General features: G+C 37.9%; 1 protein-coding gene and 1 pseudogene across 3 annotated transcripts; both read left to right on the top strand.

The window, feature by feature from the left end:
- Nucleotides 1-37,741: 37,741 nt before the first annotated feature.
- Nucleotides 37,742-85,705, top strand: LOC123815848 (UDP-glucuronosyltransferase 2B31-like). Of its 3 annotated transcripts, none has more exons than XM_045834536.1 (6): nt 37,742-38,493; nt 65,277-65,425; nt 73,732-73,863; nt 75,821-75,908; nt 76,739-76,958; nt 85,192-85,705. In XM_045834536.1, the coding sequence occupies exons 1-6, from the start codon at nt 37,761-37,763 to the stop codon at nt 85,466-85,468; spliced, it is 1,599 nt and encodes a 532-aa protein (XP_045690492.1). In that variant the 5' UTR covers nt 37,742-37,760; the 3' UTR covers nt 85,469-85,705. The 3 variants fall into 3 exon arrangements, with proteins under 3 accessions (XP_045690492.1, XP_045690493.1, XP_045690494.1); XM_045834537.1 differs by lacking the exon at nt 37,742-38,493 and adding an exon at nt 55,922-56,415; XM_045834538.1 differs by lacking the exon at nt 37,742-38,493 and adding an exon at nt 56,527-56,668.
- A 2,494-nt stretch (nt 85,706-88,199) lies between these two features.
- LOC123815637 lies at nt 88,200-93,024 on the top strand (annotated as a pseudogene).
- The last annotated feature ends 41,487 nt before the right edge of the window (nt 93,025-134,511 follow it).

Here is a 134,511-nt window from a genome sequence, read left to right as displayed (position 1 = left end):
AAATGTTTTAAAACATAAATAAAGATATGATGACCCTAACTCTTATAATATTAACCTCATATTTATTTTATACAGAAAGAATATTTAATGTATATGAAATACTTAAAATGTCTTTGGTACACAGTGACACAGAAGTAATATAAACTACTGTTATTATTGTTTTTTTCATTACTGTAAAGAATGTTATTAATAACCTAATATATATGCCTATGATTCCTTATTTAATAGCAACTAGTTTCCAATCAATCAAGATTATATATTCTATCAAAAGTCATAGAGAACATATCCTGTGAAGTACTTCAAAGTACATGTGTAAATAATTTGGTATTCAGATGAGTAAGTTGAAATACTAATGAATTTTTATAACTGTTCAGGATCTTCACCAGTCGTCTAGTTTAAAGGGAAGACCATTCCTCAGCAATATGAATGTGCACCCCAACAACACTGGCAGCCAAACCCAAAGTTTACTTGCTTTCAATATGGCATTTAAACAACTATTCACTTGAGATCCCAAGAATTTGAGATCCTAGAGCATAAAAGAGATTTTCTTATTACAGCAGGAGTTTTCTGCCATAAAAAAATCTCCTATGAAATCTCAGTAGAGATCCAATGGTGAGATTCACAGAAATAGAGGTCGCATGAAGAGTTATCAGTGGAAAGGGGGAGATGGAAGAACAGGGATGTTGGGAACCGCCCTGCCTGGTGTCAGAAGTCATAACCCCTGCCTAGGCTAAGGTTGCGGGAACACCCTTGGAACCCTAAGTCAGCAAGGAGACAAAAGCTTATCTCCCTGGCAGGAGCGCTGCTTCTGCTGCTTCATCTATAACTGAACCCCAAAGCTTGGTGGGTTAGCCAATGACAGGTAAGATTCCCCAAGGAGGGAATGATCTAAGACAAGCATGATCACGTGGGAGGCCCCCAAGAAAGGACTTTGGGGGCTATAGCAAGAGGGGGTGATGGACCCTCACTCCTCAGTTTTGACAGAGCCTGAGTCCTCATCATCTGGGAGAAAATCTCCTTATCTCTTGGTTGCCTTACATCCCTTGCTCCACCTAAGCCTGAAACAATGACAGGGTGTTTCCACCCTGTGCTGGAAAGGGCGAATTCCCCTGGTGATCAGGCCTAAGAAAGAACATGAAAATTACTGTGAAACCTCCTTTGTTTAGAATGCTCTCAGTTGAACGAGAAGGGTCCAAAGAGGAAGTTAGTTTGTTCCTCAAAGTCTTACAGCTCTTTGACCCTGACTCAAAACAGACCTGCAAAGTTCCTTGTTATCTATTGTTCCTTACTTCCTTATAGTGAGTACTGTACTTTACCTGAATTATTATGCAAAACAAACCAAATAAAAGCCGGTTTGGACAGCAAATGGGCACGCTCCCCACTAGAGGGGGTGGCCATTCCGTCCCTACTTCTCCACAGAAACTAGTCTGTCTCTGTGCATGTTTTTTCTCACGTTTCGACGAGCCATCCACAACGTCCCATGATCACTGCTGGCTGGTGACCTACACATCACAGGGAGAGATACAAGGAATAATGAGCACAAATGGCAGGTATGAAATAGACAGTGGGAGGTTAAGCATAGTATGGGAAATAGAGAAGGCAAAAAACTTATATGTATGACCCATGGACATGAACTAAGGTAGGGAACGATGGTAGGAGGGAGTTATAGGTCAGAGGGAAATAAAGGGGAGAAAAAAATGGGACAAATGTATAGTATAGTCAATACAATATATTAAATTTTTTTTAAATCCCCTGGTGAATATGGTTCTTCCCATGGTAGCTGCCTGCCAAAATGATCAAAGAGAAAATGTACACTGCATATAAAATAACAACCATAAATTTTATATATATAATAAAGTCCAAACAGTTTCTACCACATCTATCTGAACACTCTTCATAGTTTTAAAATGCAAGGAATTCTGTTAGTATACACTATACGGTGTATTCTTAGGAGAGAAAGAATCTATATGCTTTAAACCAATAAATGATCAAATATTTACTTTCTAACCTTCACCACCTCCTCTTGGCACCAGGAGTCTGCCTATGCGGCCTCTCTCCTGTAGGGAGCTCCTAGCCTCAAGGTCTCAGCAAGGGAGAAGGGAAGAGTAGAGAGACTTTTTAATAATAGAGTATTGTTTTCATACATTATCAGTGGGGAAAACAGAAGGATTTACCCACTATCTATTTACCCACTATCTAGATGATAGATAGATGATGATAGATGATAGATAGATGATAGATAGATAGATAGATAGATAGATAGATAGATAATGGATATCAATATAAAATGAGCTTTCTGTGTATCAAACTGGTTAGGGTAGTGAGTGGTTCCCAAAATTTTCTGCATGTTAGAACCACCTTGGGTGCTTTGAACAAAATAATGTGATGCCCAGTTCCATACAAACAAAAGCAGAATTTCTAGCATCTGGGCCAAAATTTAACATTTGTGAGTACTTCCTAGGTGATTCCAATAAGCAGTGGAGTGTGGGAAACACTGATTAAGGTCCAGATGAGCAGAGAACATGGTTATCACTTTACTCAAGAGGCATAATTTATAGAAAAATCTGGGAAATGGTTTAGTCCATCAAGCATCAGGTATTCTGTTGGTGTCTAAACTAAATATCAACTCCCTGTGACTTTAAAACCTACTAATAAGTTTAACTAAATTTGTGCAAATAAGTAACATTTTATAGAGACTACTTCCAAAGTATTATTATTATGCAAAAGAGTGGCACCACCTTGCTTCCATGTCATTAACTGGTACAAATGAATTCAGTTACACTCTTGTTTCCTCGTTCACTGGGCCTGATTTTGTTCATCTTATCTAGTCCAACCACAGCACCTATTGACCAGTGCAGGAATGGGTTTACTTAATATTTCTTTCTAAGAAACAACTTTCTATGATAAGTAGAGGTAAGAATATTCCAATGTAGTCTTTTCTACATTTCAAACAATCTTATTCGTGAGTGACCAGTGTCTCTTTAAAATCTATCTGGGTTTTCCCCATTTTCTGCTTTCTGGAAAAACAAAGCACTACTAAGTTTCAACATTATTATTTCTTCTTTTAACTTCATTATCTACAAATGTGCTACTAATACTATATTAGTGATTTAATAATAGCTATCATTTCATATACACTGCAATTTACCAGGAAAAATGTTACATGCATTTCATACACTAAATTATAATTGTAAGTAATTCCATATGATTGATATTATCACTGCTCATTATAAATAACATTAATAAGCTCAAATGTCCTTGGAACATGCTAACCTGGGCTTTCAATCAGCATATCGGCACATTAATCATGAAAAAAACTACATAGGAAAAAGTTAGGTCTTATACTTGGGCATCAAAAGTAGCTTTTCTACACGGCCTGCAATTGAATTCTGCATCAATTTCAAATATAATATTTTTAAAAATAATTTGAAGATATATTATTTAGTAATTTTGTTTAATCACTTATTTAAATCTGCAGCTACAATGTTTTCCACAATCATTCAATAATTACATATTGAAATTTCACAATCTTATCACTTAAGCAAATATTTATATAACAAGTTGTTGCTATGAAAAAAGAGAGTCTAAATTCCAGACTGCTAATATATAAACAAACTTTTCAACCATGTCCATTTAGCTGCTAGCTGAAAAACAGAAACTGACAAGTGTTGACAGGTATGTGGTCTGGATCCTATTTACTGGATCCTATTTACTGTGATCTGGAATGGAAAGTGATACACTATGGAAAACTAAGTGGAGGTTCTCCAAAATATTTAAAATGAAATTGCCATTTGATCTGGCACTTCCACCTATGTGAGTTTATATTCAAAAGATTTGAAAGCAGAATGCTGAAGAAATATTTGCACACTCACGTCCCTTGAAGCAATATTTATAATAGCTGAGAGGAGAAAATAACCCAAATCTCTATGAACAGATGAATAGATGAAGACAATAGGGGCAGGTACATATATAAGAATGTTTTTCTGCCTTAAGAAAGAAGAAAATTATGTCATTTTCTATAACCATCATATATATAAAAAGAAACATCAGGAGCTAATACTAAGTGAAATAGACAAGTCACAAAAAAGTCAGTAGTAAATTAGAGTATGATTCCCCAAAGGATATACCTACCATCACCCCAATATTAAGAAAATACAATGAGAGAAAATATTCTGCTCAAATAAACATTCAAATAATCTAAAAAATGAAGAATCCTAACCATCATATTTAAACATGAAAGGCATGATGGTGGGCTTTTTTTATGTCCAGTTAGAAATTACTTTGATTTGTGTTTAACTTGAAACTTGAAGCACTTAAATTCCTATCTTCTAAGTGTAGCTTTTAGAAAATGTTTGGTAATTTGGGCTATGTTGCTCAATATTATTGGCCTTTAATATCAAAGCAGCTACACTCAATCTCAAACACTGCTACTGGCAGGCTGTCCAAAGTTCAGCCTCATTAACCATCAAGTGGATGAGAGGTTGAAGTATGAAATACACTTGTCATAACTCTGGGTTCTGAGCTTCCTGTGCTTGGGCAGAGCTGAGGTTTACTTACATCAAGATCTTTTCATAATCAAGGACAAACACTTTTGAGGTTTTGTTTGGTTTGGTTTGGTTTGGTTTGGTTTTGTGTTTTGCAAGTTTTGGGAACCAATATGAAGCCTGTGAAACTTGGATGGAGCCCAAGACTGAGGAGGGCCATTTTTAAAAAGGCAGGCCTGCACCAAGACTGACCAACCATGATCCTAACTACAGATCTCATATACCAGTGGATGTGACTAGAGCCCTGACTGGCCCTGGTCCTGCCTCCAGAATCAGTTACAAAGGGACCTCAGAGGAACCACACCTGCCCATGCCTTGGGAAACAGACCTGCTGACCTTGGTCTCTGAAGAGGATCCAGAAGCAGCCCTATAACTTAGCTCCAACCCTCTCTGCTGTGGTCCAAGAGCACTCCTGACAGCATAGGAGTCCAGAGGGAAACATGCCCATTTGTACCCCTGGAGGCAGGTTCAATGACCTCAGTATGACTGCAGGCCCTAAAGCAACCCTTTGATTTTGATCCACCCCTTCCTAGCCACAGTCCAGGAGCTGGCCTGCCTTCCAAGAGATCTGGCTGAAAGACATCTATCATGTCCCAGAGGCAGGCCTGCAGACCTGGGACCTGTATCTAGACCTTCAGCAGTGCTAGGACTTGATTCTAGCCACTCAGCTGTGCTCCAGGACTAGTCCCACCTGCCCAAGGACCCACCAGTGACCCAGTGAGAGTCCTCCCAGGGACCTGGGGAAAGACATGCTCATGCAACACCTGAAAACCAGTCTGAGGACCCAACTGTGATGTGTTATAGAACCATAACATTTAGGACAATATGATATCACAGCAACTACAGGCAGATTAAGCAACAGAACCAAATGCAGGACCCAGAAAAATACTTATTCATGTATAGATATTTTCTCTCTGATAGAGCTTGTTGGAGGCATCAAAGGGGGAAGTCTACACATTTCATTGGAACCATTGCTTACCTATGTAGAGAGGAAAAACAGCCTGGCATCTTGCCATTTGGTCACAGCATACACAAGAATCAACCCCCAACATACTAAAGATTAAAATTAGGAAAGAAAACTACTGACTATTTTTAAAATACATTATAGATCAACATTTTCATAATCTCGACATAAGAAAAAACTTTAAAAAGACAGCCACAGTGCTAATAATAAAAATGATAAATTTAAGCATGTTAAAATGCAGAACTTCTACTCATTAAAGACACCATGAAAAAAGTAAGTAGATGAGACATAGGGGAGGACAGAAATTTGCAATGGGTTTTTCACTCAGAAGTAGCTTCCTAGTTGAAAGGTAGAATGGCTTACTGATGACTAAGTTACAGCAACACCTGGGAGGCAAGATCGTCCCCATAGCCAGAATACATAGGTGTAGTATCAAGGTGTAGAAATATAATTACACAATACACATACAGAATGTTTACTTCCCATTTGGAAATTTATCTTAATCTTCAGTGGAAATGTTTCCGTTGGGGACACTATAATGGTTCCATGGAACTGGAGGATGAAACTACCTCCTTCCCATTTTGAGCTTCATATGTCACTGAACTAACAAGAAAAAAAAAAAAAAGTTAATCTAGGTATCCAGGTGAATCTACTGTGTCGAGTGATCATTCTGACCACTGAAAAGTTTAGTTGTTACTACACAATGAAGCTGATAAAACTATGTCTAGAACCCAGGGGATTCTCTGGAATGCCTCTTTTACTTTCATGCCACATTGTAAATGTTAATGGAATACTAACAGCAACCAGAAAAAGGCAGGATGACTAAAGACAGACCTCTCAGGATTGGAGATTTGGGTCATTCCGCCAGGTGAAGAACCCATAGAAGTAACTGGTTGAAAGCAAGGGAAGTATGATGGGTCTAACAAAGGAAGCCATAGGTGTCAACTATGACGTGGCCAATTTACAGAATGACGACTACAGTGGCTTTGATGTTTTCTCTTTGCCCATCATATGCACATGTTATTTTACACACTGATCATTTTTTCCTTCTTTCTCCTTCCATTTCATTTCATGCAGAAGTACCTAGAGCTTAAATCACAATCTAATGTTTGGATAACAGAATATTTATTGAGATTATGACTAATTTTGAGTGGGTTTGTGACTGCAATTGAAGGGTGCTTTTTAAATGTTTATTTTGGGGAATTCATGCCTGCAGAAAGACAACTATTTATATACATTTGAATGTAAAATTTAAGTGAACAGAAGCTACTGTGCAGAACAAATAGAACAAGAACAGTATGTGCTGAATAAGTCTAATTTTAAAAAACTATTACCTCTAATGACTAATTATCTTGGTCACACATATCCATTTTGGAATCAGATGATCCAACTTGTGACAAGTTCTCTGATTTTAGGCAGGATACTTACTAGTAATTATAAAATATGGATATAGTACTTAGGATTATTTGAGCATAAAATGAGACAATGTACACAAAGAACTCAATTCAGTGAAATATATAAATGTTATATTTTTGCAAACCATTCATTAATTCATGTATTCATTCAACTAATTTGTCATGCACTGACACTGGGGTAGGCAGTGTGGTAGGTAACAGTGCTTTTTTTCATGGAAACTATGAATTCTCGGGAGGGGATGACAGATGTTAAATTCCCATTTCAATAATTTTTATCTAAACTTCTCCCACGTCTCCAACTGTGTTTGTTGAAGGCAGTTGTAATCATTTTTTCTTTGGGTTTTGCTTGTTTACTCTTTTCATCTCCTCCTTGAGACAGTAAACTCAAAGAGAGAATGCCTTCGTGACTTGTGTTCTATCACCACAGTGAAGAGTGTATTATATAATATCACCAGTAATTAAAATAATATCAAGATTTGGAAATAAATAATTATAAGTTTTGAGAAATACTCTAAAAGCTAACAACAAGATACTCTAAAAAAATAATCACCAACAGAAGCAACAAATGAGAAAGAGCAGGAACAAAAGAAGACATCAATTTTTCAGCCCAAAGGGGAAGTTGGAAGAACCAGTTTTAGAGTTCAGATCTCCCAGAGGAGCTATGACTCAATCAATGGCAAGGCTAAATACAATTGTCTTGAAGGTTCATGGAAGGGCCATGTGCAGCTTCACTCTGGGAATCTCTTGCTGTTCTATGAACACATCTAATGGTTGTTCCTACCAGTGCCCAAATGTGGCCTCTGTTACATGTCCTGTCTCTCTGGTTGGGCACCTCTTCCCTGTATAAAAATTGAAGGAAATACCACAGCCAGTGTCCAAGAAGAACATGCCTGGGAAAGATAACCAACAGGAAAACAAACCCAGGCACAAGGACAGAGCATCTGATGCTATGGTGTCAGACAGAAAGTGCAAAACCTGTAGAAAAAGTTTTGTAGATGAATCTTCCTAAATACTCACATGTGGACACATGGCATGGCTGTGTTTAAATCCAAAAGAATGAGTTCTGCTCACAAATAGCTACTGATGTCCATAAGGAAACCTCTGTTTATGTTGGAATGAAACAAAAAAACATTTTTTCTACAAAATGTTGGCAACATAATAGAGTTAACAGTACTATGTAGGATGTTGCAATATATTCTTTCAGCATACTTTCTTCATCTGATGTATGTCTTGGAGTATTAAAAGAATACTTGGGGTTAAAAGAGCTTATATATTGTATATCTTTAAATGAATAATTTTCTATACTCTTTTTACATATTTTGTCAGGACTTAGTAGAAAGTGTATTGAAATGTTTAGGGTTAATTTTTTTAACTGTGTGTTTACAACAGAATCCTTAATAACAAGGGCAGTTCCTAAATTCAAATAAACCAATTTTCATGTTACAGATATTAATGAGTGAACTACTTGTAGACTGAGAAAATGCCTTTGTTAGTGTTTTTAAGTTTTAGAATGTACTACATAAATTATAGGTGACTGTGCATCTCAAAAACTGCACAACTTTTAATTACCTCAGCCCTACCCTCACTGTGCTTGCTCAAAGCAAGAGAGTGAACATTTCAGACACAACCACAGTGTTAGGTTCCTCACACTTGCTTTCAGACCAGAGCAGTGTTTAAGCAACTTTTCAAGTAGTTTCTTTCCCAGTGATCAATAAAAAGTTAGGCCTAGAATCCAGTAATGAATGTGGATTTCTTTAACTATGCTCTCTTATATCAGACTATCTTCCTCATTTCTACCATAGCGCTGTTTTTTTTTAAGGTGACATGAGAAGACACCACTACTTCTCTTTGGTGTGCTATTTTATCAAACTGGGGGTCTTTTGTAGTACATGTATTTCTTATCTGTATACATACAAAATTTCTATATACAGAATCTCTCTTTTTGAAATACATAACACCTTTCCTCATACACCCAGGCCCAACATGGGAGACTCAAACTGTGGATCACAGGCAACTCTAAACTGCCTACTGGTATTAAAATGTACTGGACTATCAGCTGATTTCTTTCTGTATCTTGATGTGACACACCAAGTGATAGTTGCCCACTGCCATTCAAAGCAGCATCTGACATAGGTTTGCATCACTGTCCCTCCAAAGAGGCCAGAACAAAGAGACCCAGGGGTCAGCTTCAGACACCAACAGAGCAAACTCCAAAAAGCTTCACAGGCAGCATGTCCACAGGGGGATCTCAGCAGGCACCAAATCCTGCTGAGGCTCACTCTGCTCATGTGGTCAGCACCTGCACAGCAGCTTGCACACTGTGTTGGGAGTTGAGCGCCATAGCCAGGCTGGGGCTTAATCTCATGCACAGAAGGGCCAATAGCAATCAAGATTCAATTAAAATAACACAGCCCACATAACATGCACAAGGGACATTCCTAGAACACCCAGCTCAGATGACCAGGGAGATTGCAGCACTGGGTCCCACATGATGCCTACTACATAAGACTTTCCTACCAGACTGGGATTCATAGAAGGTCTACCTAATACATAGAAACAAACACAAAGAAGTGGCCAATATGGAGAGACAAAGAAATATGCCCCAAATTAGTAAAACAAGAGAATCTTCCAGAAAAAGTGCTAAATGAAATGGAGGCAATATTTCATCAGATATCAATTTCAAAGAAATGATTACAAGGATGTGCAACAGCATGATAAGAGGACACAGAGAGCAAAAAAAGACAAGTCAGAAATGAAGAATGCGATACCTGAAATAAAGAATACATTGGAAGGTTAAATATAGCAGAAAGAAAAATCAGGAATTTGGAAGACAAAGTTGAAAAAACCCAACCAATCAAAGCAGAAAATTGAAAAAAGAATTTTAAAAAATGAGTATAGCTTAAGGGCCCATTGGGACAACACGAAGCATGACAACATCGTCCTAGGGGTATCAAAAGGAAAAGACAGAAAGTGTGCAATCAGGAAACTCTTGAAGAAATATGGACCAAAAACTTCCCTAACCTGGTGAAGAAAAATGACACACAAGTCAAAGAAATACAGAGAGTCCAAACAAAGAGGTAACACGAAGGCTTATCACAGTTAAATGCTCCAATCAAAAGACTTATGGTAACTGAATGGATAAGAAAACAAGACCCATGTATATATTGTCTTTAAGAAGCTCATCTTAGAATAAAAGGTACAAACAGACTAAAAGTAAAGAGATGAAAAAAGATATTTCATGGAAAAAGAAAGAAAAAGAATCTGGGGTAGCAATACTTATATCTGACAAAAGGTACTAAAACTAACACTATAGTAAGAGACAAAGACACTACATAATGATTAAGGGAACCGTATAACAAGACAATATAACTTATAAATATTTATGCACCCAACATTAGAACACCTACTATGTAAATCAAATCTTGATGAACATAAAAAGAGAAATTGACAGTAATACAGTCATCGTAGGGAATTTTAACACCCCATTGATGTAAATGGATAGCTCTTCCAGACAGAAAATCAACAAGGGGACATGGCCTTAAATAACATGCTAGATCTAATGGATTTAACTGATTTCTTCAGAGCATTTCACCCCAAAGCAGCTTAATATTCATCCTCTTGATGTACACATAGCACTTTTTCTAGGACAGACCATATGTTAGGTCACAACAAAAGTCTCCATAAGTTTAAGAAGATTGAAATCATATTAAGCATCTTCTCTGACTATAATGCTATAATATCAGAAATAAATCACAAGAAATAAGGCTGAAGAACATAGAAAGACATGGATGCTAAATAACATGTTACTAAACAATGAATGGATTAACAATGAGGTCAAGGAAGAAATCAAAAGACACCTTGCAACAAATGAAAATGAGACCACAACAACCCAAAGTCAGTGGTACAGAGCAAAAGTAGTCCCAAAAGGGAAATCCATGGCATTACTAGCCTATGTGAAGAAACAATAACAATGACAGCAACAAAAAGCTCAAATAAATAGCCTAAGTATAAAGACACATGGTCAAAAACTAGGGAGAGTGGAAATGGGAGGGAGGTGGGGAGGGATGGGTGGGTGGGCTGGGATGGGAGTAAAGGACAGAAAACTGTACTTGAACAATGATTAAAATTAAAAAAGATAAAAACAGTCTAACTTTATTCTGAAAGTAACTTGAAAAAATACAAGCAACAACCCAAACCCAATGTGTATAGAAGGAACAATGTATAATGGATCAGAGCAGAAATAAACTAAACAATCTAAACAAAAAAATACAAATGATAAATGAAACCCAGCTGATTCTTTGAAAAGATGAACAAGATTGGCAAACCTTTAATCAGAGTCATCAAGACAAAAAAGAGAGGACACAATTCAATAAAATCAGAAATGAAAGAGCAGAATTAACACCTGACACCAAAGATATACAAAGAATTGTAAGATGAACTCCTTTAATTTGACCTTATCTGGGAAGCACTTTATCTGCCCTTTCATTCTAAATGAAAGCTTTGCTGGATAGAGCAATCTTGGATGTAGGTCCTTGCCTTTCATGACTTGCAATACTGCTTTCCAGCCCCTTCTTGTTGCAACATTTCTTTTGACAAATCAGCTGTTAGTTAAGCACAATTTAATATCCCTGCTGGTCACTTTATGTATTCTTTGAAAAAATCTATTCAATTTCTCTGCCCATTTTGAATTCGATTTTTTTTGTTGCTACTGCGTTGTATTGGCTCTTTATATGTTTTGGACATTAACACCTTATCACATATAAAATTTGCAAATAGTTTCTCTCATTCTGTAGATTGCCTTTTCAGTTTGTTGGTTCTTTCCTTTGCTGACAGAATTTATTAGTTCGATATGGTTTTTGTTTATTTTTAGTTCTGTTACCTGTACTTCTGGTGTCATTTCCAAAAATATTACCAGCAAGACCAATACCAAGAAGCTTTTACTATGTTTTCTCTAGAAATGTTATGGATTTGGTGTTATGTGTAGGCCTTTTCAATTTTCTGTTCATTGTTATGAGTGCTGCAGTATAAGGGTCAGGTTTGATTCTCCATGTGGTTATCCAGTGTTCCAACGCCATTCATTGAAGAATACTATCCCTTCTCCATTGAGTATTCTTACCTTCTCTGCCAATTTGACTATATATTTGAGGGTTTTTTCCTGAAATCTCTATTCTGATTCATTGGTCTATGTGACTATTTCTATATCAATATCATAATTTTGATCATGATAGTTTTGTGATATAGAATGAAATCAGGAAGTGTGATGCCTTCAGCTTTGCTCTTTTTTAAAAGATTGTTTTGGCTATTCAAGGTTATTATGCCTCCATACAAATTTTTGGGTTCTTTTTCCTATTTCTGTAAAAGGCCCTTAAATATGTATTTGCTTTATATTTAACATAGTTGGCTTTGGGTAGTATGGACATTCTAACAATATTTTCCCCAAATGTCATCAGTTTGTTGTTACCATGTTTTCATTTACATTTTTATTAAATATTATTTTGTGTAAGTTTCAGGTGTACAGCATAGTGGCTAGACAATCAGGTAATTTACCGTGTTGCCTTTAATGTTTCCAGTACTCAACTAGCACCTCATGTAGTTATTACAATATTATTAACTACATTCCCTATGCCTTCTTTTATATCCCAATGACTATTTTGTAACTACCAATCTTATGTTTTTCACCTCCTTATATTTTTTACCCCCTCATCTAGCCAGCTTCCTTTCGAGTAACCACCAGTCTATCTGCAAGTCTGTATCTGCAAGTCTGTTTTGATTTGTTTATTCATTTATTTTATTCTTTAGATTCCACATATAAATGAAATCACATGGTGTTTGTCTTTCTCTGATGACTTAATTTACTTAGCATACTATCCTCTAGGACCATCCATGCTGTTGCAAATTGTAAGATTCCATTATCTTTGATGGCCAAATAATATTCGATTGTTCATATGTACCAATACTTTATATCCACTCTTCTGTTGGTGGCTACAAAAGTTGTTTCCAGATCTTCACTATTGTAAATAATGCTGCAGAGCACATAGATGAGCATATATTTTCCAAATTAGTGTTTTGTGTTTCTTTGTATATATAGTCAAAAGTGGAATCACTGAGCCATAAGGCAATTCATTCATTTTAAATTTTTTGAATAATTCCATACAGATTTCAAAGTGGCTGCACCAATCTGCATTCCCACCAACATCGCACCAGGGTTCCCTTTTCTCCACATCCTTGCCAGCATTTGTCATTTATTGTTTCATTAATGAGAACCATTCTGACAGGTGTGAGGTGATATCTCATTGTGGTTTTAGTTTGCATTTCTTTGATGATTTGTGACATTAAGCATTTTTTCATCTGTCTATTAGCCATCTGTATGTCCTCTTTAGAGAACTGTCTACTCACGTCCTTTTCCAATTTATCATTATGTGGATTGTTTAATATTTGGTGTTGAATTCTATGAGTTCTTCATGTATTATGGATATTAACCTCTTATCAGATACATACTTGGTGAATATATTCTCCATTAAGTGGGTTTTCTTTTTATTTTGTTGATAGTTTATTTTCCTTTGCAGAAATATTTTAGTTTCATATGGACACATTTGTATTTTATTTCCATTGTTTCCCTTACCCAAGGAGATATATCAGACACAATATTACTAACTAAAATATTTGAGATTTTACTACCTATATTTCCATTTAACAGATTAATGGTTTTGCATCTTACAATTAAGACTTAATACATTTTTACTTTATTTTTGTATATAACTATGATCTAGTTTCACTTTTTGCATGTATCTGTCCAATTTCCCAATATACTTTATTAAATAGAGTTTCTTTACTCCATTGTATGTTCCTGCCTCCTCTGTTAAATATTAATTGACCTTAAAGTTGTAGGTTTATTTCTGGCGTCTCTATTCGGCTTCATTGATCTATATGCCATTGTTTGTGCCACTACCATGCTGTTTTAATTACTGTCACTTTGTAGTACAATTTCATATCAGGTAGAGTGATTCCTTCAACTTTGTTCTTTTTTCTCAATATTACTGGGGTATTGGAAGGGTTTTGTGACTATATATAAATTTTGCATATTCATTCGAGTTCTCTTAAATATGCCATTGGTATTTTGATAAGAATTGTGTTGAATCTATTGGTTGCTTTGGAAAGTATGGATATTTTAAGCATGTTAATTCTTCTTATCCATGAGCCCACTACATGCTTCCATGTGTTTGTGTTTTCTTCAGTGCCTTTCTTCACTGTCATAATTTTCTAAGTGCAGGTCTTTTATGTCCTTGGTAATATGTATTCTAAGAATTTTTTTAATGCATTTATAAATGGAATTGCTTTCTTAGTTTCTCTTTCTGATAGTTCATTATTGGTGTATTAAAATGCAACCAACTTATGAATATTTATTTTATATCCTGCTATTTTACTGAGTTCATTTATCAGTTCTAGTAGTTTAATGTTGGAAGCTTTAGGGTTCCTTTATAAATGATCACATCGTTTTCAAATAAATGAAACTTTTCAAATGGAAATTTTCCTAGTCCTTTCAAGTGGAAATTAACCATTCTTAGAAGAAATGTCAGGATTTCTCTCAATGGCTAAGAAAGTTTATAAGGTTAATTTAAGATTATAGAGAAAAGAAATAATTGAGTTACAGACATTAATCTTTAAGTAAATTTGATATATACACATACATTATATATAAAGATTTATATATATAATATGTGTACATATTTTATACACATAGACAAGGGCATATAGGACAGATTATTTTAAAAACTAGAACCAAGACCTAAGTCTCAAAAATAAATCGGTTAAAAATTAATATAATAAAAAATAACCTCTTAATTGAGGCATTCAAGATACAACGTGAAGGTAAATGGGGCATCAAATGGCAAATAGGAAAAGTACAAAGCTGGTTGGTGAGTGAAGTGGGAGGGTGAGTAGGTCTTTCCAGAATAAGATTAGGTACATAATCCAAAGACCAATGTTTCTGAGATAATAATGTTAATAATTAATCAGAAGTCATAGCTCATAGAAAATAAGCTCTTAGATGAGATGGCATCACAAAGGGTATGAAAGGTAACATGAAGAAAACAAGGCATCAAAGTGGCAAACGATCAGAGCAAAGAGCTGGAGAGTAGGTAGGGGTGGATGGTGCATAAGTCTGTGGCAAATAAAAGCCTAAACCAGTAATCTAAGAACAAGTTTTTACTGAACCTGCTAAAATTGATCAAGAATGATAGGTCATAAAATATCAGGCCTTAGATGAGATAACACAGTAAGCACGTGCACTGTGATGTGCAAAGAAGGCATGAAATGGCAAACAAAGTAGAAAGTCAGACAGACAATGGGGTAGGTGGGTGGGTTGGTGGGTCAGTGGAAATACAACACTAAACAAATTATCCAAAGTCACAAAGAAGCTTAGGATCCATTTTACGTAAAGAATGCAACAGAGGTGCAAGAGATGGATGCAAATAGACTTTTATAACAAAGTCCGTTTTCCATCCTGACTTTCTCCAAGTTACTCATCACAGCATTGCTGCTTTATTCTAGAGATAAACTGACAGAGAAGCTCCCTTGGCCAATTTATAGAGAATTTTCAGCTTTTGCTAGTAAATCTCCCTTACCACCATTTCCCACATGTTTTGGAATAGCTTAGTGCTTCTAATATTTATAACATTTTGGAGACCAGATACACAAATTTAAGCATGGAGAAACACTTGAGGGACTGAATTATGGTATAGTTCCTCATGTCCCCATTCTTCTCAATCAGTTAATCAACCTGCCTTCCTTTTATATTCTATTGTCATAGTCAATGATTCAGAATGTTTCAAATTTACTAGGACAAAAAAAGTGACATGGAGATGGTGGTAAAGAGATATTATGCCCTGGCTGGTGTGACTCAGTGGATTTAGTGCTGGCCTGCAAACCAAAGGGTCACTGGATCGATTCTCAGTCAGGTCTCAGGTCTGGGTTGGGGGCCATGTCCCCAGTTGGGGGCAGTGCAAGAGGCAACCACACATTGATGTTCCTATACCTCTCTTTCTCCCTCCCTTCCCCTCTCTGTGGAAATAAATAAATAAAAATCTTTAAAAAATGCTAACATGTCCTTCTCTGGCCCCAGAGAAGCTGTAGCAATGAGTGTCACATCACAGAGCACACTATCTGCAGCCCTGAGAACTGGGGAGGCAGAAGCAGTCCTTCCTCAGCCACAGGCACTCACACTGCAGCTAATCCCTTTAACAGGGGTGGACATTCAAAGGAATGTTAGCTGAGGTCTGGCAGCTGCCATTACTGGGAGGAGAACAAAGGCACAAACACAGGAGCCAGCTTCTCTTAACCCACTCTGCCCATTGTTAAACTTTCTCCCCTTTATTGAATCAGTTTTAATGGACCCGCTAAAAACTTTAGGGAGACTCACTCCAGTACGTGTTAAGCAAAATGCCACTCATCGGACCTGTGGAATCTGGGCAAGAGTCTGATGTAATCATGTTATTCTTTTCTTCCAGAATGTTTTGAACTATTGATCCTAAAGTAAATATTACAACACCATCTTCTCCAAAGCTCTTATTTTTATATGTATATGAGAACCCTCAATTCATAATCTACCACTTTCCTGGTGTTTCTAATTCCTAGAACTGACAGGCTTCCTAACCTTAACCTTCAAGTATGACTCTGTTCAGTTAACTTTTTTCTGGTGACATAACATTAATTAACTGAGACAAAAGTATCAAACAAAGACATTAAAATAACTTTGCTTTTCTTTAAATCTTATGTCCTTTTTCTTTGTGCCACATGCTCTGATAATATTGTGCATGTATATCAATCTTATCTCTATTACTCAAATAGATTTTCAAACTTTTCTGTAGTTTCTTTTTTCTTTTTTTTAATTTATTTTAATTACTGCTGTAGTACAATTTTCCATTACTCCCATCCCAGCCCACCACCCACCCCTCCCCTCCTCCCTCCCAATTCCACCCACCCCTAGTTTTTTATCCATGTGTCCTTTATACTTGTTCCTGTAAACCCTTCCCCTTTTCTCCTGAAATTTCCTCCCCTCCCCACTTTGAACACTGTCAGTCTATTCTCTATTTCAGTGTCTTTGGTTATATTTTGCTTGTTTCTTTGTTTTGTTGTTTAGGTTCCTATTAAAGATGAGATCATATGGTATTTGTCTTTTCACTGCCTGACTTATTTCGCTAGCATAAAGCTTTCCAGTTCCATCCATGCTGTTGCAAAGGGTAGGAGCTCCTTCTTTTTTTCTGCTTCATAGAATTCCATTGTGTTAATGTACCATAGTTTTTTGATCCATTCATTTACTGCTGGGCACCTGGGTTTCTTCCAACACTTGGCTCTTGTAAATTCTGCTGCCATGAACATTGGGGTGCATAGGTTCTTTTGGATTGGTTTTTCAGGGTTCTTAGGATATAGTCCCAGCCATGGAATTGCTGGGTCAAAAGGCAGATCCATTTTTAGTTTTCTGAGGAAGTTCCATACTGCTTTCCCTAGTGGTTGTACCAGTCTGCAGTCCCACCAACAGTGCACTAGGGTCCCCTTTTCTCCACAACCTCTCCAACACTTGTTGTTTGTTGCTTTGTTTATGATGGCCATTCTGACTGGTGTGAAGTGGTTACTCATTGTGGTTTTAATTTGCATCTCTCTGATAGCTAGCGATATTGAGCATCTTTTCATGTGTCTCTGGATCCTCTGTATGTCTGCCTTAGGGAAGTGTCTGTTTAAGTCCTTTGCCCATTTTTTAATTGGATTGCTTGTCTTCTTAAAGTGGAGTCGTGTAAGTTCTTCATATATTTTGGAGATTAAACCCTTGTCTGAGGTATCATTGGCAAATATGTTTTCCCATACAGTTGGTTCTCTTATTATTTTAATACTGTTTTCTTTAGCTTTGCAAAAGCTTTTTATTTTAATGAGATCTCATTTGTTTATTCTTCCCTTTATGTCCCTTGCTCTGGGGGACGTATCAGTAAACATGTTGCTGCGTGAGATGTCTGAGATTTTCCTACCTGTGTTCTCCTCAAGGACTTTAATAGTGACATGGCTTATATTTAAGTCTTTTATCCACCCTGAATTTATTTTTGTGTATGGTGTAAGTTGGTGCTCGAGTTTCATTTTTTTGCATGTAGATATCTTGTTCTCCCAACACCATTTGTTGAAGAGACTGTTTTTACTGCATTTTATGTTGCTGCCTTCTTTGCCAAATATTAATTGACCATAGAGACTTGGGTTTATTTCTGGGATCTCTGTTCTGTTCCATTAGTCCATGTCTCTTTTTTTATGTCAGTACCAGGCTGTTTTGATTACAGTGGCCTTGTAATAAAATTTGGTATCAGGTATTGTGCACCTCCTACTTTGCTTTTCTTTCTCAAAATTGCAGCAGCTATTCAGGGTTATTTATGGTTCCATATAAATTTTTGAAGTGTCTGTTCTATGACTGTGAAATATGCCATTGGTACTTTAATAGGTATTGCATTGAATCTGTAAATTGCTTTGGGTAGTATGGACATTTTGATGATCTTAATTCTTCCAATCCATGAACACGGTACATGTTTCCATTTGTGTATGTCTTCCTTAATTTCTTTCTTCGGTGTTGCATAGTTTTCTGCATACAGGTGTTTACCACCTTCATTAAATTTATTCCTAGGTATTTTATCTTTCTTATTGCTATATTGAATGGAATTTTTTTCTTGATTTCTGCTTTTGCTGTTTCATTGTTGGTATACAAAAATGCCTTTGATTTCTGGATATTGACTTTGTATCCTGTTGTTTTGACAAATTTGTTTATTAGGTCAAACAGTTTTTTTGGCGGAGTCTATAGGATTTTCTATGTACACTATCATGCCATCTGCAAACAATGACAGTTTTGTTTCCTCCTTTCCGATTTGGATGCCTTTTACTTCCTCTCCTTGTCTGATCACTGTGGTTAAAACTTCCAATATTATATTGAATAGAAGTGGTGAAAGTGGACAGCCTCATCTTGTTCCTGATCTTAGTGGAAAGATGTTAGTTTTTGCCCTTGAGTATGACGTTGACTGTAGGTCTCTCATATATGGCCTTTATTATGTTGAGAATGCTCCCTCTACTCATACTTTGCTGAGTGTTTTTATCATAAATGGGTGTTGTACCTTAACAAATGGTTTTTCTGCATCTATTGATATGATCATGTGATTTTTGTCTTTGCTTTTGTTTATGTGATGTATTACATTTACTGATTTGCAAATATTGAACCATCCTTGCATCTCTGGGATGAATCCCACTTGGTCATAGTGTATGATCTTTTTAATGTATTATTGGATGCAGTTTGCCTGTATTTTGTTGAGGATTTTAGTGCCAATGTTCATCAGCAATATTGGCCTGAAGTTTTTTTTCTGTGTTGTGCCTTTATCTGATTTTGGGATTAGGATGATGCTGGCTTCATAAAAAGACTTTGGGAGTCTTCCATCATTTTGGATTTTTTGGAATAGTCTGTGAAGGATAGGGGTTAGCTCTTCCTTAAATGCTTTGTAGAATTCTCCTGTGAAACCATCTGGACCCGGGCGTTTGTGTGTCAGGAGTTTTTTGATTACTGCTTCAATTTCATCTGCTGTCATTGGTCTGTTCAGGCTTCCTTCTTCTTTTTTATTGAGTTTTGGAAGATCATATTTTTCTTGAAATTTGTCCATTTCACCTTGGTTTTCAAATTTCTTGGCACACAGTTCTTCATAGTCATTTCTTGCAATCCTTTGTATTTCTGTGGTGTCAGTTGTAATCTCTCCTCTTTCATTTCTGATTGTTCTTATTTGGATCCTTTCTTTTTTCTTGATGAGCCTGCTTAAATGCTTGTGGATTTTGTTTATCTTTTCAAGGAGCCAGCTCCTGGATTCATTGATCCTTAGAATTGTGCTTTTAGTCTCTATGTCATTTAATTTTGCTCTTATCTTGGTTATTTCCTTCCTTCTGCTTGCTCTGAGCTGTCTTTGTTGTTGTTCATTGAGTTCTTGTAGGCATAGGGTTAGGCTGTTTGTTTGAAATGTTTCTACCTTTTTTTAGGTAGGCCTGCATTACTATGACTTTTCTTTCAGGACTGCCTTGGCCGTGTCCCATAAGTTTTGGGTTGTTGCGAGTTCATTTTCGTTTGTTTCCAGAAACCTTTTGATTTCTTCCCTAATTTCATTCTTGATCCATTCATTATTTAATAGCATGCTATTCAATCTCCATGATTTTGAGTGTTTCAGGTTTCTTCCCTTGGTGTTGGTTTCTAGTTTCAGTCCCTTGTGGTCAGAGAAAATGTTTGGTATGATTTCAATTTTCTTGAATTTGTTGAGGCTTGTTTTGTGTCCTGTTATGTGGTCTATCTTTGAAAATGTTCCATGTGCATTTGAAAAGAATGTGTATTTTGCTTCTTTGCAATGAAGGGCTCTGTATATATCAGTTAAGTCCATTTTATCTAGGGAATTGTTCAATGTCACAATATCTTTGTTGATATTTTCTTTGGAAGATCTCTCCATTTTTGACAGAAGAGTGTTAAAATCCCCTACTGCATTTGTGTTGCTGTCAATATCTTTCTTAAAGTCCTGTAAGATTTTTTTTTTATGTATTTGGGTTCTTCTAAGTTGGATGCATATATATTTACAATGTTTATGTCTTCTTGGTGGATTCTTCACTTGAGTATTATGAAGTGACCTTCTGGGTCTCTTTATATGGCCCTTTTTTTGAAGCCTATTTTGTCTAATATGAGTATGGCTACCCCGGCTTTTTTTAATTTTCCTGTCTGTTTGCTTGGCAAATTTGTTTCCAGCCCTTCACTTTTAGTCTGTGTAGATCTTTTGTCCTGGGGTGGGTCTCTTGTAGGCAACATATGTGTGGGAAATGCTTTCTCATCCATTCACTATTCTATGTCTTTTGATTGAAGCATTTAATCCATTTAAGTTTAAGGTTATTACTGATAAGTACTTATTTATTGCCACCTTCGTACCTGTGTTCCTCTCTCTTTCTCCCTCTCTCTCTCTGTGTCTCTCTCTCTCTCTCTTCCTTCTTTTCCTTAAAGCAGGCCCTTTAGCATCTCTTGCAGTGATGGTTTGGTGGAGGTGTATTCTTTTAGACTTATTTTGTATGGGAAGCTTCTTATTTGGCCTTCTATCTTGCTTGAGAACCCTACTGGGTAAAGGAGTCTTGGTTGCAGACCTCTGGTTCTCATGACTTGAAATATTTCTCGCCATTCTCTTCTAGCTTGGAGCGTATCCATTGAGAAGTCAGCTGCTAAACTTATTGGGGCTCCCTTGTGTGTTACCTCCTGTTTCTCCTCTGCTGCCTTTAATATTCTCTCTTTGTCTTGGTATTTTGCCATTTTAATGATGATGTGTCTTGAGGTGGGCCTCTTTGGGTTCCTCTTGATTGGAACTCTCTGTGTTTCCTGGATTGGTGTGGCTTTTTCTTTCATCAAATCTGGAAGTTTTCCATTATTACTTTTTCAAATACGTTTTCTATCCCTTGCTCTTCTTCTGCTTCTGGTATTGTAACAGGGTGCAGCCAAATAGGGATTTGCAATGGGGTCCAGAACTCAAGGTGTTCAGGAAACATTAGGATGTCCTCACCCTTTCCACAGGTGTGGGTTGGGGGAAGGGACAAATAGAGCAGGGCCATTGAGAGCTGTTGTGCATAGCAACAGCCATGCACTAACCTCTGGCATGGTCATTTAACATATCTATAACCTTTAACTGGTTATATAGATATGTGAAATAGCTGTAGCCATGCTGTGAGCCAGGAGAATGGAAGAAACTTCCCCACCAAGATGTAACTGGGGGGGCAGGTCCCCCAAGTTACAGCACCTGCATGGGAGCTTGGAGAAGATTGGCTCCATGACATGGGGCCATGCCTCCCCAGACTCACAATGGCAGCCCAGTGAAGCTGGAAGGGTGTAAGAGGGCTAGCAAGTCTAGCCAATTGTGGGAGGAATCGGAAATGGGGCTACAGAGGAAGACTGGCACAGGGATTTAAACCCAAAGGTGGCAGCCATTGGAAGGGAAACCACACAGCTGTGGCAGTGCAGAGAGAAGACCACAGCCATTGCACAGGGGCAGAATCACTCAGTCTTTAGCAGAGTGGGGCACCACTCCTGCAGCCCTGCGAGAGAGAATCACCATGCAGCTTTAGAAGAGAACCAGCACTCGGCTTTGGCAGAGAGGCGACCCCCTCCTTGCAGCCATTGAGGGAGGAGAACCACGTGGTTTTACCAGAGTAGGAACCCCCGCAGCTTTAGTTGGGGGAACCACCACCTGGCTTTAGCAGAGATCCCGGTGACACAGCTGATGGTGCCAGGAAACGAGGGAGGCCTACCAGCAGAGACAGATTACTGGGAAGAGCTGGAGGCTGCCTCAGCCACAGACTTCTAACTCTTTTCCTGAGATAGGGTAGCCCAGACTGGGCAAAGGGGGAAGGAAGGACTGTGTGTGTTTGTGGGTGTATTAAGGAACTTTGGGATTTTGATGAAGACATTAGGTCACTACTTTAAGTCTGTATAACATTAAATAAATGTTTCCTTTCCTTTTCACTAATCTCTGGCATTGGGAGACATCTTTCCTCTGGCAGCGGACATACGAACCTGGGGGTTTCTTTCAGGTAACAGTATATCACCCTCAGTCCCCCCCTTTGTTCGGTAACAGTATCCCTATTATACTGATATTATTACGTTTCATATTGTCTTGCATTTCTCTTAATCCCTCTTCATTCTTTCTGAGCCTCTTTTCCTTTTCTTGCTCTTTCTATGTGTTTTCTTCTACTTTGTCCTCTAGCTCGCTGATTCGATCTTTTGCTTGATCGGTCCTGCTTTTCATTCCTTCTACTGCGTTCTTCAGTTCAGAAATTGTATTCTTCATTTCCTCTTGGCCCTTGTTGATAGTTTCTATTTCCTTTTCCATGTGTAGTTTATTTCTTCCAATTTTCAAAGAAAAAAATAAGTCCCAATAAAATTGTCATAACATGCATTACCATCATTTTTATATAGAATGCTTAAATCTTGAGTATTCTATTCCACTTATGATCTTAGTCCAGATATTTTAAGGAAGCTAAAGTCATAATTAAAAGTAAATGTGACACGTGTTGCCTGTAAACTCTGTATCTTAGGTGGATTCTGTGCCATGAGAGTGTGATTTATTAGGTAAAACAGTTGATAAATCCACCATATTTTCTGTTTGAATGATCTATCTATAGCTATCAATGGGATACTTGGTCCCCTACTATAATTGTGTTTTTGTGAGTTTCTCCCTTTAGTTTGTTAGCGATTGCTTTATATTTTTTAATACTCCCAGGCTGGGTGCATATGTACTAACTATTATGTCCTCTTGATATACTCATCCCTTTACCTTCATAAATTATCTGTCTTTGACCCATTATCACTTTTGTCTTAAAATCTATTTTGTCATGTAAGGGGGGACCCCCAAATAAACAGAATTTGTATATTTATTCTTACATGTTTAAACTTCAGTCACCTTCAAAATGCTCTTTTGTTGCAATACATTTAGTGAGACTTTTTTCCACTGTTCAGAACAGTGTTTGAACTCATTGATTTTGATGCCTTTTAGTGTTTCTGACATTTTTGCTTTCATCTCTTCCACATCAGCAAAACACTTCCCTTTCAGGACTTTTTTCATCCAAGGAAACAAAAAAAGTCACCTAGGGTGATATTGGGTGAATAGGGAGGGTGGGACACAGGGATCTGGTAGTTTTTGGTAAAAAACTTCTGAACACTTAGTGATGTACGGGTGAGTGTGTTCCTAAACCACCCATCATAAAATGGGCAAACATGCTGAAAGAGTCTTCAAAAAAATTCACTGAAGTTGAATGCAGCATCACACATCACAAGCTGGTACATTGATACAGATGAGTTCTTAGAACCCTCACGTACTGGGGAAAGCCTGGACTGTAAGGGGCCTGCCTTCCAGAAGATAATGCCATTTTGGGGTGTTCCCCCTCATATATGTAGTATGACCACACCTTCTTTTCTCTAGATGCCATTTGCTTTGAGTGCCATTTTCCACCCTTTCATTTTGAGTCTGTTTGTCCTTTCTGAGATGTGTCCCCTGAAGCAGTAAGTGCTTGGGTTTTGTTTTTTGATGCAATCCACCACCCTGTACTTTTTATAAGTGAGTTCCATCCATTTTCACTTAGGATGATTATTGATATGTATTTTCTTTTCAGGTAGTCTTCTGTCTTCATTGTTTCTCTTACCCCTGTGTTTCCACTATTAAATTTGGTGGTATTTTGTGATTTTTCCTCTTATTTTCTCTGTCTTTTTATATATCTCAGTTCTCAATTATTTTTGTGTGGTCACCATTAGGTTTATACAAAAGAAAGTTAAATATATGCAGTAATCTTTGCTTCCTCTGAATGCATCTTTATTCCTCTGTGCAAATTCAGACCTATGCCCCACCCCTTTCATGGTTTTATTGTCACATTTTATCCCCTTTTATGTTGTGTCCATTTCCAAACTGCTGTGGCCATGGTCTTCTTTTTAAAAATCTGTTCTTACTTTGTTTAATCTCTATATAATATGTAATTATTTAATAACCTACCCTGAATGAGAGTGGCATCTTCTTGTTTCTACTTGTCTGTCATTCATCTTACTTATAGTTTTGTATCCTTTTTTGTGTGTGTTTCATGTAGCAGAAACAAAAACAAAGGCTTCACCTTTAAGCATTTCTTATATTCAAATCTTGTCTTGGTACAGTCCTTCAATGTCTATATATATGAAAAAGCCTTTATTTACTTTCATATAAAGGATAATTTGTTGGATAGATTATTCATGGCTGGTTATCTCACTCTTTCAATAGTTTGAGTATTTAATTCTACTCTCTTCTAGCTTGTAGGGTTTCTGCAAGAAAATCCAATGATATTCGAATGGGGTTTGCTCTATAAGTCACCATCATCTTCTCTCTGTCTGCCTTGAGAATTTTTTCTTTGTTGTTATTTTTTTCCTTTTTTTTTGCATTTTTAATTGTTATTCCAGTTCATTTGTCTCCATTTTCTCCCCACAACTCTCCCAACCTCAGCCATCTTCACTTCCCACCCTTGATCTTACCCCTCTTTGGTTTTGTCCATGTGTCGTTTATACTTCTGACAGTTGGCATGTAATGTGCCTGGGAGGGTCTTTGTGCATTGAGTTGATTAGGTTTCCTATTAGTTTCTTGGATTTGAGGATCCAGTTCTTTGCATAGATATGGGAAAATCTCACTGATTATTTGCCATATGTGTTCTCTGTTCCTCTTTCTCTCTGTTCCTTCTCGTGTATCCATTATTCTTATTTTGCTCTTTTCATTAGAAACAGACAGTCCACACAGAGTTCTCTCACTTATTTTTTTCACTCTCAGTTGTCTCTGTTGTTCCACCTGAGTCATTTCTAAATTTCTGTCTTCTAAGATGTCACTAATTCTTTCATCCATCTGGTCTGCTCTGCTTTCTAAGCCTGCTAGCTCACGCTTCACCTCTTTTATTGAGTTCTTCAGCTCCAGAATTTCTGTCCGGCTCTTTTTTATAGTTTCAGTGTATTTGGTGAAGTACTTCTTTTGCTCATCGACTTTACTTCTGAGATTGTTGAGTTGTCCTTCTGAGTTTTCTTATATCTCATCAAGCTTTGCAAAAATGCAATCTATAATTTTCCATCATTTAAATCACATATTACTATTTCTTTTACTCTTGGATATTTTTTTTTGTTTTCTTTCTGAACTCCCTTGTTATATTCATTGTGGTGCTGGAACATCTGGATCTCTGGGGGATTTGTTGCTTTGGCAATAGAAAATCCTCCCTATTCTCCAAGAAGTGGGGCCCTCTTTACAAGCTAGTCATTTCAGTCTAAGGGCACCACTCCTGTGGTTTGGAAGGGGCAGAGTATCATTCTCCCACATGTCTCTAGTGCCGCCTTCTTTCCTATAGCCAGAAGTCAGGGATGTTCCTGGTTGACCCAGCTGCTTCTACACAGAGTGGGCAGGAGGAAGTGAGTTCACACATCTATAGTTCTGCTCTTACTTGTGGGTTTAGCCACAATGAGTTCAGGCCACTTAGGCTGAAAAGCTCTTTTTCTGCCCTTTTGCCATCTGCTGAGTGAGGATTTTATGGCCCTGATGAGCCAAAGAGATGTGTAGGGCAGATTCCCCAACTGTGGAATCCTTGGTCCAGTGCTGGCAGCTTGAAAGCACTGAGTTTTTGCACTTTCCCTGCCCCTGGCACTGGGCCCAGCCTCCGTGTGTGCCAGCCCCCCAGGCACATTTGCTGTCTCTGCCCCTCCAGTCTGGTCTGTCCAGTGGGGGGGTGCACACCAGTCCTTCACTGCTACCATGTCCACTGAGGCTGTAGTCAGCACAGGGCTGCATGAGGCTTCTTTCACTATCCTTCTCCCTCCTTGTCTCCTTGTTCAGACCAATATTCCCACCTTGAGATATCTCTCTGAACAATGTTTCACACGTTTGTGTGTTGAGCAGGGAATTCCTTGATGAGTTATAGCTGTCCAACTTCCTGTAACTTGAAGAGGAGAGATACTTGATACTTGAAGAGGAGCAGACCCAAATGTGCCAGGCTTTATTTCCTGTTACTGCAGAAATGGTGATAGGAAGGAAGGGACACAACAAGCTTCGAATTTTAGGTCACCTAGTCCTAGCCATTTAGTAACCTGGCCAGATCTATATACTATTCTGACCAATTGGGTTAAATATGACTTTCTCAGGGATGGAGAAGAAGGGAAAAGACAAAAACTGAAAGCTGTGGGTGAGTCAGATTTAGCAGAAAAATGTTGGGAAGCTTTCCATTCTGAATAGCTTAGTTATTTTTATGAAATTATATGGCCAATCTGCGCTCTCTCACTAGTTGTGAACCACTTACTACTTTTAGGCATGATCTAAACTCCCTTCAAACAACCCCCACTACTTTTATCTCTGAAAGCCTGGGATCTGGCTAGGACTGACAGGCTATAGACAGCCACTTGCCATTTAAAAATTATTGCTCCACTAACCTAGGATTCCTTGGGATTTCATCCCATTAAGAAGTGAAAATTTTAACATCAGTCACTACTTAGGGCTGGATGTAGCATCTCTGATACATGAGGCATTCCTAAATTTTGTATTTTCTACTTAATGAAATTAAATTAGATCTCTTAACAGCACAAACTGGTAATTTTTCTATTTTAGCATACTTTTGGTCAATAAAAATTAATATGGCATTCTTAATTTTTAAAAATTTTCCAACTTGTTGCCCTGGCTTGCACAGCCCAGTGGATTGAACACAGGCCTGTGAACCAAAGGGTCACCAGTTCAATTCCCAGTCAGAGCACATGCCTGGGTTGCAGGCCAGATCCTCAGTAAGAGCCTCCAGAGAGGCAAACACACATTGTTGTTTCTCTCCCTCTATTTCTCCCTCCCTTCCCTTCTGTCTAAGAAATAAAATAAATAAAATTGTTTTCAAAAAAGTCATTAAAAAAAGAGAAAAAAAGAAACCCTGATCGTGACTTAAAAAGTATATTACTTATAATATTATCATTTCTGCAATCCTAGCTTTATACAAGCATATGTAAAACTGTGCATGAATATTAATGCCTTTGGGGAAAAATATTGAGATAATGTCTTAGAAAATTTCTACTTAAAATTGTTTAGGTATTCAGCATTTAATAAAGAATGAAATATCGAGATTTGCAACATAGACCTAGAGGGCATCATGCTAAGTGAAATAAGTCAGAGAGAGGAAGATATATAACTTATGACTTCACTTATATGTGGAATTAAAAACAAAAAAAAGAAAAAACAAACAAAACAAAACAAAAACTGACTCATAGTATCAGAGAACAAGCTTTGTTTGCCAGAGGGAAGGAGGATGGATGAATGGGTAAAAAAGGTGAAGGGTAAGAGTAGGTACAAACTTCCAGTTATAAAATAAACAAGTCACAGGGGTAAAGTATAGAGGACAGGGAATATAGTCAATAATAATATAAGAACTTTGCACAGGAACAGAGTGTTACTAGACTTACTGTGAACCACACTGTAAGAATATAAATGTTCAAATGTTATTCTGTACACTTGAAGCTAATATTGTAGATCAATAGTACTTTATTAAAATTTTTTAAAGATTATATGTAATTTAAAACAATTTCTAGTCCCCTATAAGAAGAAACTTTATCCCTTTGCTCCAAGTAGAATTATAATATTTCCAACAATATAACACAGATATAAATTTTTATCAAAACATTTTATGGAGAAAGTGAACAACCAAATTCTCACCTATTCTTCTCAGAAAATATTAAGCAAACAAAACCATTTCTAGATTAAATCTACAAGTTCATTATATGGGATAGCAGCATGAAATAAAATAGCAAAAAATTCTGTTACCTTTGTGTTTACACTAGTTCTGATGGGCTTGTGAAGCTTTTAACTATTAAATATGTCATTTACAAACTAATTTTTCTCAACTCTTTAGAACTAATAATAACGTGTTGTAATATACTCTATAAAAGACAATTGACAAATGGGTACCTACATTTTTGGTACTTAAATTTTTTTTAACTATTCAATATCACTCATTTAACATTTCTTGGCAGAAATGCCCAATCTGTTAATTGGAGGAAGCTGGACAAGGTGACTTCTTGAGGTTTGTCTTTTTTTAATGTTCTTCATGGAAAGAAACATTCCTTATATCTTTATAGGTTGTATGGAGATTAAATAGAAAGCGGCCTGATATTTTAGGACCCAGTATGCAACTCTTTAAGTAGTTCTCACAGAATAATCTTCGTAAGATTGTGGCAAACAAATAATAAAATTCTAACTAAGAGAAAGTCTGAGGAAAAATAGTGGAACAGCAATGTAATATAATATTTGCTTTTGAAAACATCAACTCCAAGCACTAATTATTTCTCAGGTGCAAGTGTTCTGTAGCTTCTTGGTTTGTCTCCTTCTATCCATGCTCTTCTCTCTCAGATCTGTCTTTCACTGTCATTAAAGTGCTTTTCTCTAAGAAGAGACAGAAAAACACCACTACTTTTTTTGAACTTTCAGCAGCTCACATTGCCTGCAACATAAATGCATCTAATAGAACACAAAACATTTTGTTTCAAAACATCTATCATTTGTCCTTTATTTCCAAAATCCCATGATATACTCCATGTATTACCAGAATGAGTACTATCTATACTCTTAAAACACAACATTTCCCCTGGCTGGCTTAGCTCAGTGGATTGAGCGCGGGCTGTGAACCAAAGTGTTGCAGGTTTGATTCCCAGTCAGGGTACATGCCAGGGTTGCAGGCCATGACCCCAGCAACTGCACACTGATGTTTCTCTCTCTGTCTCTTTCTCCCACCCTTCCCTCTCTAAAAATAAATAAATAAAATCTTTAAAAAAAACCATAACATTTCTTCACCTCTGTTATTTTTGACATGCTGCTCTTTGAGTCTGGATTCACTCCCACACTTGCCTACTACACAAAACAACCCCTCATTAACATCACCTCTTATGTAAAGCTTTCTCTCATTTCTTCAAACAGATTTATTTTAAAAGCCACAAATGTGCATATGATTTCATGAGCATAGGAATACTATTCAGAAAATATTGCCTTTTTTATTGATTTACACTGTCCACTCCTATTTTTACCAATGGTTTACACCGTCTACTTCTATTTTTAACAATGGATTCAAGATTCATTGTTTTCATTGATCTCTTTTGTAGGTCACCCCAAAACCTAACTTTATCACTCATGGTGTGGCAATGGCATCTATGAAACCATTTACCATGGAATTCCTGCTGTGAAACCCCTTGTGTTTGTTAATCACCCTAAGACACTGCTTACATGGAGGCCAAGGGACCAGCTGTTAGACTGAACGTGAACACAATGTCACACACTGTTTTTCCCAATGCACTGAAGAATCATGAATATAATGTTTTTTGCAAGGTAGTAACTGTAGGTAAGGTCTCTTTAGAAAAGTGATTGTGAGTTTTGTTTCATTATTATGAAGCTAACTTTGAAATAATAAAAATGTGGTCCTGGCTGGCATAGCTCAGTGGATTGAGCGCTGATTGTGAACCAAAGTGTCCCAGGTTCGATTCCCAGTCAGGGTACATGCCTGGGTTGCAGGCCATGACGCCCAGCAAGCGCATATTGATGTCTCTCTCTCTCTCTCTTTCTCTCTTTCTCCCTCCCTTCCCACTCTAAAAATAAATAAATAAATAAAAATCTTTTAAAAAGATATAATAAAAATGATATGCTCAATATAAAATTCACTTTAACATTCAGCCAGTTATTTTAAAGTTGCATTTTAATCCCACAAATTTAATGGGTAACCAACTAGTGCAACAATTTTCTATGCAAAAAGTATCTGAAGTTATATAAACCTTACTGTAAGGAGCAAAACTTTTTAAAGTGTGATTAAATCCACAGAAAGATTGATGAATATGAAACCAATACCAGAAAAATATTTTAATTCAATACTTTAAATTTCTGAAACTATAAAAATATTTTGTTAAAAATAATTTTCATTAATAACATTATTTTAATGGAGTGTATAGTGAGATAACTTACTAAAAATTCATCTCTTTAAGGTATAAAATTTCAACATATTTAGTATTTACAGAGTCATGAAACCCTCACCACATCGTCATAACTCAATTTTAGAATGTTTTTGTCACTCTCAATATACATTTCATATCGTTAGAATTCACTTTCCATGCCCCTTCATAGTCTTTGACAAGCTAGATTGATAGATAGATACAAAACTAGGAATACACATTTCCCAAAAGCATATATGAAGAGATACCAATATTGACCACATGGTTACCAGCCATACATAAACCAAGACTCAGCAAATTTGAAAAATTAAATAATTTTGTGAAAAATAAGTCAGAGTCAATGAAGATATCATCATGGACATTTTAACACATTTAATTGATGATCATAAAAATTACATGTATCAAGGTTTGTGCTGTACTTCAAAGGAAATTGAGAGCCTAAAATGCACATAGATTTAAAAAAGTAACAAGACTAAAACACTGTGAACTAAGCTGGCATTTTAAGATCTTAGAAAAACAACAGCAAATTTAACCAAAGTAGAAGGAATTAATATTAAAGGGGAAATGAATTAATATATTACAAACACAATGAAGATGATCCATGAGTCCAAACACTGTGTCTCAACAGACCAAATAAATAAACAGGCATTTGGATCAAGAAAGAAATAGAGCACTACAAATTACCAACATCAGAAATAAAGAAATAGCAGAGCCATCAGGCACTAAAACTTTCCTTAACAGTGTATTAGGTGTAATGATTAAACAAAATTCTCTATAATGAAAAAAATTAGTATAAAACACAATTTATACAAAGTGACACAAGAATAAGCAGAAATAGAAATTTTTGATTTGCCAAATAATACCCATTAAAGAAATTGAATCTTTGTGAAAAACTATTAAAACTTTCAATTGAGTCCTCGTTAAAACTACTAGAACTGACATAAAAAAAAAACCTCCTAGCACAGATGCTTTCACCAGTGAATATTCACAAATACTTTAGAAAGAAATACCCCAATCTTCCACATACTCTTCTAGATAGTGTGGACAAAGAGGGTCCACACACCAAACCTGACAAGCTCAGGGAAGGCCTGTGTGGAAGGCCTTACCAGCTCAGAGACCAACACTAACCACATAGGATGGTTTGAAATGAACACTTCCTAACTAAAGGGAGTCATGGCAGGTAGTCATGTCCTAGTCCAGTATCTTTCTTGACAAAGGTCAATCTTTACCTTAATTGAGACTGTCTATGGTCTTTTTCCATCTATGGTAACATACCTTTGAGATGTCAGTTTAATTTCCTTTTTCGAGACCCTGCAGGGAACAATCACTGCTCCAGAGCAGAAGCCACAGAATCCCATCATTGGCATTGCTGTCATGTTCATTGTAAACTGTTAACACCCTAGACCCACCAATGTAAAAGTAGTATATGTCACTCTGGCCAGGTGGCCCAGCTGGGTTTGAACATTGTAATTGCTTATTACATTCTAAACATTCATATTAAGCACTCTAATTGTTTATTATTGGTCTATAGAAATGCAATAGATTTTTATGTAATAATTCTTTTGTATTCTACAACTTCACAAAATTCACTTATTAGTTTTAGTAGTTTTGTGGTGGCATCTTTGGGTTTTCTATATATATAGCATCGTGTCACCCTCAAATAATGAGATTTTTTACTTCATTTCTGGTTTGGATTCCTCTCCTTTCTTTTTCTTACAATTGCTGTGCTAGTACTTTTAATGCTACGTTAAGTAGAAGTTCTGATAGTGGGCATCCTTGTCTTGTTCTTAATCTTATAGGAACAGCTTTCACCTTTTCACCATTGAGTATGATGTTAGCTGTGGCTTTGTCACCTATGGCCTTTATGATGTTGAGATACATGCTTTATATGCCCACTTTGCTCAGAGTTTTTTATTATAAAAGAATGTTGAATTTTGTCAAATGCTTTACCTGCATCTTTTGAGATGATCATATGATTTATATCTTTTATTGTTACTGAGATGTATCATGCTGATTGACTTACTATAGTTGAATCAACCTTGCATCTCTGAGATAAATCCCACTTGTTCATGGTGTATAATCCTTCTGAAACAATGTTCTTAAGAATTTTTATATCTGTGTTTATGAAGGACATTGGCCTATAATTTTCTTTCTTTTTAATGTTTGTGTCTGTTTCTTGTATCAGAGTAATGCTGGCTTCATAGTATGAGATTGACAGCATTCTTCCCTCTTCAATTTTTAAAAAACTTTAAGAACAGGTATTAATTCTTCTTTAAAAGTTTGGTAGAATAACCTGTGAAGCCATCTGGTCATGGGCTTTTGTTTGTAGAGAGTATTTATTACTACTTCAATTTCTTTCTTTTTTCTGACAATATTTTCTCTTTTGTAATTACAGTTGACATACAATATTGCATTAGTTTCAGATGTACAACCCTGTGTAATTAGATATTATGTAACTTACTAAGTGATAACCCAAATAAATCCCATACACATCTGACACTGCATATATTTATTAGGATTTTGACTATATTGCTTATGCTCTATTTTACATTTCCATGACTATTCTGTGTCTACCAATTTATACTTCTTAATCCCTTCAACTTTTATACTCATCCCTTCAAGCCCCCTCCCACCTGACATATTTCTCTTCTTCTTAAAGAAACTCTAACATTTCAGGTAATACTGATTTGGTGGTAATGCACTCTTTTATCTTGTTCTTGTCTAGGAAGCTCTTTATACCTCCTTTGGTTCTAAAGGATAGCTTAGTTGTGTAGAGTACTCTTTGTTGTCAGTCTTTGTTTTTCATTACTTTGAATATTTTGTATCAATCCCTTCTGGTCTGTAAACTTTCTGTTGAGAAATCAGCTCAAAATCTTATGTGAGCTCTCCTGCATATAAATAACTGCTTTTGTACTTCTACCTTTATGACTGTCTCTGTCTTTCAACTTTGGGATTTTAATTATGATGTGTTTGCGGTGCGCCTCTTTGGATTCATCCTGTTTGGAACTTTCTGCATTCCTGGACTTACATGTTTGTCTCTTTCCTTCATCACGTTAGGGAAGATTTCTGTCATTTTTTCACACAAGCTTTCAATTTATTGCTCTCTCTTTTCTCCTCAGGCACCCACATCATGTAAATGTTTGTGTGCTTGATATTTTCTGAGATGTTCCTTATACTATGCTCATTTTTCAAAATTCTTTTTTTTGTGCTGTTCTGATTGGGTGTTTTCTTCTTTCTTCTTTTCAAAATCTCTGATTTGATCTTCTGTTTAATCTTCTCTACTCTTCATTCCTTATAATGTATTCTTCATTTTAGTTAGTATATTCTCTATTCTAACTGGTTATTTTTTATGTTTTGTAGTTCTATTTTTATGTTCCTACTCTTTGAGGAAGTTGCCACTAAGTTTGTACTCTGTTTTCCTAAGTTTCCTGAGCATCCATATAGACATTGTTTTGAACTTTGCATCTGGTAAATTATTAGTCCCCATTTTGTTTAGTACATTTTCTGGAATTTTTTCAATTTTTTATTGGTACATGCTTCTTCGTCTCCTCATTATGGCATCTCTGTCTTTGTTTCATATATTATGTAGAGCTGCTATATCTCCCAGGCTTGATAAAATGGCCTTATGTTGTAGGTATCCTTTGAGGTCCAGTGACACAGCCTCTACATTTACCTGGGTTGGGCACTCCAGGTGCACCCTCCTGTGTGAGACGTGTACACCCTCCTATTGAAGTTGATATTTGATTGCTGATGTCATGCTAATTGAAGATATTTACCCCCAAGGCTGATTGACTACAAGGACTGGTTACTACCACCATTAAGGATTAGCTGTGCAGGGGCCCACTCATGAAGCAGGAATTACTTCAGTAGGGCTCTGGTGTCTGCTGAGGCCACCCCTTCAGTGTCTCACTTGTGGAGATGGTTTGGCAATGCTTCATTGTGGCCTGAAGCTCTCCACCAGGTGCACTGGCTCTGGGTCCTCCTAGGAGATGCAGGCCAAGGTCATCACTGCCTGTGTTCTGGCTGGAGCCACCTGGCATGAGCTACAAAGGACTATGTAGATGGCTGGAACTGATGCTGGGCTTGGAGGTGGCCAGAGTGGCCAAGCTGTGAACCAAGACCAGCTGCTGCTAGTGCCCAGCATGGGGCCACTTAACAAGTTATATAAAACACACCAAGGACAGATGCTGCTCATCTGAGAAATTTTAGGATAGTCAGAAGCATGAATCAGGACAGGCTGTTAGTATGGAAAAGCCATTGAAAAGGGCTTGGGATGATTCCTTGGTCTCAAGGAATCACCAGGCCAAGGCTAAGAGTGTTAGTTAGCAAGATTGATGGAGACTCAGATATGGTACCTGCCTGCTGGCTCTGGGGAGAAGGCACAGAAACGGAACAATGGCCTTTGACAGCAATTCTGTCTAGGAGAAAGATGCCCTTCCAGCTCTCACCCTAATGCCAGACACTTCAGTTTCTCCCTGGATGTCCCTGGTGCCTTCTGGCTGCTGCTACCCCCAGTGTTGGAGCTCAGAGAGAGTGAATACAAGTAAGTTTGTGAGTTGGCCCTTTAAGATGAATACCTGGAACTCCAGGAGTGTTCTGTCTCACTCAGCAATAGTCCTCACTACTTTTTGCAGCCAGAGGTTATGGAGACTTGTCTTCCTGGCACTGGCACCCTGGGCTGGGATCCTGGTGCGGCACTAAGTCCACTTGCTCCTCAGGGGAGACTTCTGCAGCTTGAGATATCCCTCCCAAATTTTATTTGCCACATGTGAGTGTGAGAGCAGCCCATTCCTTGTGTCTGCCCCTCTTATTAGTCTTGTTGTGGTTTCTTCTTTATATCCTTAGTTGTAGGTCTCTTCTGTTCAGCTAGATTTCAGATGTTGATGAATGATGGTTGCTCTGTAAATTACTGTCATGTGGCTGTCAGAGAATTAGGTACCACATTTACCTATGCCACAGTCTTGACCAGAAGCCCAACTAATGCTGCTTCAATTTCACTGCTAGTAATGAATCTATGTAAATTTTGTATTGGTTCTTGTTCAGCACTGGAATGTTACATACTTTAACATATTCACCAGTTTCTTCTAGATTGTTGCGTTTCTTAGCATCTAATTGAAATATCTGTTAGTGGGCCTTTGTATTTCTGTGGTGTCAGTTGTAACTGCTCCTCTCCCTTTGAGGATTTTATTTATTTGTTCATTTCCTCTCTTGATGAGTTTGGCTGTATATTTACCACTTTTGTTTCTTTAAAAGAAATATCCCTTAGTTTTATTGTTCTTTCAATAGGTTTTTCCTTTTTTCATTTATTTTTGCTCTGATCATAACTATTTCCTTCCTTCTGTTTACTCGGGGTTTCATCTGTTCTTTTTCTAGTTCCATTAGATGTAAAGGTGGATTTTTTATTTGGGATTTTTCTTGTTTCCTGAGGTCGGCCTGTATGCTATGAACTGCCCTCTTACAACTGCTTTGCTTCATCCCATAAATCTATGGGATGCTTTAAGGTGCTTTGGATTTCTTGTCTGATTTGCTTGTGATCCATTAGTCATTTAGTAGCATGTTGCTTAGTTTTCAGGTGTTCATTCCAGTTTCCTTCCTGTCGTTGATGTCTAGTTTTGTGCCATTGTAATCAGAAGAAATGCTCGATATAATTTCAGCCAAGGGAAATGTTTTGAGGCTTGTTTTGTGGCCTAGTATGTGCTCTATTATAAACAATGTTCTCTGGGCACTTGAAAAAAAATTTGCTGTGTATTTTGTGGATGAAATGTTCCATAAACATTTTATGTCAATCTGACCTAATGGGACATTTAAAGCCATTCTTTGTTTATTAATTTTCTAACTGGATGATCTACCAATTGATGTAATTTGGTATAAATATCCTACTATTATAGTATTACTTTGGATATCTCACTTGATGCTCATTAATGATTCCTTTATATATTCAGATATTCCTATGTTGGTTGTATAGATATTTACAAAGGCTACATTCTCTACTTCAATTGACCACTTTATAATTACGTGACGTCCTTTGCCTTTATTTTAAAATTTTTTTTCAAAATCTACTTAGTCTGTTATAAGCAATGCTACCTCAGCTCTGTTTTTATTTGTGTTTGCATGGAATATCTTTTTCCATCTCTCCTTTTTCTGGCTATGTGTCTGAATTTGCAGGGTCTCTTGTAAGCAGCATATTGATGAAGCAAGTTTTTTTTAACCCATTCAGTTGCACTAGGTCTTTTAAAAAAAATTATCCTCACCCAAGGACACTTTTTTATTGCTTTTAGAGAGACAAGAAGGGAGAGAAAGAGGTAGATAGAGAAAGAGAAACATCAATGTGAGAGAGAAACATTAGCCAGTTGCCTCCTCATATGTTCCTCAACTGAGAATCGATCTTGCAACCTGGGTATGTGCCAACACTGGGAACCAAACCTACAAACTTTTGGTCTATGGGACAGTGCTCCAATCAACTGAGGCACACCACCCAGTGTACACTATGCCTTTTTATTGGACTATAAGATACATTTAAATTTAAAGTAATCATTTATAGCTATGTACCCATTGCCATTCTGTTAATCATTTTTGTTGTTATAGTAATCCTCTGCTCTTTTCTTCTTAATCTCTCCTTTGTGGTTTCATGCTTGTCTGTATTGCTTTGCATATATTCCTTTCTTTGTTCTTTGTATCCTTTTTTTAGGGTTTTTTTTTGTAGTCATCACAAAGTTTATGTATACCCTTCTATATCTAGAGCAGTCCATTTTAAGCTAGTATGCATTTAAGTTCAAATATATTCTGTAAGAATTATTGTTTACTTTCTCTTCCACATTTTCTTTTTGACATCATCTTTTTCTTATTTCTGAGTTGTGCATCCTCTAACTAATTATTGTATGTTTAGTTGGGTTATATACATTTATTCTTTTGACCTTCATACTAGCTTTTTAATTATCAGGTTTGCCATATTGATTAAATATACCTGTGATTATTTTCTTTTCTTGTATTTCCATATTTCTGGTTATGCCCTTTCCTTTTCTACTTATGAAAGAGCCTTTAAGTAGAAATGACAGACTAACACACACAAGGTCATTGTTAGCACTTATAATCATAGAACAAATATTAAATCCACTTGTTTATAAACAAGATCATCTACATTAGGTTTTCCAACTTTTCTGTGAGTGCTCTGATATTTATATGAGGATGCTATACTTACTTTGAGGTGTAGGAGTTATATTTTAACTTCCAAATTGATAAGGAAGTTAAAATATAAACAGCTCCTTAGATAAACATGACCAATGACAAAAGGAATCAGAAGTTTGAAAGCTAGCATGTGTTCCAGCAGGATGCCTATGAAATGGATTTCAGTTCTTCTACTGCTACAGCTGAGTTGTCAGTTCAGCCCTGGGAGTTGTGGAAAGGTGCTGGTGTGGCCCACTGAATACAGCCATTGGATCAATATGAAGACCATCCTGGATGAACTTGTCCAGAGAGGTCATGAAGTGACTGTTCTGACACATGCAGCTTCAATTCTTGTTGATCCCAATAAACCATCTGCTATTAAATTTGAGATTTATCCTACATCTTTTAAAAAAGATGATTTTCAGAAACTTTTCATGAAGCTGATCCCTAAATGGACATATATGCCTAAAGATACATTTTGGACTTATTTTTCACTAATTGAAGAAATACTTTTGGAATACACTGATTTTATTCTAAAGCTCTGTAAAAGTGCAGTTTTGAACAAGGAACTTATGAGAAAACTACAGCAAGAAAAGTTTGATGTCATTCTTGCAGATGCTGTGGGACCCTGTGGTGAACTGCTGGCTGAGCTACTTAACATACCTCTTGTGTACAGTCTCCGCTTCTTTCCTGGCTTTATAGTTGAAAAGCAGAGTGGAAGACTTCCAATCCCTCCATCCTACGTACCTATTATCTTGTCAGAATTAAGTGATCAAATGACATTCATCAAGAGGGTAAAAAATATGTTGTATGTGCTTTATTTTGACTTCTGGTTTCAAATGTTTCATGAGGACTGGGATCAATTTTATAGCGAAGTACTAGGTAAGTTATTGTTTCATTTGGTAGTATGAAATTCTAACTTTCTTAGTGCCTTGGAAGGTGAATTTGCCTAAATATTAAGTGTCATATAAGTGAAATGATGAAATAAAATTATAAATTGATCTCTCATTGTCACAAATATTATGGAAATTCTTAAATTATGAGATCAGTGAAAAATTGTCTCCTCTTACATACTTTAGTTTTGATTTACAACTGAACTATTTTGCCATATTACCTGAAGGATTCTTTCATAATATAGTGACTCTATCTCAGGCAGAAGAACATATAATTTGGGGTTTCTAATGATTTCCCATCCCTTCACTAAGAACTTAGAATTCATCCAATTAAACATCTTAAAAAATGTTGAAAAATGGACATGTAAGTCAGTAAACTATTGGGATGGGAGAAATGTTTATTCACTATTAAAATAAAATAAAAGACATTTTTCTTTTTCACCAATAACTTTATCTTTTCTCTCTTTTTAATTTCTGTTCAAGTACCATTTACAAGTACTGTTTACACTTTCAAACATGACTCTTCCCAACACCAGCCATCCTCACCTTCCACCCTCAATCCTACCACCCTTTGGTTTTCTCCATGTATCCTTTATACAGTTTTTTTGATGAAATTTCCCCTTCCTCTTCCCCCCCACCCTGTTATCTCCTCAAACCTCTTTCTGGTTACTATCATTTTGTTCTTTATTGCAATGTGTCTGGTTGTATATTGCTTGCTTGGTTTTTTGCTGCTTAGGCTCCACTTACAGATGATATCATACAGTATCTGTATTTCTCCATCTGGCTTATTTCACTTAGCATAATACTCTCCAGTACCATCCTTGCTATCACAAAGGGTAGGAGCTCCTTTCTATCTGCTATGTAGTATTCCATTGTGTAAATGTTCAACAGGTTTTTGAACCACTCATTTATTGACTGGCACCTAGGCTGCTTCTAGCACTTGGCTGTTATAAATTGTGCTGCTATGAACATTGGGGTGCATAAGTTCTTTTGAATTGGTGTTTCAGGTTTCAAAACCCTAGGGTATAATCCCAGCAGTGGAACTGCAGGGTCAAAAGGCAGTTCCATTTTTAGTTGTCTGAGGAAATTCCATACTATTTTCCATAGTGGCTGCACCAGTCTGCATTCCCACCAACAGTGTACTAGGGTTCCCTTTTCTCCACAGCCTAGCCAGCACTTGTTTTTTGATTTGGATATGATGGTCACTCTGACCAGTGTGAAGTGGTATCTCATTGTGGCTTTAATTTACACCTCTCTGATGGCTAGTGATGCTTAGCATCTTTTCATGTGTCTCTGGGCCCTCCGTATGCCCTTCTCAGAGAAGTGTCTGTTCAAGTCCTTTGCCCATTTTTAATTAGATTGTTGGTCTTCCTGGAGTGGAGTGTGTGAGTTCTTTATATATTTTTGGAGATCAAACCCTTGTCCAAGGTATCATTTACAAATATATTTTCCCATATGGTTGGCTCCCTTTTCATTTTGCTGGTGTTTTCTGTAGCCGTGCAGAAACTTTTTATTTTGATGAAGTACCATTTGTTAACTTTTTCATTTATGTCCTATGTTCTAAGGGACATATCAGTGAAAATATTACTGCATGGAATGTCAGATTTTCCTGCCTACATTCTCCTCTAGGCTCTTATGGTATCACGACTTGTTTTTAAGTCTTCTCTGCATCTTCTTGAGGTTGTTGGTTTTGTTTTGTTTTGTTTTGTTTTGTATGTGGGTTAACTTGGTGATCAAGTTTGTTTGTTTGTTTCTTTCTTTCTTTCTTTCTTTCTTTTTTTGCTTGTAGCTATCCAGATCTCCCAACATCATTTGCTGAAGAGGTTATTTTTTAGTCCATTTTATATTTCTGACCCTTTTCTTGATTATTAATTGACCATAGAGATTTCACTTTATTTCTGGGATCTCTATTCTGTTCCATTGATCTGTGTGTCTGTCCTTATGCCATTACCAGACTGTTTTGATTTCTGAGGTCATGTTATATAGTTTGATGTCAAGTATTCTGATCCCTCCCCCTTTGTTTTTCTTTCTCAAAATTGTTGCAGCTATTTGGGGTCATTTATGGTTCCATATAAATTTCTGAAATGTTTGTTCTGTATGTGTGAATACGTCATTGGTATTCTAATAGGGATTGCATTGAATCTATAAATTCTTTTGGGTAATATGGACGATTTGCTGATATTGATTATTCCAATCCATGAACATGGTATGTGCTTCCGTTTAATTGTGTCTTCCTTAATAGCTTTCTTCAGTGCTGTGTAGTTTTCTGAGTACAGATCTTTCACCTCCTTGGTAATGATTATTCCTAGATGTTTTATTTTTTTTTCTCAATGCTATAGGAAATGTTTTTTTTCCCTGATTTCTAATTCTGATCTTTCATTGTTGGTGTAGAAAAATGCCTTTGATTTCTGAATATTGACTTGGAACCCTGCTGTTTTGCCAAATTTGTTTATTAGCTTGAGTGAGTTTTTTTTGTGGAGTCTAAAGGGTTTTCTATGTATACAATCATATCATCTGCAAACAGTGACAGTTTTACTTCTTCTTTTCCAATTTGGATTCCTTTTCCTTCTTTTTCATATCTGATCAGTGTGACTAAAACTTCCAATACCTTGTTGAGTAGAAATGGTGAAAGCAGACATCCATGTCTTGTTCCTGATCTTAGTGGGAAGCTTTCAGTTTTTGCCCATGGTGTATGGTGGATGTTGGCTGTAGGTCTTTGGTACGGCCTTAATTATATTAAGGAATGCTCCCTCTCCTCTCACTTTGCTGATTTTTTTTATCATAAATGGGTGCTGTACAAGGACTTCCAGCAAGATGGAGGCATAGGTGGATGCACTGTACCTCCACACACAACCAAGATTAGAACAACAACAATTTAGAGGCAGAATAACACCCAGAACTGATAGACAAATTTATCTGAATGGAAGTCGGACAGCCATGAAGTTGAAGTAGACCCGTTCATTCAGACCGGTAGGCGGGGCAGATAGGAGCAGCTGGGTGCAGGTCGCGGCTCGGAGAACAGGGAGAGCTGGGTGCATAAGGCAACCAGGAACGTAGGGCATCTGGGGCGCACAAGCTCGCAGTGGGTGGACCCTGAGTGCACAAGCGGCAGCTGGCGGACCCAGAGAGGCAGCGATTGAGGACCAGGACAGAGCATGCAGCCCAGGATCCCAGGGAAGGGACTGAGGTCCCAGGACAGTGAAGCTGCCGGCATTGTTTTGTCCCACCCATGCCCCTGCCCTCACCCCCACGTGCAACGTCACAATCTAGCAACTGGGGTGCCCAGCCCGGGTGAACACCTAAGGCTCTGACCCTCACCATAACAGGAACAACCAGACCAAAAAAAAAAAAGAGAGAGAGAGAGAGAGACATGTCTCAAACATTAAAACAGATCAATGCCCCAGGGCTCATCCTCTTGAGCAACCAAGAGATAGCCAATCTATCAGATGCACAGTTCAAAACACTGGTGATCAGGATGCTCACACAATTGGTTGATTTTGGGAGTAAATTAGATGAAAAAATGCAGGTTACCATAAAAGAGATGAAGGAAGATGCACGGAAAACCAATAGTGATGGGAAGGAAACTGGGACTCAAAACAATAGAGTGGACCAGAAAGAAGAAAAAAAACAACCAAACAGGAAAGAATGAAGAAATAAGAATTAAAAAAAAAAAAAACGAAAAACAAGGAAAAGCTTAGGAACCTCCAGGACATCTTTAAATGTTCCAACATCCAAATTATAGGGGTACCAGAAGGGGAAGAGGAAAAGCAACAGATTGAGCACGTATTTGAACAAATAATAAAGGAGACCTTCCTCATCCTGGCAAAGGAAATAAACTCCCAGGAAATCCAGGAAGCTCAGAGAGCCCCAGAGAAGTTGGACCCAAGAAGAAACACACCAAGGCACTTCATAATTACATTAGCCAAGGTAAAAATGAAAGAGAGAATCCTAGAAGCAGCAAGAGATAAGGGGACAGTCACCTACAAAGGAGTTCCCATCAGACTGTCAGCTGATTTCTCAAAAGAGACCTTACAGGCAAGACGGGGCTGGAAAGAAATATTCCAAGTCATGAAAGACAAGGACCTATATCCCAGATTACTCTATCCAGCAAAGCTTTCATTTAGAATGGAAGGGCAGATAAAGTGCTTCTCACATAAGGTCAAATTAAAGGAGTTCATCATCACCAAGCCCTTATTTTATGAAATGTTAAAGAACTTATCTAAGAAAAGAAGATAAAGAAAAAACATGTATAGTAAAGAACAGCAAACTCACAATTATTAACAACCACACCTAAAGCAAAACCAAAAGAAACTAAGCCAACAAGTAGAACAGGAACCGAACCACAGAAATGGAGAACATGTGAAGGGTTAGCAACACAGGAGTGGGAGGAGGAGAGAGCAGGAAAAGGTACAGAGAATAAGTAGCATACATTGTAGGTTGAAAATAGATAGGGGGAGGATAAGAATAGTATGGGAAATGTAGAAGCTAAAGAACTTGTAAGTATGACACATGGACATGACTAAAGGGGGGGATATGGGTGGGAGAGGGTGTACAGGGTAGAGGGGAGTAAGGGGGGAAAATGGGACAACTGTAATAGCATAATCAATAAAATATATTTTAAAATGGGTGCTGTACATTATCAAACACTTTTTCTGCATCTTTTGATATGATCGTGTGATTTTTGTCTATCCTTTTGGTTCATGTGATGTATTAAGATTATTGATTTGTGAATATTGTACAATCCTCACATCCTTGGAGTGACTCCCACCTGGATGTATTGCTGGATGTGGTTTGCCAATATTTGGTTGAGGATTTTAGTATCTATGTTCATCAGCAATATTTTCCTGTAGATTTCTTTCTTCATTTTGGCTCTATCAGGTTTTTGATTAGGATGATGCTGGATTTGTAAAAAGACTTTGGGAGCCTTCGCTCTTCTTGGATTTTTTGGAATAGTCTGTGAAGGATAGAGGTAAGTAAGCTCTTCCTTAAATATTTTTTTAAATTCTCTCATGAAACCATCCTGTCCAGGGCTTTTGTGTGCCTGGAGTTTTTTGATTACTGCTTCTGTTTTGCCAGCTGTTATAAGTCTATTCAAGGCTTTCTGCTTCTTCTTCATTGCAGTTTTGAAGATTATATTTTTCTGGAAATTCGTCCATTTTACCCAGGTTTTCCAAGTTCTTGTCATACAGTTCTTCATAATAATTTCTTACAATCCTTTTTATCTTTGAGTTATTGGTTATAATCTCTCCTCTTTCATTTCTGATTGTTTATTTGGGTTCTCTCTTTTTTATTCTTGATGAGTCTGCTTAAAGTGTTCTCCATTTTGTTTATCTTTCCAAAAAACAAGCTCCAGGATTTACTGGTCATTAGAATTGTTCTTTTAGCCTTTATGTCATTCAAGTCTGCTCTGATCTTGGTTATCTCCTTGCTTCTACTCATTCTGGGCTTTGTTGTTGTTTCTTCAGTTCTTGTAGATGTAGGGTTACATTGTTTATTGGAAATGTTTCTATCTTTTTTAGGTAGGCCTGTATCACTATGAACTTCCTTCTCAGGACTGCCTTTGCTGTGTCCCATAAATTTTGCATGTCGTGAGTTCATTTTCATTTGTTTCCAGAACTTTTTGGTTTCTTCCTTAATCTCATTAACCCATTCATTATTGAATAGCATGATTTTCAATATCCATGAATTTGAGTGTTTTTGAGTTTTTTCCTTGAGGCTGGTCTCTAGTTTCAGTCCTTTGTGGTCCAAGAAAACATATGAAATGATTTCAATATTTTTTAATTAATTGGGGCATGTTTTCTGTCCTTTCATGTGGTCTATCTTTGAAAATGTTCCATGTGCATTTGAAAAGAATTGTGTTTCTTTGGCTTGAAAGTTTATTACATATAATAATATATATAATTATATATAATTAATTTTATATATAATTTTATATATAATTATATATATGTATATATATATAATATCAGTTAAGTCCACTTGATTAAGATTTTGTTCAATGCCACAATATCCTTGTTGATATTTTGTTTGGAGGATCTCTCATTTGTTTACAGTGGGTTGTTTAAATTCCCTAGTATATGTGTATTACTATCTATATTTTTTTTGAAGTCCTCAAAGATTTTCCTTATACATTTGGGTGCTCCTATGTTTGGTGCATATATGTTTATAATGTTAGTCTTCTTCATGGATTCTTTCCTTGAGTATTATGAAGTGTCCTTCTCTGTCTCTTTTTTCGCCCTTGTTTTGAAGTCTGTTTTGTCTGATATACGTATTGGTACCCCAACTTTTTTTCTTGTCTATTTCCTTGGAATATTTTTCAGGCTTTCACTTTCAGTCTGTATAGGTCTTTTGTTCTGAAGAGGATCTGTTTTACACAGCAAATGTGTGGGTCATGATTTCTTGTCCATTCAGCTACCCTATGTCTTTTGACTGGAGCATTTAATCCATTTACATTTAAGAGTATTATTGATAGGTATTTATTCATTGTTATTTTACTCCCTTTGTACCTGTGCTCCTCTCTCTCTTTCACTGTTTTTATTCCTTTTCTTAAAAGCAATCCCCATGCCTCTGTTTCAGAACTGGTTTGGAGGGGGTATATTCTTTGAGGCTTCTTTTGTCAAGGAAGCTCCTTATTTGGCCTTCCATTTTAATTGGGAGCCTTGCTGAATAAAGCAGTCTTAGTTGTAGGCCCTTGCTTTTCGTTATTTGGAATATTTCTACCATTCCCTTCTGGTTTGGAGCATTTCCATTGAGAAGAAAGCTGCTTCCCTTATCAGGGCTTCCTTGCATGTTACTTCCTGGTTCTCCCTGGCTGCTTTCTCTTTGTCTTGAAATTTTGCCATTTTAGTGATGCTATGTCTTGAGGTGGGCCTCTTTGGATTCCTCTTGATTAGGACTCTCTGTTTCCTGGATTTGTGTGACTTTTTCTCTCATCAAATTAGGGAAGTTTTCCATCATTACTTTTTCAAATAGGTTTTATATCCCTTGCTCTTCTTCTTCTCTTTCTGGTATCCCTATTATATGGATATTATTATGTTTCATATTGTCTTTCATTTCTCTTAATCCCTCTTCATTCCTCCTGAGCCTCTTTTCCTTTTCTTGCTCTTTCTGGGTGTTTTTTTCTACTTTGTCCTCCAATTCACTAATCCAGTCTTCTGCTTCATCGATCCTGCTTTTCATTCCTTCCTCTGTGTTCTTCAGTTCAGAAATTGCATTCTTCATTTCCTCTTGGCCCTTGTTGATAGTTTCTATTTCCTTTTTCATGGTGATATAGTTTGCAGTGAGTTCATTGTAGCTTCCCTGTAGTTTCTGGTAGCTCATTGTGAGCTCACTGAGCTTCCTGATAATCATTGCTTTGAACTCAATATCTGATAGTGGAGTTGCCTCTATTTCATTTAGCATTCTTTCTGAGGCTTCCTCCTTTCCCTTCATTTGGGGATTTTTCTTTGTCTTCTCATTGTCCGTGAGACTCTTCTTATTAGCCTCTATTTCTTAAATTGATCTGTTCTGGTTCCCTGTGATTATGGTGTGAACTTCTGTCATAGAATACTTGTGAGATTCAGTGGTGCAGTCTCCTTTGGGTATCCTGGTGTTCACAGCTTCCGCCTACTCTTTTTTGTGATCAGTTGGAAGGGGAAGGCAAAATGGTTTAAAACAGCAAGAGAGTATTCTATGATATTTACAGTAGCAGCCAGTAGAGAAGAGGTAGAAGATCCTTTGGCTATATATATTGTTAACCATGATCTTCCACCCCACTAGCCACTTTTTAGAAAGAATAGAAAGAAGATAAGGCTCTTATTGGGGAGGAAAGGATTGTGAGTTGGATCTGGAAAGCAGTGAGGTTGTGAGAGGTAAGATTCTGAGGTAGGGTGAGAGTAAAGAATAGTAAACAGGTGTAGTGTGTGAGAGAATAGTGTTAACCACTATAGTAATAGAGTTTGGGAAACCGTGAAGTGGGCTAAGATCTGGGAGGGGTGTTGTGTAGTATTTACAACTGTGTGGAATAGCTATTATTTACAGTAGTATTAGAGCAACAATCATATGACAAAATCTATGAAATCTAGATAACAAGAATAGGGATATTCTTGAATGAGATAACAAGGGAAACCTGTCTGTAGCATCCAGCAAACAGGAGAACAAATATCAGAGACTTTCAGGGTATCAAAGATGTTACTTTATCGGCCAAGTTTAACCTGCGCAGGGGCGAACTCTCAAAGTGTCAGCGACACAGTACCCACAAGGGCTGCAGACGAGAGTCGTGCTGAGCGCTTATAGTTAGGTCCTTATATAGGGTTTTTGGCATGAGCAAGCAAGCAGGCATTATCACAGAAGCTGATGTGGCAGTTAGCTATTTGCTTACAGAGACCACGGGTGGAAACGGTAAAATTCATATTTTTAAAACTAAACAAAGCATTGCTTATGTAGCCTACCCAAGGGAGAGCATCTGCCCGACATATAAACAAAGCATTGCTTATGTAGCATGCCCAGAGGAGAGCATCTGCCCGACATAGGATGTTTGCTTTTACTGCATCCTACATTCTGTCTCCCTTATTAGTTCACTTAACTGCATCCTGCACTCTGTTTCCCTTATTAGTTCCTTTTAGCTACAATGTGGCTCTTGTCTACTAAGGTTAAATTTAGTTCTTAATTTCCTTGTTCCCAACACTGTCAAATGATACAATATAATCAGCCAAGCAAAGAAGTCTATGCAGAAAGAAGACGAATACCAAAATACTATTAAAATTAAAAAATGTAAGAATAATGAACAAATGAGAATACAAATATGCAATAACTTGCCAGTTCAAAAAAAAAAGAAGGAAAAAAAGCAGAAGATGGAAGGAAGAAGAGATAAATTTGGAAAGAAAGGAAGAAGGAATAACACTAGAAAGACAGAAAGAGAAGCATAAGGAATTGAGAGGTATAAAAATAATAGTTAAAAAACAAAAAGTTACTTAAAAAAAAGACAAAATAACAAAAAACCTCTTGTTGGTTTCCAACATGCCAAACCATTTTTTTCTGTTCTTGCTGGCTTCAGCAGCCTGAGAGGCAGTTGATATCTCTTTTCTCCCTTCCTATTCAATTCAGCACTCAGTCAGCCTCTTGCTTACTGTCCCCTGGGCTAGCCGCACGTTCTCCCCAGAGCCAGTCTGGTGCCTCACTGTAAGGCCCTGGGTGTGGGATCTGGGTCATCCTAAGGAGCTCTTCAGAGCTCACAGCTATTGGTTCCCTGTATCCTGCGGAGTGTGGAGTGCGGAGTGTGCTCGCCTTCCCTATGTTCACGGTTGTGTGCTCTGTGGATCCTACAGAGCGCCCTCACCTTTTCTGGGTTCATGTGTGTGGGCTCAGGGATCCTGAGGGGCGCACACTTCCCCTGAGTTCATGGCCGTGGGCACCAGGGATCCTGCAGAGCACCCGCACCTTTTCCTGGTTCACGGCTGTGGGCTCCGGGTCTTCCACAGAACCACACTTTCTCCGGGTTGCGGGTGCTGGCCTGCGACCAGGCCGCCCTTTGTAGCACAGGCTCCATGGCACACTCTTCCCATAGCTGTATGTGGGTGCTCACAGCCTCTGTGTGCTTGCCACTCAGTCCTCACTCCCCTCTCTGTGCCTTCAAGCACCCAGACCTCCCCCAGTGCTGCTCAATCCTTGTTTGGCCGGCAAGGGAGTGGTTGACCCAGCTCCGGAAGCTCTGGGCCTGGGTCTGCATCCTGGTCCCAGCGCTGATCCCTGAGTCCTTATTATCCTGAAGCATTCTCCTTACCCTCTGTTTTTTCAGTGTCTGCTACAATTTTTGATCTTCAATTTTCATGTATGTTGTGAAATTCTAGGCTATATGCTCTGTTCCTCTGCTGATCAGCTAGGTTTTTGTCCCGCGTATAGAGGAAGTGGAATCTGTTCCCTCCTACCATGCCGCCATCTTGTCCCTCCTAGAGCAAAACTATTTAAAGTGTGACTAAATCCACAGAAAAACTGATAAACATGAAAGCAATGCCAGAAAAATATTTTAATTCAATAATTAAAATTTCCAAAACTATAAAAATATTTTGTTAAAAATAATTTTCATTAATATCATTATTTTAATGGAGTATATAGTGAGATAACTTACTAAATATTCATCTCTTTAGAGTATAAAACTTCAACATATTTAGTGTTTACACAGTCATGAAACCCTCACCACATCGTCATAATTCAATTTTAGAATGTTTTTGTCACTCTCAATATACATTTCATATCGTTAGAATTCACTTTCCATGCCCCTTCATAGTCTTTGACAAGCTAGATTGATAGATAGATACAAAACTAGGAATACACATTTCCCAAAAGCATATATGAAGAGATACCAATATTGACCACATGGTTACCAGCCATACATAAACCAAGACTCAGCAAATTTGAAAAAATTAAATAATTTTGTGAAAAATAAGTCAGAGTCAATGAAGATATCATCATGGACATTTTAACACATTTAATTGATGATCATAAAAATTACATGTATCAAGGTTTGTGCTGTACTTCAAAGGAAATTGAGAGCCTAAAATGCACATAGATTTAAAAAGTAACAAGACTAAAACACTGTGAACTAAGCTGGCATTTTAAGATCTTAGAAAAACAACAGCAAATTTAACCAAAGTAGAAGGAATTAATATTAAAGGGGAAATGAATTAATATATTACAAACACAATGAAGATGATCCATGAGTCCAAACACTGTGTCTCAACAGACCAAATAAATAAACAGGCATTTGGATCAAGAAAGAAATAGAGCACTACATATTACCAACATCAGAAATAAAGAAATAGCAGAGCCATCAGGCACTAAAACTTTCCTTAACAGTGTATTAGGTGTAATGATTAAACAAAATTCTCTATAATGAAAAAAATTAGTATAAAACACAATTTATACAAAGTGACACAAGAATAAGCAGAAATAGAAATTTTGATTTGCCAAATAATACCCATTAAAGAAATTGAATCTTTGTGAAAAACTATTAAAACTTTCAATTGAGTCCTCGTTAAAACTACTAGAACTGACATAAAAAAAAAAACCTCCTAGCACAGATGCTTTCACCAGTGAATATTCACAAATACTTTAGAAAGAAATACCCCAATCTTCCACATACTCTTCTAGATAGTGTGGACAAAGAGGGATCCACACACCAAACCTGACAAGCTCAGGGAAGGCCTGTGTGGAAGGCCTTACCAGCTCAGAGACCAACACTAACCACATAGGATGGTTTGAAATGAACACTTCCTAACTAAAGGGAGTCATGGCAGGTAGTCATGTCCTAGTCCAGTATCTTTCTTGACAAAGGTCAATCTTTACCTTAATTGAGACTGTCTATGGTCTTTTTTCCATCTATGGTAACATACCTTTGAGATGTCAGTTTAATTTCCTTTTTCGAGACCCTGCAGGGAACAATCACTGCTCCAGAGCAGAAGCCACAGAATCCCATCATTGGCATTGCTGTCATGTTCATTGTAAACTGTTAACACCCTAGACCCACCAATGTAAAAGTAGTATATGTCACTCTGGCCAGGTGGCCCAGCTGGGTTTGAACATTGTAATTGCTTATTACATTCTAAACATTCATATTAAGCACTCTAATTGTTTATTATTGGTCTATAGAAATGCAATAGATTTTTATGTAATAATTCTTTTGTATTCTACAACTTCACAAAATTCACTTATTAGTTTTAGTAGTTTTGTGGTGGCATCTTTTGGGTTTTCTATATATATAGCATCGTGTCACCCTCAAATAATGAGATTTTTTACTTCATTTCTGGTTTGGATTCCTCTCCTTTCTTTTTCTTACAATTGCTGTGCTAGTACTTTTAATGCTACGTTAAGTAGAAGTTCTGATAGTGGGCATCCTTGTCTTGTTCTTAATCTTATAGGAACAGCTTTCACCTTTTCACCATTGAGTATGATGTTAGCTGTGGCTTTGTCACCTATGGCCTTTATGATGTTGAGATACATGCTTTATATGCCCACTTTGCTCAGAGTTTTTTATTATAAAAGAATGTTGAATTTTGTCAAATGCTTTACCTGCATCTTTTGAGATGATCATATGATTTATATCTTTTATTGTTACTGAGATGTATCATGCTGATTGACTTACTATAGTTGAATCAACCTTGCATCTCTGAGATAAATCCCACTTGTTCATGGTGTATAATCCTTCTGAAACAATGTTCTTAAGAATTTTTATATCTGTGTTTATGAAGGACATTGGCCTATAATTTTCTTTCTTTTTAATGTTTGTGTCTGTTTCTTGTATCAGAGTAATGCTGGCTTCATAGTATGAGATTGACAGCATTCTTCCCTCTTCAATTTTTAAAAAACTTTAAGAACAGGTATTAATTCTTCTTTAAAAGTTTGGTAGAATAACCTGTGAAGCCATCTGGTCATGGGCTTTTGTTTGTAGAGAGTATTTATTACTACTTCAATTTCTTTCTTTTTCTGACAATATTTTCTCTTTTGTAATTACAGTTGACATACAATATTGCATTAGTTTCAGATGTACAACCCTGTGTAATTAGATATTATGTAACTTACTAAGTGATAACCCAAATAAATCCCATACACATCTGACACTGCATATATTTATTAGGATTTTGACTATATTGCTTATGCTCTATTTTACATTTCCATGACTATTCTGTGTCTACCAATTTATACTTCTTAATCCCTTCAACTTTTATACTCATCCCTTCAAGCCCCTCCCACCTGACATATTTCTCTTCTTCTTAAAGAAACTCTAACATTTCAGGTAATACTGATTTGGTGGTAATGCACTCTTTTATCTTGTTCTTGTCTAGGAAGCTCTTTATACCTCCTTTGGTTCTAAAGGATAGCTTAGTTGTGTAGAGTACTCTTTGTTGTCAGTCTTTGTTTTTCATTACTTTGAATATTTTGTATCAATCCCTTCTGGTCTGTAAACTTTCTGTTGAGAAATCAGCTCAAAATCTTATGTGAGCTCTCCTGCATATAAATAACTGCTTTTGTACTTCTACCTTTATGACTGTCTCTGTCTTTCAACTTTGGGATTTTAATTATGATGTGTTTTGCGGTGCGCCTCTTTGGATTCATCCTGTTTGGAACTTTCTGCATTCCTGGACTTACATGTTTGTCTCTTTCCTTCATCACGTTAGGGAAGATTTCTGTCATTTTTTCACACAAGCTTTCAATTTATTGCTCTCTCTTTTCTCCTCAGGCACCCACATCATGTAAATGTTTGTGTGCTTGATATTTTCTGAGATGTTCCTTATACTATGCTCATTTTTTCAAAATTCTTTTTTTTGTGCTGTTCTGATTGGGTGTTTTCTTCTTTCTTCTTTTCAAAATCTCTGATTTGATCTTCTGTTTAATCTTCTCTACTCTTCATTCCTTATAATGTATTCTTCATTTTAGTTAGTATATTCTCTATTCTAACTGGTTATTTTTTATGTTTTGTAGTTCTATTTTTATGTTCCTACTCTTTGAGGAAGTTGCCACTAAGTTTGTACTCTGTTTTCCTAAGTTTCCTGAGCATCCATATAGACATTGTTTTGAACTTTGCATCTGGTAAATTATTAGTCCCCATTTTGTTTAGTACATTTTCTGGAATTTTTTCAATTTTTTTATTGGTACATGCTTCTTCGTCTCCTCATTATGGCATCTCTGTCTTTGTTTCATATATTATGTAGAGCTGCTATATCTCCCAGGCTTGATAAAATGGCCTTATGTTGTAGGTATCCTTTGAGGTCCAGTGACACAGCCTCTACATTTACCTGGGTTGGGCACTCCAGGTGCACCCTCCTGTGTGAGACGTGTACACCCTCCTATTGAAGTTGATATTTGATTGCTGATGTCATGCTAATTGAAGATATTTACCCCAAGGCTGATTGACTACAAGGACTGGTTACTACCACCATTAAGGATTAGCTGTGCAGGGGCCCACTCATGAAGCAGGAATTACTTCAGTAGGGCTCTGGTGTCTGCTGAGGCCACCCCTTCAGTGTCTCACTTGTGGAGATGGTTTGGCAATGCTTCATTGTGGCCTGAAGCTCTCCACCAGGTGCACTGGCTCTGGGTCCTCCTAGGAGATGCAGGCCAAGGTCATCACTGCCTGTGTTCTGGCTGGAGCCACCTGGCATGAGCTACAAAGGACTATGTAGATGGCTGGAACTGATGCTGGGCTTGGAGGTGGCCAGAGTGGCCAAGCTGTGAACCAAGACCAGCTGCTGCTAGTGCCCAGCATGGGGCCACTTAACAAGTTATATAAAACACACCAAGGACAGATGCTGCTCATCTGAGAAATTTTAGGATAGTCAGAAGCATGAATCAGGACAGGCTGTTAGTATGGAAAAGCCATTGAAAAGGGCTTGGGATGATTCCTTGGTCTCAAGGAATCACCAGGCCAAGGCTAAGAGTGTTAGTTAGCAAGATTGATGGAGACTCAGATATGGTACCTGCCTGCTGGCTCTGGGGAGAAGGCACAGAAACGGAACAATGGCCTTTGACAGCAATTCTGTCTAGGAGAAAGATGCCCTTCCAGCTCTCACCCTAATGCCAGACACTTCAGTTTCTCCCTGGATGTCCCTGGTGCCTTCTGGCTGCTGCTACCCCAGTGTTGGAGCTCAGAGAGAGTGAATACAAGTAAGTTTGTGAGTTGGCCCTTTAAGATGAATACCTGGAACTCCAGGAGTGTTCTGTCTCACTCAGCAATAGTCCTCACTACTTTTTGCAGCCAGAGGTTATGGAGACTTGTCTTCCTGGCACTGGCACCCTGGGCTGGGATCCTGGTGCGGCACTAAGTCCACTTGCTCCTCAGGGGAGACTTCTGCAGCTTGAGATATCCCTCCCAAATTTTATTTGCCACATGTGAGTGTGAGAGCAGCCCATTCCTTGTGTCTGCCCCTCTTATTAGTCTTGTTGTGGTTTCTTCTTTATATCCTTAGTTGTAGGTCTCTTCTGTTCAGCTAGATTTCAGATGTTGATGAATGATGGTTGCTCTGTAAATTACTGTCATGTGGCTGTCAGAGAATTAGGTACCACATTTACCTATGCCACAGTCTTGACCAGAAGCCCAACTAATGCTGCTTCAATTTCACTGCTAGTAATGAATCTATGTAAATTTTGTATTGGTTCTTGTTCAGCACTGGAATGTTACATACTTTAACATATTCACCAGTTTCTTCTAGATTGTTGCGTTTCTTAGCATCTAATTGAAATATCTGTTAGTGGGCCTTTGTATTTCTGTGGTGTCAGTTGTAACTGCTCCTCTCCCTTTGAGGATTTTATTTATTTGTTCATTTCCTCTCTTGATGAGTTTGGCTGTATATTTACCACTTTTGTTTCTTTAAAAGAAATATCCCTTAGTTTTATTGTTCTTTCAATAGGTTTTTCCTTTTTCATTTATTTTTGCTCTGATCATAACTATTTCCTTCCTTCTGTTTACTCGGGGTTTCATCTGTTCTTTTTCTAGTTCCATTAGATGTAAAGGTGGATTTTTTATTTGGGATTTTTCTTGTTTCCTGAGGTCGGCCTGTATGCTATGAACTGCCCTCTTACAACTGCTTTGCTTCATCCCATAAATCTATGGGATGCTTTAAGGTGCTTTGGATTTCTTGTCTGATTTGCTTGTGATCCATTAGTCGTTTAGTAGCATGTTGCTTAGTTTTCAGGTGTTCATTCCAGTTTCCTTCCTGTCGTTGATGTCTAGTTTTGTGCCATTGTAATCAGAAGAAATGCTCGATATAATTTCAGCCAAGGGAAATGTTTTGAGGCTTGTTTTGTGGCCTAGTATGTGCTCTATTATAAACAATGTTCTCTGGGCACTTGAAAAAAAATTTGCTGTGTATTTTGTGGATGAAATGTTCCATAAACATTTTATGTCAATCTGACCTAATGGGACATTTAAAGCCATTCTTTGTTTATTAATTTTCTAACTGGATGATCTACCAATTGATGTAATTTGGTATAAATATCCTACTATTATAGTATTACTTTGGATATCTCACTTGATGCTCATTAATGATTCCTTTATATATTCAGATATTCCTATGTTGGTTGTATAGATATTTACAAAGGCTACATTCTCTACTTCAATTGACCACTTTATAATTACGTGACGTCCTTTGCCTTTATTTTAAAATTTTTTTTCAAAATCTACTTAGTCTGTTATAAGCAATGCTACCTCAACTCTGTTTTTATTTGTGTTTGCATGGAATATCTTTTTCCATCTCTCCTTTTTCTGGCTATGTGTCTGAATTTGCAGGGTCTCTTGTAAGCAGCATATTGATGAAGCAAGTTTTTTTTAATCCATTCAGTTGCACTAGGTCTTTTAAAAAAAATTATCCTCACCCAAGGACACTTTTTTATTGCTTTTAGAGAGACAAGAAGAGAGAGAAAGAGGTAGATAGAGAAAGAGAAACATCAATGTGAGAGAGAAACATTAGCCAGTTGCCTCCTCATATGTTCCTCAACTGAGAATCGATCTTGCAACCTGGGTATGTGCCATGACTGGGAATCAGACCTACAAACTTTTGGTCTATGGGACAATGCTCCAACCAGCTGAGCCACACCACCCAGTGTACACTATGCCTTTTTATTGGACTATAAGATACATTTAAATTTAAAGTAATCATTTATAGCTATGTACCCATTGCCATTTTGTTAATCATTTTTGTTGTTATAGTAATCCTCTGTTGTTTTCTTCTTCTCTTAATCTCTTTCTTTGTGGTTTCATGCTTGTCTGTATTGCTTTGCATGTAATCCTTTCTTTGTTCTTTGTACACCTTTGTTAGGGTTTTTTTTTGTAGTCATCACAAAGTTTATGTATACCCTTCTATATCTAGAGCAGTCCATTTTAAGCTAGTATGCATTTAAGTTCAAATATATTCTGTAAGAATTATTGTTTACTTTCTCTTCCACATTTTCTTTTTGACATCATCTTTTTCTTATTTCTGAGTTGTGCATCCTCTAACTAATTATTGTATGTTTAGTTGGGTTATATACATTTATTCTTTTGACCTTCATACTAGCTTTTTAAATGTCGGATTAGCTGTATTTATTAAATGTACCTGTGATTTTTTTTCTTTTCATATGTTTCTATATTTCTAGTTATGCCCTTTCCTTTTCTACTTATGAAAGAGCCTTTAAGTAGAAATGACAGACTAACACACACAAGGTCAGTGTTAGCACTTATAATCATTGGAACAGATTCTAAATCCACTCGTTCAAAAACAGTCGAAATCCACTCGATCACCTATATTAGCTTTTCCAACTTCTCTATGAGTGCTCTGATATTTATATGAGGATGCTACATTTACTTTGAGGTGTAGGAATTGTATTTTAACTTCTGGTTTGATTAGGAATTTTAAATATAAACAGCTCCTTAGATAAACATGAGCAATGACAAAAGGGATCAGAAGTTTGGAAGCAAGCATGTGTTCCAGCAGGATGCCTATGAAATGGATTTCAGTTCTTCTGCTGCTACAGCTGAGTTGTCAGTTCAGCCCTGGGAGTTGTGGAAAGGTGCTGGTTTGGCCCACTGAATACAGCCATTGGATCAATATGAAGACCATCCTAGATGAACTTGTCCAGAGAGGTCATGAAGTGACTGTTCTGACACATGCAGCTTCAATTCTTATTGATCCCAACAAACCATCTGCTATTAAATTTGAGATTTACCCTACATCTTTAAGAAAAGATGATTTTCAGAAGCTTCTTGTGAAGCTGACCTCTAAATGGACAAATATACCTAAAGATACATTTTGGACTTATTTTTCACTAGTGGAAGAAATGCTTTTGGAATACACTGATTTTATTCTAAAGCTCTGTAAAGGTGTAATTTTGAACAAGAAACTTATGACAAAACTACAAGAATCAAGGTTTGATGTCATTCTTGCAGATGCTGTAGGACCCTGTGGTGAACTGCTGGCTGAGCTACTTAACATACATACCTCTTGTGTACAGTCTGCATTTCTATCCTGGCTATGAAGTTGAAAAGCAGAGTGGAAGACTTCCAATCCCTCCATCCTATGTATCTATTATTTTGTCAGAATCAGGTGATCAAATGTAATTCATTGAAAAGTTAAAAAATATGTTGTATGTGTTTTATTTTGACTTCTGGTTTCAAATGTTTCATGAGGACTGGGATCAATTTTATAGCAAAGTACTAGGTAAGTTGTTTTTGTTTGGTAATATAAAATTCTAAATATCTTAATGCCTTGTAGGATGAGTTTACATAAACATTAAGTGTTATATAATAAAATGATGAAATAAAATTCTAAATTCATCTCTCATTCTCACAAATATTTTGGAAATGATTAAATTATAGGATCATTGAAGAATTGCCTCCTCTTACACACTTCAGTTTGATTTAAAAACTGAACTATTTTGCCATATTACCTGAAGGATTCTTTCATGATGTAGTGGCTCTATCTCAGAGACACAAACATATAATTTAGGGTTTCTAATGATTTCACATCCCTTCACTAAGGACTTTAAATTCATCCATTTAAACGTTTAAAAATTTGTTGAAATTTGATATAAGTCAGTAAACTTTTGGGTTGGTAGAAACGCTCACTCACTATTAAAGTACAAATACAAAACACATTTTTCTTTTTCACCAATAACTTTATTTTTTCTCTCTTTTTTGTTGTTATTCAAGTGCCATTGTTTACATTTTCCCAACACCACTCTTCCTGATGCCAGCCACCCTCACCTCCCCCTGTTTCTGCTACCCTTTGGTTTTCTCCATGTGTCCTTTATACATGTTTTTGACTACCCTTCCCTCTTCCACCCTTGTTATCTCCTGCCACCTCTGTCTGGTTACTGTCAGTTTGTTCTTTATTTCAGTGTCTCTGGTTATATTTCCCTTGCTTTTTCTTTTGTTGATTAGGTTCCACTTACAGATGAGATCATATGGTATTTGTCTTTCACCATCTAGCTTATTTCACATAGCATAATATTCTCCAGTTCCATCCATGCTGTCTTAAGGGTAGGAGCTCCTTCTTTCTTTCTGCTGCACAGTATTCCACTGTGTAAATGTGCAATAGTTTTTGATCCACTCATTTACTGATGGGCACTTATGCTGCTTCCAGCACTTGACTATTATAAATTGTGCTGCTATGAACATTGGGGTGCATAAGTTCTTTTCAATGGGTTTCAGGATCCTTAGGGTATAATCCCAGCAGTGGAATTGCTGTATCAAAAGGGAGTTCCATTTTTAGTTGTCTGAGGAAATTCTATACTGTTTTCCACAGTGGCTGCACCAGTCTGCAATCCCACCAACAGTGCACTAGGTTTCCCTTTTCTCTACAACCTCTCCAACACTTATTCTTTCTTGATTTGTTTCTGATGGCCATTTTCACCTGTGTGAAGTAGTATCTCATTGTGGTTTTAATTTGCATCTCTCTGATGGCTAGCGATGCCAAGCATCTTTTCATATGTCTCTGGCCCCTCTTTATATCCTCCTTGGAGAAGTGCTATTCAGGTCCTTTGCTCATTTTTAATTGGGTTGTTTATCTTCCTGGAGTGGAGTGTGTGAGTTCTTTATATACTTTTGGAGATCAAGCCCTTGTCCAAGGTATCATTTGCAAATATATCTTTCCATACAATTGGTGCCCTTTTAATTTTGCTGAGGTTTTCTTTAGCTCTGCAGAAGGTTTTTGTTTTGATGAAACCCCACTTGTTGTCTTTCATTTATGTCCCTTGTTCTAAGGGACATATTGGTGAAAATATTGCTGCATGGAATATCTGATATTTTCCTGCCTACAATTTTCTCTAGGACTTTCATGGTATCACGACCTATGTTTAAATCTTCTATCCTTCTGGAGGGGTTTTTTTTTTGCATATGCTTTAACTTGGTGATCAATTTTCATTTTTTACATGTAGAGATCTAGATCTCCCAACATCATTTGTTGAAGAGGCTCTTTTTAGTCCACTTTATGTTTCTGCCCCCTCTGTTGACTATTAATTGACCATAGAGACTTTGGTTTTTTTCTGGGCTCTCTATTCTATTCCATTGATCTATGCGTCAGTTCTTAGGCCAAAACTAGACTGTTTTGATTTTTCAGGCCATGTAATGTAGTTTGATGTCGGTCATTCTGATCCCTCCCACTTTCTTCTTATTTCTCAAAATTTCTGAAGCTATTCAGGGTCACTTATGGTTCCATATAAATTTCTGAAATGTTTGTTCTATATGTGTAAAATATGTCGTTGGCATTTTAATAGGGATTGCATTGAATCTATGATTTCTTTTGTGTAGTACTGACATTTTGATGATGTTAATTCTTCCAATCCATGAACATGGTATATACTTCCATTTGTTTCTGTCTTTCTTAATTTCCTTCATCAGTGTTGTGTGGCTTTCTGAATAAAGGTCTTTTACCTCTTTGGTTAGGTTTATTCCGATGTATTTTATTTTTCTTGTTGCTCTAGGAAATGGGAATTTTTTCCCTGACTTCTGATTCTGATATTTCATTGTTGGCATACAAAAATGCCTTTGATTTCTGAATATTGATCTTGTATCCCGCTGTTTTGCCAAATCCACTTATTAGGTCAAGTAGGTTTTTTTCTGGTGTCTACATGAATTTCTAGGTAGACCCTAAATTCATCTCCAAATAATGACAGTTTTGCTTCCTCCTTTCAAATTTGGATGACTTTTTCTTTTCTGATCACTGTTTTGAATGCTAGGACATTCAATACAATGTTAAATAGGAGTGGTGAAAGCAGACATCTTTGTCTTGTTCCTGATCTTAGTGGGAAAATTTTTCATTTCTGCCCATTGAGTATGATGTTGGCTGTAAGTCTGTCATATATGGCCTTCATTATGTTGAGGAATGCTCCTCCTATTCCCACTTTGCTGATTGTTCATAATGTAAATGGGTGCTGTACCTTATCAAATGCTTTTTCTGCATTTATTGATATGATCATGTGATTTTTGTCTTTCCTTTTGTTTCTGTGGTATATTATTTTTATTGATTTGTGGCTATTGTACATCCTTGCATCCCTGGGATGAATCCCACTTGATCATGATGTATGATCTTTTTAATTTATTGCTGGATGTGGTTTGCCAATAATCTGTTGAGGATTCTAGCATCTATGTTCATCAGTAATATTGGTCTGTAGTTTTCTTTCTTTGTTGTGTCTGTATCTGGTTTGGGGATTAGGATGATGCTGACTTCATAAAAAGAGTTTGGGAGTCTTCCCTCTTCTTGGATTTTTTGTAATAGTCTGTGAAGGATAGGGGTAAGCACTTTCTTAAATATTTTGTAAAATTCTCTCATGAAACCATCCTGTCCAGGGCTTTTGTGTGCCAGGAATGTTTCAGTTACTGCTTCTGTTTTGCCAGCTGTTATCAGTCTGTTCAAAGCTCTCTGATTCTACTTCATTCAGTTTTGGAAGACTATTTTTCTAGAAATTTGTCCATTTTACCCAGGTTTTCCAATTTCTTGGTATATAGTTCTTCATATTAATTTCTTATAATTCTTTGTATCTCTGAGTTTTTGCATGTACTCTCTCCTCTTTCACTTCTGATTTTGTTTATTTGGGTTCTCTCTTATTCTTGATGAGTCTGCTTAAAGGCTTCTCAATTTTATTTATCTTTTCAAAGAACAAGCTCCAGGATTTATTGATCCTTAGAAATGCTCCTTTAGAATCTATACCATTCAAGTCTGCTCTGATCTTGGTTATTTCCTTGCTTCAACTCATTCTGGGCTTTGTCTGTTGTCGTTTCTCCAGTTCTTGTAGGTGTAGGGTTAGGTTGTTTATTGGAAATGTTTCTATCTCTTTTAGGCAGGCTTGTATTGCTATGAACTTCCTTCTCAGAACTGCCTTTGTTGTGTCCCCTAATTTTAGACTGTTGTGAGATCATTTTCATCTCTCTCCAGAAACCTTCTGGTTCCTTCCTTGATCTCATTATTAACCCATTCATTGTTTAACAGTGTGCTGTTCAATGCCCATGAATTTGAGTGTTTTTGAGTTTTTTCCCTTGAGGTTTGTTTCTAGTTTCAGTCCCTTGTTGCCTGAGAAAATGCTTGAAACGATTTCAATATTCGTGAATTTGTTAGGGCATGTTTTGTGTTCTTTAATTCAGTCTATCTTTAAAAATGTTCCATGGCATTTGAAAAAATCTATCATTTGTTGACAGTGGAGTGTTAAAGTCCTGTAGTATATGTGTGTTGCTATGTATATCTTTCTTGAACCCCTCCAAGATTTTCTTTATACCTTTGGGTGCTCCTATGATGGGTGCCTTTATGTTTATAATGTTTGTCTTCTTCATAGATTCTTCTCTTGAGTATTATAAAGTGTCCTTGTCTGTCTCTTTTTTTTTTTTGACCCTTGTTTTGAAGTTTGTTTTGTCTGATATAAGTATTGCTACCCCAACTTTTTTCTTGTCCATTTCCTTGGAATATTTTATTCCAAACCTTCACTTTTAGTCTGTGTAGGACTTTTGTTCTGAAGAAGGTCTGTTGTAGGCAGCATGTGTGTGGTTCATGGATTTTGTCCATTCAGCTGCCCTATGTCTTTTGATTGGAGCATTTAATCTATTTACATTTAAAGGTATTATCAATAGCTACTTATTCATTGTTATTTTACTCCCTTTGTACCTGTGTTTCTCTCTCTCACTATTTTTATTCTTTTTCTTAAAGCAGTCCCATTAGCACCTTGTGAAAGAGCTGGTTTGGAGGGGGTATATTCTTTGAGCCTTCTTTTTCTGGGAAGCTCCTTATTTGGCCTTCCAGATTAATTGGGAGCCTTGTTGAGTTGAGTAGTCTTCATTGCAGGCCTTGCGTTTCAGTACTAGGAATATTACTTGCCATTCCTTCTGGCTTGGAGCATTACCATTAAGAAGTCAGCTGCTAGCCTGATAGGGGCTCCATTGTCAGTTACACCCTCTTGCTCTCTTGCTGACTTTAAGATTTTCTCTTTGTATTTGAATTCTGCCATTTTGATTATCATGTGTCTTAGAGTGGGCCTCTTTGGGTTCCTTTTGATTGAGACCCTCTTTACTTCTGGGATTTGTGTTACTTTTCTCTCATCAAATTAAGAAAGTTTTCTATCATTACCTTTGAACAGGTTTTCCATCCCTTGCTCCTCTTCTTTTGTTTCAGGTATCCTTTTTATATCAATATGATTATATTTCATGTTGTCCTAAATTTTCTTGAACCCCCTTTTTGAGTCTTTTCCTTTCCTTTCTGGGAGTTATTTTCTACCTTGTGCTCCAGCTTGCTGACTCAATCCTCTGCTTCATCTAGCCTGATTTTGATTTCTTCTACTCTGTTCTTCAATTCAAAAATTGTATTCTTCATTTCCTCTTGGCTCCTGTTGACTGTTTCTATGTCTTTTTCATGATGGTGTCATTTTCAGTAAGTTAAATGTAGCTTCCCTATAGGTTTTGATAATTCTCAGTGAACTCATTGAGCTTCTGTATAACCATTGTTTTGAACTCAACATCTGATAGTTTCATTACCTCTATTTCATTTAGCATTCTTTCTGAGGATTCCTCCTTTCCTTTATTGGGGTTTCTTTATCTTCCCATTATTTGTGAGACTTTTTTTGTTTCCCTCTGCTCCTAAATTGACCTGTTTTGACTCTCTGAGTTGTTTGTGTGAACTTCTATGGTGGGAGACCTGTGAGATTCAATGGTGCTGTCTCCTTTATATCCTGAACTTGATGCTCTTGGGATGCCTTTTATGCCATTTATGTTGGATCTCTGGATGTAACTGGGTTTTGATTGTTGTTGGGTCTTTGGTGAGTCCTTCCCTCTTCCTGGTTGACTAAGGATCACTGTGCCCACCATGTCTTGCATTCTGTTGTTCAAGTACTGCCAAAACAAAACCATAAATCCCAGGGAACAAAACCACATTCCCCAAAATATCAACCACTCCTGACATCCCACTATCAACACCAAATGACCCAGTCGATAAGGGAGTATAGAGATTAAGACTATTATAAGAAAGGAGAGAAATAACCTGCAGTGTAAAATCTAGTGACTTGATATGTACAAACTTGATGGATAAGAAATGAATGTTAAAAAGCTATGCAGGAAAGAAAATATCACTAATCATGGAGAAGACCACAGTGGATTTCCTCTTGGTACCTCCAGTATTTACCACTGTTTCTCCTTTCGGGATCCACCTCTGGTGATATAAGATATTGACCCCATCTGACCTTAGATAGCCTCTTTGAGACTTCCAGGGATCTACTGTCCCTTTCTATGTCCTTCAATTGTTAATCTAGTCATTCTACACTCAGCAGTCAGGCTTATGTCCCGTAAGGAAGGGCATATTTCCTCCTGGATTGGGGCTAATGTTCCTCCACAGGCTGTTGCTGCTCAGAGGGGAGTGGTCTGTCTGAGCACAATGGCTGCTGCAGTATAGGGAATGACTCAGCATGAGGATCTCAGCAGATACTTTCTCAGTTCTCTCCCCAAAGCTTTTGTCCCAAGTATCTCCTCGGGCATCTCTAGCCTACTCTGCCCATCACCTTTGCCAGAGCCCTGGGTAAGTGGCTGTAAATGAAAGTTTGTGTGTTGGCTTTTTAAATGGATCTTTTGAATCTCCATCTGTCCATACCTGCCATATAGCAACCTTGCCGCTTTTCACTGCCAGTTGTTACCTGTATACTCTTTGGTCTCTAGTGTTCTAGTCTGGAGATCACAGCTTAGGGATTAGACCCTACGCTTCTCAGGGGATCCAACCAGTTGCTTCATTATCCCTCCAGCACTGCCACCTGTGGGCGCCCAGCCAGCCCTATTGAGTCACCACCACAGTCCTTATCAGTCAGTTAATGCTGAAGATAATTCTTCTCTCAGTCCAAGGTTATAAGGCTTCTCTCTCACTACTGTTTAGTTGTTTGTTCTGGGTGATTTCTTCACAATTTAGTTTTAATTTCAGGTTGGTCCTGGGAAGAGGTCAGTATGGCTTCCATTCACTCCTCCACCATCATGCCTCTTCCTCACCCATAACTTTACTGAATAATGTATTCACCATTTTGTTCCACTACCTTCTGCCATTTTCAGGCAACTTCATAATTCCATCTCCCCAATACTTTTTATCTTTTTGAGCAAAGAACTGTTCCATTCATTTTGTGCAGTCCTCCAAATAACTGAAATTTTTTTCCATTAGTAGAATTTTGTGAAGACCTAAATAAATGGAAATCTGAAAGTGCAATGTCTGGTGAATATGGCAGATGAATCAGTACTTCCCAGCCAAACTGTAAAGTTTCTGCCTGGTCATTAAAGAAATGTGTGTTCTTGCATTATCTTGATGGAAGATTTAGTGTTCTCTGTTGAGTAATTCTGGATGCTTTTCATTAAGTGCTGCTTTCAGTTGATCTAACTGGGAGCAGTACTTGCTGGAATTAATCATTTGGTTTTCTGGAAGGAGCTCACAATAGAGGATTCCCTTCCAATCTCACCATATACATAACATCACCTTCTTTGGATGAAGATTGGCCTTTGGTGCGGTGGGTGGTTCATTTTGGTTGCCCCACAGTCTCTTCCATTACATATTATTGGAAAGTATCCACTTTTCATCATCCATCACAATTTGTCTTTAAAATCAAATGCTTTCATCACATTTAAGTAGGGACTCACATGCAGAAATACAGTCAAGAAGGCTTTTTTCACATAAGTTCTGTGGAACCCACACACAAAAGCAATTAACACAACCAAGCTGGTGCAAATGATTTTAAGTGCTTCACTTGGATATTTTGAGTATGTCATCTATCTCCCATGTGGTATACTGTTAATTGTTCTCAATTAATGTTTTGATTTGGTTGCTATCAACTTAAAGTGGTCTACCTTACTGTGGAACATTGTTCAGCAAGAAATCTCCAGCATAAAATTTTGCAAAACACTTTTGACACATTTGATGAGTCACAGCACCTTCTCCATACACTATACAATTTTTTTATCTTTCAGTTGCATTTTTACCTCTCTTGAAAAAAAATGCATGATATGCCAAAATGTTGCTTATTGTCTTCCATCTTTAATATTAAAAGGGCTACAGAAGAAATCACCACTTTTGAGTTTTTCAAATGCACACTGAAATGACAGCTGTCACAATATAATCTAACATAATTGTTACAAATGAAGTTAAAGACAACTAAGCACTACTAGAGCTATCTTAAGGAAAAAAAGAAACAAACAATCCTTTGGGCCAACCCACATACTTTGTGAAAACTCTTCCTTTAAAGACAAAATTAGCCAAAATTAAGATTGAAGACATCTATTATTATACTTTATGAAAATAATCCAAATAATCCAGCAGTTATTTGTAAATATATTTATTAATGTACAAGAATTATTAAGCTCCTAAAATAAATCAAATACAATTATAGTGCCAGTAAATTGCTTGCTAAATTGTAGAAACCACACAAAATAATCTAGCGAAAAGTGTTTCCATGGCTATGGTAGAATTAATTGATTGAGGAGTTGAAACCATTGTTTATATTTGCATCTATTACAGTTGCAGCTTTACAGAGTAAATATGTGTGTAAGTCTATAGTTGCTTAAGTTTAATCATTTTCTATGATTGTGAATGTACTGATGTGATGTTAGAGAAGAAAAACTATTACACTTTATCATAAGTATAGTTCATATATATAAACACCATAATATAAGGTATGTATATTATATAGTTATGTCAGCTTATAAAACTACCAACAGTTTAAAGATCTTTGGTTACATTATTCCAAGCTTTTTCAGAAAACTATATTATATATTCATATTACAATATTCTCACTTGATCGATTTTCTGTTTGATTTTTTCCTTTCAGGAAGACCCACAACATTATCTGAGTTGATGGGGAAAGCTGAAATGTGGCTCATTCGAACCTATTGGGATTTTGAATTTCCTCGCCCACTCTTGCCACATTTTGAATTTGTTGGAGGACTCCACTGCAAGCCTGCCAAACCTCTGCCTAAGGTAAACCTATCCATGTTTGCTTTACTTTGTTTACTTTGCATTTTTAGTAGTAATGATTCTGTGTTCTTCATTTAGAATGTCTTATCACACTGAGAAAGATATGGGAATATAAGGAGAATAACATCACAATTAGAAACTCATATATTCCTATATTATTACAAGAGTCTGAATGTCATTATCATTACAGAATAAAGAGCTATACTTGGGAGACTTTGGAAATCAATTCAGTTAAACTGAGGCCTTCTTAATTCAGTACATAAGAAAGTGTCAGTGATAATTCAAAGAATAATTTTAATGTCGCTAGCATAGTGCAAGGATAAGTGATGAGTATATAGAGAAGCAGACACAATTTTTGCTCTCACACAAAAGATATTCCACTTGAAAACATATAAGCCAGTAATAAAAATTGTGTGAAAAGTATTATAATAAAGAAAGAACACAATGCTACTATAATGTTAGAGAATATCCCATGAGAATGGATCACACTACATCAAGAGTGATGACAGCAATCAGGCATAAGTGTGCATAATAGATCCCTTTTTCTGTCCCCTTCAAGAACAAAAAGGTGTTATTTATCCATGAACAAAATGTCTCTGTGGAAGGTGGGATCCAGCATTACATGCCAAGGGACCTGGAAAGAATCTCACCTACCTGTACATCAGGTAATAGGCAGAGAGACATCAGTACTGGCTGTGATGCCTACAGGGTATCGTCAATTGTTCTAGCCCCTTGTGGCTGCAGTCCAGGAGCATGTACAAATCCTGACTTGAGCAGTCACCTATGGCTTAGGGAGCTGATGGAGAAGTCCAGATTTCCAGAGGAGAAGTTCCAACACACTATTGGAGTACAAAACACATACATTTAAATGCTTTGGTATGAGGTAGAGAGAAGCTTGACTTTTCCAGCATCACTCCTCCTCCAAGACAACACCATTTAAAGCTAAGAGAGAGCTCATGATTTCTCCAACAGGGGATAGGACAAGTGAGTCAGTGGAGGGTGAGCTTTCCCTAGTATGCTAATGAGCCCTTTGGAAATGAGCTTCCAAAGGGCTCATGTCTCCTATACAGCATCCAGAATATTAAATGAGGAGCTCAGTAAAAGTGAAAGGGAACAGATCGGGAGAATAGCACATAAGATTCCCAGAGGACATTAAAGAGACACAGTTTCTCCTGATTGAACTCCCTCCTCCATCAGGAAGCCTGACCACAAACTAGGAAGAAAACCTCTCTTACAGATCTCCCAACTAGGCTGTGGGCACCAAAAGTGAACTGCATTCCAACCTATACTTCCTGCCCTCTACACTCAGCTTCCTGTACAAACTGCTAAGCTCAGCAGCAAGAACAGGATTTGTGAGAAGGCTTCAGATCAAGAGCAGAATGCAGGCAAGAGTTTGCTCACAAGAGACACCACAAACTGGAGCTCTAGCACCACCTTCAGGAAAATAGGGAGGCCATCAGAATCTGGTCTGGTGCTATACAGGATGGAGGAAGGACATCCAGATTTGAGAACTCACCCACAAGAGGGAGCCAGAAGCAGGGAGCTGGCATATTCATACAAGGTCTGAAAAAGCCTTATCTATGTCAGTATTGATTAAAGGTATTTCTACCTTGAAAGCAGTAAAGAGGAAAAGTAGGTGACTGCTAATTCAAATGCAAAAACCAGCAATGTGAAACTTTAAAGGACATGAAAAAACAAAAAATTGGATCACAAAGTTTGACACTAATCCTCCAGCAACCAAATACAAACATGGATATAAACAATTCACCCAAAACAATTTTAAACTAGCTGTGTGAAAAAACTCAGTGATCTAGAAGAAAACAGAACCCTGTGTACTGTCAGTAGAAATGTAAAATCATTGCAACCACCATGAAAAGCTGTATGGATATTTTTGAGAAATTAAAAAAGTTCTGCCATATGATCCAAAAATCCCATTTCTGGGTATATGTCCAAAAGTAAGAAAAACAGGATATTAAAATAGATTCGTGAACCCATGTTTATTGCACCATTATTCACCATAGCCAATAAATGGAAACAACTTAAGTGTCTGTCAACAAATGAATGGGTAAAGAGATGTAAGCTACACACTGAGACATAACGCACAAAACAGAATATTATCCATCCCTGAGAAAAAGTAGAATCCTGCCATCTGGGACAACACAGATGACCATGAAGGCAATATGCTAAGTGATATAAGTCACAATGAAAAAGACAAATAATGTGTCATACACTTACATGTGGAATCTAAAAAGGCAAACTCATAGGAACACAGAGTAGAATGATGATTACCATGGAGTGGTGAAAAGGACATGAGAGGTGAAGAACAAGTTGATCAAAGGGTACAAACTTGCAACTCAAAGATGATTAAGTTCGGGAGATGTAGTGATTATAGCCAACAGTGCTCTATTATATACTTGAAAGTTTCTAGAGACTAGATGTATTCTTAGTCTAGAGACTAAGTGTTCTCACCACACACACTAAAAGATAACTATGTGGCCAAATGGATGTGTTCACTAATGCTAAGGTGATAATCATACTATCATATGTAAATGAATCAACTCAAAATACTGTGAACATTAAACTTACAGAATGTTCTATGTCAATTGTACACTAATTTTTAAAACAAAAGCATGAAATAATGATTAGAATGAAAAATTAAACTTTTCATGTTAGAAGGGTGGGGTTATTTTCCAGAGAGAGACAACAACTTAAAACAAATGATCAGAGGGGCTGAAGAAATTAGTATGACATTTTGATCAGATATCCTTTAAACTTTTCACTTTTTACGTATTTGGAGTGAGGGTGTAGTAAGTACATTGAACAATTAGAAATTTCTCTAGTACAGAAGGTAATAAAATTTGAAAACTGATAAAGATTGGGGAACACAGTAATTCTGAAACAACTTTGGGTGAACATGACTTTACCAGGAACTTCATATACCTTGAACTGAGCTACTCAAGAAGGTGACCAGATCTCTGCTGCAGAATGCCCAGCTGTACCTCTCCCACCATGGGGCAGGCAATCCTTGGGGGACCCAGTGAGGTGATGATGAGGGCCCCTCATAGCTAGTTACATGTAACACATTCTACTAAATCATCCATTTTGAATATGATTTCAGAACAAAAGGTGTCATTTGTAAATAAGCCAGAAAAATAGTCACTCTGATAACTACCAATACAAGTACAATTCAGGAATCTTACAGCTATTTCATGGAAATTTCAGATAATAATAGCAGACTCATGAATTATAGTGATTCTCCAAGTGTATAGAGTGATTTAGGGAGAGAGGTCCAAAACGTCACCATAAAAAGACCATGAACTCACATTCATGCATGAACACACTGAATATACACCTACATGTAGAGTAAATTCTCCTGAAAAATAACTGAGGGTTGATGGAGCAGCTTCAGCAGAACAAAAGCAAGGAGATTGCACAGAGTAGGTTGACAAACTGTGAGAACTCTTTGGATTCTGTGGAAACTCTTTGGGATTGGAGGTGCCAGCAAGTGCCATTGTTTACATTCTCTTTCCACAGATAACAAGGGCAGAAATTTAATTCAAGTGCTGTAGTTCATGTGCAAGGCCACCATAGTGTGCTGTAGCCTGCTCAGCCCACACCCACTCTAAGCTCAGACAGCTGAACTGCCATATCACTGCTGCAGCCACATGCCCCTGGTGGCTCCCAACCCAGCCAGCCAGCCTAGCAGTGTGCCCCCAGGGTGTGCACTTGGAAACTCAGCCTATGTATGCCTTCACTGTAGCTAGCCTGTGTGCCTTAAGCAACCACTTCAAAAGCCACTCCATCAGGACAGGTAGCTCTTTATCTAATCCTTAAAAATAAACACAGAAAATAAAACAAATGAGGAAACACAGAAATATGGTTCCAATGAAAGTATAAAAAACTTAGGAGTAAAACCTCTAAAGAATCACAGATAAGTAATTTGCCTGATAAAGTATTCAATATAATGGTCATGAGGATACTCATCAAACATGACAGAAGAATAGAAGACCACGGTGACAACAATAGCAAAGAGTTACAAAATATAAAACACAACCATCTGAACTGAAGAATACAATAACTAAAAGGAAAAAAATATATGCAAGAGGAATCAACAGATTAAACAATAAAGAAGAATATGGTAGCCACATGAAAGACAGAAATGTGAAAATCAGGAGAGCAAAAACAAAAAGAATTACAAAAAAAAAAAACAAGAATAGTTTAAGAGACCTCTGGACCAACATCGAAAATACAACCATTCACATTAGAGGAGTCCAGAAAGACAACAGAGAGAGAAGGGGGCAGAAAATCTATTTGAAAAAAAAATGGCTAAAAGCTTTCTTAACCTGGAGAAGGAAACAGACATCCAGGTCCAAGAAGTTCACAGAGTTTAAAATAAGATGAACATAAAAATATCCTCACTAAGTTGTTATAATTAAAATGGCAGAAGCTAATGATAAAGAGAGGATCTTGAAGGTAGCAAGAGAAAAACAGTTAGTTACATACAATGAAAACATCATAAAACTATCAGCTGACTTCTAAGGAGAAAAGTTATATGCCAGAAGGTTATAGCAAAATATATTTCAAGTACTAAAACAATAGAACCTACAACCTAGAATACTCTGCCAGACAGGCCCCTCATGGAGCATCAAAGAAAATTAAAATATTTTCCAGACAAGCAAAAATTAAAGTTCATCACCAATAAACCAGCTTATTAAGGAATATTAAAAGGCCTCTTTAAACAGAAATAAAAAGTCCATAACCAGGACAAGAATGAAATCTCACTGGTAAAGCCAAATATATAATAAATACAACAGACCAGCCACTTAAAAAGCTAGTATTGGGGAAAAACAAGGACAACTGTAATTGAACAACAACAACAACAAAATTAGACACCTAAGCAGAAATAAATAAATAAACCAGTAATAAATATTAACCATGGGAAATATGGTCAATAAAATTATAATAACTATGTACAGTGGTAGATTGTACTAGAAATAGTGGAGGAACACATTGCGAACTACATAAGTATGTAACCACAAAACTGCACACCTGAAACTAATGTAAAATAATATTGAATGTCAACAGTTGTTTAAATATAAAATTAAAAAATTTTTGGAAAAGCTAGTATAAAGGTTCAAACCCAATAGTAGCAAAATAACAATGAGTATACAGGGAATGCACAATAATAAAAGGATGTAAAATATGATGTTGAAACAAAATATAGAGGGGTCAGTAAAATATAGCTGTTCTTTCATGTTTGGAACACTACAAAAATGCATGTGGGTTACAATAGAATGCTATATGTATAGATCAATATATATGAACTCCATGGTTACGACAAACCATATATCTATAAAACATGCCCCCCCAAAAAACAAAGAAAAAGAACCCCCTACAAAAACAAAATCAAAAACAAAATATTAAACCAAACCAGCAAACCAAAGGGACAAATCAATAAAGGAAGAAAGAAACAAAAACAATTACAAAGGCTACTAAAAAACAATTACCAAAATGGCAAAAGTACACCTATCACCTATTACGATCAATGTAAATGGAATAAATTCTCTAATAAAAATACGTAATGTGGGGATCCAAGTTGGCTGCAGAACCAGAGAAGATACACACAATTCTGCCTTGTGTGAAACAGCATTTACAGCTAAATCAAAGAGCAATCAATTTTAACAGACCCCCCTGAAAGACAGCTGAACAGGAGTATTATATCCAAGGATTTCTAGGAGAAGCTTGCACAGGGACTTGTAATCAGGGCAGAGACACAGAGAGGGCTGGCCCCTGCACCCAGGTAGGGCAGCTGAGAAGCTGGAAAGAATTATTGGTGGCTGCAAAAGCCTCCCCTAGGGAGTGTGGGAGTCTCAATCCCATGTTGGGACCCCAAACCAGGAAACCAGGGTCAGAAAGAGAAGCCTGCATAGTATCAGGCAGTGACAATCAGCAGGGACTCTGTTCTCTAGAAGCAGAAGGGAGAGCCTGTTAGCATCCCAGGTGCTCTCCTAAAGGGTCAACACACAGAAGCTCACTCTTTGGCACTCACCCAAGGCTCTGGTAGTCTTAAGCAAAACTAGGGCATATGCAAGCCATAAAGAGAAGATCTGGGTGGTGAGCCTCCAGAGAAAGATCCAGAGCGTCCACTACTGAGGTCCCAATACTAAGTCAACATCCTGCATCACCCTCAGGAGCCATAGTCGAGGGTCAGGCTCATCTGTTCTTACAGCACAAACTGGGGCAGGGGGCAAGCACTAACCTGGTCCTTAAAATACTAGCAATACCATCCTGACACACTGGAGTCAAGCAGAAAGGATTGTCGGCTGCACCCACAGGGTCATGAGGCGTGTTCTTCTAAGAGTTTAGTAAACTCTTAGAAGGCCAATGAATCTTACCCCCTGCCCTCAGGTTAAACAGGCTCCACTCTCAACAGAAGACGTCCTTGTCAGGGTCTCTGGCAGCATGGTTGTGGAACTAAGGGAAAAGGAGCAGCTCCTCCCCTCCCATGGGCCTCTGCCCGCCCCAGTGAAGGGCTGGCTTGATCTGTCCCTCCCAAACCCATGGGGCCCATCCTGCCCAGCACAGTTCCACAGCGAGGAAGAGGGCACAGCACAGAACTGGGAGATGTGGCACAATGCACTCAAAAACTCCCTCAATGGTCTCTGAATGTTCAGCTGCAGAGCTAGATAGAGGCATGCAGTTTAGACCCCTCCAGAGGGCTGGCACCACCCCAGCACAGTGCTGCCTTGATCTGTTCCTCTAAGTCTCCCTGGCCCCATTCTACTGAGTTTGGTTCTGTGAACAGAAGAGTTCAGAGGGCGCAGCTTAGAGCCAGAAACTTCAAAGTGCAGCTCCACCTGGGTCTGTGCAAGCACCACTGCAGAGCTAGGGCAAGGCATGCAGCTTGTTCCCTTCCTGTGTGCCAGCACCACCCACAACAGAAGACTAAGTAGATCTGTTTTTATGAATACCACTTGACCCCTCCTGCTGGGCTCAGTTCCTTGCAGGGTAGGCAGCTCAGATCAAGCTGGGACATTCAGAGTGAACTGCTTTCAGAGACTCCAGTCTGGGGCTTCAGCAGTCATGGCTAATGGAGGGGTGCAACTGGCAATCTCCCATGGCCCAGCCAGCACCACACACACACGTGTGCAAATACGTGAAACAAAAGAATTCAAACTCACCAATTGTGTCCTCCAAAGGAACTAAGGGATTAGGTCTGTTAAAAACAGCCACTGGTTGAAAAAAAAATGGAGGTGCCTCAAAATATTAAAAACAATAACCACTTGGTTTGGATGTATATCCAAAACAATGGCAAAAGAATCCTGATATTTCCACACCCAAGTTCATAACAACACTATTCACAAGAACCAAAAGGTGAAAACAACACAAGGGTCCATTGATGGATAAATCAATAAAGGGTCCATTGATGGATAAATCAATAAACAAAATATGGTATTTACACAGACAGGAGTATTGTGTGTTGTGTGCCCTTGAGTCAGCTCCTACTCCTGAAGACCTTATGAATGAGTGATGTCCACAAAATCCTAGCCTGAGCAGCCCTCACAGCTCCTGTAGCCTCATGCCTATGGCTTCATTTATGGAGTCATGGACCTCACATTTCATCTTCCTCTTTCCTGCTGCCTTCTGTTTTCCCAGCATCATTAGCTTTTCAGAAGAACCCTGGCTTCTCATCATATGCCCAAAGAATGGAAGTCTCAATTTTGTGATTTTTGCCTTCAGAGATATTTCAGGATGAATTTGCCCTAAGACCCACTTGTTCATCTTTCTGGTGGATCAGAGTTATCTGTAGAGGAATATTACTAACCCTTAAAGTTGGAGGAGATTCTAACAAATGCTGGAACATATCTGAATCTTAAGGATATTTTGCTGAGGGAAATAGGCCACTCGCAGAAGACAAATCCTGTATTCCACTTATATAACTTATCTAGACTACTCAAATTCACAGAAACAGGAAGCAGAATAGCATTTGTCAGGGATGGGTGAGATGGGAAGAAAATGGAGAATTACAGTATAAGAAAGACAGTTCCCATATGCAAGATGAAAAAGTTCCAAATCTGGGTTGAACAACAACAAGAATACAAATGCTACTCCACTGTACACATAGTAATAAATAAATAAGATGTTTGCTTTGTATTATGTGTATTTTATCACAGTCTTAAAACACAGGCACTACACTAGTAACTACTTACAATAAGTAATTTCCTCTCCTTAGTTATTTGTAGCAATGCTTTCACTAGTGTTCACTCTGCTGTTGCTCTTTTGTGATGGGAAAATTTCTTCCTTCACAGGAAATGGAACAGTTTGTCCAGAGCTCTGGAGAAGATGGTATTGTGGTGTTTAGCCTGGGGTCGATGGTCACTAACTTGACTGAAGAAAATGCCAATACAATTGCCTCAGCCTTGGCCCAGATTCCTCAAAAGGTTAGACAAAGTACCTTAGAGTGGAAAAATAATGAGTATATTAATCTCTGTAAAGTGTTTGATTGCAGAAATTCCTATGTGAAAGGTCAACTCCAATGATAGCTCCAATTTATCTCAGATAGCAATTTAAAAACAAAGTGCCCATGGCAGGTGCTAAAGTGATGCAGAGGGTGTTTTGTTTGGCAATAACATTGGCATTAACATGGTGACCACAGAGAAGTGTATTTCAGAGGTACTGGGTGAAGTCTGGCATTATAACAGCTCTATAGACAGGTCCAGATATTGCCAAATTCTACCCTGTCCATTGCTCCTTTTTCGTGCAAGAATCCTAGGGAACTGTGTACACTACAGCTGTTCTCAGAGAGCAGTTACATCTTAACAGTAACTTAAACTAGGGATGATAACAGTCTGAAAGACATCATGCAGTTTAGTCTTGCCAGGTAATCCAGGCTTCCCTTACTTTCTCTGAATTTTGTAACTGAGCTATTCAAAGTGTTGTTCAAAGTGATATTCAGAGAAAGGATGTCCATGGCTCAGCAAGGTTCTGAAGCCAACCTCATTGATTTAGAGCAACAGAAACACAGGCCTGTAAAAAAACAAGAGAGAAACCTCCTAGGTGGGGTGGTCCATGATAAATTCTAAAGCAGGAGACATAAAAGATAGGGTGGAGGTTGGTCCAGTCCTCAAGAAGGCCCTGTGTTTAGTAAACTGTGGCCCAGAAACAACCCATAAGAATAACCTCTCCTGCGTGAAGAACAAGGGAATATACTGGTTAAAAAATAGCCAACCAAAAGCAAGCCTAGTTTGGGACTACTTCAAATTCCTTCTCCATAAAATATGTTAGTAAATTACGTAATACATAAAATACACTTGAACTCTCTGAGTATTTGTGAGGTACTTTTAGATTTCTACCTAATGAGGATTTCCCCCTATCACTTATGCTAATTTGCTGGAAATCTGAGGTTACTTTAACACTCACATAAGGAATAGATGTTAACTACTTATAAAGTAGAATCTGCCTTATGAGACTTTCGTAGAAACTTGAAAATCTAAACCTGATTTAGATGCTGGACTTAGAAGTTGCTTGGCCATTTACCATGAATTAACCACGTTAGACAAAGCTGTGCATCGCAGCACATTGTGAGGTGTAAATCGTCAGTTGAATAAAATTTATCCTTATAATCCAATTTGATCTTTTCAACAGCTATACTATTATTTATGAAGTGCCAATGGGCTTTCAAAAGCTCATATATTTTAAGAGAATTTCTAATCCTAGCTAGATTGATAACACAAAATACATGTAAAAATTGTCACCTGAAATTTTTCATAAAGGGAATAGTGATTCAAAATTAGACATCTTAAAGAAGCTAAATTTACCCCTAAAGCAGAAATTATTATTGTTGATAGTAAGTTGTTTAACATCAGAATGATTTAATTTTCACAAATAGCTGACAGCATTTATTTTATAATTCAAATTATGTAATAGTCAAATAAAATTGAATATGGAACTAGTGAATATAACTAAACTACTTCACTATCATACAGAGAGAATTGAACAGGTTAATATTAAATCTGGAAGATGAAAGTTGATATAATAAATAGTTGAAACAATATAAGTGTGTAGGTTATTAGTAAGTTGCTGGGTTTTGCACTACAATTGTGACTACCCAAAACTTGTTATATGCTTGAATGAGTCATTGATAATCTTATTTATCTAACTGCTAAATCATGATTGCACTCATACCTGACTGAATATACAAATAAGTACATGTAATAGGAGTATCTACTCCTCTTATGTCAGTAATTCATTGGTTCCCATTATCTAACATGTCTTGTCCTCTTTTGCTTATCTGTAAGATGGAGGGGTTGAACTTGATGTCTCTGAATCTGTTTAAGATTTACCATGTCATAATTTTGAAATTTGACTCAAGGAAAGTTGATTTTCTTTACCCTACAGGTTATATGGAGATATGAAGGCAAAAAACCAGACACATTAGGACCAAATACTCGCCTGTATAAATGGATCCCCCAGAATGACCTTCTTGGTAAGACTCTGGAAAACACTGAAATCAGCATCAGCTCATCCAGAGTGATGAACAGTTCACTAGGAAAGAAGTGTTTTGAACATTTCTTATTGAAAGCCTCAGAAATAAAAAATTAACTTTCTTATATGTTTTTCACAGTCCTAAGTGGAAACGAATAAGACATAACAATTGGCATCTTATTTTACACAGTCACATTCCTTATGGCCACAAAGAAAATTTATTTCATGTGCAATTTCCTCTCACACAGAATGCCTCAACAACTTCTGGGTTATCACCCTGTCTCCTAACTTTCTCCTTACACCAAACCTTTAACCCACTTAAGGGTGTAAAAGTGCCCTTGAAAAACATTAGCCCATCTTTTGATACCAGTGACTCTCCATTTGCTCTTGGAAAAAAGTCAAAATCTCTTTCTGAAGTAGTAATATATGTCTTTATGCTGTGTAGCTTTTCCTCCTCTGACCCTGTGCCACCACCATCACTTCACATGCCGCCTTGACACCCTACATATCAGACTCAGTGACTTCACCATTGTATTTAGAGAACATGTTCTAACATGCCTCACCACTTTTGTTTATGCTCTTTTTACATTTTTATCCAGATTATTCTCTTCCAACTTGTCCACTGGCAACTTGTATTCATTTTCAAGTCATCAGAAATACACCCATCTTCTAAGTAAGCCTTCACTCTCTCTCCAGAAGATGTAGGGGCCTCTTCCCTTGAATTCTGAAAGACATTTTAATACAGTCTGAAGTGCATACTAATCTGTTACTAAATACACCTTTATTTCCAAACACTCATTTTATTCCAAGATTTATAATTCATAATTCTAGGTCATCCAAAAACCAAAGCCTTTATAACTCATGGTGGAACCAACGGCATCTATGAGGCCATCTACCACGGGATCCCAATGGTGGGCCTCCCTTTGTTTGCGGATCAACCTGATAACATCGCCCACATGAAGGCCAAGGGAGCAGCTGTCAGATTGGACTTCAACACAATGTCTAGTGCAGATTTGCTCAATGCATTGAAGACAGTCATTAATGACCCTTCGTAAGTATCTCATTTTTTAATAATATTTATAAAGAGTTCTCCTGTCAAGGATGCATGTGAGCTTCATTCCATTTTAAGAGGCCAATTTTGAGATTATTAACATGATTTAAGACATCTTAAGTCTACTTTTGTTTTCCACCACTCATTTATTTCAAAGTTATATTTTAACTCCATGTATTTATTGGGTAGCCAACTAGTGCAACAGCTTTCTTCTTCACTAAAATAAAGTTTTGTAGATAATTGCAAAGACACTTCCTTAAAAAAATATGATAGAATACATACAAGGAATAATCATGAACTAAAAGATAAATCATAGCATCTTCCAATTCAATACCTAACATGTCTGAAACTATAAATCTCTTTATACTCAAAAACTTATTTTCTTCTAATCATTTAAACAGATTTATGGATATTATGTACATAACCATATATAGTATGTTTACAGACCTATGGATCTATTACCATAATATCAATTTAGGGTATTTTCACCCTTCCCAAAAGACATGTCATATGCCTTAGAAGTCACTCTCCTCCCCCTTGCACAAGTAACCATTAATCAACTTTCTGTCTCTATAAATTAGTCCTTTTAGACTTTCTGTCTCTATAAATTAGTCCTTTTAGACATTTCAGGACCATACAATGTGTGGTCTTTTGAAACTGGCTTCTTTCATATAGCATAATGGTTTTTAGTTTCATCCCAGTTGTAGCTTTGCAGGACTGAATAATAATCTATGATATAAATATAGCACATTTTACATATCTCTTTATTAGTTTGTGGATATTTATGTTTGTTTCTAAGTTTGCCTATATTATAATATTGCTATCTAAGATTGTGTATGAATATATGTAAAGATGTCAGTAGTCACAGAAAATGTAAACAGGCTAAATTGCTTACACACAAGCCAGACTGGATTTTAAAAAATAACTCTATATGTTACTTAGAGGGCATGTTTAAATAGAAGTGTACAAGAATATTATAAAAAGATAGAAAAATGATCTATTTCAATGGTGAGTATAAAAAAGACTTACATATGCTATTATCAGACACAATGGACCAGAAGTACCACTAAAAATAAAGGTAAAATTTTTCTAATAATAAATAGGTTGTTTCAAAACAATACAGATTATTAATGGGTAACACCTATTAATAAATCCCCAAATAACAAAAGTAAAAGTAAACAAAAAAGTCCAAAATACAAGTTTTTAATCATAGTAGGATGTTTTTAAAGATCTTTATTTAAAAAAATAAATAAAATAATAATAATAATAAATTAAAAAGTTTTCTCAAGTATATTTAAAAAAGATCTTTATTATATAATGTAAAAAGAGGAAAAATAAATACAATAAAAGATTTTAAACACAATTTTAAAATGCAACCTTTAGATACATATGTAACAGTGGAGAATTTTGAATACATAAAGTATGAACACAAGAAACAAATAAGGAATTCAACATACATGCTGGGCAAAAGTCAAGATTCATATTTGAAATTTGTCAAATTGTAAAGGGAATATGTCCAACCAGACTAGAAGTAAATTTTAAAAAAAAGCCTAAACTAAAAAATTCTAAATTTTTAAAATTAAACGACACATTTCTAAAGAATTCAGAGTCAATGCTGCAATCATTATCATACATGCACCTTCTTCTCAGCAATTTCACTTCTAGGTATATACACAACAGAAATGTATAAATATGTAAACCAAAAGACATACACAGCAATAGTTGAATCAGCAATAGTAGAAATAGCTAAAATATATGATAACAATCCAAATGTCCATTTAACATTATGATGCAATAATGGGCTATCGTCATATACTGAATACTTTACAGCAATGGAATCAGCCAGTAATTTCTATGAAGACAAAAACTAGTAACTATTACTATATGATCCCCATACATAAAGAAGATAAAATAATCTATGATGTTAAAGGTAAGTATAGTAGAAACTTGAAGAAGGGATTTGTGACTAAAAGTTCCAAGAAAATGGGAAACTTTTATAGTTTATGGTATCCTATATCAGTATCTAGGTAGTAGGCACATTGATGTATTTATTTCATGACAATTTACCAAGTAATTATAACATATGAAATATTGAGTGGCTTACTGAGGATATGTACATTTTTCTTATGTCTATACTGAAATGGAGGGTATACCTTTACAAAATACAGTGTTTTGTTTTGTTGTGTTTTGTTTTGGGGAGGTAGCAAGTTATACTCATAGACTGATTTCTGTCTTCTCTAGGAATCTATGTAGCACAGGCTCATGTGGAAATTACTATAATTTCACATGTAGGTAGAGTACAGGATACTATCTCTTAATAAGCCAAATAATGAAGTAATATATATTTCAAACAAATGACTGGTTAATCACACTATTGTTACAAGCAAGAGGGGATGAAGGCATAAGGTCAAATTTAATAAAGAATCAATGACCAACCAAGAAATGATTGCCAACTGCCAGCACAAAAGTACAACTCCCTTCTTGCTGGAGCAGGATGCTAGGGAGAAAGGTAACAAATTGGAAGGCTGGCTGATCTCTTTCAAGGGCTGCTTTGAGGGTTATCACCACTTCTAAGGGACCCATGCTGCCAAGACAGGAAGGAATGCCCAGGGGTCTCTGGAGAGATTTTTGGTTAGTAAGAGTCACTCTGCCCAAACCAAATCTCTCAAATAGTCCTAAAAATTCTCAGATTTATAGCCTAGATGTTTCCTGGCCATAGTTGCTTCACCACACCTTCTCATCAATAAGCCCCCAGGTGGGAGCTAGAGCCTCTGCTTATAAACAAACGAATGTAGAGTGATATCCCAACAGAAATATCTTCATTCTTACATCAAAGCAAATACTTTAGTTTTTGTAATGAACAAGTGAATTCAAAAAGACTTAACTCATAAACAAGTGGATTTGAAATCACATAAATCATTTAAAGATCTATGGATCAAAAAGTGAAAGAAATCAAAACCTTAGAAGAAATGCCCTGGGTGCTATTAGTGTGGTCAGCAAAAGCTTCTCTGAGACATGACATTGACCCAAGGCCTCTGTCAGAAGTTAAATGTGGCCTTGGGTGTTGCAGGGAAGCCTGCTCTGAGAGGGGGACAGAGGAAAAGGAAAGTACAAAAGTGCTGAGGTGGAAACACACTTGGCAGCTTCAGTGAACAGCCCGAAAGCACAGGTGCTGGCAAGACAGTGTGCATAGGAAAAAGAGATAGGACAGGTGGTTACCAAGGGTCTGTCCATTGTCACACTGAAAAATTCAACCAAGTAAATTTGAAGATCGAATGGACTGCATTAAGTGATTCATGAATGGGGCAAAAAACAACTAGCAACTAGAAGGGTTCTAAGAGGTTTTGTACAAAATGGAAGGTTTGTATAAGAAGAAGGTTGTAGTGGAGGAATTATTAGCAAAAAAAAGGATTATTTTTAGAATGGGCATCTCTTTTCAAGAATGAGATTGTGTAACCAAACCAAACACAGAACCAGTTTGCATCCTTCTCTCACAAAATAGAAAAATATAGTTCAGGGATGACAATAATGAAAATAAGATTTGTTTCAGTTTTGTAGAGGGTAGAAATTCTGGGAATCAGAACCAGAGTCACACCTACATTTGAATGCTCAGGCTTTTTCTTGGGATGAGATGGTGGGGGTAGGCTTTTCCTTCTGGTGTGATTTTCTATGGCTGTGGGGCACTGACCTGCTGTCTTTTGTGGGAGTAAGAGGTGGGGGAGCTGAAAGGGGAGTCCTGCAGCTTCTTCCTAAGTTCACTCCCTTTGTTCAGGTGCTGTCTCTCTGTTTTCATGATCGTTCCTCCCTTCCCTAAACACCTGTGGTATATCTCAGCTGCAAGGAGAAGTATCAAAAGAAGTCCCAGACCAGGATGCTTTAATCTAAGTATTCTCTGGCTAGGGAGGAGAAGTATAAACCATTTCCTCTCAAATGTCCTTGGTTAGGGGAGATAAGGCCTTGCAATTCACCAGCTTTCTGTAAGTTGTTCAAACTCTTTAACCTTGTTTAATACTCTTTTTAAAATTACTTTATTGTTCAAACTATTACAGTTACCGTAATGTTTCCCTCTTTGCTCCCCTCCACCCAGACCCTCTCCACTCCCTCAGGCAATCTCCACACTGTTGTCCATGTCCATGGATCATGCATATATATTCTTTAGCTGCTATATTCACTATGCTGTCATTTACATCTCCATGACTATTTGGTAACAATCAATTTGTACTTCTTAATCCCTTCACCTTTTTCACCCACCCCCCTTACACCCCTCCCATCTTGCAACCATCAATCAAAACCATCTCTGTATCTATGATTCTGTTTCTGTTCTGTTTACTTTGTTTTTTAGATTCAGTTTTTGATAGATACATATTGGTTGCCTTTTCTATGTTCATATTTTTTATCTTCTTCTTCTTTCTCTTAAAAAAGACCCTTTAACATTTCATATAATACAGGTTATGTAATGATGAAGTGCTTTGGCTTTTTCTTGTCTGAGAAGTTCTTTATCTGTCCTTCAATTCCAAGCAATAGCTTTTCTGGAGGAGTAATTTTGCTTATAGGTCCTTGCTTTTCATCACTGAATATTTCTTGCCATTCCATTCTAGCCTGCAAAGTTTCATTTGACAAATAAGCTGACAGTCTTAAGGAAGCTGCCTTGTCTGTAACAAACTGCTTTTTTGCTTGTTGCTTTTAAGATTCTCTCCTTGCCTTTAAACTTTGGCATTTTAATTATGATGTGACTTAGGTTGGACCTCTTTGGGTTTATTTTGTTTGGGACTGTCGACACTTCCTGAACTTATGTTTATTTCCTTCACCAACTTAGGGAAAATTTCTGTCATTATTTTTTCAAACAGGTTTTCAATTTCTTGCTCTCTCTCTTCTTCTGGCACCACCATGATGCAAATATTGGTATGCTTGAGGTTGTAGCAGAGGCTACTTACACTAACCACTTTTGTTTGTATTCTTTTTTCTTTTTGCTGTTCTGGTTGAATGTTTTTGCTTCTCTATATCCAAAATCACTGATTTATTTTACAGGTTCATCAGCTCTACTGTTGATTCCCTATAACTTTTTCTTCATTTCAGTTAGTGTACCATTCATTTCTGATTGGTTCGTTTTATGCTTTCCATGTTCTTTTTCATGCTGTTGAAGTTCTCTCTGAGTTCATCTGCTCTTCCCCTAAGTTCATTCAGCATTGTATACAAATAGTGTTTTGAACTTTATATCTAGTAGGTTGCTTGTTTGCATTTTGTTTAGTTCTTCTTCTGGAGTTTTGTTTTGTTGTTTCATTTGGGACATGTTTCTTTGCCTTCTTCTTTTGGTAGCCTCCCTGTGTTTTGTTTCTATGTAGTGAGTAAATCTGCTATGACTCCCTGGTTTGGTAGAGTGGCCTAAAGTAGTAGGTTTCCCGTAGGGTCCAGTGACACAGCCTCCCCATCACCCAAGCTGGGTACCTGAGGTGCACTCACCATGTGGACTGTTTATACTGTCCTCTTGTAGTTGAGCCTTGATTGCTGTAGGCAGGTCAATGAGAGGGATTTACCCAGGTCAACCAGATGAAAAGATTGGCTGTGACCACTGACCACCAACCTCTGACCACTGTAGAAGATCAGCTGTGCACAGGCCCACTCCACAGAGCAGCACTTACATGAGCAGGGCTCTGGTACCTGCTGAGTCCACCCCTTGGGTGTGTTGCTTGTGTAGACAGTTGCGTGGTGGTGCTTCAATATGTTAGGTAGCTGTCCACCAGGTACATTGGCTCTGTAGTCTCCTGGAAGGTACAGGCCAAGATCAGCTACCACCTGTGTTCTGTCCAGGAACACCCAGTGTAAGCTACAAAACAGCCTGCAGATGGCTGCCATTTGTGCTTGGTGTGGAGGTGTCCAAACAAGGCCAAGCTGTGAACCAGCACCAGCTATTGCAGGTGCCAGGCCTCTGGCCACTTAGCAAGAGGTACAGAGCTCACTGAGGCCAGATGCAACTTGTTTGAGAGAATTTAGGAAAATCTGAGGTATGAGCCAAGACAAGCCATTTGTTGAAAAAGCCACTGTTAACAGCTTGGGGGAGACCAAACCTTAGGTGGGGCAGAGCCTCAAAAATCACAAGAGTGGAGCAAATAGTGTGAGCCAGGTTGATGGAGTCTCATATATGACATCTGTCAGTCAACTCTGTGACAGAAAGGTTCAGAAAAGGACCAATGGCCTCTGTCACCACTTTTGTCTGGGCAGAAAACTGCTGCCCAGCCATCGCCCTGATATGAGACAACTCACTTCCATCTCGTATGTCTCTGATGCCTTTCAATGTGCTGCTCACAAGCCAGACCTCAGAGGCAGTAAGTCTGAGGAGGTCTGTGCGTGGGCACTTTGAGAGAACCTGTATAGCAAGCTAGCAGTTTCTGTCTTCCACAGCACTAATTTCCACTGGTTTCTAAAGCCATAAGTTATGTGGACTGATACTCATAGCACCGAGACCTAGGCTAGGCACATCGGGTATGGGGCTAGGACCTCTTGCTTCTGAGATATCACCCCTGATTTTTATCTGCTCCATGTGGGTGTGAGACCAACCTGTTCTGCATCAACACCCCTACTAAGAGTTTCAGTGTTTTTTTTCTTTAATTCCGCAGATGTAGGATTTCCATTAAGCTCAATTTCTGGCAATTCTGAGTACTGGTTGTTCTGCAGTTTAGCTGTAATTTTGATGTGGTGATGTGAGGAGGCAAGCCCTGTTTACCTAGGCCACCATCTTACCTTTCACCTTGTCTCAGTTTCCTCATTCCACTTGCCCAGGAATTTTCCTAGCGTCTTACCTTTCTGTCTAAATGGGAAGGGTTTATAATGCAGATTGCATCTTCTTCCTATGCAAGATGTACAGGACCCAAGTGACAGATTACCTCATTGGACTGAGCAGAAAATTCCAGACTGGTAAATAAGCATTATATTTATGGAAGAAGTTGAAATTTCAATTAAATCTGCTATTAAATCAAGGTTTGGCATAATATTCATTTAAGAAAGTGACACCATTTACAGCCTATGATTTTCTTTGTTTGTTTTTGGGTGTTTTTTTTTTTTTGTTAATACCATGTAGGGTTTGGTTGTCCTAAAGAGATTTGGAATTTATTCTAAATGGATTGAGAAGCCAAGTAGAAATTTGAACAGGAGAGTGTCATACTTTTATGGGTTTCAAAGCAATATCATTTTGGGTGAGAAACACACAGTAGGTTGAAGAGTAGAAGCTGAAGAGCTAATGATGAAATATTTCTCCTGCCATGATACAATTTTTCTTCAAAAAATGTGACAGCATTGCCCTACACGGCATTTCACCACCTGATTTATGTATAGAAAAGAATATTCAAAACTATCAAAGACATTTTTTAAGTTTATTTGAACCAATAAGCGAGGAATGGCACAAACAAATCCACAGATGAGAACATGTTCTGCAGAATGGCAGTATGGCAGTTCTGTTTTTGCATTTAGAGTCAAAGGAGAGAATCTAAGAAAGGTTATATGAAGTCCATTTGTGGTAGATTAAGGAGGTGGGAGAAAGTGGGCTTTGGTGTGGTAGGGGGAATCTCTAGGATAATACAAAAAGTGAAATGGAGAGATACATACTTCTTTTACATTGGCAGGTACAGAATACTTCTTTCACATTAGTGGGTCCAGAATAGGTAACATTTTACATTTATAGTAAATGCAGATGGTATTTTGGCAGTAAGAGATGTTTGAGGTCATTGTGCTGTGCTGCTCAAAGCCATGCCTTTGAGAAATTACTCGGGCATTTCAAAGGTGTGTTATCCTTGATGCATAAGAACAAAGGACTGGCTATTTTACAGTACAGATTAACCTTTTACCAAGGAAGCTATTGGCCTGGAATGAGACTACTCACCAGGACCCATCCAGTTAGAAATTTATGATCAGATCATCCTGCATGGTGACCTTGTGTCACTGAACTTGTCCACCCTGCTGTGTAGTCCCTTTTACGAACAGCCATTAGAATGGCTCTTATGATTCCTCTGCTACAAAAGGGTGACTCTCCCACCTTCACTTTGTAAAATATTTGTCATCAGAAAATGTCAACTTTAAAGCAAAACCATCTATGAAGACCCAAATAAAAATATCCCTCTTCTGCAATTCGATGACATTTATTTGAAGCACACGTATGACACTTCAGAAACCTTTCATGGGAGTAATTCACTTAGGCAAATTAATTCCTTTCAATGTTGGTATCTTTGTGTTTCTCCTTCAGATATAAGGAGAATGCTATGAAATTGTCAAGGATTCACCACGATCAACCTGTAAAGCCCCTGGATCGAGCGGTCTTCTGGATCGAGTTTGTCATGCGCCACAAGGGAGCCAAACACCTGCGGCCAGCCTCCTATGACCTCAACTGGTTCCAGTACCACTCTTTGGACGTGATTGGGTTCCTGCTGGCCTGTGTGGCAACTGCTATACTTGTCGTCGTAAAATGTGTTCTGTTTTGTTGCTGGAAGTTTGCCAAAACAGAAAAGGGAAAAAGGGAGTAGTGGTTCCCTAGCCTGAAGCTGACATATCTTATAGATGGGACACCCCCAGTTTATTATTCCAGCAAGAAGTAGTTGCTTCTCCTGGGACAAAATGACTTTTCACAAATTAGCTTCTCATTCAATCTGTTTTCCCGTGATTTAGATCAAAATTTGTTTTTAAGGGATTTCTACCTCTTTAAGGTTTATAAATCTGTCATGCCAAAGATTAATTTGATTAAAATGAAACAAGTAAAACAATAACTGTGTTATTCCAATTTTAAAGATGTGCAGGAAGAAAAGTTTAACTGTCTCAAGCATTACACAAGGACACAAGAACTATAAGTAATCTGTCCACATGCCAATATTATTTCACAAATACTCAGAATATTTTAGCTACATTTTACTGCAAAATTCTGTAGTCTCATCTTTTACTAAAGAAACTATTTCACAGGTTCAATTCCCCACCAGGGTACATGCCTGGGTTGCAGGCCATAACCCCCAGGAACCGCACATTGATGGTTCTCTCTCTCTCTATCTCCCTCACTTCCCTCTCTAAAAATAAATAAAATCTTTAAAAAAAAAAAGAAAAGAAACTATTCAATAATTAGAACTTTGTACAAGGATTCACCTCTCCATTTGATTTTAGGAGACCTGTAATGCTCCCTGGTTTTGCTGTATATCCAGACTCAGCATCACTTGTGATTTAAAGACTGGCATGTCGCTTGCTTTCAACTAGTTTAAGTTAATTTGCCATCAAAATGTACATGGATTTAGAAATATAACAACAGCTAGCCACTTCCTGTTACAAAATAGAGCTATTTATGAACAACTGGTTTCAGTAACTAATTCTCTTTTCCTCAGAGCCTCTTAAAAAGATTCATCTGGTTGCTTTCACTCTCATTTCAACTTTTAATAATGGGTGTATACTCCCAATTGTCAATTTGATCATGTAGAACCCATACTCTAAAGGGACTTACTGAATTTGTGTCCTCTCAAATGTGTGTGTCCACATGCCCACTTCCTGCAAAACAAAGCGCAGCATCTCTCATCTACATGCAGATATGGGGAGCAATTCAAGGTTTCAGTTGAAGGGAGTTTGAAATAATGATTATTATTCCCCATAATCACACTAGACCTGCATGTCTCATTCCTTCTCTCTTTCCTCAGAGGCCTCCTATCCCATCCCTCCCATTAACCTAATATTAAAACTTTAATCCTTTAACATGACAAAAAAAGAGAATAAATTCATCTCTTTCTTTTAAACCTAGGCACTCTATGACAGACCATAATCAATACCAGTGCAAAAAAATACAAAAATCATGTAAATTTTATTGAAGTAGAAAAATCAAATCACAAGGATTTTTCAAAGCCCTCCTAAAGCAACAGGATTGAAGTGGTCCAGGGGAGAGCACACTCCTCTCTTTATTGGTCAAAAAGACCAAAATCTAAATCTCCCAGTAAACATTCTCCAGGATAAGCATGCATTCATTTTAGAAACAAAATAAAACTTCAGTCATGGGTGTTATCACTGAACAAGGTTATCACTGAAATTTCCATATAACTCTTCTAATGATTTAAAACAACTTTAAAGGAAAACAGAAGTAACGTAGTGCCATAGTAGATCCTAATGTTACATCATGCATACAGGCTTATTTTTCCTCAAACCTATCCTGTAACACATATAACAGATAAATCACAAACAAAAATCAAACATTCCAAGATGAAAATAAATGGAGCATATGAACAGACAAGTCACAAAAGTAAAAATTGGCCAGTAACATGTAAAAGATGGCAAAGCTACTGATTTTAGTTAAATGTAAATTGAGTCAATACATTGTGACTCACAGGATATTTATCAAACATAAGAATCTATGGGGGAAGAGACCCAGTGGCTGCCAGAAAGCACTCACCTGGAGGGGCCAAGCTGCCCAGCATGAGGAGCCCCTGAGTTCCAGGAAGCAGAGGCTGGCAGTGGCTCTTCCAGCACAGCAGGAGCCAGGGCAGCTGGTTCCTGTGTCACCTCTGTGACCCAACACCTCCAGATTCCAAGGTGAGATTCTGTGCTTAGATGGCAGTTAGTCCTGCCTGAGCAGGGTGTGCAACTACCGCTGCACCAGGCAACCTACACCAAAGATCTGACAGGCCTGAGTCATCGCTGCCTCACCTATCAGTGCTGGCTTGGTTTTGCCTGGATTGTGTGCGGTGTGATCCAATGCATACATCAGCCACCACTACAGACCTAGGCTGCTGCCCTGATGTGCTGGCTAATTGCTTTGAAAACGTGCAAACTCCTACCTGGTTAACAAAGGTGGGTGCTGTCCAACCAGCCTGTCCTGGTGACCAGCACTTGGTGCTACCAGGACCAAAACACAATCTGCCACTATGACAACTGGCCTTGCCATCGCTGGGTGTTCCCTCAGCTGCCTCCAGCTGTGTGGATGTCAGGGTGATCATTTGTAAGTGGGTTCCTGGGCTGCCTGCAGGGGCTGACAGTGTGGAAGATCGCTGCAGGTCTGGACCCCTGGTACGACTGCAGCCTGTTGCCCTTGGATGCTGTCAGAGGACATTTTTGCTGTATTCAGGTGTGGAACCCCATCCCGACTGTGCAGCTTGGGGAGAGTGATCCACTGAGACTGACTTGCAGATCTGCAAACAAAGCCTTCTGTGGCACCTCAGCCAAGGATAAGTGTCATCACCCCCTACACTGGCTGAGCCCAGAATTGTTAGATCCTGTCGCCAACTAAACCTCAATATGCAATTTGTGGATTCTGGGTCACCTCACCCCACATCAGCCTCAAGAACAGGTAGATGTGTGTTATTTGCCTCATGCCTCTCAACGTAAGAAATATACAAAACTGCAAGAATTTTTATTGAGCTATTTTTACTCCTTGTAGGAATTTTCATGAGTGTATTTCAGCCAAACTGATGACAATTGCTGGGAAGCAAAACATCAATAGTCCACCCCGCTTTATACACTACATTCAAAAGAGAGGATGTAGTGGGTCCATGAAATCCATCAGTGATACATTAGGGAGGCTGGAGAAAGCAAAGCTGGGAAACCTCTGGAACTGGATGAAAAGCAAAATGATAGACCTGCACTTCTTTTGCATACGTGAGTGCAGGGGAGTTAACAGTCAACAATTGACTCAGTAACAATGAGGGGATTTGTGGCCTCCTCTTTGGTGCTGTGGTACAGTATCTGTGTTGGAAGGGATCAAGGAAAAAGAATTTACTTTGACATTCTAAAGTACATTATCATAGATGCAAAAAGATGATTCACAGGCTTAATTAAGGTAACGACTGACATTTATCAGAGAAGAGACTGGCCTAGATTGTGACTACTTGACATAAATTATTTTAGTTAATAACGTTTCATTTCAGACCATTTTTTGCAGGTACTTCAGGTTTTAAGTTAGTAAAGCCCCCACACAGGCCTCCACTGAGCTTCTCAGGTGTAGCATGTGGCCCCTTTGCATCCACATGACTCTCACAACCCTTTAAAACATTTGGAACCAAGACATTCAGGGAGCCTGAAACTCTAAGGACAGGCAATCCCAGAAGGGCACGAAGGTACTGCTGTCCTGACAGCAGTCAAGAGTGAGACTCTTTAACAGTCTGGCATGTTGGGGCCTCCTGGCCTGGGCTGCAAATTGATGACACATTTGTGAAGGACTGGGTGGTTGGTAAAGTCTGAGCTGAAAATGATGTGGATTGCCATATTCTAAATTACAGTTTTGAAAATTCTTCAAGAATATAGAGAAGAGCCTGAGAATGATTCTACAATACTTGTGAACACCTGCACTCTGTTTTATAAGAGGCTTTTCTCTTGTAATTTGGTGGATGACAGAAGCTATTACTTGGTTCAAGTAGTGTTTCTGAGAACGGCCTTGTGTTTTCAGCACTTGGGTGTCTTCAACATGCGTCCTGTAACATAAGTCACGGGATTTAGTGACAGCTTTTCTTTCACCTCCCGCAATCTAAAGCTTTCTAACTTGTTCGATCCTGTCTGGAATTAAAGAGTAGTAAACTTAGTCTTCCAAATTAATTACAGATGATGTACTTGAGGTCACTTTATTGTATACTAAGACATTCTTTGGGTATTATTTATACCTCAAATGATCACATATATTCTACAGAAATAAGTGTTTAAAATGTAAATTTGCTTCATTTCCTGGGATGTGGTCATTCTGTTAAATATTTTGAAGTAACATCACAGTGAGATATTTGCAGTTCAGCAAGATAAGGCAAACCACCTTTGTAGTATGTTAGTTTCTCTAATAAATTTCTGATTTTTTCTTAATGTCAGCTTTAGGTTCTACTTTATGTGCACACATACATTTTCTACACTATGGTTTGGCTTGATTTGGACCCCAATCAAGTCCAAGGTCCAACCTTCTGCTCTCTTCCAGCACTTTCTTTGTATTAACAATGTTAATTTTATTTTTGGATTTATGGCATGGGTAGAAATCCATGACCATACTGATTAAAACAGAATAGTGAACATTCTTATAGTCCCAATCTCAAGTGCAAAATTTTGACTATTGGGCCAATATTGTTTATTATTGCTTTATTTCACATAAATACCCTTCAGGTTTTAAAGACATTTCCTTCTATTAAACCAAAAAGAACCTGAGGAAGCAATTTTTAGGAAGTTTCATATACAATAAAGCTTTCAAATAAAATTAAATATACTGTTTAACCCTGTAATTCTACACCTGTGATCTGTCATACAAAAACTTACATAAGCACATATTTATATATAGTGTGTTCCCTCAGGTACCTAAATACCTATCAGTCAATGAACACACTTACTTCCAATGAAAGGGATAAGGTAAACAGTAATTACAGAGAATATGAGATTACAAGCAATATTTTTGCATGTTATCCATATTACATTGTAAATAAACAAGTTCCAGGAGACAAAAGAACTATGATACCATTCTTTAAAAATATATATTTAAATTCATGTAAACACAGAAGAAATATTCTGAAAGAATACACAGAATTTCCAATGATGGAAATTTATACATATATATACACACACACATATATATATAGTTTGACATTTCACAACATGGCTTACATGTATTATGTGGAATAATAAATTTCTTAGTAAAAGAACACATTAATTCAAGATAACAAGTTCCAACATTTTTATATTGTCTTATCAGTTTGTTAGTGTTACTCAGAATATTTGGGTTGATGAAAAATCTATTATATCATCTTTTATATCAGATTGAAGCTCTTTTTTCATATTTAAAACAAACAATTTCACTTAAAATATCTAGGAGGTGAAAGCTCTACAAAAAATATGACTGAGCAATGAAGAGATAGCCAACCTAGCAGATGCAGAGTTCAAAACTCTGGTAATCAGGATGGTCACAGAAAGGGTTGTATATGGTCACAAAATGGAGGAAAAACTGAAGGCCATGAAAAGTGGAATAAAGGGAACCAACAGGGAAGGAAGGAAACCAGGATTCAAATCAACAGATTGGAGAAGAAGGAAGAAATAAACATTGAACTAGAACAGAATAATGAAACAAGAATTCAAGAAAATCACGACAGACTCAAGAACCTCCAGCCCAACATCCAAATCATAGGAGTACCAGAAAGAGAAGAGGAAGAGTAAGAAATTGAACCCTTATTTGAAAACATAATGGAAGAGAACTTCCTTAATCTGGCAAAGGAAATAGACCCCAGGAAATCCAGGAAGCTCAGAGATTCCCAAAGAAGTTGGATCCAAGGAAGCACACACCAAGGCACATCATAATTACATTACCCATGATTAAAGATAAGCAGGGAATCCTAAAAGCAGCAAGAGAAAAGGAGACAAGTACCTACAAAGGAATTACCATAAGACTATCAGCTGATTTCTCAGAAGAAACCTTGCAGGCAATAAAGGGGTTGGAAAGAAGTATTCAAAGTCATGAAAGGCAAGGACCTACATTCAAGATTACTCTATCCAACAAAGCTATCATTTAAAATGGAAGGGCAGATAAAGTGCTTTCCAGATAAGGTAAAGTTAAAGGAGTTCATCATCACTAAGCCCTTATTACATGAAATATTAAAAGGACTTATCTAAGAAAAAGAAGAAGATCAAAAATACAAACTGTAAAATGAAAATGAACTCAGAACTATCAACAACCAAAAGTAAAAGCACACACACAAAAAAATAAACTAAGGAAACAACTAGAACAGAAACAGACTCACAGAAATAAAGATCACATGGAGGGTTATCAGCCAAGGGTGGGGGAGACAATGGGGGTTAAATTAATTTTTTTAATATCTAGAAATAATTTAACACAATGTTTATTAAAATGTCAATGTGCCTGAAAATCTAAAGTCACAATTCTTAACAACTTCACTGTTTTCAATGTAAATATTTATGAATTTTTCATTAACTTACTGACTTCTGCTGACTTAAATAGAAAGGTTCCATGTGTGGTGACTTGGTGATATAAGTACAAGTACTTTGACAATCTCCCAACCTGTCTCCTTCCCTTGAACTTTGGCAGGCCTTGCAGTTGCCTCAACAAAAGGCATTCAGTGAAACTGATATTAGTTCCTAGACTCTGATAGAATAGGTAATACATTCTGTCTCTGTTTCTCTCTCATTCTTTCCCTCCATGTGGGTATTTGTACCACCTCAAAGCTAAATGCTCAAATTCATTAAAAAGAGAGGAACAATATTGAAAAGGGACAAGCACTGTTCTGGTGCAGAGGAGAGCCCAGAGCATAGAGAGGAAGCAGGAGAACCAGCCACCTAGGGTTAGAATATTCCAGTGCTGTGTTTGAAATGGTAGAATATTCTGGGCCTGTCTCTTCTTGCTTTAGGAAGTATTTATTCGTTACTTCATTCAGTAAGTGCCCAAATTATTGGGGATCACTTACTACTGATCAGCAATTCTACAGTTACTAAAGATGTTCAGTTGTGGCTGGAATGTTTCTTCATGTCAACTTTCAGTGTTCTTTGTGTGCTCTGCCTATTAATGATTAGCAAACTTGTGAATGCCATTTGGTTTCAAACATGTACCTGATATGGCCTTTCAGATATCAGAGAGGAATCCTCATCCTTTTCCTGGTATCAGCCAAATGATTCTGACAAGCTTTTCAACCTTCTACTGCAAGCTCTTTTCCTCGTCTGAGGTATGTTTGTGAGTAGCTTTCCCATCCATCTTGTTGGTCTGCTGGTGCATTTATCCCTCCTCTACTCACTGTACTTCTTAAATGTTGTTGGTTCAATACAGGAGTTGGTATGCACCAACAGCTGTCAAACATAGAAAGGAATAAGTCTTCATCTTTGGAATTTGGTTGGTCCTTGGCTTTTGTCCCTGCAGGGAGTCCTCGTACATTATCAGTGCCTGCCTCTTCTCTATCCACTTTCCTCTGTTCATTATCAGTGCCAATGAAGCAAAGACCCATGGTTGAGCCCCTTCTCCTTGGTGGTCTTCTTTAGCAACAGACTTTTCAACAAGACAGTCCACCTGAAGTGTGCCCTGAGTGGCTCAACCTCTGCAGAGAATCTCCCTTCCCAGCATTCACCTCCCGCCAAGCTTAAGGCTTCTGCAGGCCAATGAGTCACCTGCCATTCAGAGGGGACCAGTGGTTTGGAAGGAGGCTTTGTAGCTCTTTCCTTGTTCATAGCTCCCTCCAGGTAAGCAGCGTTCATTTTACCAGGCCCTTCTGCATATTCCCTCCTCTCTAAGGATCTTAGATTCTTGTCTCTGGTGCACATGAGGCCCAAAACTCCTGACACCAATACACAGATTTTTAAACACTTGTGATTCTTAAAGGACCACAGGATTTTCTGCAGCTTTTTACTGGCATTTACCAGCTCCCATGCCTGGACTGATTTAAAAACTTTATCTCCCTCTGCCTCCCTTTCCTGTCTTCCACAACCATTGAAAGGATTGAATTTTATAATTCTAGCTATTTTTCTTTGTGGACCTGTTATTTTTCCTGTTTCTGTGAAGCACATACATTGGATATGGGAGGTAAAGAACTATCTCAGATGTTCCTGGTGACTCCTTTTATAGCCATCACTGACTTGTTTCGTGTAACTCAGGTTGGATTTTGGTCCCTTGCTCCACACCACTTGCAGTCACTTCCCCCACTACCTATAAGCAAATTGGGCCCTTCTGGAAGTGATTCCCAGGTGGGTGGGATTGTATACATTCTAGGACCTTGTGGACACCTCTAACAGACTCTTATGTGAGATTGGAAGGTTCTCCCACCACCACAATCCCCACAGGTTTTAACAGTCAGGAAATTTGAAGCTTTCTTTTCCTGTCACTGGAAACCTGAATTGTACAGTCTCTCTTGCTCCCCACTTGTTCCTCCTGGTTTAACTCCCCATGAGTGCACGACCACCTGGTTCACCAGCTGCCGCCTCATCTGCCACATCCTCTAGCTGCTGCCTTGCTACATGTCATCTCTGCCCCAGCTGCCTGTCTCCACCCTGCCTACCAGAATGTATGAATGTTCCTTCTTTAACTCCATGGTTGTCAGACTTCCACACAGTTCCATTTCCTGGCACTTCTGGTTGCTTTTACTTTTAAATTGGTTGCTATTCTTCTTTAGGTTATGTGAGGAAATGAAACATATCTACCTATGCTTTGACCTTGGCTGGAAGTCTGGGGAAATGACACATGCTTAAGGGTCAATGCACAATATTTTGTTTGCATTCACATACCCTGGGGTCTAGTGGAGGGAGGGCAGAGCTCACTAGAGCCACATGAGGAAAGTCTGGGTTGGTGGCTCTGGATACAGAGCTGAAGGGTCAGCTGTCAGGATCTTTGTGCTCAGTTATTTCCCATACTGCAGAAGCCACTTTAATGGGCTGAGCACTTCTCTCCATGGAGCATCAGCCTCAGAGGAAGCAATAGTCTTACCCACAGGAATCCCTTTTTTCTCACACTCTGCACCATAAGCCCTGCACAGGAGTACATCCAAAGACTATTTATGTGCAGGCAGAGATGGATCTCTGGGTGCTTTGACCCTCCCCAAGTCTGGTACTGGTAAAAGCTAAACTTGGTACACCACTTGGCCCTTTCAACACACTCCCAGGCCCAGCAGAGGGAGCCACAAGCTGAGGATCACTGGTAGTGCCACAAAGGTTGGCAGGGACAGTCAGTGGCAGTGTCTGACATAGGGCTACACGAGCGTCTTTGCAGATCTGCCTAACACAGAAACAAACACAAAGAGGCAGCCAAAATGGAAAGACAATGAAATGGGCCCCAAATGAAGAATAATTCTCAAGAAGTGATAAATATAATGGAGGCAAACAATTTTTCACATATGATGTGCAAAGTAATGATTAAAATTATCCTCAGTAGCATGAAAAAATACATAGAAACCATTAAAAAGGACCAGTCAGAAATAAGGAACTCAATACATGAAATAAATATACACTGAAAGGAATAAACAGTAGTTTACATGAAGGAGAGGTTCAAATCAGCAATTTGGAAGAAAACATAGAAAAAAACAATCATCGTAGCAAATAAAAGAATTTTTAAAAATGTGGATAGTTTAAGGAACATTTGGGACAATATGTAGCATAAAAGTATCCACATCATAAGGATACCAGAAGGAGAGGATAGAGAGCAAGAGATGAAGAATCTATTTGAAAAAATAATGACCAAATCTTCCCTAAGCTGGTGAAGAAAGAAGCACACAAGCTGAGGAACTGGAGACTGTCCTAAATAAGATGGGTCCAGAGAGGTCTAACAAGATACATCATAATTGAATCGACAAAGCTTAAAGACAAAAAGAGATTCTTAAAAGCTCCTAGTGAAAAGTAGCTAGTTGCCTATAAGGAAGCTTCTATAAGACTGTCACCTAATTGCTCAACAACATTTTAGGCCAGAGATATTGGCATGAATTACTCAAGGACCTCAACCCAGGCTACTTTACCAATGAGGCTGTCATTTAAAATTGAGGGAGAAATATAGTTTCCCAGAAAGGAAAAGCTAAAGGATTTTGCTATCACCAAACCAGTATTACAGGAAATGCTAAGTGGCTTGCTTTAAGAAGATCAAGGAGAAGACGAAGAAAGAGAAGGAAGGAGGGGGAGGAAGAAAAAGAAGGAGGTGAAGGAGGAGGAAAAGCAGAAGAAGAAGGAGAAGAGGAAGAAGCACAATGACAATGATAACAACAACAACAGAGGGACATAGTATAAAACTAAAATGGCAATAAATACCTACCTATCAATAATCACTTCATATAAATGTTTTAAATGTCCCAATTCAAAAGATATAGGATAGATGATTAGAAAAGAAAATAAGGCCCATGTACACATTGTCTTCAAGAAGCTCACCTTAGAAGAAAAGATACACACAGATTACAAGTAAAGAGGTGAAAAAAATATTTCATGGAAAAGGAAAGGAAAAAAGCAGGGTTAGTAATACTTATATCTGACAAATACACTTTAAAGTCAAGGTTATAGTAACAGACAAAGAGGGACACTATCTAATGATAAGAGAACAATGCAATAAGAGGATATAACCTTAGCAAACATCCAACATAGGGGCACCTAAATAAGTAGAGCAAATCTTGATGTGCATAAAACGAGAAATTGAGATAAATACATTTATACTAGGGGTTTAAAAACCACAGTGACTTCAAAGAATATATCCTCTAGGCAGAAAATCAACAAGGAAATGGAGGATTTAAATGACATACTAGATTAAAGGATTTAATGGATATTTTCAGAGCATTTCATCTCAAAGTCACAGAATATACATTCTTCTCAGGCTCACTTGGGGAGTTTTCTAAGATAGACAAAATGTTATGACACAAAACAAGTCTCAATAAATTTAACAACATTGACAGCACATCAGGTGTCTTCTCTGACCACAATGCTAGACACTGAAATCAATCACAAGAAGAAAACTGAAAATATACAGAGACATAGAAGCTAAACAACATGTTAAACAATGTATGGGTTAATAAGAGAAAAGAAAAAATCAAAAGATACCATGAAACAAATGAAAATAAGAATACAACAACCCAAAATCTGTGGGGCTACAAAAGCAGTCCTAAGAAGGAAATTCATAGCAATAAAGGCCTATCTCAAGAAACAAGAAAAAGCTCAAGTAAACATCCTGATTATACACTTAAAGGAACTAGGGGAAAAAAAAAACAAAGTCCAAACTGAATAGGACATGGGAAAGAATCAAGATTAAAATAAAAATAAATGAAACAGAGTCTAAAACAATACAAAAGATCAGTGAATCCAAGAGCTGTTTCTTTGAAAAGATAAAGAGGATTGACAACCACTGAAACAGACTCAGTGAGGAAAAAAAAAAAAGCAGGAAGACCCAAATAAATAAATTCCAAAAAGGAAATCAATCTCATCCACAATTGCTTCAAAAATAATAAAATATCTAGGAATAAATTTAACTGATAATTAAAACATTCTGTACTCAGAAAATTATAAGACATTGAAGTCAAAAATGAGAGAAGATACAAGTGGAAGCATTAATATCACTAAAATGTCCATATTAACAAAAACAATGTATAGATTCAATGCAATTTCTATCAAATTACCAATGATGTATTTCACAAAATTAGACCAATTTTTTTAAATATATGGAGCCACAAGAGGCCTCAGATAGCAACAGTGATCTAGAGAGAGAAGAACAAAGTTGGAGGAATCATGCTGCTAATCTCAAACTACACTATAAGGCCATAGTCATCAAAACAGCATGGTACTGGCAAGAAAAAAATGGACACATAGATCAATGTAACAGAACAGAAGGCCCAGAAATAAACCCACACCTTCCTAGTCAATTAATACTTGATAGAGGAAGCAAGTGCATACAATGGGCTAATGATAGTTTATTCAATAAAATGGTGGTAGGAAACTTGAGCAGATGCATGCAGGAAAATGAAACTAGACTACATTTTTATGCCACACACAAGAATACATTCAGAATGGGTTAAACACTTAAATGTTAGACCTGAAGCCATAATCCTAGAAGAAAACACAGGCAGCCAAATCTCAGATATTACTCGTAGCAGTATTTTTTCTGCTCTATCTCCTCAGGTAAGGAAAACAAAAGAATAAATAAACAAATGATACTAGATCAAATTAAAAAGGTTTTCAGAGCCAAGGAAACCATCAACAAAATAATAACACAACCTACTGAATGGGAGAACATATTGCTGATACATCTAATGAGAGGTTAATATCCAAGATTTATAAAGAACGTACAAAATTCAACATCAAACAAACAAACAAACAATCCTCTTAACATATAGGCAAGAGACCCGAATAAACACTTTTCTAAAGAGGGAATAGAGATGGCCAACAGACATGTGAAACGATATTCAACCTCACTTGTCCTCAGAGAAATGAAAATCGAAGCCATAGTGAGGTCTCACCTCACACCTGTCAGAATGACCACCATCAATATCAGCAAACAAGTGCTGGTGAAGATGTGGAGAAAGGGGAACCACAGCGCACTGTTGGTAGAAATGCAGATTATTGCAGCCACTGTGGAAAGCAATGTGGAGTATCTCACAAAATTAAAGATCAAACTCCTTTATGACCTAGAGATTCCACTACTGGGAATTTATCTAAAGATATGCAAAACACTAATTTGTAAAAAATACATGCACCACTATATTATTTGCAATGTTATTTACAACAGCAGCCCAAGTGATCATCAGTAGATGAGAAGATAAAACAGTTATGGTACATTGACATAATGGATTAGTACTTGGCTATAAAAAAGAAGCAAATTTTCCTCTTTGAGACAGCATGGTTGTAACTGGAGAACATTATGCTAAGGTAAATAAGCTAGTCACAGTAGGACAAGTACCATATACTTTCACTCATACATGGATTCTAATATACAAACTGAACTAACAAGCAACATAGACACAGACTCACATACAGAGAGGAGGCTGACAGCTCTGTGGGGCGGGGAGTGATTTGGAGTTTGGGGGGATCGAGCCAAAAAAATAAAGAACTCATAGACATGGACAACAGTGTGGTGATTGCAGGGCACGGGGGCTGTGTAAGTTGAAGAGGGTGTAGGGAGATAAATACTAACTGAAATAAAATTTAAAATGAACTTAAAAAAATGCTTGCCTCAAACTTGCAGGTAAGAGTGGCTAAAAAATGGAGTTATAAATAAAGGTAACCCCTGGGGAGGACACTGTTTTTAAATAATAAATCAACTACTTAAAAAAATGTATATTTCATGTTATTCCGAGTCTGAATATATTAACATTAAAGAATAAATAATTGTATCAGAGACTTTGGAAACTGCTCTTTCCAAAACATTCCTTCCTCAGCACATAAAGTTGATAATCATTCATAAAAAGAAAATTCTTAAGATGACTAGCACAGTTCAGTGATAAGTGGTGGGTAGACAGAGAAATGGTGTAGATGCAATTCTACCCATAGATACCTGTCCTTCTACACAGAAAGACAGACTGTAAGTAAGAAAATTTGTGTGAAGAGTAGTATAATAAGGAAAGGTCACCAAGCTAGAAAACATCCAGCAGGGATCATAGAAAGTGTCTTGTGTCATCGACAAGTAAGTGAGACCTGAAGGATGTGCAGTAACAGGAGGAAGGAATGGGGAGAGAGGAAGACACAAAAGGTAAAGCAGGAAAAATAACACTGACAGTTTCCAAGAAGTCCGAATTTAGTGTATGAGAAAGAAGCTGAAAAAGGAGGCAAATGATGCAGAAAAAGGAGGCAGATGATGCTGGAGAAGTTAAAGATAATAATTATAAAGATTTTAAAGCATCTAATGAAGGCATTTATGAGCCAAAGAAAAGGAGAAGACAGAATAAAAGGCAGGTATGTAATCAGATTTCCTTTTTTAAAAAAGCTCTCAGCCCTGGCTGGTGTAGCTCAGTGGATTGAGTGAGGGCTGCGAACCAAAGTGTTGCAGGTTCGATTCCCAGTCAGGGCACATGCCTGGGTTGCAGGCCACGGGCCCCAGCATCAGCACATTGATGTTTCTGTTTCTCTCTCTCTCTCTCTCTCTGTATCTCCCTCCCTTCCCTCTCTAAAAACAAATAAATAAAATCTTTAAAAAGAAAAAAAAGCTCTCAAGATGCAGTCACTGGATTGAATTGTACAGGGACCAGAGTGGAAAGGCCAAGAAATAGTAGTGTGTTGCAAGAGTTCTAATGCTTAGTTTGTAAAACTAGACATTAAAGATATGACAACATGCCCTGGCTGGTATAGTTCAGTGGAATGAGTTATATTCCTGCAAACCAAAGGGCTGCTGGATCCATTCCTTCTCAGGGCACATGCCTGGGTTGCAGGCCTGGTCCCCATTAGAGGGCGCTCAAGAGGCAACTACACATTGATGTTTCCCTCTCTTTGTCCCTCCTTCTACTCTCCAAAAATAAATAAATAAAATGTTTTAAAACATAAATAAAGATATGATGACCCTAACTCTTATAATATTAACCTCATATTTATTTTATACAGAAAGAATATTTAATGTATATGAAATACTTAAAATGTCTTTGGTACACAGTGACACAGAAGTAATATAAACTACTGTTATTATTGTTTTTTTCATTACTGTAAAGAATGTTATTAATAACCTAATATATATGCCTATGATTCCTTATTTAATAGCAACTAGTTTCCAATCAATCAAGATTATATATTCTATCAAAAGTCATAGAGAACATATCCTGTGAAGTACTTCAAAGTACATGTGTAAATAATTTGGTATTCAGATGAGTAAGTTGAAATACTAATGAATTTTTATAACTGTTCAGGATCTTCACCAGTCATCTAGTTTAAAGGGAAGACCATTCCTCAGCAATATGAATGTGCACCCCAGAAACACTGGCAGCCAGTGTTTCTTGCCTTCAATACAACATTTAAACAACTATTCACTTGAGATCCCAAGAATTTGAGATCCTAGAGCATGAAAGAGATTTTCTTATTACAGCAGGAGTTTTCTGCCATAAAAAAATCTCCTATGAAATCTCAGTAGAGATCCAATGGTGAAATTCACAGAAATAGAGATCGCATGAAGAGTTATCAGTGGAAAGGGGGAGATGGAAGAACAGGGAGAGATACAAGGAATAATGAGCACAAATGGCAGGTATGAAATAGACAGTGGGAGGTTAAGGATAGTATGGGAAATAGAGAAGGCAAAAAACTTATATGTATGACCCATGGACATGAACTAAGGTAGGGAACGATGGTAGGAGGGAGTTATAGGTCAGAGGGAAATAAAGGGGAGAAAAAAATGGGACAACTGTATAGTATGGTCAATACAATATATTAAATTTTTTTAAATCCCTGGTAAACATGGTTCTTCCCATGGTAGCTGCCTGCCAAAATGATCAAAGAGAAAATGTACACTGCATATAAAATAACAACCATAAATTCTGTATATATAATAAAGTCCAAACAGTTTCTACCACATCTACCTGAACACCATTCATAGTTTTAAAATGCAAAGAATTCTGTTAGTATACACTATACGGTGTATTCTTAGGAGAGAAAGAATCTATATGCTTTAAACCAATAAATGATCAAATATTTACTTTCTAACCTTCACCACCTCCTCTTGGCACCAGGAGTCTGCCTATGCGGCCTCTCTCCTGTAGGGAGCTCCTAGCCTCAAGTTCTCAGCAAGGGAGAAGGGAAGAGTGGAGAAACTTTTTAATAATAGAGTATTGTTTTCATACATTATCAGTGGGGAAAGCAGAAGGATTTACCCACTATCTATTTACCCATTATCTAGATGATAGATAGATAGATAGATAGATAGATAGATAGATAGATGATAGATAGATAGATAGATAGATAGATAGATAGATAGATAGATGATAGATAGATAATGGATATCAATATAAAATGAGCTTTCCGTGTATCAAACTGGTTAGGGTAGTGAGTGGTTCCCAAAATTTTCTGCATGTTAGAACCACCTTGGGTGCTTTGAACAAAATAATGTGATGCCCAGTTCCATACAAACAAAAGCAGAATTTCTAGCATCTGGGCCAAAATTTAACATTTGTGAGTACTTCCTAGGTGATTCCAATAAGCAGTGGAGTGTGGGAAACACTGATTAAGGTCCGGATGAGCAGAGAACATGGTTATCACTTTACTCAAGAGGCATAATTTACACAAATATCTGGGGAATGGTTTAGTCCATCAGGCATCAGGTATTCTGTTGGTGTCTAAACTAAATATCAACTCCCTGTGACTTTAAAACCTACTAATAAGTTTAACTAAATTTGTGCAAATAAGTAACATTTTATAGAGACTACTTCCAAAGTATTATTACTATGCAAAAGAGTGGCACCACCTTGCTTCCATGTCATTAATTGGTACAAATGAATTCAGTTACACTCATGTTTCCTCGTTCACTGGGCCTTACTTTGTTTGTCTCATCTAGTCCAACCATGGCACCTATTGACCAGTGCAGGAATGAGTTTACTTAATATTTCTTTCTAAGAAACAACTTTCTGTGATAAGTAAAGGTAAGAATATTCCACTGTAGTCTTTTCTACATTTCAAACAATCTTATTCGTGAGTGACCAGTGTCTCTTTAAAATCTATCTGGGTTTTCCCCATTTTCTGCTTTCTGGAAAAACAATAGCACCACTAAGTTTCAACAATATTATTTCTTCTTTTAACTTCATTATCTACAAATGTGCTACTGTTACAGAACAAACAAGGGGGGGGGGGAGCTGGGACGATATACTATTACTGAAAGAAGCCCCCAGGTCCGTTATGTCTGCCACCAGAGGAAAGACGTCTCTCAATGCCAGAGATTTGTGAAAAGGAAAGGAAATGTTTATTTAATGCTATACAGACTTAAAGTAGTGACCTAATGTCTTTACCAAAAATCCCAAAGTCCCTTAAAACACCCACAAACAGACATAGTCCTTCCTTCCTTCCCCCTTTGCCCAGTCCAGAGTACCATATCTCCTAAAGCTGCTGGGGTCCCCACTCTGGCAAAGGCACGTAGTCTTCTCTCCCGGGCCACGGGAGTCCCCACTCTGCCAGAGCCGCATGGTTCTCCCTCACAGGGCTGCCGGAGTCTCCACTCTGTCAAGGCCACATGGTTCTCTCCCTCAGGGCTGCAGGAGTCTTCACTCTGCTAAAGCTGTGTGGTTCTCTCTCTGCAATGGCTGTGATCCTCTCTGCACCTCCACAGCTGCATGGTTCTCCCTCTCAGGGCTGTGCATGGTTCTCCCTTAATGGCTGCTGCATCTCGGTTTAAATCCCCGCGCCCGTCTTCCTCTGCAGCCCCATTTCCGACTCCTCCCACACTCGGCTTCACATACCAGAACTCATATCCTTCCAGCTTTACTGGACTGCCATCATGAGTCTGGGCAGGTGTGCCCCAAGTCCTGGAGCCAATCATCTCCAAGCTCCCATGCAAGCACTGTAGCTCGGGGGACCTGCCCCCAGTCACATCTTGGTGGGGAAGTTACTTCCATTCCCTTGGCTCTAAGCATGGCCACAGCTATTTAACATATCTAAGCGACCAGCCAAAGGCTATAGATATGTTAAATGACCACACCAGAGGTTAGCTGCAAGGCTGTTGCTGTGCAAAACAGCTCTCAATGGCCCTGCTCCATTTGTCCCTTCCCCCAACCCACACCCTGGGGGAGGTGGTGAAGACATCCTAAAATCTCCTAGACACCTTGAGTTCTGGACCCCATTTCAAATGCCCATTTGGGGTCCACCCTCTTGGCTGCACCCTGTAACACTACTAATACTATATTAGTGATTTAATAATACTTGGACATCAAAAGTAGCTTTTCTACACTGCCTGCAATTGAATTCTGCATCAATTTCAAATATAATCTTTTTAAAAATAATTTTAAGATATATTATTTAGTAATTTTGTTTAATCACTTATTTAAATCTGCAGCTACACTGTTTTCTACAATCCTTCAATAGTTACATATTGAAATTTCACAATCTTATCACTTAGGCAAATATTTATATAACAAGTTGTTGCTATGAAAAAAAAGAGAGTCTAAATTCCAGACTGCTAATATATAAACAAATTTCTCAACCATGTCCATTTAGCCACTATCTGAAAAACAGAAAATGACAAGTGTTGACAGGTATGTGGATATAAAGGAACCTTATTTACTGTGATCTGGAATGGAAAATGATACACACTCTATGGAAAACTAAGTGGAGGTTCTGATAGGGGCTTAAGACTTGGGAAAATTTAGCTTAAGGTAAATAGTCATAAATCTAGCAAGTAATGTGTATGTTAAGTTTTTGTTTCAGTAACTACAGATAAGGCCTATCTTGGCGCCTAAGAGTAAGCAGATGACCTCTTGGAGACATCTGTACCAGGAAGAAGCAAGCTACTACCCTTCCCCCTTGGAGGCAACTGTTGAATTTCAAAGGCTTTCGCTGACACCTTGTTTGCCCTCTCCCAACTCCCTTATAAAAGATCTGACTGGGAAAGAGAGAACAAGATGGTTTGTTAGGGTATGAACCCGCCATCTTCTTGGATCGCCAGCCATCTGAATAAAGCACCTATAAAAGATTCAATCACTGTCATTGCTTATTGGATTTGGTAGTGACAAGCAGCCCGAACGCCGGTGTCTTTTCCAGTTACAGTTCTCCAAAATATTTAAAACGAAATTGCCATTAGATCTGGTGCTTCTGTCACAGGTGTGCACAGGTAACCAGGTTCTTAGTGATCGAGGACAAAGAATTGAACCAAACACACAAAGTTTATAGCATAAAGAAAGAGGGGAGGTTTATTAAGTGATAGTACACTCCACAGGACATGGGAGTGGGCCAGCTCTGAGCAGAGGAAAGGGCACGTGGGCTGGGGGATTCTATTCTTATAGGGGCAGAAGCCCCCTTGCTAGTCTTTGGCGGGCTTTTCCTGCGCAGGTACAAGGAGTTGGATTTCAAAGCTACTGCGCATGTGTGGTTTCCCATGACTTTTTTGATTGGCTACTGGGGAAGGGAGTCCCACAATGTTATTTCATTATAATGATATTATAATGAATCAGGGGTAGCGTGCAGGTGCATTCTATGATTCAGAGTTGTCCCAGAAAACAGGAACAACCCGTCTTAGGGGGTCTTTGTCATGTATAGATGTTTTCTACCCTCAGCCCTGCGGGGCCTCTGGAGCTTCCTTCCTGACTATCTCCTGCCTCAACTTCCCCCTGAGAGACATGGTTCTCAAAAATCTTTTTGGGGTTGTTGAAGGATGAAGATCCGTCTTCCATAACTGCTTCAGGCTTAGATTGGACAGTAGACCCTGCCTATTTAGAACCACGGAACTCTCGCCCTATTCTATCTAGAGGTTGAAGAATTCCTGAGGCTACCGCAGATGCTGTATGTTGGTCAGCTTCGACATCGCTCTCAGGGATTGGTTGGAAACCTTGGAGTGTCATCAGTTTGATGTGGAACTGCTTAAGTGTAGAAGAAACAAATTTAACAAGTAAATTAAATAAGCAAGGTCCTAAAAGTAGTAAAACCAGCAGTGTTATTAAGGGCCCTAAGAAGGGTAATAACCATGTTAAGCCAGGGAACCAGGAGGTTAGGGCTTCCTTAATCCCTTGGCCCTGTTGATTATACTTATGTAGCCATTCTGACTATTCATAAATTTTCCTTATGTTAGTTTTGATCATTCCAGAATTATTTACATAGGTGCAGCAGGTTTTATTGATAACAGCACATACCCCTCCTTGTTCTGCTAAAAGATAGTCAAGGGCAAGTCGGTTATCCATGACTACATTTGCCAATGAGTCTACTGATCTTGAGAGTCCAGCTAGAGTACCAGCAGTATCTTTGGAGATTTCTTCTATAATCTTAGTGAGTTCCCTTAGAGTGGCCTCATGATAGGTGAAGCCTCCCCAGGGGGCTGCAGCGGCTATAGTGGCAGCAGCTCCAGCCACTACTAGAAAAAAAGCTATTTTTTTCTGCTGAGAGATGGACTCCCAGGACCCATGGTTATATTTATAATGGTAAGGTCTTGGGGTGCCAAGGTCCCTAAGGTACAGTCACCCCCATGTTTAGAGTTGCTGAGATGAGTATAAGCAATAGCTTCTTGAAGTTCTGAATGATCCGTTAGCCAGTTTTTGGGAGTCCCACATAGCCAGATGAGCCCTGGGGGTGCTGCAATAACTGTGGCATTAGTGGAGTTATATTTGTTAAGGAGGGCATATGGCAAGGGGGAAAGGCAGTCCTTAAAAGGGCCTAAGTTATTTCCTGATCTTTCCCCCCTGCAGGAGGTGGTAGAAATTTTGCTAATACTCCTTGAAGAGATTGGTTTAATTTCCAAGTAACACATTTCGAAGTATCATTTTTATCTGCATTGTGAGTTTTGTCAAAGCAACAATGGGTACTATTAGGAATACAGTTAGAATCATAATTCGGGTAGCATACTATATGTGACCAATTTAAAGGTTTGAAAATTTCTTCTCAGAAAGATTCTCTAGAAAGCTGGAACTTGAAAGAGAAGCCAGGGCTTTAAATGGGTCAATGGCCCTTGTATGAGTATTATTATAACATGGGGTGCATCCCATCGTACTGTCGCACTTAAGAGAGGTGCTGGAGTAATTAAATGGCTTTAATTCTAGTGGGGTCATACGGAAACACAAAGGAGGATTTCGCTCCCATCTGACTCTTAAAGAAAAAGAGGAATGCGTGTAATTGGCAGAGGAATTCAAAGCACTGATTAAGGATTCATTAGCTATTGGGTAGGCTTTTATATGAGTATTATATCTGGAAGGAGTTTCCGGGTTAGGATGACATATCCAACATTGGGCCAGGTTTTCTCCTGCTGCTAAGGTTCGAGAAGCATTCACTAGAAAATTTTCATCCCATTCCATTATACAGGGTACAGGTGAGTAGAGAATGGTTAATAGAAACAACAAAGACATTTGCATTTTAGACAATCCACCCACATATGATTCCACCCAGAAGGAAGTAAGCAAGCCTTTATATGAAGCAGAGGACCAGTATGAATAGGAAGTTTTCAAGAAGTGCAACTATCCAGAACAATGGTGATCTTAGTGCACTGTTATTGGTTATTACTTATCTTTTTAGGGCTTCCTCCTTTTGAACAGGAATCTGAGGTCCTCCAGTGGCTCGCAGGTATAGTCTGGGCTTTGGGTCTCCAGCTGGTCCTGAGTCAGATTGGGATCCGTGGGGGCTAGTTTTACCCTGGAAATATGAACCCAACTATCGACCCCTAAGAGTTTCACAGCCATAGGGGTACTCAGGGCTACCTGGTAAGGCCCTTTCCATTTAGGGTTGAGTTGGTCTGCTGGTGATCCCTCCTTCCAGGTTTTAAGGAGTACCCAGTCTCCCAGAGATATAGCAGTTTGAAAATTCCCTTTTGAGGCTGGTAAAACTTTATTTCCATTTCCTGTAAAGCTTTCTGCACTTGTCCTAAGTTTATTATATACTTAATTGCTTGATGGGTTTCTGTATCAAATATTAGATCTAGAGTCAAAAAGGGCTGGGCATACAACATTTCAAATGGACTGAGTTTAGTATTGGTCTTAGGGGAGCCCCTAATTCTCATGAGGGCTATAGGCAGTAACTTAGCCCAGTTTTCAGAAGTCTCTTGACAAAGTTTTGCTAATGTCCTTTTTAAAGTTTGATTTGTTCACTCTACCTTTCCAGGAGACTGTGGTCTCCAAGCAGAATGAAGATAATATTTTATGCCTAGAGCTTCAGAAACTGCTTGAGTGATTTTAGAAGTGAAGGATGGCCCATTATCACTTTGTAGGGATCGTGGAAGACCAAACCTGGGTATTATTTCCTTTAAGAGAGCCTTTACTACTTCTGTGGCCTTCTCTGTCCTTGTCAGAAAGGCCTCAATCCATCCAGTAAAGGTACCTACCAGGACTAGTAAGTATTTGTATCCTTTACAAGGAGGCATTTTGGTAAAATCAATCTGCCAGTCCTCTCCAGGATAAGTCCCTCTTCGCTGAATAGGTTCTATCAGCGGGGGCAGGGATGGCTTTTGCCCAAGGGTTGTTATAGGCACAAAGAGTACAAGCCTGGCAAATATTCTTTATGGTAGTAGCTATTCCCCTACCTATGAATAATTTGTTAACCATTGTCATTGTAGCATCCCTCCCAATGTGGAAGGAGTCATGCAAAGCCTTTAAGAACTTCCACTGGGAGGCTTGAGGAAGGAAGAGCCTCTGGCCAATACATATCCAGGGTCCTTCATGGACACCTCCTTGCTCCAAAGCCCAATATATTTCCTCAGATGTATAGTTGGGCTTGATATCTGAGACATTTACAGGGGGGAATAAAGCCATTTGTCTATCAGTCCCTAGCACTGCTTTCTTTGCTTCTTGGTCTGCTCTCCTATTTCCCTGAGAGATATGGGACATATCCTTTTGGTGGCCTTTGCAATGCATAACTGCCACTTGCTTAGGGAGCCTAACTGCTTCCAATAAATTTAAGATTTCTGGTCCATGTTTAATAGGGGAATTCTTTGCGGTGAAGAGCCCTCTTTCTTTCCATATGGCAGCATGAGCATGCAGAACAAGGAAGGCATATTTGGAGTCTGTATATATATTGACCCTTCTTCCCTGTCCTAGGATGAGAGCTCGGGTAAGGGCTATAATTTCAGCCTTTTGGGCCGAGGTTGAGGGTGGAAGGGTTGTGCCTCAATGGTGTTATATAAACTAACTACTGCATATCCTGCTTTTCGCTGCCCATTCTGTACAAAGCTGCTCCCATCAGTGAACCACTCATCATCAGGGTTTTCTAAGGGCTGGTCTAATAAGTCAATCCTGCTCGATTGAGTAAGACTAATAACGTCTGAGCAGGAATGGATCAAATCTGGGGATGATTCTGTAGGCATTAAGGAGGCTGGATTTAGGGTTTTACAGGTCTTTATAGTTACTTCAGGATTGTCTAGAAGAAGGGCCTGATATTTGGTCAGTCTATTTCCTGTTAGCCAGAGGTGCCCTTTCATTTCTAACACCCCTTGTACCTGATGTGGAGTTAAGACTTCTAACTTCTGCCCGAGAGTTAGTTTACTAGCTTCCTCGGTTAGCATGGCTGTGGCTGCAACTGCTCTTAGACACGGAGGCCACCCCGCTGCTACAGTGTCCAGTTTTTTTTAGAAATATGCAACTGGTTGAGGTTCATTCCCTAGTCGTTGGACTAAGACCCCTAAAGCTATCCCTTGCTTCTCTGCTATGTATAGAGAGAAAGGCTTGTTTAAGTTGGGGATGCCTAAGGCTGGGGGCTTCGACTAGAGCCTGCTTGATTTTATTAAAAGCCTGATCACATTATTTTTCCCATATAATGGGTTCAGTGTCTGGCCCCTTAGTAGCTTCATACAGAGGTTTGGCGATTAGCCCAAAGTTGGGGATCCAAATCCTACAGAATCCTGCCATTCCTAAAAAGGAGCGAAGCTGCTGTTTAGTAGCAGGTGGAGTTAATTCAGTAATGGCTTTAATTCTCTCCTGTGATAATTGCCTACATCCAGGAGTCAAAATATACCCTAAGTAATTTACTTTTTGTTTGGTAATCTGAGCCTTTTTTCTTTGATACCCGATATCCTCTTTCAGCTAGGAAATTCAGAGTCTGGATGGTATTTTGATCAGAAGCCTCCTTGGAGGGGCTGCAGATTAGTATGTCATCTACATATTGTAAAATGGCCCCTCCTTGTAGCTGTAAATCTCTAAGATCCTTTTCTAATACCCTAGCAAAGAGATGGGGACTGTCCCTAAACCCTTGTGGCAATACAGTCCAAGTATATTGCTGATGTATCGTCTTCGGATCAGTCCACTCAAAAGCAAATAAATACTGAGAGTCAGGATGCAAAGGGATGCTGAAGAAGGCATCTTTTAGATCTAATACTGAATACCACTGAGCATCATCTGGTATCTGCGAGAGCAAGGTGTAAGGGTTAGCTACTATTTGATGTAAAGGGACTACCGCTTCATTGACTAACCTTAGGTCCTGGACTAGCCTGTATTCTCATGTAGGTTTCATCACTGGTAAGATGGGAGTGTTGCAAGGAGACTGATAAGGGACTATGAGCCCATGTTGTATAAATTTAGTTATGATGGGCTGTAACCCCTCCAAAGCTTCTTGTTTAATAGGATACTGCTTCCTGTGAGGGTAATCTGACCTGGGTTTTAACTGGATTTTAACTGGTAATGCAGTCTTTGCTCTTCCAGGAATCCCTGACTCCCAAACTAGTGGGTTTACTGCATCCAGAACTCAACTTGGGATTTCTTCCTGATTTCGAACACTGCTGATTATCATCACCTTACTTAACTCAAATGGCACTTCAGGGAACAACAAGATGGTTCCCATCTGAGCTAAAAGGTCCTGGCCTAACAGAGGAATGGGGCACTGAGGAACAATTAAAAAGGAGTGTTTGAATATTCGACTCTCAAATTGGCAAGTGATAGGGAATGTATAAAAATATGCCTTAGGATTTCCTTCGACCCCCATTACCTTAGCTGATTTGGAGGAAAGAGGTCCAGAGTAAGAGTTAAGGACAGAGTAAGTGGCCCCTGTATCAACAAGAAAGTTGATTTTCTTACCTGCCACATCTAGAGTTACCCGGGGCTCCTCGGTAGAAATGGGAATATGAGTATTCCCTGGGGCCGACCTGTTCCCCGGGCACCTTCAGTCCTCAAGAGTAGCCATGGCCTTGGGAGATGACCCCTTTCCACTATGGGAACGGGGGCAGTCTACCTTCCAGTGCCAGGGATCAGAACTGAAGTTCTTGCATAGAGGACAGGGCCTCGGAGGTGGCTGAGTGCAGTTCTTTGACCAGTGTCCAGGGCGCTTGCACTTATAACAGGTCTGATCCTTTTGCCCCTGATTCTTTTGAGACCTCCCCGAGCTCCCCTGATGGGGCTGGTTTCCGCCAATGGCACTACTAAAGGCTAGTGCAAGGAGCTCTGCTTGCTTCTCCCTTTCCTTCTTTCCCTGTCTTCTTTCCTCCAAATCCCTATTGTTAAAGACTGAAAAGTCTGTATCCATGAGCTGATCTAAGGGGGTCTGAGGGCCCATTTGTAATTTCTAAAGCTTCCTGCGAATATCAGGGGCAGATTGAATTATAAAATGCTGTCCTATCAAGATTCGACCCTCCGGGGATGAAGGGTCCAAGTTTGTATATTTTTGGAAGGCTTCTACTAGTCTGTTTCTGAAGAGAGCTGGGTTCTCTTCCTTGCCCTGAAAGATTTCCCTAACCTTTTCATAATTTACAGGTTTCTTGATGCAGTTTCTCATTCCTGCCAGTAAGCAATCTATCATTGCATCCCTACTCCGGATCCCTGCCTGAGTATTGTATCCCCAGTCAGGTTCCTGGTCTGGGACAGCTTGGGCAGCTGGCTGGTTAGTACCGGGGTTCTGGGTATGCAGATGATCTGCATACTTACAGGCCTCCTCCCAGATCCGCTGTTTCTCATCTGGGGAACAGCAGGTGGTCAGAATTATGTACAAATCCCTCCACGACATACTAAATGCTAGAGTAAGAGTCTGGAAATTACTAGTGAAACGTGAAGGGTCCTCTGAAAAACTCCCTAGCCTGTCTTTACATTGTTGTAAATCAGTTATAGAGAATGGCACTTGTACCCTTATAGCACCTTCAGGGCCTGCTACCTCCCTCAAGGGTAGGAGTGCAGGAGTGGTAGGGAGATAAGAAGCGCCACTTCTAGTATGTCCTGCAGGGCTGGGTTTTTCCTCAGCTGGTGGCTTCAGGTTATCCATAGCATAAGGTGGTGGAGAGGTCGCTCCCTCTAAGGTAGGGGCAGAGACTTCAGAACTCTGGGGTTCCCTTAATCTCCCTGGAGAGACAGGTGGGGAGCTAAGGAGGGTATCTTCTAATTGATCAATACTTGGGCCTGTAGGTTTTGTCAGGGTGGGGCTGGAGCAAAACGAGGAATCTCGGTACAGAGCCATAAACGCCTGCACGTATGGAACTTCAGACCATTTGCCTTCCCTCCGGCAGAATAGATCTAGCTGTAGGATAGTATTATAATTTGTGCTCCCACTCTCAGGCCATATCTTTCCATCCCCTAATTTATACTGGGGCCAAACAGTGTAACAAAAGAAAACTAATCTCTTCTTTTTTAAATTTTTTTGGGTCAAATTTATCCCAGTTGCTAAGAATGCAACCCAATGGTGATTTGGAAGGGATGGAAGATGTAGTTCCCATCTCAACTGCAGTAATCCTAAGAGAGAAGGAAAAGAAACACAAAGATACTCGTTTGCAGACTAGAGGCATCCCTCTCTTTGCTGCCCTTAGGAGATTCCTAGTGGGCCATGGGCGTCCCCTGGGATCCCACCAAACTACCAGATGTCTCTGGCGAAAGAGATTCTAGTGAGAAAAATACTCCCTTGCAATCGAGAGGCGTCCCCCTTTTCTTGCCTCAGGAGCTTCCTAGTGGGCCACAGGGTGTCCCCTGGGATCCCACCGAACTACCAGATGTCTCTGGCGAAAGAAATCCTAGTGAGTGTCGGCCGACAGAAATCTAAAAGACTTGAGAGAATCACCACAGTCTACTTTTGTCTCTAACTATTGGGAAGGAACCAGTCCTGCATTCTTGAGCAGTTGCCTATAATCCTGAAAATCCCAGACTCTACCCTTGTGGCTCTAGTACATTTCCATTTCTGTATTCTTCATCTACGGGGACCCTCATTTTCCTGTAAGCTTTAAGATCTGGGGCAAAGGAAGTGTCTTACTAGAAAAATAATTTCTGGCCCTGTAAACCATTAAGAGGAGCACCAAGATGATCTTCTAATAAAATGACTCTTTTCCAAATCACAAAGAAGACCCTTAAATATTCCATGTAACTTTCCAGAGCTTTAAGAAATTGAACCTGCATCTGAAATCTCCCAGAAGGGACCTCAAGAGATATCTAAAACACCACCCTTCATACTGGAGGCGGATCTCAGAGGGACAATGAAGTGAGAGGGGAAATTAAAATACCCTTATAGGAACAAGTAAACCACCTTAGAATTCCAAATTCAATTAATTAGGTAAGAGTGGCTCTACGCAGCCATTCTAGTAACCAGCGACCAGCAGGCACCTGTTGTGCAGTTCTGAGCAATGTTGCTGCTTACAATGATAGTATACATGTGGCAAAGATGGGAGTGGCTCATTCCTGCAACTGTACTTAGCGCTAGCCTATCAATGACCCCAAGGTAGGTATCTTAGTACAAAGACAGCAGGAACCCTTCATACATAAAAGGCAAGTGGGGTGTGAGTGAAGGTATAAAGACCAGAAGTCAGTTGGGGAGGAAAAGCATAAAAAACTGTCCGTGGGTCTGATGAGGAGACTGCAAAAGGGAGTCATAGCGCAGGTGAGGTGGTGACTGATATCCCGCTTGGATGTCCGACTATGCCTATTGGGGGAATGGCCGCAGGGTGGGGCAGTGTTTTGTGCTTTCCACAGTGTGCCTGACCATTGTGCGGACATTTTCTTGTACCTGGCAGGGACTAAGGCTAACCCCGTTCCGCATCCAAGTTATCCTATCACAGGAGTCTTCAAGCGGCGGGCGCCCTTGTGGCTTTTAACTGCCTGACCTGTGCCCGCAAATTAGCGGCCGACCTTCCATCACGGAACATCAGAGTCACCGAAACAGAACAGGTGATAACGGAAAAGGGCATCCCGGGTGTCAGAGCAGCAAAGGGGGTTTACCACTCCAGTGTCTTCTCCTAGGCTGGCTCGCCAAAAACTGTCACAGGTGTGCACAGGTAACCAGGTTCTTAGTGATCGAGGACAAAGAATTGAACCGAACACACAAAGTTTATAGCATAAAGAAAGAGGGGAGGTTTATTAAGTGATAGTACACTCCACAGGACACAGGAGTGGGCCAGCTCTGAGCAGAGGAAAGGGCACGTGGGCTGGGGGATTCTATTCTTATAGGGGCAGAAGCCCCCCTGCTAGTCTTTGGCGGGCTTTTCCTGCGCAGGTACAAGGAGTTGGATTTCAAAGCTACTGCGCATGTGTGGTTTCCCATGACTTTCTTGATTGGCTACTGGGGAAGGGAGTCCCACAATATTATTTCATTATAATGATATTATAATGAATCAGGGGTAGCATGCAGGTGCATTCTATGATTCAGAGTTATCCCAGAAAACAGGAACAACCCATCTTAGGGGGTCTTTGTCATGTATAGGTGTTTTCTAACTCAGCCCTGCAGGGCCTCTGGAGCTTCCTTCCTATCTCCTGCCTCACTTCCACCTATGTGAGTTTATATACAAAAGAATTTAAAGCAGAATACTGAAGAAATATTTGCACACTCACATCCCTTGAAGCAATATTTATAATAGCTGAGAGGAGAAAATAACCCAAATCTCTATGAACAGATGAATAGATGAAGACAATAGGGGCAGGTACATATATAAGAATGTTTTTCTGCCTTAAGAAAGAAGAAAATTATGTCATTTTCTATAACCATCATATATATATAAAAAAAACATCAGGAGCTAATACTAAGTGAAATAGACAAGTCACAAAAATGTCAGTAGTAAATTAGAGTATGATTCCTCAAAGGATACACCTACCATCACCCCAATATTAAGAAAGTACAATGAGAGAAAATATTCTGCTCAAATAAACATTCAAATAATCTAAAAAATGAAGAATCCTAACCATCATACTTAAACATGAAAGGCATGATGGTGGGCTTTTTTTATGTCCAGTTAGAAATTACTTTGATTTGTGTTTAACTTGAAACTTGAAGCACTTAAATTCCTATCTTCTAAGTGTAGCTTTTAGAAAATGTTTGGTAATTTGGGCTATGTTGCTCAATATTATTGGCCTTTAATATCAAAGCAGCTACACTCAATCTCAAACACTGCTACTGGCAGGCTGTCCAAAGTTCAGCCTCATTAACCATCAAGTGGATGAGAGGTTGAAGTATGAAATACACTTGTCATAACTCTGGGTTCTGAGCTTCCTGTGCTTGGGCAGAGCTGAGGTTAACTTACATCAAGATCTTTTCATAATCAAGGACAAACGCTTTTGAGGTTTTGTTTTGTTTTGTTTGGCTTTTTTGCAAGGTTTGGGAACCAATATGAAGCCTGTGAAACTTGGATGGAGCCCAAGACTGAGGAGGGCCATTTTTAAAAGGCAGGCCTGTACCAAGACTGACCAACCATGATCCTAACTACAGATCCCATATGCTGGTGGATGTGACTAGAGCCCTGACTGGCCCTGGTCCTGCCTCCAGAATCAGTTACAAAGGGACCTCAGAGGAACCACGCCTGCCCATGCCTTGGGAAACAGACCTGCTGACTTTGGTCTCTGAAGGAGATCCAGAAGCAGCCCTATAACTTAGCTCCAACCCTCTCTATTGTGGTCCAAGAGCACTCCTGCCAACACAGGAATCCAGAGGGAAACATGCCCATTTGTACCCCTGGAGGCAGGTTCAATGACCTCAGTATGACTGCAGGCCCTAAAGCAACCCTTTGATTTTGATCCACCCTTTCCTAGCCACAGTCCAGGAACTGGCCTGCCTTCCAAAAGATCTGGCTGAAAGACATCTATCATGTCCCAGAGGCAGGCCTGCAAACCTGGGACCTGTATCTGGACCTTCAGCAGTGCTAGGACTTGATTCTAGCCACTCAGCTGTGCTCCAGGACTAATCCCTCCTGCTCAAGGACCCACCAGTGACCCAGTGAGAGTCCTCCCAGGGACCTGGGGAAAGACATGCTCATGCAACACCTGAACACCAGTCTGAGGACCCAACTGTGATGTGTTATAAAACTATAACATTTAGGACAATATGATATCACAGCAACTACAGGCAGATTAAGCAACAGAACCAAATGCAGGACCCAGAAAAATACTTATGCATGTATAGATGTTTTCTCTCTGATAGAACTGGTTGGAGGCATCAAAGGGGGAAGTCTACACATTTGATTGGAACCACTGCTTACCTTTGTAGAGAGGAAAAACTGCCTGGCCTCTTGCCATTTGGTCACAGCATACACAAGAATCAACCCCCAACATACTAAAGATAAAAATTAGGAAAGAAAACTACTGACTATTTTTAAAATACATTATAGATCAACATTTTCATAATCTCAACATAAGAAAAAACTTTAAAAAGACAGCCACAGTGCTAATAATAAAAATGATAAATTTAAGCATGTTAAAATGTAGAACTTCTACTCATTAAAGACACCATGAAAAGAGTGAGTAGATGAGACATAGGGGAGCACAGAAATTTGCAGTGGGTTTTTCACTCAGAAGTAGCTTCCTAGTTGAAAGGTAGAATGGCTTACTGATGACTAAGTTACAACAACTCCTGGGAGTCAAGATCCTGAAAGGATGGGGTATATGATGCTAGGTCCCCATAGCCAGAATACATGGGTGTAGGATCAAGGTGTAGAAATATAATTACACTATTACACATACAGAATGTTTACTTCCCATTTGGAAATTTACCTTAATCTTCAGTGGAAATGCTTCTAATAGGGACACTATAATGGTTCCATGGAACTGGAAGATGAAACTACCTCCTTCCCATTTTGAGCTTCGTATGTCACTGAACTAACAAGCAAAAAAAAAAAGTTAATCTAGGTATCCAGGTGAATCTACTGTGTCGAGTGATCATTCTGACCACCGAAAAGTTTAGTTGTTACTACACAATGAAGCTGATAGAACTATGTCTAGAACCCAGGGGATTCTCTGGAACGCCTCTTTTACTTTCATGCCACATTGTAAATGTTAATGGAATACTAACAGCAACCAGAAAAAGGCAGGATGACTAAAGACAGACCTCTCAGGATTGGAGACTTGGGTCATTCCACCAGGTGAAGAACCCATAGAAGTAACTGGTTGAAAGCAAGGGAAGTATGATGGGTCTAACAAAGGAAGCCATAGGTGTCAACTATGACGTGGCCAATTTATAGAAATAATGACTGTAGTGGCTTTGATATTTTCTCTTTGCTCATCATATGCACATGTTATTTTATACACTGATCATTTTTTTCTTCTTTCTCCTTCCATTTCATTTCATGCACAAGTACTTAGGGCTTAAATCACAATCTAATGTTTGGATAACAGAATATTTATTGGGAGTATGGCTAATTTTAGGTGGGTTTGTGACTGCAATTGAAGGGTGCTTTTTAAATGTTTATTTTGGGGAATTCATGCCTGCAGAAAGACAACTATTTATATACATTTGAATGTAAAATTTAAGTGAACAGAAGCTACTGTGCAGAACAAATAGAGCAAGAACAGTATATGCTGAATAAGTATAATTTTAACAAACTATTACCTCTAATGATTAATTATCTTGGTCACACATATCTATTTTGGAATCAGATGATCCAACTTGTGTCAAGTTCTCTGATTTTAGGCAGGATACTTATTAGTACCTATAAAATATGCATGGCTTAGCATTGTTATGATGATAAAGTGAGATAATGTACACAAAGAACTCAATTCAGTGAAATGTGTAAATATTCAATGAATGTTATTTTTTGCAATTTATACAATAATTAATGTATTCATTCAATTAATTTCTCATGCACTTACACTGGGGTAGACAGTATGGTAGGTACCAAGGCCTCTTTTAATGGAAACTAAGACTATTGGGGAGGGGATGACATATATTTAACTCCCATTTCAATGGTTTTTACTAAACTCCCACTTCTCCAACTCTGTTTGTTTAAGGCACTTGTGATCATTTTTGCTTTGGGTTTTGCTTGCTTACTTTTTTCATCTCCCCCTGAGATAGTGAACTCAAAGAGAGAAAGCCTCCTTCCTGACTTGTGTTCTTCTCCTATCACCACAGTACAGAGCATATTATAAATACTATCAGCAATTAAAGTACTTAATATCAAGATTTGAAAATAAACAAATGATCATTCTAATACATAAGTATAAATTTTAATAAGTACTCTAAAAGCTAATAACTAGATACTCTAAAAAATAATCACCAACAGAAGCAACAAATGAGAAAGAACAGGAATAAAAGAAGATTTCGATTTTCCAGCCCAAGGGGGAAGTTGGAAGAACCAGTTTTAGAGTTCAGATCTCCCAGAGGAGCTATTACTCAAGCAATGGCAAGGCTAAATACAAATGTCTTGAAGGTTCATGGAAGTGCTGTGTGCAGCTTCACTATGGAAAATCTCCTGCTGTTCTATGAACACATCTAATGGTTGTTCCTACCAGTGCCCAAATGTGGCCTCTGTTACATGTCCTGTCTCTCTGTTTGGACACTTCTTCACTGTATAAAAATTGAAGGAAATACCACAGCCAGTGTCCAAGCAAAATAGGCCTGGAGTGAATAACCAACAGGAGAACAAACCCAGGCACAAAGACAGATCATCTGATGCTATGGTGTCAGACAGTAAGTGCAAAACATGTAGAAAAAGTTTTGTAGATGAATCTTCTTAAATATTCACATGTGGACACATGACATGGCCATTTTTAAATCCAAAAGAATGAGTTCAGCTCAGAAATGCCTACTGATGCCCATAAGGAAACCGCTATTCACACTGGAATGCAAATTTTAAAAAAAAACAATTTTGTTACAAAATGTTGGCAGCATAACAGAGTTAACAGTACTATGTAGGATGTTGCAGTATATTCTTTCAGCATATCTTCATCTGATACATGTCTTAGATGAACATTAAAAGAATATTTGGAGTTAAAAGAGCTTATATATTATATATCATTAATGAATAATTTTCTATACTCTTTGTTACATATTCATGTCACAATTTAGTAGAAAATGTTTTCAAGTTTTTAAGGTTCTTTTTTTTAACTGTGTGTTTACAACATAGTTCTTAATAACAAGAGCAGTTCCTAAATTCAAATAAACCAATTTTCATGTTACAGATATTAATGAGTGAAGTAGTTGTAGACTGAGAAAATGCCTTTGTTAGTGTTTTTAAGTTTTAGAATGTGCTACATAAATTATAGGTGCGCATGCATCTCAAAAACTGCACAACTTTTAATTACCTGAGCACGGCCCTCACTGTGCACAAAGCAAGAGAGTGCACATTTCAGACACAACCACAGTGTTAAGTTCATCACACTTGCTTTCAGGCCAGAGCAGTGTTTAAGCAACTTTGCAAGTAGTTTCTTTCCCAGGGTTCAATAAAAAGTTAGGCCCTGAATCTAGTAATGAATGGAGATTTCTTTAACTATGCTCTCTTATATCCGACTATCTTCCTCACTTCTGTCATAGTGCTGTTTTCCTAAGATGATATAGGAAAACACCACTACTCTTTGGTACACTATTTTATCAAATTGAGGACATTTTGTAGTACATGTAATTTTTATCTGTGTACATACAGAATTTCTATATACAAAATTTCTTTTTTAAAAGTCATAACAACTTTCTGTATACACCAAGGCCCAGCAAGGGAGGTAAAGCCGAGGATACTGATAGCTCCAAACAATTTGTCCACTGCCAGTCAAAGCAGCATCAAACATAGGTGTGCATCACTGTCTCTCCAAAGAGGCCAGAACAAAGAGACCCAGGAGTCAGCTTCAGACAACAGCAGAGCAAAATCCAAAACGCTTCACAGGCAGCATGTCCACAGGGGGATCTCAGCAGGCACCAAATCCTGCTGAGGCTCACTCTGCTCATGTGGTCAGCATCTGCACAGCAGCTTGCACACTGTGTTGGGACTTGAACCTCATAGCCAGCCTGGGGCTTAATTCCATGCACAGAAGGGGCAATAGCAATCAAGACTCAATTAAAATAACACAGCCCACATAACATGCACAAGGGACATTCCTAGAACACCCAGCTCAAATAATCAGGGAGATTGCAGCACTGGGTTCCACATGATGCCTACTACATAAGACCATCCTACCAGAACTGGGATTCATAGAAGATCTACCTAATACATAGAAATAAACACAAAGAGGCGGCCAATATGGGGAGACAACGAAACAGGTTCCAAATGAATAAAACAAGAGAATCCTCCAGAAAAAGAGCTAAATGAAATAAACACAATAATTCATCAGATATAAAGTTCAAAGTAATTATTACAAGGATGTGCAACAGCATAAGAAGACACAGAGAGCAAAAAAAGACAAGTCAGAAATGAAGAATGCAATATCTGACATAAAGAATACATTGGGAGGTTAAATGTAGCAGAAAGAAAAATCAGAAATTTGGAAGACAATGTAGAAAAAAACCCAACTGATCAGAGCAGAAAATTGAAAAAAGCATTTTAAAAAATGAGTATAGCTTAAGGGCCCATTGGGACAACATGAAACATCACAACATCGTCATAGGGGTATCAAAAGGAAAAGACAGATAGCATGCAATCAGGAAACTCTTGAAGAAATACAGACCAAAAACTTCCCTAACCTGGTGAAGAAAAATGACACACAAGTCAAAGAAATACAGAGTCCAAACAAAGAGGCAACACAAAGGCATATCATAGTTAAGTGCTCCAATCAAAAGACATATGGTAGCTGAATGGATAAGAAAACAAGACCCATGTATATATTGTCTTTAAGAAGCCCACCTTAGAATAAAAGATACACACAGACTAAAAGTAAAGAGATGAAAAAAGATGTTTCATGAAAAAGGAAAGAAAGATTCTGGGGTAGCAATACTTATATCTGACAAAAGGTACTAAAACCAACACTATAGTAAGAGACAAAGAAGACACTACATAATGATTAAGGGAACAATATAACAAGACAATATAACTTATAAATATTTATGCACCCAACATTAGAACACCTACTATGTAAATCAAATCTTGATGAACATAAAAAGAGAAATTGACAGTAATACAGTCATAGTAGGGAATTTTAACACCCTGTTGACGTAAATGGATAGCTCTTCCAGACAGAAAATCAACAAGGGGACATGGCCTTAAATGACATGCTAGATCTAATGGATTTAACTGATTTCTTCAGAGCATTTCACCCCAAAGCAGCTTAATATTCATTCTCTTGATGTAAACATAGTGCTTTTTCTAGGACAGGCCATGTGTTAGGTCACAACAAAAGTCTCCATAAGTTTAAGAAGATTGAAATCATATTAAGCATCTTCTCTGACTATAATGCTATAATACCAGAAATAAATCACAAGAAATAAGACTGAAGAACACAGAAAGACATGGATGCTAAATAACATGTTACTAAACAATGAATGGATTAACAATGAGGTCAAGGAAGAAATCAAAAGATACCTTGCAACAAATGAAAATGAGACCACAACAACTCAAAATCAATGGCACAGAGCAAAAGTAATCCCAAAAGGGAAATCCATGGCATTAGTAGCCTATCTCAAGAAACAATAGCAACAACAACAGCAACAAAAAGCTCAAATAAGCAGCCTAACTTTACACTTAAAGTAACTTGAAAAAAATAAAAGCAACAACCCAAACCCAAATTGTATAGAAGAAAGGATATAATATAGATCAGAGCAGAAATAAACTAAATGATCTAAACAGAAAATACAAATGATAGATGAAACCCAGTTGATTCTTTGAAAAGATGAACAAGTTTGGAAAACCTTTAATCAGAGTCATCAAGACAAAAAAAAGAGGGCACAATTCAATAAAATCAGAAACAAAAGAACAGAAGTAACAACTGCCACCAAAGATACACAAAGGATTGTAAGATGAATTCCTTTAACTTAACCTTATCTGGGAAGCGCTTTATCTCCCCTTTCATTCTAAATGATGACTTTGCTGGATAAAGCAATCTTGGATGTAGGTCCTCACTTTTCATGACTTAGAATACTGCCTTCCAGCCCCTTCATGCTGCAATGTTTCTTTTGAGAAATCAACTGTTAAGCACATTTTAATATCCCTGTGGGCCATTTTATGTATTCTATAAAAAATGTTTATTCAATTCCTCTGCCCATTTTGAATCCAATTCTTTCTTGCTATTGAGTTGTATTAGTTCTTGTTTTGGACATTAACATCTTATCGCATATAAAATTCACAAATAGTTCCTCTTATTCTGTAGATTGCCTTTTCATTTTGTTGATTATTTGTCTTGCTGTACAGAATTTATTACCATATTTTTCAGATGATAAGATGCACTTTCCTTCCAAATTTGGGAGGAAATTGGGGTGCATTTTATAGTCTAAATGTAGCTTTACATTTACATTGTTGAAATATTATGTTATTTATGTTATTAAATATTTTACCACATTTTTTGTTTCAAATTTTTTTTCTTATTTTTCTCCTCTAAAACCTAGATGCATCTTATGGTCTGAAAAATATGGTAGTTCGATATGGTCTTTGTTTATTTTTAGTTCTGTTACCTGTACTTCTGGTGTCATTTCCAAGAATATTACCAGCAAGACCAATACCAAGAAGCTTTCACTATGTTTTCTCTAGAAATGTTATGGATTTGGTGTTATGCATAGGCCTTTTCCATTTTCTGTTCAGTTTTATGAGTGCTGCAGTATAGGAGTCAGGTTTGATTCTTCTTCATGTGGTTATCCAGTGTTTCAACCCCATTCATTGAAGAATACTATCCCTTCTCCATTGAGTATTCTTACCTCCTCTGTCAATTTGACTATTTATTTGAGGCTTTTTTCCTGAATTCTCTATTCTGATTCATTGGTCTATGTGACCATTTTTATGTCAATATCATAATTCTGATCACAGTAGTTTTTTGATATGGTTTGAAATCAGGAAGTGTGATGCCTTCAGCTTTGTTCTTTTTTAAAAGATTGTTTTGGCTATTCAAGGTTATTGTGTCTCCATATAAATTTTAGGGTTGTTTTTCCTATTTCTGTAACAGGCCTTTAAATATGTATTTGGTTTGTATTTAACATAGTTGGCTTTGAGTAGTATGGACATTCTAACAATATTTTTCCCAAATGCCATCAGTTTATTGTTACCATGTTTTCATTTACAATTTGTATTAAATATTATTTTGTGTAAGTTTCAGGTGTACAGCCTAGTGGCTAGACAATCACGTAATTTACCTTGTTGCCTTTAATATTTCCAGTACTCAACTAGCACCTCATGTAGTTATTACAGTATTATTAACTACATTCCCTATGCCTTCTTTTATATCCCAATGACTATTTTGTAACTACCAATCTTATGTTTTCACCTCCTTATATTTTTTACCCCCTCACCTAGCCAGCTTCCTTTCTAGTAACCACCAGTCTATTCTTTGTATCTGCAAGTCTGTTTTGATTTGTTTATTCATTTATTTTATTCTTTAGATTCCACATATAAGTGAAATCATATGGTGTTTGTCTTTCTCTGATGACTTAATTTACTTAGCATAATATCCTCTAGGACCATCCATGCTTTTGCAAATCATAAGATTCCATTATCTTTGATGGCCAAATAATATTCGATTGTTCATATGCACCAATACTTTATATCCACTCTTCTGTTGGTGGCTACAAAAGTTGTTTCCAGATCTTCGCTATTGTAAATAATGCTGCAGAGCACATAGATGAGCATATATTTTCCAAATTAGTGTTTTGTGTTTCTTTGTATATATAGTCAAAAGTGGAATCACCGAGTCATAAGGCAAATCATTCATTTTTAATTTTTTGAATAACTTCATACAGATTTCAAAGTGGCTGCACCAATCTGCATTCCCACCAACAGTGCACCAGGGTTCCCTTTTCTCCACATCCTTGCCAGCACTTGTCATTTATTGTTTCATTAATGAGAACCATTCTGACAGGTGTGAGGTGATATCTCATTGTGGTTTTAGTTTGCATTTCTTTGATGATTTGTGACATTAAGCATTTTTTCACCCGTCTATTAGCCATCTGTATGTCCTCTTTAGAGAACTATCTACTCAGGTCCTTTTCCAATTTATTATTATTTGGATTGTTGAATTTTATGAGTTCTTCATATGTTGTGGATACTAACCCCTTATCAGATACACACTTGGTGAATTAAATGAGTTTTCATTTTATTTTGTTGATAGTCTCTTTTTCTGTGCAGAAATGTTTTAGCTTGATATGGACACATTCGTATGTTATTTCTATTGTTTCCCTTGCCCAAGGAGATATATCAGACATGATATTACTAACTAAAATATCTGTGATTTCACTATCTATATTTTCATTTAGGAGTTTAATGAATTTGCATCTTACAATTAAGTCTTTAATACATTTTTATTTTATTTTTGTATATGATATAACTATGATCTAGTTTCACTTTTTGCATGTATCTGTCCAATTTTCCCTGTACACTTTATAAAATATAGTTTCTTTACTGCATTTTATGTTCTTGCCTCCTTTGTTAAATATTAATGACCATAAAGTTTTGGATTTATTTCTTGGTTCTCTATTCTGTTTCATTAACCTATATGTCATTGTTTGTGCCACTACCATGCTGTTTCAATTACTATGACCTTGTAGGATAATCTGATTATCAGGTAGTGTGTTTCCTCCAAATTTGTTCTTCTCTCTCAGTATTGCTGTGGATATTTGAAGGGTTTTGCAGCTCCATATAAATTTTGGAATATTCATTCTAGTTCTGTTCAATATGCCATTGATATTTTGATAAGATTTGTGTTGAACCTGTAAGTTGCTTTGGGGAGTATGGACATTTTAACAATGTTCTTATCCATGAGCCCATGACATGCTTCCATGTGTTTACATTTTATTCAGTGTCTTTCTTCACTGTCTAATAATATTCTGAGTGCAAGTCTTTTACCTTCTTGGTTATATGTATTCTAAGAATTTTTTTAATGCACTCATAAATGTGATTGTTTTCTTAGTTTCTTTTTCTGATAGTTCATTATTGGTGTGTAGGGGGCTGGTTTGTTTCAGTCTGGCAAATGTGACTCAGCTCTGTATGGAAAACCTACAGAAGTGAAGTGGTAGGCAAGAGCCAGACCTTCAAACTGAGTTTTCCCGTGGGAATCAGGCCTAGAAAATGCATACTGACTGTTACGACTTGCTCTTGCTAAAACTTCATCACCCTGTTCTAAAACAGTATATGCGTATTGTCTATCTTCAAGGTAATTTCCAAAGCCTGTGTGAATTTTCCCAAGGACAAAGCTAAGCAGCTCATCATCATTCCCTCTGCATGTTATTTTCATTTCCTTGATTGTACCTAAAATGTAGACAACAATATTCTATGTAATATAGATAATAAATCTTTCTCTGATGTAAGCCCAAGAAATACAATAAAAGCCTGTCTAGGCAAGGGTCGGAGCGCTCTCCTCTTGAGAGAGTGGCCAAGGTACTCATAGACACTCTACTCTCCCTTTGAGAGAGAAGTAATGCCATTCCCCTTGTTCTCCACCAGATTGCCGTCACCTGTGCATTTATTTTCTCTTTCAGCCACAACAGGCGGACTCTGCTGACCAGCAGAGTATTGGTGTATAAAAATGCAACCAACTTCTGAATATTTATTTTATATCCTGCTCTTTTACTGAGTTCATTTATCAGTTCTAGTAGTTTGTTGTTGGAAATTTTAGGGTTCTTTATATATAGGATGAAGTCATTTTCAAATAATGATAGTTTCACTTCTTTTCCAATTAGAATGCCTTTTCATTCTTTTACTTGCCTAACTGTTGTCGTTAAGATTTCAGCCCTATGTTAAATAAGAGCAGTGAAAGTGAACATCTCTCTCTTGTTTCTGATCTAAAAGAAAATGTTTTAGTTTTCCACTATTAAGTATGATGTCAGCTTTGGAATTGTCATACATGGCCTTTAAAGTGTTGAGATGTGTTCCCTTTATTCCCACTTTGCTACATGTTTTTATCAAAATGGGTACTGGTTTTGTCCAAAAATATTTTTGTATCTATTGATATAATCATATGTTTTTATTCTTCATTTTCTTTATTTGGTGTATCATGTTTATTAAGGTGCGGATATTGTACTGTACGAACCTTGCAATTTAGGAGTAAATCCCACATGATCATGGTGTGTGATCTTTTAATGTATTTGTGGATTTGGTTTGCTAATATTTTGTTGAGGATTTTTACATCTAAGTTCATGAGGGATATAGATCTATAATTTTGTTTCTTTACAGTGTCTTTATTCAGTTTTGAAGTTAGGGTAATGCTAGCCTTGTTAAATGAACTTGGAGTATTCCCTCCTCTTGAAATTCTTGGAATACTTTGGGAAGGGTAAGTGTTAGTTGTTCTTGGAGTTTTTGCTAAAATTCACCTGTGAAACCATCCAGTCCAGGAATTTTAGCTTTTCGATTACTATTTGAATTTCATTAGTTGTAATCTGTCTGTTCAGATTTTCTGATTCTTCTTGACTCAGTTTTGAGAGATTTTATGTTTTTAAAATTTATTCATTTCATCCAGGTTGTTCAATTTGTTGTCATATAGTAGTTTTTGGTATATTCTTATAATCCTTTGTGATTTTGTGGTGTATCAGTTGTCTTCTCCACTTTCATTTCTGATTTTATTTTTCAGGGTCCTCTCTTTTTTTTCTTGATGTGTAAAAGTTTATCAATCTTCTTTATCTATTTAAAGAACCAAGTCTTGATTGAATTGATTTTTTGGTTTGGTTTTTCATCTCCATTTCATTTATTTCTGCTCTGATCTTTATCATTTTCTTTTCTTCTGCTCACTTTGGGTTTTGTATGCTGTTCTTTTTTAGTTCCTTTAAGTGTAAAGTTAGATTGCTTACTAGAAATTTTTCTTGTTTCTTTAGTTAGGCCTATAATGCTATACATTTTCCTCTTGGGGGGCTTTTGCTTTATCTCATAGATTTTGGGCTATTCTCATTTTCATGTTTTAAGATATCTTTGGATTGCTTCCTTGACCTCACCGATAACCATTTGTTGTTTAGTCATGTAATTTAGGATCTATATCTTTGTGTGTTCTTCAGCTTTTTTTTTCTGTGATTGAGTTCTAATTTCTTACCACTGTGGTTAGAAAAGATGCTTAATATGATTTCAATCTTAAATTTATTTAAACTTCTTTTGTGTCCTAATATGTGGACTTACCCAGATAATGTCCCACATGAACTTCAAAAGAATGTATATATATTCTGCTGCTGTGGGGTGAAATGCTCTGAAGCTTTCAGTGAAATCCATGTCATCTAGTGTGTTACTTACATCCACTGTTTACTTGTTTTCTATCTGAAATATCTATTCATTGATGTCAAAGGGGTGTTAAAATACCTTACTATAGCTGTATTACTGATGATCTTTCCCTTTACATCCATTTCTCCTTCAATTTTAAGTGAGAGCACTGCTGGGAAGATTAGTCTTGTTTGTAGGTACTTGCTTTTTATCACTTTGAATATATTCTGCCAATCACATCTGGCTTGAAAAGTTTCTGTTAAGAAATCAGCTGACAGTCTTATTGGAGTACCCTTGTAAGTAACTAACTGTCATTGTCTCCCTGCTTTTAAGATTTACTCTTCGTCTTTACTCTTTACCACTTTAATTACAATATGTCTTAGCCGGGGCCTTTTTGAGTTTCACTTTTCTTCAGACCTCTCTGTACTCTCTGGACTTGTGTATCTTTTTCCTTCACCAGGTGAGTGTAGTTTTCAGTCATTACTTCTTCAAATAGGTTCTCTATCCCTTGCTCTCTTTTTCTCCTAGTACTCTAGTACCCTAGTAATGTGGATGTTCTTCCATAGGTTCCTTAAATTGTACTCTTTTTTTGAAACACTCATTGTCAAAGTATATTTTATTATGTTTCTCAGTTATCCTATTCTTCCTTCTCCCCTTTATGCCCTTCTTCCCAGTACAGCCACTCCCTCCAGCATTCCCCTCTCTTAGTTCATGTCCATGGGTCATACATGTAAGTTCTTTGGCTTCCCTATTTCCTATACTACTTTTAGCCTTTCCTTTTCTAGTTTGTACCTACCAATTACGCTTCTTATTCAGAGTACCTTTTTTTTCATTCTCTTCCTTCCCCTTCCCTGCTGATATTCCTCCATGTGATCTCCATTTCTGTGATTCTGTTCCTATTCTAGTTATTTCCTTAGTTTGCATTTTTTAAGGTTCAGTTGTTGACAGTTGTGGGTTTGTTGTCAGTTGTACATTTGTTGTCATTGTACTGTTCACAATTTTGATCTTCTTCTTTGTCTTAGATAAGTCCCCTTAACATTTCATATAATAAAAGCTTGGTGATGTTGCACTCCTTTAACTTTACCTTATCTGGGAAATACTTTATTTGCCCTTCCATTCTAAATGACAGCTTCAGTTGATAGAGTAAATTTGGATGTAGGTCCTGGCCTTTCATGATGTTAAATACTTCTTTCCAGGCCCTCCTTGCCTGCGATGTTTCTCTTTGGAAATCAGCTAGTGGTCTTATCAGAACTCCTTTATAAGAAATTCTCTCCTTTTTTCTTGCTGCTTTTAAGTTTCTCTCCTTACCTTTAATCTTGGGTAAGTTAATTATGGTGTGTCTTGGTGTGTTCTTCATTGGGCCCAATGTCTTTGGGACTATCTGAGCTTCCTGGACTTCATAGAAGTCTATATTTTTCTCCAGAATGAGGAAGTTTTCCTTCATTATTTTTTCAAATAAGGTTTTAACTACTTGCTCTTCCTCTTCTCCTTCTGGCACCCCTATGATTCAGATGTTGAAACATTTGAAGTTGTCCCAGAGGTTCCTGAGCCTCTCCTCATTTTTTTGAATCCTTGTTTCTTCATTGTGTTCCAGCTGAAAATTTATTCCTTCCTTTTGTTCCAACTCATTGATTTGAGTCCCAGTGTCTTTATCTTGACTGTTAGTTCCCTGTATATATTTCTTTATTTTAGTCTGTATAACTTTCATTTCTTCCTTTATTTGGTGCCATACTCAACCATTTCTGTGATAATCTTAATTAACAGTGTTTTGAACTCTGCATGTGTAATAGGTTGGCTATTGCCTTGTCACTTAGTTCTTTGTCTGGAGGTATGATCATTCTTTCATTTGGGCCGTATTTCTTTGTCTTGGCACACCTATTACATTACAGAGGGTGGAGCCTTAGGTATTCCCAGGACAGAGGCAACCCACTTCTCTCTGTTGTGGTGCTATATGTGTGGGAGGGGTCAGGGAGGGAACAATGCCCCTTGCTCAGGTCTCCCTCTAGCCACATTTCACTTTCAAGTAACTTGCAGTTTCTCCTGCCACCACAACCCCCACAGATTTTTACAGCCAGAGGCTCTGAGGCTTTATTTTCCTGATGCTGGGCTCTGGGTTGCATAATCTGTCCCACTCCCCAGTTGTTCCTCCTGGTTTATCTGCATGTGGATGTGAGACCACTCAGTCTGCCAGCTGCCGCCTCACACCCTGGGCCACTAGACATCACTTTGTCACACATCCTCTTGGCCCTGGTTGCCCATCTCCACCCTGCCTACCAGTCTGAATGAATATTTCTTCTTTAACTCCTTGGTTGTCAGACTCCCATGCAGTTTGGTTTTCTGGCAGTTCTGATTGTTTTTTTTTTTAATTTTTACATTGGTTGTTTCCTTCTTTTGGTTGTGTGAGGAGGTGAAGCATATCTACCTACACCTCCATCGTGGCTGGAACACCAAAATGTGAAATTCTGTTTTCTTATTGTTCCTCTGATTTGGCATTTTTTTGCTACTCTGTTTTCCAACTCTTGATTTTATTTTCTTCTTTATCTAGTATGCTGTTGAATTGTTTTAGTGTATGCTTCATTTAAGTTATTATTTTTCATTTCTGACTAGTTATTTTTATGGTTTTTATGTCCTTTATTATGCTGTTGATCATTCTGTGGAAACTTTCACTGGGTTTCTCTACTCCCCTCAACTGTTTGAGCATCCTTATAACCATTGCTTTGAACTTTGTACCTGAAAGATTGCTTGCCTCCATTTCATTTAGTGTTTATTGTTCTTTCCCTTCCTTCCTTCCTTAATACCTTCCTTCCTTCCTTCCTTAATTCCTTCCTTCCTTCCCTCCTTCCTTCCTTCTTTGATTCCTCCTTTTCTTTTATCCAAGGCACATTTCTTTGTCTTCCTATTTTGACTGCCTAATACTCAAGCCTTAAAACAGCAACCATATATTTTGTTCACTACCCTGCAGATAGGCAATTTGGGTTAGGCTTAGACCATCTTTCCTCTTTGGGACTTGCCTGAGCTCATTTATTATTAGGCTACAGTTAGCTGCCAGCTTGGTTGGGGCATAATAGTCCAAGAAAGATTCACACCCATGTCAGGTTTGCCAGATTAGCAGGACACTGATTCTCACTTTAGGTGAGCTCTCTAATAGGCAAGTTTGGACTTTTTCATGTGATAACAGAATTCCAGAAGAGTTTCTGTGAAAGTTCTAGGCCTAGGTTTAGAAGTTACACAGTATAACTTCAGTTCTCTTCTGCTGGTAAAACAGGTCATGAGGAAAGCCCAAATTCAAAGAATGAAGAAATAGACCTCTTGAACATAGGAGTTGCTAAGATGATACAGCCATTTGCAATATGCTACAGAAAGAAATTTTATTTAATATAGTTATAAAATCAAGTGAAAGTCAGTGATGAAGAAATAAAATTTTCAAACCTGGCGCTGTATAAGAAAGTATGATGCTTTGTGAACACTTTATATTTATTTGCCTTCAAAATTATGTCTATGAGCTCACTGGTAAGGTTTATTTTTAATTTCACAATGAAAGTCTCTAATATCTCTCTTCTAGATTCAACCATTCTTCTAGTCTAATATGCCTATAATCTGATATCTCTATTAAGGAGGAAAATTGGACCCTGTCTGGTGTGGCTCAGTGGAATGAGTGCTGGCCTTTGAAGTAAAGGGTCACTGGTTTGATTCCCAGTCAGGGTATATGCCTGGGTTGCAGGCCAGGACTGCAGTCAGGGGTGTGCAAGAGGCAACTACACATTGATGTTTCTCTCCCTCTCTTCTTCCCTTCCCCTCTCTCTAAAAATCAATAAATAAAATCTTTAAAAAATATAAGGAAGGAAAATTACTTATCTGTAAATGAGTTTTCTCTGGCCATTATCTAGTATTACTCCTTTCTTCTTAATGTATTAAAAGTCATCCACTAAGTAAACCTAAAATTTACTTAGAATCAGAAAGCAGAATTATCAGTGTCTGTTTTCTGATTCTGCAATCACTACTGCTGCTAGGATTAAAAATGAAGCAAAACATGCAAGTCTAGTGTGTTTCTCATAACTGAATAATTTCTAATCTTGATACAGTAACCACACTTATTCAATTTCAATTCAAATATTTCATGAGCATGTTCTACATTTCTTATTTGCAGGAGGCAGAAGGAAATTAGTAAACATTTAGTGAAAATTTACTCTGTTCCAGAAAATCTTCTAAGTCTTTTATCACACAGAGATCCCTTTTATAGTCACTATTATTCTCCTCATTTTATGACTGTGGAAACTAAAGTACAAGAATTTTAGGTTACCTGCCAAAGTTTTCATTAGGAAGAAGTAATGAAGTTGAGATTGAAACATAGCAGTCTGGTGCCTGGACCTATCTACTTTGTATGTGGCATTACTTGAAAGAGAAGAGAGACACTAATTTCAAAACTCCACATATTATTTGGAGGGACACTATGTTAAGCACAAAATTTACTAAAATATAGAAAACCAAGAAAATTAGTTTTTCTTTATCTGAGTAGTCTTTTAAACAGACACTTTCCATAACCAAAATATGTGTATTTTGCTCAACTAGCCAACTTATCTTAGGCAAAGTGATGTTTCTTTATTACCATCTACTCATATATATAAAACATTTTTATGTCACTATTGTAAAAATTTCAAAACCATAAGAAAAATATCCTTTTCACATGGAACTTAACTATTCTTAGAAGAAATGTCAGAATTAGTCTCAAGAGTTAGGAAAGGTTATAAGGTTAATTTAAGATTATAGAGGAAATAAATTTTTGAGTTATAAAAACAATCTTTATATATGTAAATTTTATATTTATACACATTATACATAAAGAATAATATATATAACATGTGTATATATTTTATACACATAGACAAGGGCAAAAGCAGAAAATAGCTTAAAAAATGAAACTAAGACCAAAGTCTCAAAAATAAATCTGTTAAAAATTAATATAATAAAAAATAACCTCTTAATTCAAGTATTCAAGGTACAATTGAAGGTAAATGGGGCATCAAACGGCAAATAGGAAAAGTACAAATCTGGTTGGTGAGTGAAGTGGGATGGTGAGTAGGTCTTTCCAGAATAAGATTAGATACATAATCCAAAGACCAATGTTTCTGAGATAATAATGTTAATAATTAATCAGAAGTCATAGCTCATAGAAAATAAGCTCTTAGATGAGATGGCATCACAAAGGGTATGAAAGGTAACATGAAGAAAACAAGGCATCAAAGTGGCAAACTATCAGAGCAGAGAGCTGGAGAGTAGGTAGGGGTGGATGGTGCATAGGTCTGTGGCAAATGAAAGACTAAACCAGTAATCTAAGAACAAGTTTTTAGTGAATCTGCTAAAATTGATCAAGAATGATAAGTCATAAATATAAGGTCTTAGATGAGATAACACAGTAAGCGCGTGCACTGTGATGTGTAAAGAAGGCATGAAATGGCAAACAAAGTAGAAAATCAGGCAGACAATGGGGTAGGTGGGTGGGTTGGTGCGTCTGTGGAAATACAACACTAAACAAATCATCCAAAGTCACAAAGAAGCTTAGGATCCATTTTAGGTAAAGAATGCAACAGAGGTGCAAGAGATGGATGCAAATAGACTTTTATAACAAAGTCCATTTTCCATCCTGACTTTCTCCAAGTTACTCATCACAGCATTGCTGCTTTATTCTAGAGATAAACTGACAAAGATCCCTTGACCAATTTATAGAGAATTTTCAGCTTTTGCTAGTAAATCTCCCTTACCGTTTCCCACATGTTTTGGAATAGCTTAGTACTTCTAATATTTATAACATTTTGGAGACCAGATACACAAATTTAAGTATGGGGAAACACTTGAGGGACTGAATTATGGTATAGTTCCTCACATCCCCATTCTTCCCAATCAGTTAATCAAAAGGAAGCTGCCTTCCTTTTACATTCTATTGTCATAGTCAATGATTCAGAATGTTTCAAATTTACTAGGACAAAAAAAATGACATGGAGATGACAGTAAAGAGATATTATACCCTGGCTGGTGTGGCTCAGTGGATTTAGTGCTGGCCTGCAAACCAAAGGGTCGCTGGTTAGATTCCCAGTCAGGTCTCATGTCTGAGTTGGGGGCCAGGTCCCCAGTGGCGGATGGTGCAAGAGGCAACCACACATTGATATTTCCATACTTCTCTTTCACCCTCACTTCCCCTCTCTGTGAAAATAAATAAATAAAAATCCTTAAAAAATGCTAACATGTCTTTCTCTGGCCCTGGAGAAGCTGTAGAAATGAGTGTCACATTACAGAGCATACTATCTGCAGCCCTGAGAACAGGGGAGGCAGAAGCAGTCCTTCCTCAGCCACAGGTGCTCACATGCAGCTAATCCCTTTCACAGGGGTGGGCATTCAGAGGAGTGTTAGCTGAGGTCTGGCAGCAGCCATTACTGGGAGGAGAACAAAGGCACAAACACAGGAGCCAGCTTCTCTTAACCCACTCTGCCCATTGTTGAACTTTCTCCCCTTTATTGAATCAGTTTTAATGGACCCGCTAAAAACTTTAGGGAGACTCACTCCAATACTTGTTAAGCGAAAGGCCACTCATCAGACCTGTGGAATCTGGGCAAGAGCCTGATGTAATCATGTTATTCTTTTCTTCCAGAACATTTTGAACTATTGATCCCAAACTAAATATTACAACACCATCCTCTCCAAAGCTATTATTTATATGTACATAAATGAGAACCCTCAATTTATAATCTGAACTTTTTCCTGGTATTTTTTTAAAGATTTTATTTATTTATTTTTACATAGAGGGGCAGGGAGAGAGAAAGAGAGGGAGAGAAACATCAGTATGTGATTGCCTCTCATGTGCCCCACAGTAGGGAACCTGGTCCTGCAACCCAAGGCATGTGCCCTACTGGGAATCGAACCAGTGATCCTTTGCCTCACAGTCCAGTGCTCAATCCACTGAAGCATACCAGCCATTTCCTGATATTTCTCATTCCTAGAACTGACAGGCTTCCTAACCTTAAGCTTAAGCTATGGCTCTGTTCTATTAACTTTTTTCTGGTGGCATTACATTTATTAACTAAGACAAAAGTTTCAAACACACAATGACTTATTAAAATAATTTTTCTTTTCTTAAAGTTGTATGTCCTTTTTCTTTGTGCCACATGCTCTGATAATATTGGGTATGTATATTAATCTCATCTCTATTACGGAAATAGTTTTTCAAAACTCTCTGTAGTTTATTTCTTACAATTTTCATAGAAAAAAAGTCCTGATAAAATTACCATGACATGTATTACCATTATTTTTATGTAAAATACTTAAATCTTCAGTCTTTGATTCCATTTCTGATCTTGACCCAGATATTTTAAGGAAGCTAAAGTCATGATTAAAAATAAATGTGACACATTTTGCCTGTAAACTCCATATCTTAGGTGGATTCTACTCCATGAGAGTGTGATGTATTAGGTAAAACAGCTGATAAATCCACCATATTTTCTGTTTGAATGACCTATCCATAGCTATCAATGGGGTACTTAGGTCCCCTACTATAATTGTGTTTTTGTGAGTTTCTCCCTTTAGTTTGTTAGTGATTGCTTTATATTTTTTGATACTCCCAGGTTGGGTACATATGCATTAATAAGAATTATGTACTATTTATGTACTGTTCCCTTTATTTTAATAAAATGTCTGTCTTTGTCCCTTATCACTTTTATCTTAAAATCTATTTTGTTATATAAGGAGGGACCTCCAAATAAACAGAATTTATTTCTAAAAATTATATATTTATTTTTACATGTTTAAACTTCAGTCACCTTCATTTGATTCAATACATTTATGGAGACTTTTTCCCACTGTTCAGAACAGTTTTTGAACTCATTACTTTGATGCCTTTTAGTGTTTCTGCCATTTTTGCTTTCATCTCTTCCACATCAGCAAAACACTTCCCTTTCAGGACTTTTTTCATCCAGAGAAACAACAACAAAAAAATGTTGTTTAGGATGAGATTGAGTGAGTAGGGAGGGTGGGACACAGGGGTCAGCCAGTTTTTGGTTAAAAACTTCTGAATACTTAGTGAGGTGTGGGCAAGTGTGTTCCTAAACCACCCATCATAAAATGGGCAAACATGCTGAAAGAGTCTTCAAAAAAAAATTCACTGAAGCC

Source organism: Phyllostomus hastatus, unplaced genomic scaffold (assembly GCF_019186645.2).
Source record: "Phyllostomus hastatus isolate PE091 unplaced genomic scaffold, TTU_PhHast_1.1 phas_contig_196, whole genome shotgun sequence".
NCBI classification, from domain to species: Eukaryota; Metazoa; Chordata; class Mammalia; order Chiroptera; family Phyllostomidae; genus Phyllostomus; species Phyllostomus hastatus.
The sequence above is the reverse complement of the archived record's forward strand: the minus strand, read 5'-3'. Positions and strand labels throughout refer to the sequence as shown.

What these genes read in the sequence shown, in the direction of transcription:
- LOC123815848 (XM_045834536.1), top strand. Translation starts at nt 37,761, where the DNA reads ATGTGTTCCAGCAGGATGCCTATGAAATGGATTTCAGTTCTTCTACTG. An exon ending in ATTTTATAGCGAAGTACTAG is followed by an intron (nt 38,494 to 65,276) that starts GTAAGTTATTGT and finishes TTTTCCTTTCAG; the next exon opens with GAAGACCCACAACATTATCT. An exon ending in CCCCCAGAATGACCTTCTTG is followed by an intron (nt 75,909 to 76,738) that starts GTAAGACTCTGG and finishes TCATAATTCTAG; the next exon opens with GTCATCCAAAAACCAAAGCC.